Below are 144179 nucleotides of genomic sequence, written 5' to 3'. Positions count from 1 at the left end.
TGTATCCCTTCATATGCCGAACTAGTTGCATTGTGGATTTTGCCTAAAACATGATTTTAGAAAATATTCATTGAAAAAAGCTTTTTAAAAAATCACGTTTGAAAACCCTTCTAAATTGTATTCTACGTCTGTCCTTCTAGTGCTGAACGTAAAAAAATATTTTAGACCCTTTTCAAGAAAAATGTATAAAAAATATTTTTCACTTTTGTTATAAAAAAAATTGTATCCCTTCATATGCCGAACTAGTTGCAATGTGGATTTTGCCTAAAACATGATTTTAGAAAATATTCATATAATTTTTTTTTTTTTATCACATTTGAAAACCCTTGTATGTTATATTCTACATGTGTCCTTCTAGTGCTGAACGTAAAAAAATATTTTAGACCCTTTTCATGAAAAATTTATAAAAAATATTTTTCACTTTTGTTATAAAAAAAATTGTATCCCTTCATATGCCGAACTAGTTGCATTGTGGATTTTGCCTAAAACATGATTTTAGAAAATATTCATTGAAAAAAGCTTTTAAAAAAATCACGTTTGAAAACCCTTCTAAATTTTATTCTACGTCTGTCCTTCTAGTGCTGAACGTAAAAAAATATTTCAGACCCTTTTCATGAAAAATTTATAAAAAATATTTTTCACGTTTGTTATAAAAAAAATTGTATCCCTTCATATGCCGAACTAGTTGCATTGTGGATTTTGCCTAAAACATGATTTTAGAAAATATTCATAGAATTTTATTTTTTTTAAATCACATTTGAAAACCCTTGTATGTTATATTCTACATGTGTCCTTCTAGTGCTGAACGTAAAAAAATATTTTAGACCCTTTTCATGAAAAATTTATAAAAAATATTTTTTACGTTTTTTATTAAAAAAACTTTGTATCTACATATGTCCTTCTAGTGCTGAACGTTAAAAAAATATTTTAGACCCTTTTCATGAAAAATTTATAAAAAATATTTTTCACGTTTTTTATAAAAATAATTGTATCCCTTCATATGCCGAACTAGTTGCATTGTGGATTTTGCCTAAAACATGATTTTAGAAAATATTCATATAATTATTTTTTTTTTAATCACATTTGAAAACCCTTGTATGTTATATTCTACATGTGTCCTTCTAGTGCTGAACGTAAAAAAATATTTTAGACCCTTTTCATGAAAAATGTTTAAAAAATATTTTTCACGTTTATTATATAAAAAAATGTATCCCTTCATATGCCGAACTAGTTGCATTGTGGATTTTGCCTAAAACATGATTTTAGAAAATATTCATTGAAAAAAGCTTTTTAAAAAATCACGTTTGAAAACCCTTCTAAATTGTATTCTACGTCTGTCCTTCTAGTGCTGAACGTAAAAAAATATTTTAGACCCTTTTCAAGAAAAATGTATAAAAAATATTTTTCACTTTTGTTATAAAAAAAATTGTATCCCTTCATATGCCGAACTAGTTGCAATGTGGATTTTGCCTAAAACATGATTTTAGAAAATATTCATAGAATTTTATTTTTTTTAAATCACATTTGAAAACCCTTGTATGTTATATTCTACATGTGTCCTTCTAGTGCTGAACATAAAAAAATATTTTAGACCCTTTTCATGAAAAATTTATACAAAATATTTTTTACGTTTTTTATAAAAAAACTTTGTATCTACATATGTCCTTCTAGTGCTGAACGTTAAAAAAAAGATTTTAGACCCTTTTCATGAAAAATTTATAAAAAATATTTTTCACTTTTGTTATAAAAAAAATTGTATCCCTTCATATGCCGAACTAGTTGCATTGTGGATTTTGCCTAAAACATGATTTTAGAAAATATTCATTGAAAAAAGCTTTTAAAAAAATCACGTTTGAAAACCCTTCTAAATTGTATTCTACGTCTGTCCTTCTAGTGCTGAACGTAAAAAAATATTTCAGACCCTTTTCATGAAAAATTTATAAAAAATATTTTTCACGTTTGTTATAAAAAAAATTGTATCCCTTCATATGCCGAACTAGTTGCATTGTGGATTTTGCCTAAAACATGATTTTAGAAAATATTCATAGAATTTTATTTTTTTTAAATCACATTTGAAAACCCTTGTATGTTATATTCTACATGTGTCCTTCTAGTGCTGAACGTAAAAAAATATTTTAGACCCTTTTCATGAAAAATTTAAAAAATATATTTTGTACGTTTTTTATAAAAAAAACTTTGTATCTACATATGTCCTAGTGCTGAACGTTGAAAAAATATTTTAGACCCTTTTCATGAAAAATTTATAACAAATATTTTTCACGTTTTTTATAAAAATAATTGTGTCCCTTCATATGCCGAACTAGTTGCATTGTGGATTTTGCCTAAAACATGATTTTAGAAAATATTCAAAGATTTTTTTTTTTTAATCACATTTGAAAACCCTTGTATGTTATATTCTACATATTTCCTTCTAGTGCTGAACGTTAAAAAAATATTTTAGACCCTTTTCATGCAAAATGTACAAAAAAATTTTTTCACGTTTGTTATAAAAAAAAATTGTATCCCTTCATATGCCAAACTAGTTGCATTTTGGATTTTGCCTAAAACATGATTTTAGAAAATATTCATTGAAAAAAGCTTTTTAAAAAATCACGTTTGAAAACCCTTCTAAATTTTATTCTACGTCTGTCCTTCTAGTGCTGAGCGTAAAAAAAATATTTTAGACCCTTTTCATGCAAAATGTATAAAAATTATTTTTCACATTTGTTTAAAAAAAATTGTATCCCTTCATATGCCGAACTAGTTGCATTGTGGATTTTGCCTAAAACATGATTTTAGAAAATATTCATAGAATTTTATTTTTTTTAAATCACATTTGAAAACCCTTGTATGTTATATTCTACATGTGTCCTTCTAGTGCTGAACGTAAAAAAATATTTTAGACCCTTTTCATGAAAAATTTATAAAAAATATTTTTTACGTTTTTTATAAAAAAAACTTTGTATCTACATATGTCCTAGTGCTGAACGTTGAAAAAATATTTTAGACCCTTTTCATGAAAAATTTATAAAAAATATTTTTCACGTTTTTTATAAAAATAATTGTGTCCCTTCATATGCCGAACTAGTTGCATTGTGGATTTTGCCTAAAACATGATTTTAGAAAATATTCAAAGATTTTTTTTTTTTAATCACATTTGAAAACCCTTGTATGTTATATTCTACATATTTCCTTCTAGTGCTGAACGTTAAAAAAATATTTTAGACCCTTTTCATGCAAAATGTACAAAAAAATTTTTTCACGTTTTTTATAAAAATAATTGTATCCCTTCATATGCCGAACTAGTTGCATTGTGGATTTTGCCTAAAACATGATTTTAGAAAATATTCATATAATTATTTTTTTTTTAATCACATTTGAAAACCCTTGTATGTTATATTCTACATGTGTCCTTCTAGTGCTGAACGTAAAAAAATATTTTAGACCCTTTTCATGAAAAATGTTTAAAAAATATTTTTCACGTTTGTTATATAAAAAAATTTATCCCTTCATATGCCGAACTAGTTGCATTGTGGATTTTGCCTAAAACATGATTTTAGAAAATATTCATTGAAAAAAGCTTTTTAAAAAATCACGTTTGAAAACCCTTCTAAATTGTATTCTACGTCTGTCCTTCTAGTGCTGAACGTAAAAAAATATTTTAGACCCTTTTCAAGAAAAATGTATAAAAAATATTTTTCACTTTTGTTATAAAAAAAATTGTATCCCTTCATATGCCGAACTAGTTGCAATGTGGATTTTGCCTAAAACATGATTTTAGAAAATATTCATATAATTTTTTTTTTTTTATCACATTTGAAAACCCTTGTATGTTATATTCTACATGTGTCCTTCTAGTGCTGAACGTAAAAAAATATTTTAGACCCTTTTCATGAAAAATTTATAAAAAATATTTTTCACTTTTGTTATAAAAAAAATTGTATCCCTTCATATGCCGAACTAGTTGCATTGTGGATTTTGCCTAAAACATGATTTTAGAAAATATTCATTGAAAAAAGCTTTAAAAAAAATCACGTTTGAAAACCCTTCTAAATTTTATTCTACGTCTGTCCTTCTAGTGCTGAACGTAAAAAAATATTTCAGACCCTTTTCATGAAAAATTTATAAAAAATATTTTTCACGTTTTTTATAAAAATAATTGTATCCCTTCATATGCCGAACTAGTTGCATTGTGGATTTTGCCTAAAACATGATTTTAGAAAATATTCATAGAATTTTATTTTTTTTAAATCACATTTGAAAACCCTTGTATGTTATATTCTATATGTGTCCTTCTAGTGCTGAACGTAAAAAAATATTTTAGACCCTTTTCATGAAAAATTTATAAAAAATATTTTTCACGTTTTTTATAAAAAAACGTTGTATCTACATATGTCCTTCTAGTGCTGAACGTGAAAAAAATATTTTAGACCCTTTTCATGAAAAATTTATAAAAAATATTTTTCACGTTTTTTATAAAAATAATTGTGTCCCTTCATATGCCGAACTAGTTGCATTGTGGATTTTGCCTAAAACATGATTTTAGAAAATATTCATATAATTTTTTTTTTTTTTATCACATTTGAAAACCCTTGTATGTTATATTCTACATGTGTCCTTCTAGTGCTGAACGTAAAAAAATATTTTAGACCCTTTTCATGAAAAATTTATAAAAAATATTTTTTACGTTTTTTATAAAAAAACTTTGTATCTACATATGTCCTTCTAGTGCTGAACGTTAAAAAAAGATTTTAGACCCTTTTCATGAAAAATTTATAAAAAATATTTTTCACTTTTGTTATAAAAAAAATTGTATCCCTTCATATGCCGAACTAGTTGCATTGTGGATTTTGCCTAAAACATGATTTTAGAAAATATTCATTGAAAAAAGCTTTAAAAAAAATCACGTTTGAAAACCCTTCTAAATTTTATTCTACGTCTGTCCTTCTAGTGCTGAACGTAAAAAAATATTTCAGACCCTTTTCATGAAAAATTTATAAAAAATATTTTTCACGTTTGTTATAAAAAAAATTGTATCCCTTCATATGCCGAACTAGTTGCATTGTGGATTTTGCCTAAAACATGATTTTAGAAAATATTCATAGAATTTTATTTTTTTTAAATCACATTTGAAAACCCTTGTATGTTATATTCTACATGTGTCCTTCTAGTGCTGAACGTAAAAAAATATTTTAGACCCTTTTCATGAAAAATTTATAAAAAATATTTTTTACGTTTTTTATAAAAAAAACTTTGTATCTACATATGTCCTTCTAGTGCTGAACGTTAAAAAAATATTTTAGACCCTTTTCATGAAAAATTTATAAAAAATATTTTTCACGTTTTTTATAAAAATAATTGTATCCCTTCATATGCCGAACTAGTTGCATTGTGGATTTTGCCTAAAACATGATTTTAGAAAATATTCATATAATTATTTTTTTTTTAATCACATTTGAAAACCCTTGTATGTTATATTCTACATGTGTCCTTCTAGTGCTGAACGTAAAAAAATATTTTAGACCCTTTTCATGAAAAATGTTTAAAAAATATTTTTCACGTTTGTTATATAAAAAAATTTATCCCTTCATATGCCGAACTAGTTGCATTGTGGATTTTGCCTAAAACATGATTTTAGAAAATATTCATTGAAAAAAGCTTTTTAAAAAATCACGTTTGAAAACCCTTCTAAATTGTATTCTACGTCTGTCCTTCTAGTGCTGAACGTAAAAAAATATTTTAGACCCTTTTCAAGAAAAATGTATAAAAAATATTTTTCACTTTTGTTATAAAAAAAATTGTATCCCTTCATATGCCGAACTAGTTGCAATGTGGATTTTGCCTAAAACATGATTTTAGAAAATATTCATATAATTTTTTTTTTTTTATCACATTTGAAAACCCTTGTATGTTATATTCTACATGTGTCCTTCTAGTGCTGAACGTAAAAAAATATTTTAGACCCTTTTCATGAAAAATTTATAAAAAATATTTTTCACTTTTGTTATAAAAAAAATTGTATCCCTTCATATGCCGAACTAGTTGCATTGTGGATTTTGCCTAAAACATGATTTTAGAAAATATTCATTGAAAAAAGCTTTTAAAAAAATCACGTTTGAAAACCCTTCTAAATTTTATTCTACGTCTGTCCTTCTAGTGCTGAACGTAAAAAAATATTTCAGACCCTTTTCATGAAAAATTTATAAAAAATATTTTTCACGTTTGTTATAAAAAAAATTGTATCCCTTCATATGCCGAACTAGTTGCATTGTGGATTTTGCCTAAAACATGATTTTAGAAAATATTCATAGAATTTTATTTTTTTTAAATCACATTTGAAAACCCTTGTATGTTATATTCTACATGTGTCCTTCTAGTGCTGAACGTAAAAAAATATTTTAGACCCTTTTCATGAAAAATTTATAAAAAATATTTTTTACGTTTTTTATTAAAAAAACTTTGTATCTACATATGTCCTTCTAGTGCTGAACGTTAAAAAAATATTTTAGACCCTTTTCATGAAAAATTTATAAAAAATATTTTTCACGTTTTTTATAAAAATAATTGTATCCCTTCATATGCCGAACTAGTTGCATTGTGGATTTTGCCTAAAACATGATTTTAGAAAATATTCATATAATTATTTTTTTTTTAATCACATTTGAAAACCCTTGTATGTTATATTCTACATGTGTCCTTCTAGTGCTGAACGTAAAAAAATATTTTAGACCCTTTTCATGAAAAATGTTTAAAAAATATTTTTCACGTTTATTATATAAAAAAATGTATCCCTTCATATGCCGAACTAGTTGCATTGTGGATTTTGCCTAAAACATGATTTTAGAAAATATTCATTGAAAAAAGCTTTTTAAAAAATCACGTTTGAAAACCCTTCTAAATTGTATTCTACGTCTGTCCTTCTAGTGCTGAACGTAAAAAAATATTTTAGACCCTTTTCAAGAAAAATGTATAAAAAATATTTTTCACTTTTGTTATAAAAAAAATTGTATCCCTTCATATGCCGAACTAGTTGCAATGTGGATTTTGCCTAAAACATGATTTTAGAAAATATTCATAGAATTTTATTTTTTTTAAATCACATTTGAAAACCCTTGTATGTTATATTCTACATGTGTCCTTCTAGTGCTGAACATAAAAAAATATTTTAGACCCTTTTCATGAAAAATTTATACAAAATATTTTTTACGTTTTTTATAAAAAAACTTTGTATCTACATATGTCCTTCTAGTGCTGAACGTTAAAAAAAAGATTTTAGACCCTTTTCATGAAAAATTTATAAAAAATATTTTTCACTTTTGTTATAAAAAAAATTGTATCCCTTCATATGCCGAACTAGTTGCATTGTGGATTTTGCCTAAAACATGATTTTAGAAAATATTCATTGAAAAAAGCTTTTAAAAAAATCACGTTTGAAAACCCTTCTAAATTGTATTCTACGTCTGTCCTTCTAGTGCTGAACGTAAAAAAATATTTCAGACCCTTTTCATGAAAAATTTATAAAAAATATTTTTCACGTTTGTTATAAAAAAAATTGTATCCCTTCATATGCCGAACTAGTTGCATTGTGGATTTTGCCTAAAACATGATTTTAGAAAATATTCATAGAATTTTATTTTTTTTAAATCACATTTGAAAACCCTTGTATGTTATATTCTACATGTGTCCTTCTAGTGCTGAACGTAAAAAAATATTTTAGACCCTTTTCATGAAAAATTTAAAAAATATATTTTTTACGTTTTTTATAAAAAAAACTTTGTATCTACATATGTCCTAGTGCTGAACGTTGAAAAAATATTTTAGACCCTTTTCATGAAAAATTTATAACAAATATTTTTCACGTTTTTTATAAAAATAATTGTGTCCCTTCATATGCCGAACTAGTTGCATTGTGGATTTTGCCTAAAACATGATTTTAGAAAATATTCAAAGATTTTTTTTTTTTAATCACATTTGAAAACCCTTGTATGTTATATTCTACATATTTCCTTCTAGTGCTGAACGTTAAAAAAATATTTTAGACCCTTTTCATGCAAAATGTACAAAAAAATTTTTTCACGTTTGTTATAAAAAAAAATTGTATCCCTTCATATGCCAAACTAGTTGCATTTTGGATTTTGCCTAAAACATGATTTTAGAAAATATTCATTGAAAAAAGCTTTTTAAAAAATCACGTTTGAAAACCCTTCTAAATTTTATTCTACGTCTGTCCTTCTAGTGCTGAGCGTAAAAAAAATATTTTAGACCCTTTTCATGCAAAATGTATAAAAATTATTTTTCACATTTGTTTAAAAAAAATTGTATCCCTTCATATGCCGAACTAGTTGCATTGTGGATTTTGCCTAAAACATGATTTTAGAAAATATTCATAGAATTTTATTTTTTTTAAATCACATTTGAAAACCCTTGTATGTTATATTCTACATGTGTCCTTCTAGTGCTGAACGTAAAAAAATATTTTAGACCCTTTTCATGAAAAATTTATAAAAAATATTTTTTACGTTTTTTATAAAAAAAACTTTGTATCTACATATGTCCTAGTGCTGAACGTTGAAAAAATATTTTAGACCCTTTTCATGAAAAATTTATAAAAAATATTTTTCACGTTTTTTATAAAAATAATTGTGTCCCTTCATATGCCGAACTAGTTGCATTGTGGATTTTGCCTAAAACATGATTTTAGAAAATATTCAAAGATTTTTTTTTTTTAATCACATTTGAAAACCCTTGTATGTTATATTCTACATATTTCCTTCTAGTGCTGAACGTTAAAAAAATATTTTAGACCCTTTTCATGCAAAATGTACAAAAAAATTTTTTCACGTTTGTTATAAAAAAAAATTGTATCCCTTCATATGCCAAACTAGTTGCATTTTGGATTTTGCCTAAAACATGATTTTAGAAAATATTCATTGAAAAAAGCTTTTTAAAAAATCACGTTTGAAAACCCTTCTAAATTTTATTCTACGTCTGTCCTTCTAGTGCTGAGCGTAAAAAAAATATTTTAGACCCTTTTCATGCAAAATGTATAAAAATTATTTTTCACATTTGTTTAAAAAAAATTGTATCCCTTCATATGCCGAACTAGTTGCATTGTGGATTTTGCCTAAAACATGATTTTAGAAAATATTCATAGAATTTTATTTTTTTAAAATCACATTTGAAAACCCTTGTATGTTATATTCTACATGTGTCCTTCTAGTGCTGAACGTAAAAAAATATTTTAGACCCTTTTCATGAAAAATTTATAAAAAATATTTTTCACGTTTTTCAAAAAAAAAAATTGTATCTACATATGTCATTCTAGTGCTGAACGTTAAAAAAATATTTTAGACCCTTTTCATGCAAAATGTAAAAAAAATATTTTTCACGTTTGTTATAAAAAAAATTGTATCCCTTCATATGCCGAACTAGTTGCATTGTGGATTTTGCCTAAAACATGATTTTAGAAAATATTCATAGAATTTTATTTTTTTTAAATCACATTTGAAAACCCTTGTATGTTATATTCTATATGTGTCCTTCTAGTGCTGAACGTAAAAAAATATTTTAGACCCTTTTCATGAAAAATTTATAAAAAATATTTTTCACGTTTTTTATAAAAAAACGTTGTATCTACATATGTCCTTCTAGTGCTGAACGATAAATAAATATTTTAGACCCTTTTCATGAAAAATTTATAAAAAATATTTTTCACGTTTTTTATAAAAATAATTGTATCCCTTCATATGCCGAACTAGTTGCATTGTGGATTTTGCCTAAAACATGATTTTAGAAAATATTCATAGAATTTTATTTTTTTTAAATCACATTTGAAAACCCTTGTATGTTATATTCTATATGTGTCCTTCTAGTGCTGAACGTAAAAAAATATTTTAGACCCTTTTCATGAAAAATTTATAAAAAATATTTTTCAAGTTTTTTATAAAAAAACGTTGTATCTACATATGTCCTTCTAGTGCTGAACGATAAATAAATATTTTAGACCCTTTTCATGAAAAATTTAAAAAATATATTTTTCAAGTTTTTTATAAAAATAATTGTATCCTTTCATATGCCGAACTAGTTGCATTGTGGATTTTGCCTAAAACATGATTTTAGAAAATATTCATAGAATTTTATTTTTTTTAAATCACATTTGAAAACCCTTGTATGTTATATTCTATATGTGTCCTTCTTGTGCTGAACGTAAAAAAATATTTTAGACCCTTTTCATGAAAAATATATAAAAAATATTTTTCACGTTTTTTATAAAAATAATTGTATCCCTTCATATGCCGAACTAGTTGCATTGTGGATTTTGCCTAAAACATGATTTTAGAAAATATTCATAGAATTTTATTTTTTTTAAATCACATTTGAAAACCCTTGTATGTTATATTCTACATGTGTCCTTCTAGTGCTGAACGTAAAAAAATATTTTAGACCCTTTTCATGAAAAATTTAAAAAATATATTTTTTACGTTTTTTATAAAAAAAACTTTGTATCTACATATGTCCTAGTGCTGAACGTTGAAAAAATATTTTAGACCCTTTTCATGAAAAATTTAGAAAAAATATTTTTCACGTTTTTTATAAAAATAATTGTGTCCCTTCATATGCCGAACTAGTTGCATTGTGGATTTTGCCTAAAACATGATTTTAGAAAATATTCAAAGATTTTTTTTTTTTAATCACATTTGAAAACCCTTGTATGTTATATTCTACATATTTCCTTCTAGTGCTGAACGTTAAAAAAATATTTTAGACCCTTTTCATGCAAAATGTACAAAAAAATTTTTTCACGTTTGTTATAAAAAAAAATTGTATCCCTTCATATGCCAAACTAGTTGCATTTTGGATTTTGCCTAAAACATGATTTTAGAAAATATTCATTGAAAAAAGCTTTTTAAAAAATCACGTTTGAAAACCCTTCTAAATTTTATTCTACGTCTGTCCTTCTAGTGCTGAGCGTAAAAAAAATATTTTAGACCCTTTTCATGCAAAATGTATAAAAATTATTTTTCACATTTGTTTAAAAAAAATTGTATCCCTTCATATGCCGAACTAGTTGCATTGTGGATTTTGCCTAAAACATGATTTTAGAAAATATTCATAGAATTTTATTTTTTTAAAATCACATTTGAAAACCCTTGTATGTTATATTCTACATGTGTCCTTCTAGTGCTGAACGTAAAAAAATATTTTAGACCCTTTTCATGAAAAATTTATAAAAAATATTTTTCACGTTTTTCAAAAAAAAAAATTGTATCTACATATGTCATTCTAGTGCTGAACGTTAAAAAAATATTTTAGACCCTTTTCATGCAAAATGTAAAAAAAATATTTTTCACGTTTGTTATAAAAAAAATTGTATCCCTTCATATGCCGAACTAGTTGCATTGTGGATTTTGCCTAAAACATGATTTTAGAAAATATTCATAGAATTTTATTTTTTTTAAATCACATTTGAAAACCCTTGTATGTTATATTCTATATGTGTCCTTCTAGTGCTGAACGTAAAAAAATATTTTAGACCCTTTTCATGAAAAATTTATAAAAAATATTTTTCACGTTTTTTATAAAAAAACGTTGTATCTACATATGTCCTTCTAGTGCTGAACGATAAATAAATATTTTAGACCCTTTTCATGAAAAATTTATAAAAAATATTTTTCACGTTTTTTATAAAAATAATTGTATCCCTTCATATGCCGAACTAGTTGCATTGTGGATTTTGCCTAAAACATGATTTTAGAAAATATTCATAGAATTTTATTTTTTTTAAATCACATTTGAAAACCCTTGTATGTTATATTCTATATGTGTCCTTCTAGTGCTGAACGTAAAAAAATATTTTAGACCCTTTTCATGAAAAATTTATAAAAAATATTTTTCAAGTTTTTTATAAAAAAACGTTGTATCTACATATGTCCTTCTAGTGCTGAACGATAAATAAATATTTTAGACCCTTTTCATGAAAAATTTAAAAAATATATTTTTCAAGTTTTTTATAAAAATAATTGTATCCTTTCATTTGCCGAACTAGTTGCATTGTGGATTTTGCCTAAAACATGATTTTAGAAAATATTCATAGAATTTTATTTTTTTTAAATCACATTTGAAAACCCTTGTATGTTATATTCTATATGTGTCCTTCTTGTGCTGAACGTAAAAAAATATTTTAGACCCTTTTCATGAAAAATATATAAAAAATATTTTTCACGTTTTTTATAAAAATAATTGTATCCCTTCATATGCCGAACTAGTTGCATTGTGGATTTTGCCTAAAACATGATTTTAGAAAATATTCATAGAATTTTATTTTTTTTAAATCACATTTGAAAACCCTTGTATGTTATATTCTACATGTGTCCTTCTAGTGCTGAACGTAAAAAAATATTTTAGACCCTTTTCATGAAAAATTTAAAAAATATATTTTTTACGTTTTTTATAAAAAAAACTTTGTATCTACATATGTCCTAGTGCTGAACGTTGAAAAAATATTTTAGACCCTTTTCATGAAAAATTTAGAAAAAATATTTTTCACGTTTTTTATAAAAATAATTGTGTCCCTTCATATGCCGAACTAGTTGCATTGTGGATTTTGCCTAAAACATGATTTTAGAAAATATTCAAAGATTTTTTTTTTTTAATCACATTTGAAAACCCTTGTATGTTATATTCTACATATTTCCTTCTAGTGCTGAACGTTAAAAAAATATTTTAGACCCTTTTCATGCAAAATGTACAAAAAAATTTTTTCACGTTTGTTATAAAAAAAAATTGTATCCCTTCATATGCCAAACTAGTTGCATTTTGGATTTTGCCTAAAACATGATTTTAGAAAATATTCATTGAAAAAAGCTTTTTAAAAAATCACGTTTGAAAACCCTTCTAAATTTTATTCTACGTCTGTCCTTCAAATTCTGAGCGTAAAAAAAATATTTTAGACCCTTTTCATGCAAAATGTATAAAAATTATTTGTCACATTTGTTTAAAAAAAATTGTATCCCTTCATATGCCGAACTAGTTGCATTGTGGATTTTGCCTAAAACATGATTTTAGAAAATATTCATAGAATTTTATTTTTTTAAAATCACATTTGAAAACCCTTGTATGTTATATTCTACATGTGTCCTTCTAGTGCTGAACGTAAAAAAATATTTTAGACCCTTTTCATGAAAAATTTATAAAAAATATTTTTCACGTTTTTCAAAAAAAAAATTGTATCTACATATGTCATTCTAGTGCTGAACGTTAAAAAAATATTTTAGACCCTTTTCATGCAAAATGTAAAAAAAATATTTTTCACGTTTGTTATAAAAAAAATTGTATCCCTTCATATGCCGCACTAGTTGCATTGTGGATTTTGCCTAAAACATGATTTTAGAAAATATTCATAGAATTTTATTTTTTTTAAATCACATTTGAAAACCCTTGTATGTTATATTCTACATGTGTCCTTCTAGTGCTGAACGTAAAAAAATATTTTAGACCCTTTTCATGAAAAATTTATAAAAAATATTTTTTAAGTTTTTTATTAAAAAAACTTTGTATCTACATATGTCCTTCTAGTGCTGAACGTTAAAAAAATATTTTAGACCCTTTTCATGAAAAATTTAGAAAAAATATTTTTCACGTTTTTTATAAAAATAATTGTATCCCTTCATATGCCGAACTAGTTGCATTGTGGATTTTGCCTAAAACATGATTTTAGAAAATATTCATATAATTATTTTTTTTTTAATCACATTTGAAAACCCTTGTATGTTATATTCTACATGTGTCCTTCTAGTGCTGAACGTAAAAAAATATTTTAGACCCTTTTCATGAAAAATGTTTAAAAAATATTTTTCACGTTTGTTATATAAAAAAATGTATCCCTTCATATGCCGAACTAGTTGCATTGTGGATTTTGCCTAAAACATGATTTTAGAAAATATTCATTGAAAAAAGCTTTTTAAAAAATCACGTTTGAAAACCCTTCTAAATTGTATTCTACGTCTGTCCTTCTAGTGCTGAACGTAAAAAAATATTTTAGACCCTTTTCAAGAAAAATGTATAAAAAATATTTTTCACTTTTGTTATAAAAAAAATTGTATCCCTTCATATGCCGAACTAGTTGCAATGTGGATTTTGCCTAAAACATGATTTTAGAAAATATTCATAGAATTTTATTTTTTTTAAATCACATTTGAAAACCCTTGTATGTTATATTCTACATGTGTCCTTCTAGTGCTGAACATAAAAAAATATTTTAGACCCTTTTCATGAAAAATTTATACAAAATATTTTTTACGTTTTTTATAAAAAAACTTTGTATCTACATATGTCCTTCTAGTGCTGAACGTTAAAAAAAAGATTTTAGACCCTTTTCATGAAAAATTTATAAAAAATATTTTTCACTTTTGTTATAAAAAAAATTGTATCCCTTCATATGCCGAACTAGTTGCATTGTGGATTTTGCCTAAAACATGATTTTAGAAAATATTCATTGTAAAAAGCTTTAAAAAAAATCACGTTTGAAAACCCTTCTAAATTGTATTCTACGTCTGTCCTTCTAGTGCTGAACGTAAAAAAATATTTCAAACCCTTTTCATGAAAAATTTATAAAAAATATTTTTCACGTTTGTTATAAAAAAAATTGTATCCCTTCATATGCCGAACTAGTTGCATTGTGGATTTTGCCTAAAACATGATTTTAGAAAATATTCATAGAATTTTATTTTTTTTAAATCACATTTGAAAACCCTTGTATGTTATATTCTACATGTGTCCTTCTAGTGCTGAACGTAAAAAAATATTTTAGACCCTTTTCATGAAAAATTTAAAAAATATATTTTTTACGTTTTTTATAAAAAAAACTTTGTATCTACATATGTCCTAGTGCTGAACGTTGAAAAAATATTTTAGACCCTTTTCATGAAAAATTTAGAAAAAATATTTTTCACGTTTTTTATAAAAATAATTGTGTCCCTTCATATGCCGAACTAGTTGCATTGTGGATTTTGCCTAAAACATGATTTTAGAAAATATTCAAAGATTTTTTTTTTTTAATCACATTTGAAAACCCTTGTATGTTATATTCTACATGTGTCCTTCTAGTGCTGAACGTTAAAAAAATATTTTAGACCCTTTTCATGCAAAATGTACAAAAAATTTTTTTCACGTTTGTTATAAAAAAAAATTGTATCCCTTCATATGCCAAACTAGTTGCATTTTGGATTTTGCCTAAAACATGATTTTAGAAAATATTCATTGAAAAAAGCTTTTTAAAAAATCACGTTTGAAAACCCTTCTAAATTTTATTCTACGTCTGTCCTTCTAGTGCTGAGCGTAAAAAAAATATTTTAGACCCTTTTCATGCAAAATGTATAAAAATTATTTTTCACATTTGTTTAAAAAAAATTGTATCCCTTCATATGCCGAACTAGTTGCATTGTGGATTTTGCCTAAAACATGATTTTAGAAAATATTCATAGAATTTTATTATTTTTAAATCACATTTGAAAACCCTTGTATGTTATATTCTACATGTGTCCTTCTAGTGCTGAACGTAAAAAAATATTTTAGACCCTTTTCATGAAAAATTTATAAAAAATATTTTTTACGTTTTTTATAAAAAAAACTTTGTATCTACATATGTCCTTCTAGTGCTGAACGTTAAAAAAATATTTTAGACCCTTTTCATGAAAAATTTATAAAAAATATTTTTCACGTTTTTTATAAAAATAATTGTATCCCTTCATATGCCGAACTAGTTGCATTGTGGATTTTGCCTAAAACATGATTTTAGAAAATATTCATATAATTTTATTTTTTTTAATCACATTTGAAAACCCTTGTATGTTATATTCTACATGTGTCCTTCTAGTGCTGAACGTAAAAAAATATTTTAGACCCTTTTCATGAAAAATGTAACAAAAATATTTTTCACGTTTGTTATATAAAAAAATGTATCCCTTCATATGCCGAACTAGTTGCATTGTGGATTTTGCCTAAAACATGATTTTAGAAAATATTCATTGAAAAAAGCTTTTTAAAAAATCACGTTTGAAAACCCTTCTAAATTGTATTCTACGTCTGTCCTTCTAGTGCTGAACGTAAAAAAATATTTTAGACCCTTTTCAAGAAAAATGTATAAAAAATATTTTTCACTTTTGTTATAAAAAAAATTGTATCCCTTCATATGCCGAACTAGTTGCAATGTGGATTTTGCCTAAAACATGATTTTAGAAAATATTCATATAATTTTTTTTTTTTTTATCACATTTGAAAACCCTTGTATGTTATATTCTACATGTGTCCTTCTAGTGCTGAAAGTAAAAAAATATTTTAGACCCTTTTCATGAAAAATTTATAAAAAATATTTTTTACGTTTTTTATAAAAAAACTTTGTATCTACATATGTCCTTCTAGTGCTGAACGTTAAAAAAAGATTTTAGACCCTTTTCATGAAAAATTTATAAAAAATATTTTTCACTTTTGTTATAAAAAAAATTGTATCCCTTCATATGCCGAACTAGTTGCATTGTGGATTTTGCCTAAAACATGATTTTAGAAAATATTCATTGAAAAAAGCTTTAAAAAAAATCACGTTTGAAAACCCTTCTAAATTTTATTCTACGTCTGTCCTTCTAGTGCTGAACGTAAAAAAATATTTCAGACCCTTTTCATGAAAAATTTATAAAAAATATTTTTCACGTTTGTTATAAAAAAACTTTGTATCTACATATGTCCTTCTAGTGCTGAACGTTAAAAAAAGATTTTAGACCCTTTTCATGAAAAATTTATAAAAAATATTTTTCACTTTTGTTATAAAAAAAATTGTATCCCTTCATATGCCGAACTAGTTGCATTGTGGATTTTGCCTAAAACATGATTTTAGAAAATATTCATAGAATTTTATTTTTTTTAAATCACATTTGAAAACCCTTGTATGTTATATTCTACATGTGTCCTTCTAGTGCTGAACGTAAAAAAATATTTTAGACCCTTTTCATGAAAAATGTTTAAAAAATATTTTTCACGTTTGTTATATAAAAAAATGTATCCCTTCATATGCCGAACTAGTTGCATTGTGGATTTTGCCTAAAACATGATTTTAGAAAATATTCATTGAAAAAAGCTTTAAAAAAAATCACGTTTGAAAACCCTTCTAAATTGTATTCTACGTCTGTCCTTCTAGTGCTGAACGTAAAAAAATATTTCAGACCCTTTTCATGAAAAATTTATAAAAAATATTTTTCATGTTTGTTATAAAAAAAATTGTATCCCTTCATATGCCGAACTAGTTGCATTGTGGATTTTGCCTAAAACATGATTTTAGAAAATATTCATTGAAAAAAGCTTTAAAAAAAATCACGTTTGAAAACCCTTCTAAATTTTATTCTACGTCTGTCCTTCTAGTGCTGAACGTAAAAAAATATTTCAGACCCTTTTCATGAAAAATTTATAAAAAATATTTTTTACGTTTTTTATAAAAAAACTTTGTATCTACATATGTCCTTCTAGTGCTGAACGTTAAAAAAAGATTTTAGACCCTTTTCATGAAAAATTTATAAAAAATATTTTTCACTTTTGTTATAAAAAAAATTGTATCCCTTCATATGCCGAACTAGTTGCATTGTGGATTTTGCCTAAAACATGATTTTAGAAAATATTCATAGAATTTTATTTTTTTTAAATCACATTTGAAAACCCTTGTATGTTATATTCTACATGTGTCCTTCTAGTGCTGAACGTAAAAAAATATTTTAGACCCTTTTCATGAAAAATGTTTAAAAAATATTTTTCACGTTTGTTATATAAAAAAATGTATCCCTTCATATGCCGAACTAGTTGCATTGTGGATTTTGCCTAAAACATGATTTTAGAAAATATTCATTGAAAAAAGCTTTAAAAAAAATCACGTTTGAAAACCCTTCTAAATTGTATTCTACGTCTGTCCTTCTAGTGCTGAACGTAAAAAAATATTTCAGACCCTTTTCATGAAAAAGTTATAAAAAATATTTTTCATGTTTGTTATAAAAAAAATTGTATCCCTTCATATGCCGAACTAGTTGCATTGTGGATTTTGCCTAAAACATGATTTTAGAAAATATTCATAGAATTTTATTTTTTTTAAATCACATTTGAAAACCCTTGTATGTTATATTCTACATGTGTCCTTCTAGTGCTGAACGTAAAAAAATATTTTAGACCCTTTTCATGAAAAATTTAAAAAATATATTTTTTACGTTTTTTATAAAAAAAACTTTGTATCTACATATGTCCTAGTGCTGAACGTTGAAAAAATATTTTAGACCCTTTTCATGAAAAATTTAGAAAAAATATTTTTCACGTTTGTTATAAAAAAAAATTGTATCCCTTCATATGCCAAACTAGTTGCATTTTGGATTTTGCCTAAAACATGATTTTAGAAAATATTCATTGAAAAAAGCTTTTTAAAAAATCACGTTTGAAAACCCTTCTAAATTTTATTCTACGTCTGTCCTTCTAGTGCTGAGCGTAAAAAAAATATTTTAGACCCTTTTCATGCAAAATGTATAAAAATTATTTTTCACATTTGTTTAAAAAAAATTGTATCCCTTCATATGCCGAACTAGTTGCATTGTGGATTTTGCCTAAAACATGATTTTAGAAAATATTCATAGAATTTTATTTTTTTTAAATCACATTTGAAAACCCTTGTATGTTATATTCTACATGTGTCCTTCTAGTGCTGAACGTAAAAAAATATTTTAGACCCTTTTCATGAAAAATTTATAAAAAATATTTTTTACGTTTTTTATTAAAAAAACTTTGTATCTACATATGTCCTTCTAGTGCTGAACGTTAAAAAAATATTTTAGACCCTTTTCATGAAAAATTTATAAAAAATATTTTTCACGTTTTTTATAAAAATAATTGTATCCCTTCATATGCCGAACTAGTTGCATTGTGGATTTTGCCTAAAACATGATTTTAGAAAATATTCATATAATTATTTTTTTTTTAATCACATTTGAAAACCCTTGTATGTTATATTCTACATGTGTCCTTCTAGTGCTGAACGTAAAAAAATATTTTAGACCCTTTTCATGAAAAATGTTTAAAAAATATTTTTCACGTTTGTTATATAAAAAAATGTATCCCTTCATATGCCGAACTAGTTGCATTGTGGATTTTGCCTAAAACATGATTTTAGAAAATATTCATTGAAAAAAGCTTTTTAAAAAATCACGTTTGAAAACCCTTCTAAATTGTATTCTACGTCTGTCCTTCTAGTGCTGAACGTAAAAAAATATTTTAGACCCTTTTCAAGAAAAATGTATAAAAAATATTTTTCACTTTTGTTATAAAAAAAATTGTATCCCTTCATATGCCGAACTAGTTGCAATGTGGATTTTGCCTAAAACATGATTTTAGAAAATATTCATAGAATTTTATTTTTTTTAAATCACATTTGAAAACCCTTGTATGTTATATTCTACATGTGTCCTTCTAGTGCTGAACATAAAAAAATATTTTAGACCCTTTTCATGAAAAATTTATACAAAATATTTTTTACGTTTTTTATAAAAAAACTTTGTATCTACATATGTCCTTCTAGTGCTGAACGTTAAAAAAAAGATTTTAGACCCTTTTCATGAAAAATTTATAAAAAATATTTTTCACTTTTGTTATAAAAAAAATTGTATCCCTTCATATGCCGAACTAGTTGCATTGTGGATTTTGCCTAAAACATGATTTTAGAAAATATTCATTGAAAAAAGCTTTAAAAAAAATCACGTTTGAAAACCCTTCTAAATTGTATTCTACGTCTGTCCTTCTAGTGCTGAACGTAAAAAAATATTTCAGACCCTTTTCATGAAAAATTTATAAAAAATATTTTTCACGTTTGTTATAAAAAAAATTGTATCCCTTCATATGCCGAACTAGTTGCATTGTGGATTTTGCCTAAAACATGATTTTAGAAAATATTCATAGAATTTTATTTTTTTTAAATCACATTTGAAAACCCTTGTATGTTATATTCTACATGTGTCCTTCTAGTGCTGAACGTAAAAAAATATTTTAGACCCTTTTCATGAAAAATTTAAAAAATATATTTTTTACGTTTTTTATAAAAAAAACTTTGTATCTACATATGTCCTAGTGCTGAACGTTGAAAAAATATTTTAGACCCTTTTCATGAAAAATTTAGAAAAAATATTTTTCACGTTTTTTATAAAAATAATTGTGTCCCTTCATATGCCGAACTAGTTGCATTGTGGATTTTGCCTAAAACATGATTTTAGAAAATATTCAAAGATTTTTTTTTTTTAATCACATTTGAAAACCCTTGTATGTTATATTCTACATGTGTCCTTCTAGTGCTGAACGTTAAAAAAATATTTTAGACCCTTTTCATGCAAAATGTACAAAAAAAATTTTTCACGTTTGTTATAAAAAAAAATTGTATCCCTTCATATGCCGAACTAGTTGCATTGTGGATTTTGCCTAAAACATGATTTTAGAAAATATTCATATAATTTTATTTTTTTTAATCACATTTGAAAACCCTTGTATGTTATATTCTACATGTGTCCTTCTAGTGCTGAACGTAAAAAAATATTTTAGACCCTTTTCATGAAAAATGTTTAAAAAATATTTTTCACGTTTGTTATATAAAAAAATGTATCCCTTCATATGCCGAACTAGTTGCATTGTGGATTTTGCCTAAAACATGATTTTAGAAAATATTCATTGAAAAAAGCTTTTTAAAAAATCACGTTTGAAAACCCTTCTAAATTGTATTCTACGTCTGTCCTTCTAGTGCTGAACGTAAAAAAATATTTTAGACCCTTTTCAAGAAAAATGTATAAAAAATATTTTTCACTTTTGTTATAAAAAAAATTGTATCCCTTCATATGCCGAACTAGTTGCAATGTGGATTTTGCCTAAAACATGATTTTAGAAAATATTCATATAATTTTTTTTTTTTTTATCACATTTGAAAACCCTTGTATGTTATATTCTACATGTGTCCTTCTAGTGCTGAAAGTAAAAAAATATTTTAGACCCTTTTCATGAAAAATTTATAAAAAATATTTTTTACGTTTTTTATAAAAAAACTTTGTATCTACATATGTCCTTCTAGTGCTGAACGTTAAAAAAAGATTTTAGACCCTTTTCATGAAAAATTTATAAAAAATATTTTTCACTTTTGTTATAAAAAAAATTGTATCCCTTCATATGCCGAACTAGTTGCATTGTGGATTTTGCCTAAAACATGATTTTAGAAAATATTCATTGAAAAAAGCTTTAAAAAAAATCACGTTTGAAAACCCTTCTAAATTTTATTCTACGTCTGTCCTTCTAGTGCTGAACGTAAAAAAATATTTCAGACCCTTTTCATGAAAAATTTATAAAAAATATTTTTCACGTTTGTTATAAAAAAAATTGTATCCCTTCATATGCCGAACTAGTTGCATTGTGGATTTTGCCTAAAACATGATTTTAGAAAATATTCATAGAATTTTATTTTTTTTAAATCACATTTGAAAACCCTTGTATGTTATATTCTACATGTGTCCTTCTAGTGCTGAACGTAAAAAAATATTTTAGACCCTTTTCATGAAAAATTTATAAAAAATATTTTTTACGTTTTTTATTAAAAAAACTTTGTATCTACATATGTCCTTCTAGTGCTGAACGTTAAAAAAATATTTTAGACCCTTTTCATGAAAAATTTATAAAAAATATTTTTCACGTTTTTTATAAAAATAATTGTATCCCTTCATATGCCGAACTAGTTGCATTGTGGATTTTGCCTAAAACATGATTTTAGAAAATATTCATATAATTATTTTTTTTAATCACATTTGAAAACCCTTGTATGTTATATTCTACATGTGTCCTTCTAGTGCTGAACGTAAAAAAATATTTTAGACCCTTTTCATGAAAAATGTTTAAAAAATATTTTTCACGTTTGTTATATAAAAAAATGTATCCCTTCATATGCCGAACTAGTTGCATTGTGGATTTTGCCTAAAACATGATTTTAGAAAATATTCATTGAAAAAAGCTTTTTAAAAAATCACGTTTGAAAACCCTTCTAAATTGTATTCTACGTCTGTCCTTCTAGTGCTGAACGTAAAAAAATATTTTAGACCCTTTTCAAGAAAAATGTATAAAAAATATTTTTCACTTTTGTTATAAAAAAAATTGTATCCCTTCATATGCCGAACTAGTTGCAATGTGGATTTTGCCTAAAACATGATTTTAGAAAATATTCATATAATTTTTTTTTTTTTTATCACATTTGAAAACCCTTGTATGTTATATTCTACATGTGTCCTTCTAGTGCTGAAAGTAAAAAAATATTTTAGACCCTTTTCATGAAAAATTTATAAAAAATATTTTTTACGTTTTTTATAAAAAAACTTTGTATCTACATATGTCCTTCTAGTGCTGAACGTTAAAAAAAGATTTTAGACCCTTTTCATGAAAAATTTATAAAAAATATTTTTCACTTTTGTTATAAAAAAAATTGTATCCCTTCATATGCCGAACTAGTTGCATTGTGGATTTTGCCTAAAACATGATTTTAGAAAATATTCATTGAAAAAAGCTTTAAAAAAAATCACGTTTGAAAACCCTTCTAAATTTTATTCTACGTCTGTCCTTCTAGTGCTGAACGTAAAAAAATATTTCAGACCCTTTTCATGAAAAATTTATAAAAAATATTTTTCACGTTTGTTATAAAAAAAATTGTATCCCTTCATATGCCGAACTAGTTGCATTGTGGATTTTGCCTAAAACATGATTTTAGAAAATATTCATAGAATTTTATTTTTTTTAAATCACATTTGAAAACCCTTGTATGTTATATTCTACATGTGTCCTTCTAGTGCTGAACGTAAAAAAATATTTTAGACCCTTTTCATGAAAAATTTATAAAAAATATTTTTTACGTTTTTTATTAAAAAAACTTTGTATCTACATATGTCCTTCTAGTGCTGAACGTTAAAAAAATATTTTAGACCCTTTTCATGAAAAATTTATAAAAAATATTTTTCACGTTTTTTATAAAAATAATTGTATCCCTTCATATGCCGAACTAGTTGCATTGTGGATTTTGCCTAAAACATGATTTTAGAAAATATTCATATAATTATTTTTTTTAATCACATTTGAAAACCCTTGTATGTTATATTCTACATGTGTCCTTCTAGTGCTGAACGTAAAACAATATTTTAGACCCTTTTCATGAAAAATGTTTAAAAAATATTTTTCACGTTTGTTATATAAAAAAATGTATCCCTTCATATGCCGAACTAGTTGCATTGTGGATTTTGCCTAAAACATGATTTTAGAAAATATTCATTGAAAAAAGCTTTAAAAAAAATCACGTTTGAAAACCCTTCTAAATTGTATTCTACGTCTGTCCTTCTAGTGCTGAACGTAAAAAAATATTTCAGACCCTTTTCATGAAAAATTTATAAAAAATATTTTTCACGTTTGTTATAAAAAAAATTGTATCCCTTCATATGCCGAACTAGTTGCATTGTGGATTTTGCCTAAAACATGATTTTAGAAAATATTCATAGAATTTTATTTTTTTTAAATCACATTTGAAAACCCTTGTATGTTATATTCTACATGTGTCCTTCTAGTGCTGAACGTAAAAAAATATTTTAGACCCTTTTCATGAAAAATTTAAAAAATATATTTTTTACGTTTTTTATAAAAAAAACTTTGTATCTACATATGTCCTAGTGCTGAACGTTGAAAAAATATTTTAGACCCTTTTCATGAAAAATTTAGAAAAAATATTTTTCACGTTTGTTATAAAAAAAAATTGTATCCCTTCATATGCCAAACTAGTTGCATTTTGGATTTTGCCTAAAACATGATTTTAGAAAATATTCATTGAAAAAAGCTTTTTAAAAAATCACGTTTGAAAACCCTTCTAAATTTTATTCTACGTCTGTCCTTCTAGTGCTGAGCGTAAAAAAAATATTTTAGACCCTTTTCATGCAAAATGTATAAAAATTATTTTTCACATTTGTTTAAAAAAAATTGTATCCCTTCATATGCCGAACTAGTTGCATTGTGGATTTTGCCTAAAACATGATTTTAGAAAATATTCATAGAATTTTATTTTTTTTAAATCACATTTGAAAACCCTTGTATGTTATATTCTACATGTGTCCTTCTAGTGCTGAACGTAAAAAAATATTTTAGACCCTTTTCATGAAAAATGTTTAAAAAATATTTTTCACGTTTGTTATATAAAAAAATGTATCCCTTCATATGCCGAACTAGTTGCATTGTGGATTTTGCCTAAAACATGATTTTAGAAAATATTCATTGAAAAAAGCTTTTTAAAAAATCACGTTTGAAAACCCTTCTAAATTGTATTCTACGTCTGTCCTTCTAGTGCTGAACGTAAAAAAATATTTTAGACCCTTTTCAAGAAAAATGTATAAAAAATATTTTTCACTTTTGTTATAAAAAAAATTGTATCCCTTCATATGCCGAACTAGTTGCAATGTGGATTTTGCCTAAAACATGATTTTAGAAAATATTCATAGAATTTTATTTTTTTTAAATCACATTTGAAAACCCTTGTATGTTATATTCTACATGTGTCCTTCTAGTGCTGAACATAAAAAAATATTTTAGACCCTTTTCATGAAAAATTTATACAAAATATTTTTTACGTTTTTTATAAAAAAACTTTGTATCTACATATGTCCTTCTAGTGCTGAACGTTAAAAAAAAGATTTTAGACCCTTTTCATGAAAAATTTATAAAAAATATTTTTCACTTTTGTTATAAAAAAAATTGTATCCCTTCATATGCCGAACTAGTTGCATTGTGGATTTTGCCTAAAACATGATTTTAGAAAATATTCATTGAAAAAAGCTTTAAAAAAAATCACGTTTGAAAACCCTTCTAAATTGTATTCTACGTCTGTCCTTCTAGTGCTGAACGTAAAAAAATATTTCAGACCCTTTTCATGAAAAATTTATAAAAAATATTTTTCACGTTTGTTATAAAAAAAATTGTATCCCTTCATATGCCGAACTAGTTGCATTGTGGATTTTGCCTAAAACATGATTTTAGAAAATATTCATAGAATTTTATTTTTTTTAAATCACATTTGAAAACCCTTGTATGTTATATTCTACATGTGTCCTTCTAGTGCTGAACGTAAAAAAATATTTTAGACCCTTTTCATGAAAAATTTAAAAAATATATTTTTTACGTTTTTTATAAAAAAAACTTTGTATCTACATATGTCCTAGTGCTGAACGTTGAAAAAATATTTTAGACCCTTTTCATGAAAAATTTAGAAAAAATATTTTTCACGTTTTTTATAAAAATAATTGTGTCCCTTCATATGCCGAACTAGTTGCATTGTGGATTTTGCCTAAAACATGATTTTAGAAAATATTCAAAGATTTTTTTTTTTTAATCACATTTGAAAACCCTTGTATGTTATATTCTACATGTGTCCTTCTAGTGCTGAACGTTAAAAAAATATTTTAGACCCTTTTCATGCAAAATGTACAAAAAAATTTTTTCACGTTTGTTATAAAAAAAAATTGTATCCCTTCATATGCCGAACTAGTTGCATTGTGGATTTTGCCTAAAACATGATTTTAGAAAATATTCATATAATTTTATTTTTTTTAATCACATTTGAAAACCCTTGTATGTTATATTCTACATGTGTCCTTCTAGTGCTGAACGTAAAAAAATATTTTAGACCCTTTTCATGAAAAATGTTTAAAAAATATTTTTCACGTTTGTTATATAAAAAAATGTATCCCTTCATATGCCGAACTAGTTGCATTGTGGATTTTGCCTAAAACATGATTTTAGAAAATATTCATTGAAAAAAGCTTTTTAAAAAATCACGTTTGAAAACCCTTCTAAATTGTATTCTACGTCTGTCCTTCTAGTGCTGAACGTAAAAAAATATTTTAGACCCTTTTCAAGAAAAATGTATAAAAAATATTTTTCACTTTTGTTATAAAAAAAATTGTATCCCTTCATATGCCGAACTAGTTGCAATGTGGATTTTGCCTAAAACATGATTTTAGAAAATATTCATATAATTTTTTTTTTTTTTATCACATTTGAAAACCCTTGTATGTTATATTCTACATGTGTCCTTCTAGTGCTGAAAGTAAAAAAATATTTTAGACCCTTTTCATGAAAAATTTATAAAAAATATTTTTTACGTTTTTTATAAAAAAACTTTGTATCTACATATGTCCTTCTAGTGCTGAACGTTAAAAAAAGATTTTAGACCCTTTTCATGAAAAATTTATAAAAAATATTTTTCACTTTTGTTATAAAAAAAATTGTATCCCTTCATATGCCGAACTAGTTGCATTGTGGATTTTGCCTAAAACATGATTTTAGAAAATATTCATTGAAAAAAGCTTTAAAAAAAATCACGTTTGAAAACCCTTCTAAATTTTATTCTACGTCTGTCCTTCTAGTGCTGAACGTAAAAAAATATTTCAGACCCTTTTCATGAAAAATTTATAAAAAATATTTTTCACGTTTGTTATAAAAAAAATTGTATCCCTTCATATGCCGAACTAGTTGCATTGTGGATTTTGCCTAAAACATGATTTTAGAAAATATTCATAGAATTTTATTTTTTTTAAATCACATTTGAAAACCCTTGTATGTTATATTCTACATGTGTCCTTCTAGTGCTGAACGTAAAAAAATATTTTAGACCCTTTTCATGAAAAATTTATAAAAAATATTTTTTACGTTTTTTATTAAAAAAACTTTGTATCTACATATGTCCTTCTAGTGCTGAACGTTAAAAAAATATTTTAGACCCTTTTCATGAAAAATTTATAAAAAATATTTTTCACGTTTTTTATAAAAATAATTGTATCCCTTCATATGCCGAACTAGTTGCATTGTGGATTTTGCCTAAAACATGATTTTAGAAAATATTCATATAATTATTTTTTTTAATCACATTTGAAAACCCTTGTATGTTATATTCTACATGTGTCCTTCTAGTGCTGAACGTAAAAAAATATTTTAGACCCTTTTCATGAAAAATGTTTAAAAAATATTTTTCACGTTTGTTATATAAAAAAATGTATCCCTTCATATGCCGAACTAGTTGCATTGTGGATTTTGCCTAAAACATGATTTTAGAAAATATTCATTGAAAAAAGCTTTTTAAAAAATCACGTTTGAAAACCCTTCTAAATTGTATTCTACGTCTGTCCTTCTAGTGCTGAACGTAAAAAAATATTTTAGACCCTTTTCAAGAAAAATGTATAAAAAATATTTTTCACTTTTGTTATAAAAAAAATTGTATCCCTTCATATGCCGAACTAGTTGCAATGTGGATTTTGCCTAAAACATGATTTTAGAAAATATTCATATAATTTTTTTTTTTTTTATCACATTTGAAAACCCTTGTATGTTATATTCTACATGTGTCCTTCTAGTGCTGAAAGTAAAAAAATATTTTAGACCCTTTTCATGAAAAATTTATAAAAAATATTTTTTACGTTTTTTATAAAAAAACTTTGTATCTACATATGTCCTTCTAGTGCTGAACGTTAAAAAAAGATTTTAGACCCTTTTCATGAAAAATTTATAAAAAATATTTTTCACTTTTGTTATAAAAAAAATTGTATCCCTTCATATGCCGAACTAGTTGCATTGTGGATTTTGCCTAAAACATGATTTTAGAAAATATTCATTGAAAAAAGCTTTAAAAAAAATCACGTTTGAAAACCCTTCTAAATTTTATTCTACGTCTGTCCTTCTAGTGCTGAACGTAAAAAAATATTTCAGACCCTTTTCATGAAAAATTTATAAAAAATATTTTTCACGTTTGTTATAAAAAAAATTGTATCCCTTCATATGCCGAACTAGTTGCATTGTGGATTTTGCCTAAAACATGATTTTAGAAAATATTCATAGAATTTTATTTTTTTTAAATCACATTTGAAAACCCTTGTATGTTATATTCTACATGTGTCCTTCTAGTGCTGAACGTAAAAAAATATTTTAGACCCTTTTCATGAAAAATTTATAAAAAATATTTTTTACGTTTTTTATTAAAAAAACTTTGTATCTACATATGTCCTTCTAGTGCTGAACGTTAAAAAAATATTTTAGACCCTTTTCATGAAAAATTTATAAAAAATATTTTTCACGTTTTTTATAAAAATAATTGTATCCCTTCATATGCCGAACTAGTTGCATTGTGGATTTTGCCTAAAACATGATTTTAGAAAATATTCATATAATTATTTTTTTTAATCACATTTGAAAACCCTTGTATGTTATATTCTACATGTGTCCTTCTAGTGCTGAACGTAAAACAATATTTTAGACCCTTTTCATGAAAAATGTTTAAAAAATATTTTTCACGTTTGTTATATAAAAAAATGTATCCCTTCATATGCCGAACTAGTTGCATTGTGGATTTTGCCTAAAACATGATTTTAGAAAATATTCATTGAAAAAAGCTTTAAAAAAAATCACGTTTGAAAACCCTTCTAAATTGTATTCTACGTCTGTCCTTCTAGTGCTGAACGTAAAAAAATATTTCAGACCCTTTTCATGAAAAATTTATAAAAAATATTTTTCACGTTTGTTATAAAAAAAATTGTATCCCTTCATATGCCGAACTAGTTGCATTGTGGATTTTGCCTAAAACATGATTTTAGAAAATATTCATAGAATTTTATTTTTTTTAAATCACATTTGAAAACCCTTGTATGTTATATTCTACATGTGTCCTTCTAGTGCTGAACGTAAAAAAATATTTTAGACCCTTTTCATGAAAAATTTAAAAAATATATTTTTTACGTTTTTTATAAAAAAAACTTTGTATCTACATATGTCCTAGTGCTGAACGTTGAAAAAATATTTTAGACCCTTTTCATGAAAAATTTAGAAAAAATATTTTTCACGTTTGTTATAAAAAAAAATTGTATCCCTTCATATGCCAAACTAGTTGCATTTTGGATTTTGCCTAAAACATGATTTTAGAAAATATTCATTGAAAAAAGCTTTTTAAAAAATCACGTTTGAAAACCCTTCTAAATTTTATTCTACGTCTGTCCTTCTAGTGCTGAGCGTAAAAAAAATATTTTAGACCCTTTTCATGCAAAATGTATAAAAATTATTTTTCACATTTGTTTAAAAAAAATTGTATCCCTTCATATGCCGAACTAGTTGCATTGTGGATTTTGCCTAAAACATGATTTTAGAAAATATTCATAGAATTTTATTTTTTTTAAATCACATTTGAAAACCCTTGTATGTTATATTCTACATGTGTCCTTCTAGTGCTGAACGTAAAAAAATATTTTAGACCCTTTTCATGAAAAATGTTTAAAAAATATTTTTCACGTTTGTTATATAAAAAAATGTATCCCTTCATATGCCGAACTAGTTGCATTGTGGATTTTGCCTAAAACATGATTTTAGAAAATATTCATTGAAAAAAGCTTTTTAAAAAATCACGTTTGAAAACCCTTCTAAATTGTATTCTACGTCTGTCCTTCTAGTGCTGAACGTAAAAAAATATTTTAGACCCTTTTCAAGAAAAATGTATAAAAAATATTTTTCACTTTTGTTATAAAAAAAATTGTATCCCTTCATATGCCGAACTAGTTGCAATGTGGATTTTGCCTAAAACATGATTTTAGAAAATATTCATATAATTTTTTTTTTTTTTATCACATTTGAAAACCCTTGTATGTTATATTCTACATGTGTCCTTCTAGTGCTGAAAGTAAAAAAATATTTTAGACCCTTTTCATGAAAAATTTATAAAAAATATTTTTTACGTTTTTTATAAAAAAACTTTGTATCTACATATGTCCTTCTAGTGCTGAACGTTAAAAAAAGATTTTAGACCCTTTTCATGAAAAATTTATAAAAAATATTTTTCACTTTTGTTATAAAAAAAATTGTATCCCTTCATATGCCGAACTAGTTGCATTGTGGATTTTGCCTAAAACATGATTTTAGAAAATATTCATTGAAAAAAGCTTTAAAAAAAATCACGTTTGAAAACCCTTCTAAATTTTATTCTACGTCTGTCCTTCTAGTGCTGAACGTAAAAAAATATTTCAGACCCTTTTCATGAAAAATTTATAAAAAATATTTTTCACGTTTGTTATAAAAAAAATTGTATCCCTTCATATGCCGAACTAGTTGCATTGTGGATTTTGCCTAAAACATGATTTTAGAAAATATTCATAGAATTTTTTTTTTTTTAAATCACATTTGAAAACCCTTGTATGTTATATTCTACATGTGTCCTTCTAGTGCTGAACGTAAAAAAATATTTTAGACCCTTTTCATGAAAAATTTATAAAAAATATTTTTTACGTTTTTTATTAAAAAAACTTTGTATCTACATATGTCCTTCTAGTGCTGAACGTTAAAAAAATATTTTAGACCCTTTTCATGAAAAATTTATAAAAAATATTTTTCACGTTTTTTATAAAAATAATTGTATCCCTTCATATGCCGAACTAGTTGCATTGTGGATTTTGCCTAAAACATGATTTTAGAAAATATTCATATAATAATTTTTTTTTTATCACATTTGAAAACCCTTGTATGTTATATTCTACATGTGTCCTTCTAGTGCTGAACGTAAAAAAATATTTTAGACCCTTTTCATGAAAAATGTTTAAAAAATATTTTTCACGTTTGTTATATAAAAAAATGTATCCCTTCATATGCCGAACTAGTTGCATTGTGGATTTTGCCTAAAACATGATTTTAGAAAATATTCATTGAAAAAAGCTTTTTAAAAAATCACGTTTGAAAACCCTTCTAAATTGTATTCTACGTCTGTCCTTCTAGTGCTGAACGTAAAAAAATATTTTAGACCCTTTTCAAGAAAAATGTATAAAAAATATTTTTCACTTTTGTTATAAAAAAAATTGTATCCCTTCATATGCCGAACTAGTTGCAATGTGGATTTTGCCTAAAACATGATTTTAGAAAATATTCATAGAATTTTATTTTTTTTAAATCACATTTGAAAACCCTTGTATGTTATATTCTACATGTGTCCTTCTAGTGCTGAACATAAAAAAATATTTTAGACCCTTTTCATGAAAAATTTATACAAAATATTTTTTACGTTTTTTATAAAAAAACTTTGTATCTACATATGTCCTTCTAGTGCTGAACGTTAAAAAAAAGATTTTAGACCCTTTTCATGAAAAATTTATAAAAAATATTTTTCACTTTTGTTATAAAAAAAATTGTATCCCTTCATATGCCGAACTAGTTGCATTGTGGATTTTGCCTAAAACATGATTTTAGAAAATATTCATTGAAAAAAGCTTTAAAAAAAATCACGTTTGAAAACCCTTCTAAACTGTATTCTACGTCTGTCCTTCTAGTGCTGAACGTAAAAAAATATTTCAGACCCTTTTCATGAAAAATTTATAAAAAATATTTTTCACGTTTGTTATAAAAAAAATTGTATCCCTTCATATGCCGAACTAGTTGCATTGTGGATTTTGCCTAAAACATGATTTTAGAAAATATTCATAGAATTTTATTTTTTTAAAATCACATTTGAAAACCCTTGTATGTTATATTCTACATGTGTCCTTCTAGTGCTGAACGTAAAAAAATATTTTAGACCCTTTTCATGAAAAATTTAAAAAATATATTTTTTACGTTTTTTATAAAAAAAACTTTGTATCTACATATGTCCTAGTGCTGAACGTTGAAAAAATATTTTAGACCCTTTTCATGAAAAATTTAGAAAAAATATTTTTCACGTTTTTTATAAAAATAATTGTGTCCCTTCATATGCCGAACTAGTTGCATTGTGGATTTTGCCTAAAACATGATTTTAGAAAATATTCAAAGATTTTTTTTTTTTAATCACATTTGAAAACCCTTGTATGTTATATTCTACATATTTCCTTCTAGTGCTGAACGTTAAAAAAATATTTTAGACCCTTTTCATGCAAAATGTACAAAAAAAATTTTTCACGTTTGTTATAAAAAAAAATTGTATCCCTTCATATGCCAAACTAGTTGCATTTTGGATTTTGCCTAAAACATGATTTTAGAAAATATTCATTGAAAAAAGCTTTTTAAAAAATCACGTTTGAAAACCCTTCTAAATTTTATTCTACGTCTGTCCTTCTAGTGCTGAGCGTAAAAAAAATATTTTAGACCCTTTTCATGCAAAATGTATAAAAATTATTTTTCACATTTGTTTAAAAAAAATTGTATCCCTTCATATGCCGAACTAGTTGCATTGTGGATTTTGCCTAAAACATGATTTTAGAAAATATTCATAGAATTTTATTTTTTTTAAATCACATTTGAAAACCCTTGTATGTTATATTCTACATGTGTCCTTCTAGTGCTGAACGTAAAAAAATATTTTAGACCCTTTTCATGAAAAATTTATAAAAAATATTTTTTACGTTTTTTATAAAAAAAACTTTGTATCTACATATGTCCTTCTAGTGCTGAACGTTAAAAAAATATTTTAGACCCTTTTCATGAAAAATTTATAAAAATTATTTTTCACGTTTTTTATAAAAATAATTGTATCCCTTCATATGCCGAACTAGTTGCATTGTGGATTTTGCCTAAAACATGATTTTAGAAAATATTCATATAATTTTATTTTTTTTAATCACATTTGAAAACCCTTGTATGTTATATTCTACATGTGTCCTTCTAGTGCTGAACGTAAAAAAATATTTTAGACCCTTTTCATGAAAAATGTTTAAAAAATATTTTTCACGTTTGTTATATAAAAAAATGTATCCCTTCATATGCCGAACTAGTTGCATTGTGGATTTTGCCTAAAACATGATTTTAGAAAATATTCATTGAAAAAAGCTTTTTAAAAAATCACGTTTGAAAACCCTTCTAAATTGTATTCTACGTCTGTCCTTCTAGTGCTGAACGTAAAAAAATATTTTAGACCCTTTTCAAGAAAAATGTATAAAAAATATTTTTCACTTTTGTTATAAAAAAAATTGTATCCCTTCATATGCCGAACTAGTTGCAATGTGGATTTTGCCTAAAACATGATTTTAGAAAATATTCATATAATTTTTTTTTTTTTTATCACATTTGAAAACCCTTGTATGTTATATTCTACATGTGTCCTTCTAGTGCTGAAAGTAAAAAAATATTTTAGACCCTTTTCATGAAAAATTTATAAAAAATATTTTTTACGTTTTTTATAAAAAAACTTTGTATCTACATATGTCCTTCTAGTGCTGAACGTTAAAAAAAGATTTTAGACCCTTTTCATGAAAAATTTATAAAAAATATTTTTCACTTTTGTTATAAAAAAAATTGTATCCCTTCATATGCCGAACTAGTTGCATTGTGGATTTTGCCTAAAACATGATTTTAGAAAATATTCATTGAAAAAAGCTTTTAAAAAAATCACGTTTGAAAACCCTTCTAAATTTTATTCTACGTCTGTCCTTCTAGTGCTGAACGTAAAAAAATATTTCAGACCCTTTTCATGAAAAATTTATAAAAAATATTTTTCACGTTTGTTATAAAAAAAATTGTATCCCTTCATATGCCGAACTAGTTGCATTGTGGATTTTGCCTAAAACATGATTTTAGAAAATATTCATAGAATTTTATTTTTTTTAAATCACATTTGAAAACCCTTGTATGTTATATTCTACATGTGTCCTTCTAGTGCTGAACGTAAAAAAATATTTTAGACCCTTTTCATGAAAAATTTATAAAAAATATTTTTTACGTTTTTTATTAAAAAAACTTTGTATCTACATATGTCCTTCTAGTGCTGAACGTTAAAAAAATATTTTAGACCCTTTTCATGAAAAATTTATAAAAAATATTTTTCACGTTTTTTATAAAAATAATTGTATCCCTTCATATGCCGAACTAGTTGCATTGTGGATTTTGCCTAAAACATGATTTTAGAAAATATTCATAGAATTTTATTTTTTTTAAATCACATTTGAAAACCCTTGTATGTTATATTCTACATGTGTCCTTCTAGTGCTGAACGTAAAAAAATATTTTAGACCCTTTTCATGAAAAATGTTTAAAAAATATTTTTCACGTTTGTTATATAAAAAAATGTATCCCTTCATATGCCGAACTAGTTGCATTGTGGATTTTGCCTAAAACATGATTTTAGAAAATATTCATTGAAAAAAGCTTTTTAAAAAATCACGTTTGAAAACCCTTCTAAATTGTATTCTACGTCTGTCCTTCTAGTGCTGAACGTAAAAAAATATTTTAGACCCTTTTCAAGAAAAATGTATAAAAAATATTTTTCACTTTTGTTATAAAAAAAATTGTATCCCTTCATATGCCGAACTAGTTGCAATGTGGATTTTGCCTAAAACATGATTTTAGAAAATATTCATAGAATTTTATTTTTTTTAAATCACATTTGAAAACCCTTGTATGTTATATTCTACATGTGTCCTTCTAGTGCTGAACATAAAAAAATATTTTAGACCCTTTTCATGAAAAATTTATACAAAATATTTTTTACGTTTTTTATAAAAAAACTTTGTATCTACATATGTCCTTCTAGTGCTGAACGTTAAAAAAAAGATTTTAGACCCTTTTCATGAAAAATTTATAAAAAATATTTTTCACTTTTGTTATAAAAAAAATTGTATCCCTTCATATGCCGAACTAGTTGCATTGTGGATTTTGCCTAAAACATGATTTTAGAAAATATTCAAAGTTTTTTTTTTTTAATCACATTTGAAAACCCTTGTATGTTATATTCTACATATTTCCTTCTAGTGCTGAACGTTAAAAAAATATTTTAGACCCTTTTCATGCAAAATGTACAAAAAATTTTTTTTCACGTTTGTTATAAAAAAAATTGTATCCCTTCATATGCCGAACTAGTTGCATTGTGGATTTTGCCTAAAACATGATTTTAGAAAATATTCATAGAATTTTATTTTTTTTAAATCACATTTGAAAACCCTTGTATGTTATATTCTATATGTGTCCTTCTAGTGCTGAACGTAAAAAAATATTTTAGACCCTTTTCATGAAAAATTTATAAAAAATATTTTTCACGTTTTTTATAAAAAAACGTTGTATCTACATATGTCCTTCTAGTGCTGAACGATAAATAAATATTTTAGACCCTTTTCATGAAAAATTTATAAAAAATATTTTTCACGTTTTTTATAAAAATAATTGTATCCCTTCATATGCCGAACTAGTTGCATTGTGGATTTTGCCTAAAACATGATTTTAGAAAATATTCATAGAATTTTTTTTTTTTTAAATCACATTTGAAAACCCTTGTATGTTATATTCTATATGTGTCCTTCTAGTGCTGAACGTAAAAAAATATTTTAGACCCTTTTCATGAAAAATTTATAAAAAATATTTTTCACGTTTTTTATAAAAAAACGTTGTATCTACATATGTCCTTCTAGTGCTGAACGATAAATACATATTTTAGACCCTTTTCATGAAAAATTTAAAAATAATATTTTTCACGTTTTTTATAAAAATAATTGTATCCCTTCATATGCCGAACTAGTTGCATTGTGGATTTTGCCTAAAACATTATTTTAGAAAATATTCATAGAATTTTATTTTTTTTAAATCACATTTGAAAACCCTTGCATGTTATATTCTATATGTGTCCTTCTAGTGCTGAACGTAAAAAAATATTTTAGACCCTTTTCATGAAAAATTTATAAAAAATATTTTTTACGTTTTTTATAAAAAAACTTTGTATCTACATATGTCCTTCTAGTGCTGAACGTGAAAAAAATATTTTAGACCCTTTTCATGCAAAATGTAAAAAAAATATTTTTCACGTTTGTTATAAAAAAAATTGTATCCCTTCATATGCCGAACTAGTTGCATTGTGGATTTTGCCTAAAACATGATTTTAGAAAATATTCATAGAATTTTATTTTTTTTAAATCACATTTGAAAACCCTTGTATGTTATATTCTATATGTGTCCTTCTAGTGCTGAACGTAAAAAAATATTTTAGACCCTTTTCATGAAAAATTTATAAAAAATATTTTTCACGTTTTTTATAAAAAAACGTTGTATCTACATATGTCCTTCTAGTGCTGAACGATAAATAAATATTTTAGACCCTTTTCATGAAAAATTTAAAAAATATATTTTTCACGTTTTTTATAAAAATAATTGTATCCCTTCATATGCCGAACTAGTTGCATTGTGGATTTTGCCTAAAACATGATTTTAGAAAATATTCATAGAATTTTATTTTTTTTAAATCACATTTGAAAACCCTTGTATGTTATATTCTATATGTGTCCTTCTAGTGCTGAACGTAAAAAAATATTTTAGACCCTTTTCATGAAAAATTTATAAAAAATATTTTTCACGTTTTTTATAAAAAAACGTTGTATCTACATATGTCCTTCTAGTGCTGAACGATAAATAAATATTTTAGACCCTTTTCATGAAAAATTTATAAAAAATATTTTTCACGTTTTTTATAAAAATAATTGTATCCCTTCATATGCCGAACTAGTTGCATTGTTGATTTTGCCTAAAACATGATTTTAGAAAATATTCATAGAATTTTATTTTTTTTAAATCACATTTGAAAACCCTTGTATGTTATATTCTACATGTGTCCTTCTAGTGCTGAACGTAAAAAAATATTTTAGACCCTTTTCATGAAAAATTTAAAAAATATATTTTTTACGTTTTTTATAAAAAAAACTTTGTATCTACATATGTCCTAGTGCTGAACGTTGAAAAAATATTTTAGACCCTTTTCATGAAAAATTTAGAAAAAATATTTTTCACGTTTTTTATAAAAATAATTGTGTCCCTTCATATGCCGAACTAGTTGCATTGTGGATTTTGCCTAAAACATGATTTTAGAAAATATTCAAAGATTTTTTTTTTTTAATCACATTTGAAAACCCTTGTATGTTATATTCTACATATTTCCTTCTAGTGCTGAACGTTAAAAAAATATTTTAGACCCTTTTCATGCAAAATGTACAAAAAAATTTTTTCACGTTTGTTATAAAAAAAAATTGTATCCCTTCATATGCCAAACTAGTTGCATTTTGGATTTTGCCTAAAACATGATTTTAGAAAATATTCATTGAAAAAAGCTTTTTAAAAAATCACGTTTGAAAACCCTTCTAAATTTTATTCTACGTCTGTCCTTCTAGTTCTGAGCGTAAAAAAAATATTTTAGACCCTTTTCATGCAAAATGTATAAAAATTATTTGTCACATTTGTTTAAAAAAAATTGTATCCCTTCATATGCCGAACTAGTTGCATTGTGGATTTTGCCTAAAACATGATTTTAGAAAATATTCATAGAATTTTATTTTTTTAAAATCACATTTGAAAACCCTTGTATGTTATATTCTACATGTGTCCTTCTAGTGCTGAACGTAAAAAAATATTTTAGACCCTTTTCATGAAAAATTTATAAAAAATATTTTTCACGTTTTTCAAAAAAAAAATTGTATCTACATATGTCATTCTAGTGCTGAACGTTAAAAAAATATTTTAGACCCTTTTCATGCAAAATGTAAAAAAAATATTTTTCACGTTTGTTATAAAAAAAATTGTATCCCTTCATATGCCGAACTAGTTGCATTGTGGATTTTGCCTAAAACATGATTTTAGAAAATATTCATAGAATTTTATTTTTTTTAAATCACATTTGAAAACCCTTGTATGTTATATTCTATATGTGTCCTTCTAGTGCTGAACGTAAAAAAATATTTTAGACCCTTTTCATGAAAAATTTATAAAAAATATTTTTCACGTTTTTTATAAAAAAACGTTGTATCTACATATGTCCTTCTAGTGCTGAACGATAAATAAATATTTTAGACCCTTTTCATGAAAAATTTTAAAAAATTATTTTTCACGTTTTTTATAAAAATAATTGTATCCCTTCATATGCCGAACTAGTTGCATTGTGGATTTTGCCTAAAACATGATTTTAGAAAATATTCATAGAATTTTATTTTTTTTAAATCACATTTGAAAACCCTTGCATGTTATATTCTATATGTGTCCTTCTAGTGCTGAACGTAAAAAAATATTTTAGACCCTTTTCATGAAAATTTTATATAAAATATTTTTTACGTTTTTTATAAAAAAACTTTGTATCTACATATGTCCTTCTAGTGCTGAACGTGAAAAAAATATTTTAGACCCTTTTCATGCAAAATGTAAAAAAAATATTTTTCACGTTTGTTATAAAAAAAATTGTATCCCTTCATATGCCGAACTAGTTGCATTGTGGATTTTGCCTAAAACATGATTTTAGAAAATATTCATAGAATTTTATTTTTTTTAAATCACATTTGAAAACCCTTGTATGTTATATTCTATATGTGTCCTTCTAGTGCTGAACGTAAAAAAATATTTTAGACCCTTTTCATGAAAAATTTATAAAAAATATTTTTCACGTTTTTTATAAAAAAACGTTGTATCTACATATGTCCTTCTAGTGCTGAACGATAAATAAATATTTTAGACCCTTTTCATGAAAAATTTAAAAAATATATTTTTCAAGTTTTTTATAAAAATAATTGTATCCCTTCATATGCCGAACTAGTTGCATTGTGGATTTTGCCTAAAACATGATTTTAGAAAATATTCATAGAATTTTATTTTTTTTAAATCACATTTAAAAACCCTTGCATGTTATATTCTATATGTGTCCTTCTAGTGCTGAACGTAAAAAAATATTTTAGACCCTTTTCATGAAAAATTTATAAAAAATATTTTTTACGTTTTTTATAAAAAAACTTTGTATCTACATATGTCCTTCTAGTGCTGAACGTGAAAAAAATATTTTAGACCCTTTTCATGCAAAATGTAAAAAAAATATTTTTCACGTTTGTTATAAAAAAAATTGTATCCCTTCATATGCCGAACTAGTTGCATTGTGGATTTTGCCTAAAACATGATTTTAGAAAATATTCATAGAATTTTATTTTTTTTAAATCACATTTGAAAACCCTTGTATGTTATATTCTATATGTGTCCTTCTAGTGCTGAACGTAAAAAAATATTTTAGACCCTTTTCATGAAAAATTTATAAAAAATATTTTTCACGTTTTTTATAAAAAAACGTTGTATCTACATATGTCCTTCTAGTGCTGAACGATAAATAAATATTTTAGACCCTTTTCATGAAAAATTTAAAAAATATATTTTTCACGTTTTTTATAAAAATAATTGTATCCCTTCATATGCCGAACTAGTTGCATTGTGGATTTTGCCTAAAACATGATTTTAGAAAATATTCATAGAATTTTATTTTTTTTAAATCACATTTGAAAACCCTTGTATGTTATATTCTATATGTGTCCTTCTAGTGCTGAACGTAAAAAAATATTTTAGACCCTTTTCATGAAAAATTTATAAAAAATATTTTTCACGTTTTTTATAAAAAAACGTTGTATCTACATATGTCCTTCTAGTGCTGAACGATAAATAAATATTTTAGACCCTTTTCATGAAAAATTTATAAAAAATATTTTTCACGTTTTTTATAAAAATAATTGTATCCCTTCATATGCCGAACTAGTTGCATTGTTGATTTTGCCTAAAACATGATTTTAGAAAATATTCATAGAATTTTATTTTTTTTAAATCACATTTGAAAACCCTTGTATGTTATATTCTACATGTGTCCTTCTAGTGCTGAACGTAAAAAAATATTTTAGACCCTTTTCATGAAAAATTTAAAAAATATATTTTTTACGTTTTTTATAAAAAAAACTTTGTATCTACATATGTCCTAGTGCTGAACGTTGAAAAAATATTTTAGACCCTTTTCATGAAAAATTTAGAAAAAATATTTTTCACGTTTTTTATAAAAATAATTGTGTCCCTTCATATGCCGAACTAGTTGCATTGTGGATTTTGCCTAAAACATGATTTTAGAAAATATTCAAAGATTTTTTTTTTTTAATCACATTTGAAAACCCTTGTATGTTATATTCTACATATTTCCTTCTAGTGCTGAACGTTAAAAAAATATTTTAGACCCTTTTCATGCAAAATGTAAAAAAAATTTTTTTCACGTTTGTTATAAAAAAAAATTGTATCCCTTCATATGCCAAACTAGTTGCATTTTGGATTTTGCCTAAAACATGATTTTAGAAAATATTCATTGAAAAAAGCTTTTTAAAAAATCACGTTTGAAAACCCTTCTAAATTTTATTCTACGTCTGTCCTTCTAGTTCTGAGCGTAAAAAAAATATTTTAGACCCTTTTCATGCAAAATGTATAAAAATTATTTGTCACATTTGTTTAAAAAAAATTGTATCCCTTCATATGCCGAACTAGTTGCATTGTGGATTTTGCCTAAAACATGATTTTAGAAAATATTCATAGAATTTTATTTTTTTAAAATCACATTTGAAAACCCTTGTATGTTATATTCTACATGTGTCCTTCTAGTGCTGAACGTAAAAAAATATTTTAGACCCTTTTCATGAAAAATTTATAAAAAATATTTTTCACGTTTTTCAAAAAAAAAATTGTATCTACATATGTCATTCTAGTGCTGAACGTTAAAAGAATATTTTAGACCCTTTTCATGCAAAATGTAAAAAAAATATTTTTCACGTTTGTTATAAAAAAAATTGTATCCCTTCATATGCCGAACTAGTTGCATTGTGGATTTTGCCTAAAACATGATTTTAGAAAATATTCATAGAATTTTATTTTTTTTAAATCACATTTGAAAACCCTTGTATGTTATATTCTATATGTGTCCTTCTAGTGCTGAACGTAAAAAAATATTTTAGACCCTTTTCATGAAAAATTTATAAAAAATATTTTTCACGTTTTTTATAAAAAAACGTTGTATCTACATATGTCCTTCTAGTGCTGAACGATAAATAAATATTTTAGACCCTTTTCATGAAAAATTTTAAAAAATTATTTTTCACGTTTTTTATAAAAATAATTGTATCCCTTCATATGCCGAACTAGTTGCATTGTGGATTTTGCCTAAAACATGATTTTAGAAAATATTCATAGAATTTTATTTTTTTAAAATCACATTTGAAAACCCTTGCATGTTATATTCTATATGTGTCCTTCTAGTGCTGAACGTAAAAAAATATTTTAGACCCTTTTCATGAAAATTTTATATAAAATATTTTTTACGTTTTTTATAAAAAAACTTTGTATCTACATATGTCCTTCTAGTGCTGAACGTGAAAAAAATATTTTAGACCCTTTTCATGCAAAATGTAAAAAAAATATTTTTCACGTTTGTTATAAAAAAAATTGTATCCCTTCATATGCCGAACTAGTTGCATTGTGGATTTTGCCTAAAACATGATTTTAGAAAATATTCATAGAATTTTATTTTTTTTAAATCACATTTGAAAACCCTTGTATGTTATATTCTATATGTGTCCTTCTAGTGCTGAACGTAAAAAAATATTTTAGACCCTTTTCATGAAAAATTTATAAAAAATATTTTTCACGTTTTTTATAAAAAAACGTTGTATCTACATATGTCCTTCTAGTGCTGAACGATAAATAAATATTTTAGACCCTTTTCATGAAAAATTTAAAAAATATATTTTTCAAGTTTTTTATAAAAATAATTGTATCCCTTCATATGCCGAACTAGTTGCATTGTGGATTTTGCCTAAAACATGATTTTAGAAAATATTCATAGAATTTTATTTTTTTTAAATCACATTTAAAAACCCTTGCATGTTATATTCTATATGTGTCCTTCTAGTGCTGAACGTAAAAAAATATTTTAGACCCTTTTCATGAAAAATTTATAAAAAATATTTTTTACGTTTTTTATAAAAAAACTTTGTATCTACATATGTCCTTCTAGTGCTGAACGTGAAAAAAATATTTTAGACCCTTTTCATGCAAAATGTAAAAAAAATATTTTTCACGTTTGTTATAAAAAAAATTGTATCCCTTCATATGCCGAACTAGTTGCATTGTGGATTTTGCCTAAAACATGATTTTAGAAAATATTCATAGAATTTTATTTTTTTTAAATCACATTTGAAAACCCTTGTATGTTATATTCTATATGTGTCCTTCTAGTGCTGAACGTAAAAAAATATTTTAGACCCTTTTCATGAAAAATTTATAAAAAATATTTTTCACGTTTTTTATAAAAAAACGTTGTATCTACATATGTCCTTCTAGTGCTGAACGATAAATAAATATTTTAGACCCTTTTCATGAAAAATTTAAAAAATATATTTTTCAAGTTTTTTATAAAAATAATTGTATCCCTTCATATGCCGAACTAGTTGCATTGTGGATTTTGCCTAAAACATGATTTTAGAAAATATTCATAGAATTTTATTTTTTTTAAATCACATTTGAAAACCCTTGCATGTTATATTCTATATGTGTCCTTCTAGTGCTGAACGTAAAAAAATATTTTAGACCCTTTTCATGAAAAATTTATAAAAAATATTTTTCACGTTTTTTATAAAAAAACGTTGTATCTACATATGTCCTTCTAGTGCTGAACGATAAATAAATATTTTAGACCCTTTTCATGAAAAATTTAAAAAATATATTTTTCAAGTTTTTTATAAAAATAATTGTATCCCTTCATATGCCGAACTAGTTGCATTGTGGATTTTGCCTAAAACATGATTTTAGAAAATATTCATAGAATTTTATTTTTTTTAAATCACATTTGAAAACCCTTGCATGTTATATTCTATATGTGTCCTTCTAGTGCTGAACGTAAAAAAATATTTTAGACCCTTTTCATGAAAAATTTATAAAAAATATTTTTTACGTTTTTTATAAAAAAACTTTGTATCTACATATGTCCTTCTAGTGCTGAACGTGAAAAAAATATTTTAGACCCTTTTCATGCAAAATGTAAAAAAAATATTTTTCACGTTTCTTATAAAAAAAATTGTATCCCTTCATATGCCGAACTAGTTGCATTGTGGATTTTGCCTAAAACATGATTTTAGAAAATATTCATAGAATTTTATTTTTTTTAAATCACATTTGAAAACCCTTGTATGTTATATTCTATATGTGTCCTTCTAGTGCTGAACGTAAAAAAATATTTTAGACCCTTTTCATGAAAAATTTATAAAACATATTTTTCACGTTTTTTATAAAAAAACGTTGTATCTACATATGTCCTTCTAGTGCTGAACGATAAATAAATATTTTAGACCCTTTTCATGAAAAATTTATAAAAAATATTTTTCACGTTTTTTATAAAAATAATTGTATCCCTTCATATGCCGAACTAGTTGCATTGTGGATTTTGCCTAAAACATGATTTTAGAAAATATTCATAGAATTTTATTTTTTTTAAATCACATTTGAAAACCCTTGTATGTTATATTCTATATGTGTCCTTCTAGTGCTGAACGTAAAAAAATATTTTAGACCCTTTTCATGAAAAATTTATAAAAAATATTTTTCACGTTTTTTATAAAAAAACGTTGTATCTACATATGTCCTTCTAGTGCTGAACGATAAATAAATATTTTAGACCCTTTTCATGAAAAATTTATAAAAAATATTTTTCACGTTTTTTATAAAAATAATTGTATCCCTTCATATGCCGAACTAGTTGCATTGTGGATTTTGCCTAAAACATGATTTTAGAAAATATTCATAGAATTTTATTTTTTTAAAATCACATTTGAAAACCCTTGCATGTTATATTCTATATGTGTCCTTCTAGTGCTGAACGTAAAAAAATATTTTAGACCCTTTTCATGAAAAATTTAGAAAAAATATTTTTCACGTTTTTTATAAAAATAATTGTGTCCCTACATATGCCGAACTAGTTGCATTGTGGATTTTGCCTAAAACATGATTTTAGAAAATATTCATAGAATTTTATTTTTTTTAAATCACATTTGAAAACCCTTGTATGTTATATTCTATATGTGTCCTTCTAGTGCTGAACGTAAAAAAATATTTTAGACCCTTTTCATGAAAAATTTATAAAACATATTTTTCACGTTTTTTATAAAAAAACGTTGTATCTACATATGTCCTTCTAGTGCTGAACGATAAATAAATATTTTAGACCCTTTTCATGCAAAATGTAAAAAAAATATTTTTCACGTTTCTTATAAAAAAAATTGTATCCCTTCATATGCCGAACTAGTTGCATTGTGGATTTTGCCTAAAACATGATTTTAGAAAATATTCATAGAATTTTATTTTTTTTAAATCACATTTGAAAACCCTTGTATGTTATATTCTATATGTGTCCTTCTAGTGCTGAACGTAAAAAAATATTTTAGACCCTTTTCATGAAAAATTTATAAAACATATTTTTCACGTTTTTTATAAAAAAACGTTGTATCTACATATGTCCTTCTAGTGCTGAACGATAAATAAATATTTTAGACCCTTTTCATGAAAAATTTATAAAAAATATTTTTCACGTTTTTTATAAAAATAATTGTATCCCTTCATATGCCGAACTAGTTGCATTGTGGATTTTGCCTAAAACATGATTTTAGAAAATATTCATAGAATTTTATTTTTTTTAAATCACATTTGAAAACCCTTGTATGTTATATTCTATATGTGTCCTTCTAGTGCTGAACGTAAAAAAATATTTTAGACCCTTTTCATGAAAAATTTATAAAAAATATTTTTCACGTTTTTTATAAAAAAACGTTGTATCTACATATGTCCTTCTAGTGCTGAACGATAAATAAATATTTTAGACCCTTTTCATGAAAAATTTATAAAAAATATTTTTCACGTTTTTTATAAAAATAATTGTATCCCTTCATATGCCGAACTAGTTGCATTGTGGATTTTGCCTAAAACATGATTTTAGAAAATATTCATAGAATTTTATTTTTTTTAAATCACATTTGAAAACCCTTGCATGTTATATTCTATATGTGTCCTTCTAGTGCTGAACGTAAAAAAATATTTTAGACCCTTTTCATGAAAAATTTAGAAAAAATATTTTTCACGTTTTTTATAAAAATAATTGTGTCCCTACATATGCCGAACTAGTTGCATTGTGGATTTTGCCTAAAACATGATTTTAGAAAATATTCAAAGATTTTTTTTTTTTATCACATTTGAAAACCCTTGTATGTTATATTCTACATATTTCCTTCTAGTGCTGAACGTTAAAAAAATATTTTAGACCCTTTTCATGCAAAATGTAAAAAAATTTTTTTTCACGTTTGTTATAAAAAAAAATTGTATCCCTTCATATGCCAAACTAGTTGCATTTTGGATTTTGCCTAAAACATGATTTTAGAAAATATTCATTGAAAAAAGCTTTTTAAAAAATCACGTTTGAAAACCCTTCTAAATTTTATTCTACGTCTGTCCTTCTAGTGCTGAGCGTAAAAAAAATATTTTAGACCCTTTTCATGCAAAATGTATAAAAATTATTTTTCACATTTGTTTAAAAAAAATTGTATCCCTTCATATGCCGAACTAGTTGCATTGTGGATTTTGCCTAAAACATGATTTTAGAAAATATTCATAGAATTTTATTTTTTTAAAATCACATTTGAAAACCCTTGTATGTTATATTCTACATGTGTCCTTCTAGTGCTGAACGTAAAAAAATATTTTAGACCCTTTTCATGAAAAATTTATAAAAAATATTTTTCACGTTTTTCAAAAAAAAAATTGTATCTACATATGTCCTTCTAGTGCTGAACGTTAAAAAAATATTTTAGACCCTTTTCATGCAAAATGTAAAAAAAATATTTTTCACGTTTGTTATAAAAAAAATTGTATCCCTTCATATGCCGAACTAGTTGCATTGTGGATTTTGCCTAAAACATGATTTTAGAAAATATTCATAGAATTTTATTTTTTTTAAATCACATTTGAAAACCCTTGTATGTTATATTCTATATGTGTCCTTCTAGTGCTGAACGTAAAAAAATATTTTAGACCCTTTTCATGAAAAATTTATAAAAAATATTTTTCACGTTTTTTATAAAAAAACGTTGTATCTACATATGTCCTTCTAGTGCTGAACGATAAATAAATATTTTAGACCCTTTTCATGAAAAATTTATAAAAAATATTTTTCACGTTTTTTATAAAAATAATTGTATCCCTTCATATGCCGAACTAGTTGCATTGTGGATTTTGCCTAAAACATGATTTTAGAAAATATTCATAGAATTTTATTTTTTTTTAATCACATTTGAAAACCCTTGCATGTTATATTCTATATGTGTCCTTCTAGTGCTGAACGTAAAAAAATATTTTAGACCCTTTTCATGAAAAATTTAGAAAAAATATTTTTCACGTTTTTTATAAAAATAATTGTGTCCCTACATATGCCGAACTAGTTGCATTGTGGATTTTGCCTAAAACATGATTTTAGAAAATATTCAAAGATTTTTTTTTTTTTATCACATTTGAAAACCCTTGTATGTTATATTCTACATATTTCCTTCTAGTGCTGAACGTTAAAAAAATATTTTAGACCCTTTTCATGCAAAATGTAAAAAAAAATTTTTTCACGTTTGTTATAAAAAAAAATTGTATCCCTTCATATGCCAAACTAGTTGCATTTTGGATTTTGCCTAAAACATGATTTTAGAAAATATTCATTGAAAAAAGCTTTTTAAAAAATCACGTTTGAAAACCCTTCTAAATTTTATTCTACGTCTGTCCTTCTAGTGCTGAGCGTAAAAAAAATATTTTAGACCCTTTTCATGCAAAATGTATAAAAATTATTTTTCACATTTGTTTAAAAAAAATTGTATCCCTTCATATGCCGAACTAGTTGCATTGTGGATTTTGCCTAAAACATGATTTTAGAAAATATTCATAGAATTTTATTTTTTTAAAATCACATTTGAAAACCCTTGTATGTTATATTCTACATGTGTCCTTCTAGTGCTGAACGTAAAAAAATATTTTAGACCCTTTTCATGAAAAATTTATAAAAAATATTTTTCACGTTTTTCAAAAAAAAAATTGTATCTACATATGTCATTCTAGTGCTGAACGTAAAAAAAATATTTTAGACCCTTTTCATGCAAAATGTAAAAAAAATATTTTTCACGTTTGTTATAAAAAAAATTGTATCCCTTCATATGCCGAACTAGTTGCATTGTGGATTTTGCCTAAAACATGATTTTAGAAAATATTCATAGAATTTTATTTTTTTTAAATCACATTTGAAAACCCTTGTATGTTATATTCTATATGTGTCCTTCTAGTGCTGAACGTAAAAAAATATTTTAGACCCTTTTCATGAAAAATTTATAAAAAATATTTTTCACGTTTTTTATAAAAAAACGTTGTATCTACATATGTCCTTCTAGTGCTGAACGATAAATAAATATTTTAGACCCTTTTCATGAAAAATTTATAAAAAATATTTTTCACGTTTTTTATAAAAATAATTGTATCCCTTCATATGCCGAACTAGTTGCATTGTGGATTTTGCCTAAAACATGATTTTAGAAAATATTCATAGAATTTTATTTTTTTTAAATCACATTTGAAAACCCTTGTATGTTATATTCTATATGTGTCCTTCTAGTGCTGAACGTAAAAAAATATTTTAGACCCTTTTCATGAAAAATTTATAAAAAATATTTTTCACGTTTTTTATAAAAAAACGTTGTATCTACATATGTCCTTCTAGTGCTGAACGATAAATAAATATTTTAGACCCTTTTCATGAAAAATTTATAAAAAATATTTTTCACGTTTTTTATAAAAATAATTGTATCCCTTCATATGCCGAACTAGTTGCATTGTGGATTTTGCCTAAAACATGATTTTAGAAAATATTCATAGAATTTTATTTTTTTTAAATCACATTTGAAAACCCTTGCATGTTATATTCTATATGTGTCCTTCTAGTGCTGAACGTAAAAAAATATTTTAGACCCTTTTCATGAAAAATTTAGAAAAAATATTTTTCACGTTTTTTATAAAAATAATTGTGTCCCTACATATGCCGAACTAGTTGCATTGTGGATTTTGCCTAAAACATGATTTTAGAAAATATTCAAAGATTTTTTTTTTTTTATCACATTTGAAAACCCTTGTATGTTATATTCTACATATTTCCTTCTAGTGCTGAACGTTAAAAAAATATTTTAGACCCTTTTCATGCAAAATGTAAAAAAAATTTTTTTCACGTTTGTTATAAAAAAAAATTGTATCCCTTCATATGCCAAACTAGTTGCATTTTGGATTTTGCCTAAAACATGATTTTAGAAAATATTCATTGAAAAAAGCTTTTTAAAAAATCACGTTTGAAAACCCTTCTAAATTTTATTCTACGTCTGTCCTTCTAGTGCTGAGCGTAAAAAAAATATTTTAGACCCTTTTCATGCAAAATGTATAAAAATTATTTTTCACATTTGTTTAAAAAAAATTGTATCCCTTCATATGCCGAACTAGTTGCATTGTGGATTTTGCCTAAAACATGATTTTAGAAAATATTCATAGAATTTTATTTTTTTAAAATCACATTTGAAAACCCTTGTATGTTATATTCTACATGTGTCCTTCTAGTGCTGAACGTAAAAAAATATTTTAGACCCTTTTCATGAAAAATTTATAAAAAATATTTTTCACGTTTTTCAAAAAAAAAATTGTATCTACATATGTCATTCTAGTGCTGAACGTTAAAAAAATATTTTAGACCCTTTTCATGCAAAATGTAAAAAAAATATTTTTCACGTTTGTTATAAAAAAAATTGTATCCCTTCATATGCCGAACTAGTTGCATTGTGGATTTTGCCTAAAACATGATTTTAGAAAATATTCATAGAATTTTATTTTTTTTAAATCACATTTGAAAACCCTTGTATGTTATATTCTATATGTGTCCTTCTAGTGCTGAACGTAAAAAAATATTTTAGACCCTTTTCATGAAAAATTTATAAAAAATATTTTTCACGTTTTTTATAAAAAAACGTTGTATCTACATATGTCCTTCTAGTGCTGAACGATAAATAAATATTTTAGACCCTTTTCATGAAAAATTTAAAAAAAATATTTTTCACGTTTTTTATAAAAATAATTGTATCCCTTCATATGCCGAACTAGTTGCATTGTGGATTTTGCCTAAAACATGATTTTAGAAAATATTCATAGAATTTTATTTTTTTTAAATCACATTTGAAAACCCTTGCATGTTATATTCTATATGTGTCCTTCTAGTGCTGAACGTAAAAAAATATTTTAGACCCTTTTCATGAAAAATTTATAAAAAATATTTTTTACGTTTTTTATAAAAAAACTTTGTATCTACATATGTCCTTCTAGTGCTGAACGTGAAAAAAATATTTTAGACCCTTTTCATGAAAAATTTATAAAAAATATTTTTCACGTTTTTTATAAAAATAATTGTATCCCTTCATATGCCGAACTAGTTGCATTGTGGATTTTGCCTAAAACATGATTTTAGAAAATATTCATATAATTTTTTTTTTTTTAATCACATTTGAAAACCCTTGTATGTTATATTCTACATGTGTCCTAGTGCTGAACATAAAACAATATTTTAGACCCTTTTCATGAAAAATTAATAAAAAATATTTTCACGTTTTTTATAAAAAATATTTGTATCTACATATGTCCTTCTAGTGCTGAACGTTAAAAAAATATTTTAGACCATTTTCATGCAAAATGTTAAAAAAATATTTTTCACGTTTGTTATATAAAAAATTGTATCCCTTCATATGCCGAACTAGTTGCATTGTGGATTTTGCCTAAAACATGATTTTAGAAAATATTCATTGAAAAAAGCTTTTTAAAAAATCACTTTTGAAAACCCTTCTAAATTGTATTCTACGTCTGTCCTTCTAGTGCTGAACGTAAAAAAAATATTTTAGACCCTTTTCATGAAAAATTTATAAAAAATATTTTTCACGTTTATAATAAAAAAACTTTGTATCTACATATGTCCTCCTAGTGCTGAACGTAAAACAATATTTTAGACCCTTTTCATGAAAAATTTATAAAAAATATTTTCACGTTTTTTATAAAAAATATTTGTATCTACATATGTCCTTCTAGTGCTGAACGTTAAAAAAATATTTTAGACCCTTTTCATGCAAAATGTTTAAAAAATATTTTTCACGTTTGTTATATAAAAAATTGTATCCCTTCATATGCCGAACTAGTTGCATTGTGGATTTTGCCTAAAACATGATTTTAGAAAATATTCATTGAAAAAAGCTTTTTAAAAAATCACGTTTGAAAACCCTTCTAAATTGTATTATACGTCTGTCCTTCTAGTGCTGAACGTAAAAAAAATATTTTAGACCCTTTTCATGAAAAATTTATAAAAAATATTTTTCACGTTTGTTATAAAAAAAATGGTATCCCTTCATATGCCGAACTAGTTGCATTGTGGATTTTCCCTAAAACATGATTAGAGAAAATATTCATATAAATTTTTTTTTAAATCACATTTGAAAACCCTTGTATGTTATATTCTACATGTGTCCTAGTGCTGAACGTAAAACAATATTTTAGACCCTTTTCATGAAAAATTTATAAAAAATATTTTCACGTTTTTTATAAAAAATATTTGTATCTACATATGTCCTTCTAGTGCTGAACGTGAAAAAAATATTTTAGACCCTTTTCATGAAAAATTTATAAAAAATATTTTTCACGTTTATAATAAAAAAACTTTGTATCTACATATGTCCTCCTAGTGCTGAACGTAAAACAATATTTTAGACCCTTTTCATGAAAAATTTATAAAAAATATTTTCACGTTTTTTATAAAAAATATTTGTATCTACATATGTCCTTCTAGTGCTGAACGTTAAAAAAATATTTTAGACCCTTTTCATGCAAAATGTTAAAAAAATATTTTTCACGTTTGTTATATAAAAAATTGTATCCCTTCATATGCCGAACTAGTTGCATTGTGGATTTTGCCTAAAACATGATTTTAGAAAATATTCATTGAAAAAAGCTTTTTAAAAAATCACGTTTGAAAACCCTTCTAAATTGTATTCTACGTCTGTCCTTCTAGTGCTGAACGTAAAAAAAATATTTTAGACCCTTTTCATGAAAAATTTATAAAAAATATTTTTCACGTTTATTATAAAAAAACTTTGTATCTACATATGTCCTTCTAGTGCTGAACGTAAAAAAAATATTTTAGACCCTTTTCATGAAAAATGTATAAAAAATATTTTTCACGTTTGTTATAAAAAAAATTGTATCCCTTCATATGCCGAACTAGTTGCATTGTGGATTTTGCCTAAAACATGATTTTAGAAAATATTCATATAATTTTTTTTTTTTATCACATTTGAAAACCCTTGTATGTTATATTCTACATGTGTCCTAGTGCTGAACGTAAAACAATATTTTAGACCCTTTTCATGAAAAATTTATAAAAAATATTTTCACGTTTTTTATAAAAAATATTTGTATCTACATATGTCCTTCTAGTGCTGAACGTGAAAAAAATATTTTAGACCCTTTTCATGAAAAATTTATAAAAAATATTTTTCACGTTTTTTATAAAAATAATTGTATCCCTTCATATGCCGAACTAGTTGCATTGTGGATTTTGCCTAAAACATGATTTTAGAAAATATTCATATAATTTATTTTTTTTTAATCACATTTGAAAACCCTTGTATGTTATATTCTACATGTGTCCTAGTGCTGAACGTAAAACAATATTTTAGACCCTTTTCATGAAAAATTAATAAAAAATATTTTCACGTTTTTTATAAAAAATATTTGTATCTACATATGTCCTTCTAGTGCTGAACGTTAAAAAAATATTTTAGACCATTTTCATGCAAAATGTTAAAAAAATATTTTTCACGTTTGTTATATAAAAAATTGTATCCCTTCATATGCCGAACTAGTTGCATTGTGGATTTTGCCTAAAACATGATTTTAGAAAATATTCATTGAAAAAAGCTTTTTAAAAAATCACGTTTGAAAACCCTTCTAAATTGTATTCTACGTCTGTCCTTCTAGTGCTGAACGTAAAAAAAATATTTTAGACCCTTTTCATGAAAAATTTATAAAAAATATTTTTCACGTTTATAATAAAAAAACGTTGTATCTACATATGTCCTCCTAGTGCTGAACGTAAAACAATATTTTAGACCCTTTTCATGAAAAATTTATAAAAAATATTTTCACGTTTTTTATAAAAAATATTTGTATCTACATATGTCCTTCTAGTGCTGAACGTTAAAAAAATATTTTAGACCCTTTTCATGCAAAATGTTAAAAAAATATTTTTCACGTTTGTTATATAAAAAATTGTATCCCTTCATATGCCGAACTAGTTGCATTGTGGATTTTGCCTAAAACATGATTTTAGAAAATATTCATTGAAAAAAGCTTTTTAAAAAATCACGTTTGAAAACCCTTCTAAATTGTATTCTACGTCTGTCCTTCTAGTGCTGAACGTAAAAAAAATATTTTAGACCCTTTTCATGAAAAATTTATAAAAAATATTTTTCACGTTTATTATAAAAAAACTTTGTATCTACATATGTCCTTCTAGTGCTGAACGTAAAAAAAATATTTTAGACCCTTTTCATGAAAAATTTATAAAAAATATTTTTCACGTTTGTTATAAAAAAAATGGTATCCCTTCATATGCCGAACTAGTTGCATTGTGGATTTTGCCTAAAACATGATTTTAGAAAATATTCATATAAATTTTTTTTTTAATCACATTTGAAAACCCTTGTATGTTATATTCTACATGTGTCCTAGTGCTGAACGTAAAACAATATTTTAGACCCTTTTCATGAAAAATTTATAAAAAATATTTTCACGTTTTTTATAAAAAATATTTGTATCTACATATGTCCTTCTAGTGCTGAACGTGAAAAAAATATTTTAGACCCTTTTCATGAAAAATTTATAAAATATATTTTTCACGTTTTTTATAAAAATAATTGTATCCCTTCATATGCCGAACTAGTTGCATTGTGGATTTTGCCTAAAACATGATTTTAGAAAATATTCATAGATTTTTTTTTTTTTAAATCACATTTGAAAACCCTTGTATGTTATATTCTACATATGTCCTTCTAGTGCTGAACGTAAAAAAATATTTTAGACCCTTTTCATGAAAAATTTATAAAAAATATTTTTCACGTTTTTTATAAAAAATATTTGTATCTACATATGTCCTTCTAGTGCTGAACGTTAAAAAAATATTTTAGACCCTTTTCATGCAAAATGTAAAAAAAATATTTTTCACGTTTGTTATAAAAATGGTAGGATTCTCAACTGCCTCTTGTAAAGTCCAAGTTTGCTTTCATTTACAGTTTGGACATTTACACATTCTCAGTAGGTAGACTTTTGTGAATCCATTGTAGATTTCCAGTGTGTGAGGTGATTTACTTTGTGCAAAACATTAGTTGTTCAATGGGAAACGAATATATCCAACTAGTCAGTGACAACTGTGTTGAGTTTGGAGTTTGTGACAACAATGCCCTGGGATTTCCCACAATGTTCTATGTAGAACAACGCATTACCTTCTAACTGCTTTTGTGTGGCTTGTGAGCGTTATAGAGCAAAACCGATTACATGTACGTGTTTGTGAGAGTCTCCGCTTTCCATAGGTGGGTCATAATAGTTCCTAGCTCAAACCATTCAGTCTCTCTAGACATTTTTGTGAGAAGGGTTAGGGTTAGCGCCCAACACTCCTAATGTTTTCACACTGACTTAGTGACATCGCACCCAACACTTCTAATTTGTTCACACGGCCGACCCACCGTTCTGTGCATAATAACTTGTCAGCACGATATCCACCAATTAAGTACCTATATGGTATGCCAGCTGAGGGAAGAGGCCTTACGGACCTCCATACTTTTCTACTATAGTGGGGTAAAATGTAACCACCTGCTCCTCGTTAGTATAGTGGTGAGTATCCCCACCTGTCACGCGGTAGACCGGGGTTCAATTCCCCGACGGGGAGTAAAGACTATTTTTATAAGGCGTATATAGTTTTTGTGAGAAGGGTTAGGGTTAGCGCCCAACACTCCTAATGTTTTCACACTGACTTAGTGACATCGCACCCAACACTTCTAATTTGTTCACACGGCCGACCCACCGTTCTGTGCATAATAACTTGTTAGCACGATATCCACCAATTAAGTACCTATATGGTATGCCAGCTGAGGGAAGAGGCCTTACGGACCTCCATACTTTTCTACTATAGTGGGGTAAAATGTAACCACCTGCTCCTTGTTAGTATAGTGGTCAGTATTCCCGCCTGTCACGCGGGAGACCGGGGTTCAATTCCCCGACGGGGAGTAAACACTATTTTTATAAGGCGTATATAGGGTGTAAGACGTCACTAAGTCCACATAGCAGAATAAACGCAATGAATTCAATCTACTGCTTTCTGATATACAATTTCTAGCCTGTGGGGTAATTTCAGCCTTGCAAGTCATTTGTGTTTCAGTGGTAGAATTCTCGCCTGCCACGCGGGAGGCCTGGGTTCGATTCCCGGCCAATGCAACAGCTTTCGAACATGAACTTCTGACAATTATGCCGTCTCCAGAGGTAGAAATATGTGTTCGATTTCCACGCTATCCAGAAATCTCTTGTCATGGTAGGATTCTCAACTGCCTCTTGTAAAGTCCAAGTTTGCTTTCATTTACAGTTTGGACATTTACATATTCTCAGTAGCTAGACTTTTGTGAATCCATTGTAGATTTCCAGTGTGTGAGGTGATTTACTTTGTGCAAAACATTAGTTGTTCAATGGGAAACAAATATATCCAACTAGTCAGTGACAACTGTGTTGAGTTTGGAGTTTGTGACAACAATGCCCTGGGATTTCCCACAATGTTCTATGTAGAACAATGCATTACCTTCTAACTGCTTTTGTGTGGCTTGTGAGCGTTATAGAGCAAAACCGATTACATGTACGTGTTTGTGAGAGTCTCCGCTTTCCATAGGTGGGTCATAATAGTTCCTAGCTCAAACCATTCAGTCTCTCTAGACGGTTTTGTGAGAAGGGTTAGGGTTAGCGCCCAACACTCCTGTTTTCACACTGACTTAGTGACATCGCACCCAACACTTCTAATTTGTTCACACGGCCGACCCACCGTTCTGTGCATAATAACTTGTCAGCACTATATCAACCAATTAAGTACCTATATGGTATGCCAGCTGAGGGAAGAGGCCTTACGGACCTCCATACTTTTCTACTATAGTAGGGTAAAGTGTAACCACCTGCTCCTTGTTAGTATAGTGGTGAGTATCCCCGCCTGTCACGCGGGAGACCGGGGTTCAATTCCCCGATGTGGAGTAAAGACTATTTTTATAAGGCGTATATAGGGTGTAAGACGTCACTAAGTCCACATAGCAGAATAAACGCAATGAATTCAATCTACTGCTTTCTGATATACGATTTCTAGCCTGTGGGGTAATTTCATCCTTGCAAGGCATTGGTGTTTCATTGGTGAATTCTCGCCTGCCACGCGGGAGGCCTGGGTTCGATTCCCGGCCAATGCAACAGCTTTCGAACATGAACTTCTGACAATTATGCAGTCTCCAGAGGTAGAAATATGTGTTCGCTATCCAGAAATCTCTTGTCATGGTAGGATTCTCAAAATTACAGGCCTCTCATCTTTTTAAGTGGGAGAACTTGCACAATTGGTGGCTGACTAAATACTTTCCCCCCCCACTGTATATACTCCCCTTTATTACTTTTCAACCCCGCCATCCTTTCCCTACTTGGAGTAAATTAGTGAACAACAATGCCCAGGCCTCTACTTCCGGTCTATACTTACTATCTACACCTTATGGACACAGTTAATTTTACAATAATTATATTATATATATATATATATATATATATATATATATATATATATATATATATATATATATATATATATATATATATAATATATATATATATATATATATATACATACAGTGAGGGAAAAAAGTATTTGATCCCCTGCTGATTCTGTGTGTTTGCCCACTGACAAAGACATCATCAGTCTATAATTTTAATGGTAGGTTTATGTGAACAGTGAGAGACAGTATAACAAACTGATGATGAGAGACAGTATGGTGAGAGACAGTATAACAAAAAACGTATGTCAAAAATGTTATAAATTGATTTGCATTTTAATGAGGGAAATAAGTATTTGACCCCTCTGCAAAACATGACTTAGTACTTGGTGGCAAAACCCTTGTTGGCAATCACAGAGGTCAGACGTTTCTTGTAGTTGGCCACCAGGTTTGCACACATCTCAGGAGGGATTTTGTCCCATTCCTCTTTGCAGATCTTCTCCAAGTCATTAAGGTTTCGAGGCTGACGTTTGGCAACTCGAACCTTCAGCTCCCTCCACAGATTTTCTATGGGATTAAGGTCTGGAGACTGGCTAGGCCACTCCAGGACCTTAATGTGCCTCTTCTTGAGCCACTCCTTTGTTGCCTTGGCCGTGTGTTTTGGGTCATTGTCATGCTGGAATACCCATCCACGACCCATTTTCAATGCCCTGGCTGAGGGAAGGAGGTTCTCACCTAAGATAAGACGGTACATGGCCCCGTCCATCGTCCCGTTGAAGTTGTCCTGTCCCCTTAGCAGAAAAACACCCCCAAAGCATAATGTTTCCACCTCCATATTTGATGGTGGGGATGGTGTTCTTGGGGTCATAGGCAGCATTCCTCCTCCTCCAAACACGCCTAGTTGAGTTGATGCCAAAGAGCTCGATTTTGGTCTCATCTGACCACAACACTTTCACCCAGTTCTCCTCTGAATCATTCAGATGTTCATTGGCAAACTTCAGACGGGCCTATATATGTGCTTTCTTGAGCAGGGGGACCTTGCGGGTGCTGCAGGATTTCAGTCCTTCACGGCGTAGTGTGTTACCAATTGTTTTCTTGGTGACTATGGTCCCAGCTGCCTTGAGATCATTGACAAGATCCTCCCGTGTAGTTCTGGGCTGATTCCTCACCGTTCTCATGATCATTGCAACTCCACAAGGTGAGATCTTGCATGGAGCCCCAGGCCGAGGGAGATTGACAGTTATTTTGTGTTTCTTCCATTTGCGAATAATCGCACCAACTGTTGTCACCTTCTCACAAAGCTGCTTGGCGATGGTCTTGTAGCCCATTCCAGCCTTGTGTAGGTCTACAATCTTGTCCCTGACATCCTTGGAGAGCTCTTTGGTCTTGGCCATGGTGGAGAGTTTGGAATCTGATTGATTGATTGCTTCTGTGGACAGGTGTCTTTTATACAGGTAACGAGGTGAGATTAGGAGCACTCCCTTTAAGAGTGTGCTCCTAATCTCAGCTCATTACTTGTATAAAGGACACCTGGGAGCCAGAAATCTTTCTGATTGAGAGGGGGTCAAATACTTATTTCCCTCATTAAAATGCAAATCAATTTATAACATTTTTGACATGCGTTTTTCTGGATTTTTTTGTTGTTATTCTGTCTCTCACTATTCAAATAAACCTACCATTAAAATTATAGACTGATCATTTCTTTGTCAGTGGGCAAACGTACAAAATCAGCAGGGGATCAAATACTTTTTTCCCTCACTGTATATATAAAATATATTATTTATTTTTTTGGCTCCTGAACTACTTCTACTCTCAACCTCTCCGATCATTTTCATGATGTCCATCCGGTTTGCTTCTATATGCCATATCTTTCTAACTGTGCTCTTTCCCAAAAGCTCCCAACATACAACCTATATACTTATTATGGACACAGTATGCTTACATTATTAGCTATCTTTGTTATTATTTGTTGTCATTTGTTATTAGTCCCATCCTTCAACTCTATTCAACACCTCCCATCTATCTCTTAACACCATCCATATAGGATTTCTATTTGCCATATATATTTCAACCGTACTGTGATGTTTTACAAAAGTTCTGAACCTTTCTATTCTCATTGCTTCTACAGATTGTGAATTAAAAATAAACATTTTTGCTAAAAGTATTATTATATTATTGATCGATTGACTATTACTTTTCAGATCACCTAGTAATGCTATCTGCAAGGTTAGCTCCAGGTAAATATTGCAATCCTTTAACCATTCCTGGACCTGTGTCCAAAAACAAGCTACAAATGGACAGAACCAAAACAAATGATCTAATGATTCTGTCTCTTCACAGCAAAATCTGCAGAGCTGGGAAGATTGTATCCCCCATATAAATAACATTCTATTGGTAGCAAGAATTTTATATAATAATTTAAATTGAAAGATTCTAATTTTTGAATCCGGTGTCGTTTTGCGTGTCAGTTCATAAACACTATGCCATGGGATCGGTACGTCAAAAATCTCTTCCCAACTATTTTGCAATCTATATGGGACGGCTGTCAATCCTTTGGTCCTTAAGTGAAACTGATATACTTTTTTATTTATCACAGTTTTCCTTAACCAATTATGTTATTTAATGCAAGGCCGACAGACAAGTTCCTTACTTTCTCCCCCTTCCACTTTCCTCTTCCACTTTTGCGGTAAGGCTGCAATTATTTAATTAATTCCATTTTTGTTATTGTAAACAAATGCAACATTTAAACATAAAAAAGATAGCAGAGATATATAGATATGAAACATTAATGGCATAGGATATCAGCCCTGGCATTCAGAGCTTTGGCTATCAACCTGACAGTCTGCATCCTTCATTCTTCCCCAGCCCCATCCTCTACAATAAAAATATATGAAACTTGTTATATTTCAGAACAGGTTGCTAGGTAATAATATGTAACAGTAATAGTATAGCAATAGCAACAGTAGTAAAATAGAATGCGCAATTGGGCATAACTTACCAACTGCAAGATGCAGTCTGTGGCCAAAGCACTGCAATCTGGTCCACTTCGTCAGGGCGGCAGCCTTCACCATGTTCGCGGCATTGTCTGTTGTTATACAGACTAGACGACTCTCATCTAGGCCCCAATCAGCTAAAGCTTCTCTCATCCCTGTTGCGATGTTCTCACTTGTATGATCCTCTGGGAAAAATGCAGTTTGCAAACAGTGACTTTTCAGGTGGAAGTCCTCATTAATAAAAGTGTACAGTCAGACTTATGTAGGGCTCCGTTGTCCGACTGGACCACAAGTCCGTTGTTGCTGTATAATATTCCACTTGTGACAGCTCTGTTTCAACTTGTGCCTTGCATTTCTTGTACAACTCTGGGATGGCAACTTGAGAAAAATAGTTGCGCGATGGCATTACATACCGCTTGTCAAGCGACCGGATCATGTTTTTAAAACCCTCTTTGGTAACCGTGTTAATTGGTACCATGTCTTTGGCGACGTGAAATGTTATTGAATCTGTGATTTCTCTCTGCCGTTTGGAACCTTTCTCGTATGGTGTAATACTGGCAAAGACATCCGAAATAGATTTTTGCTTTGGAATCAAATAAAATTGTATTGGTCACATGCGCCGAATACAACAGGTGCAGACATTACAGTGAAATGCTTACTTACAGCCCTTAACCAACAGTGCATTTATTTTTAACAAAAAAAGTAAAAATAAAACAACAAAAAAAGTGTTGAGAAAAAAAAGAGCAGAAGTAAAATAAAATAACAGTAGGGAGGCTATATATACAGGGGGGTACCGTTGCAGAGTCAATGTGCGGGGGCACCGGCTAGTTGAGGTAGTTGAGGTAATATGTACATGTGGGTAGAGTTAAAGTGACTATGCATAAATAATTAACAGAGTAGCAGCAGCGTAAAAAGGATGGGGTGGGGGGGCAGTGCAAATAGTCCGGGTAGCCATGATTAGCTGTTCAGGAGTCTTATGGCTTGGGGGTAGAAGCTGTTGAGAAGTCTTTTGGACCTAGACTTGGCACTCCGGTACCGCTTGCCGTGCGGTAGCAGAGAGAACAGTCTATGACTAGGGTGGCTGGAGTCTTTGACAATTTTGAGGGCCTTCCTCTGACACCGCCTGGTATAGAGGTCCTGGATGGCAGGAAGCTTGGCCCCAGTGATGTACTGGGCCGTACGCACTACCCTCTGTAGTGCCTTGCGGTCGGAGGCCAAGTAGTTGCCATACCAGGCGGTGATGCAACCAGTCAGGATGCTCTCGATGGTGCAGCTGTAGAATTTTTTGAGGATCTGAGGACCCATGCCAAATCTTTTCAGTCTCCTGAGGGGGAATAGGCTTTGTCGTGCCCTCTTCACGACTGTCTTGGTGTGTTTGGACCATGATAGTTCGTTGGTGATGTGGACACCAAGGAACTTGAAGCTCTCAACCTGTTCCACTACAGCCCCGTCGATGAGAATGGGGGCGTGCTCAGTCCTCTTTTTTTTCCTGTAGTCCACAATCATCTCCTTTGTCTTGGTCACGTTGAGGGAGAGGTTGTTGTCCTGGCACCACATTGAGATGTGAGGGTATTGAGATGCTTTGCACTCATCAATCAAAGATTTGTGGTGCCGCCTTAAATGATCGAACAAATTGGTCGTGTTGCCTCGTGTTGTGGCAACAATTGCAAGGCACTCTCGACAAAGTACCTGTTTTTGGTCAACATCATCCTGTCTGTAGCCGAAATATTTCCATATAATTGACGATGCATTTCTTTTTGCAACCAAATTCTCAATTTCGGTCTTTTTTGCCTGTTCCTCGCTCATCATTTCGTCACGTGCAAGCAGAGCCTGCATGTCAACCACGTGCAGCAACGAACTCTGTGTTAAAAATAATAATAAACTGTGTATCCAATAACCCATAAATCAGAGTAAATTACGTTACAGTGGGGGAAAAAAGTATTTAGTCAGCCACCAATTGTGCAAGTTCTCCCACTTAAAAAGATGAGAGAGGCCTGTAATTTTCATCATAGGTACACGTCAACTATGACAGACAAATTGAGATTTTCTTTCTCCAGAAAATCACATTGTAGGATTTTTTATGAATTTATTTGCAAATTATGGTGGAAAATAAGTATTTGGTCACCTACAAACAAGCAAGATTTCTGGCTCTCACAGACCTGTAACTTCTTCTTTAAGAGGCTCCTCTGTCCTCCACTCGTTACCTGTATTAATGGCACCTGTTTGAACTTGTTATCAGTATAAAAGACACCTGTCCACAACCTCAAACAGTCACACTCCAAACTCCACTATGGCCAAGACCAAAGAGCTGTCAAAGGACACCAGAAACAAAATTGTAGACCTGCACCAGGCTGGGAAGACTGAATCTGCAATAGGTAAGCAGCTTGGTTTGAAGAAATCAACTGTGGGAGCAATTATTAGGAAATGGAAGACATACAATACCACTGATAATCTCCCTCGATCTGGGGCTCCACGCAAGATCTCACCCCGTGGGGTCAAAATGATCACAAGAATGGTGAACAAAAATCCCAGAACCACACGGGGGGACCTAGTGAATGACCTGCAGAGAGCTGGGACCAAAGTAACAAAGCCTACCATCAGTAACACACTACGCCGCCAGGGACTCAAATCCTGCAGTGCCAGACGTGTCCCCCTGCTTAAGCCAGTACATGTCCAGGCCCGTCTGAAGTTTGCTAGAGTGCATTTGGATGATCCAGAAGAGGATTGGGAGATGAAACCAAAATATAACTTTTTGGTAAAAACTCAACTCGTCGTGTTTGGAGGACAAAGAATGCTGAGTTGCATCCAAAGAACACCATACCTACTGTGAAGCATGGGGGTGGAAACATCATGCTTTGAGGCTGTTTTTCTGCAAAGGGACCAGGACGACTGATCCGTGTAAAGGAAAGAATGAATGGGGCCATGTATCGTGAGATTTTGAGTGAAAACCTCCTTCCATCAGCAAGGGCATTGAAGATGAAACGTGGCTGGGTCTTTCAGCATGACAATGATCCCAAACACACCGCCCGGGCAACGAAGGAGTGGCTTCGTAAGAAGCATTTCAAGGTCCTGGAGTGGCCTAGCCAGTCTCCAGATCTCAACCCCATAGAAAATCTTTGGCGGGAGTTGAAAGTCTGTGTTGCCCAGAGACAGCCCCAAAACATCATTGCTCTAGAGGAGATCTACATGGAGGAATGGGCCAAAATACCAGCAACAGTGTGTGAAAACCTTGTGAAGACTTACAGAAAACGTTTGACCTGTGTCATTGCCAACAAAGGGTATATAACAAAGTATTGAGAAACTTTTGTTATTGACCAAATACTTATTTTCCACCATAATTTGCAAATAAATTCATTAAAAATCCTACTATGAGATTTTCTGGATTTTTTTTCCTCATTTTGTCTGTCATAGTTGACGTGTACCTATGATGAAAATTGCAGGCCTCTCTCATCTTTTTAAGTGGGAGAACTTGCACAATTGGTGGCTGACTAAATACTTTTTTTCCCCACTGTAAATTCATTAAAAATCCTACAATGTGAGTTTCTGGAGAAATAAAATCTCATTTTGTCTGTCATAGTAGACGTGTACCTATGATGAAAATTACAGGCCTCTCATCTTTTTAAGTGGGAGAACTTGCACAATTGGTGGCTGACTAAATACTTTTTTTCCCCACTGTATATCAGACAGATATAATGCTAGTTTAACATTTTAAAAAATATTGTGCAGCCCTAATTCAAACCACGGTTAAACAACTGACTGTACAGACAAATGTTAACAAATCACCCAAGGAAGTATATCCAGCTGCAGGAGCTCCAGGACAGTATGTTGATAAGAGAGGAAAAGTGTGCAACATCAAAGGGGGCCCGCTGGACTGTCCGTTTGGCGACCCTGAATGCGAGTGGGATGTTATCCCCGGGGGAGGATGGGCTTTCCATGACTACGAAACTAAAAAGCACAGATTGGGAGCAAACCTTAAGAATGATTTTCCGGACTTATATCCGGTTCCGGACTGGGCTCCACAACCTCAACACGATGGTTCATCCGGAGAAGAAAAGGATGAAATAGTTTAAAGAGTGACAAACTTTTCTGTAAAGTATGCAATGAAACTACATGGGCAAGGCTAAAAAACAAGTTATATGCACACGCTTACATCCATTCTTACACTAATGGTTAAACTATTATTATGTCTATTATCTGTTTTATTTTGAATATATTCTTTATTAGGTAATGAAGATTGGGACTTAGAAAGTCCCAAAGGAGGGAATATATAGGTATTTACATGTATTATAAAATAATTTAACAATAAGCAGAATCTTTATGGGTTTAAAAGAGGATTAGTGACTACACCCATCTATGATGAACAAAACATATTTTGAAACATATGATGTATGAAATATATTATGAAACATTTTGTAATCCAGATGCATGATAGGACAACCACATTGTGACTGTAATAATCAATGTACTATATAATTATCATCAGGGATGTATGTATATTATATTTTAAAGGAACTGTCTTTATCACATCACTAATAGAGTTAGGAAGAGGAGGGGAAACCAAGCGCACTTGGGCATAGACAGGAAAGAGGCTAGACAAAGGAACCATAGTGGCTAAAGGTCAAGGGAGGGTGGATATTTGGATAAAGAGGGGGTTCCTATATGATATGAGAAGATGAAGCTGTATAAAAAGAGAGCTCCGAGTCTGGGACTGGCAGTTGCTCCGCGGACCAGCTAGGCTTGTTACTTTGTAATAAAGTCTATTCTGAACTCACAAGCTCCAGTGTCTGAGAGACAGTTTGTGTGTTGCAAATGTGAAACATGTTTTTAAACAGTTTTCCATGAACAGGGTCTAAAAATAATGTTTTAGGCAATATTCGCAATGCAACTAGTTCAGCATATGACAGGCAAGGCAAGATTTGTGTGTTACAAATGTGAAAAATGTTTTTAGCCGTTTTCCATGAACTGGGTCTAAAAATTATGTTTTATCCACAATGCCACTCGTTCACGACTGAAAGGACTGATGGTAAACTACAATAGGGTTTTTCATTCGTGAAGTAACTTTGTAAGCTGTGTTCCATGAACATGGTCTACAATCGTGTTTTAGTCAATATCCACAAAGCAACTAATTCAGCACTGAAAGGACTGAAGGTAAGATATAATAGTTAAGGTTTTCAATTGTGTAATAACTTTTGAAGCTGTTTTCCATGAAGAGGGTCTAAAATCGTGTTTTATATTCCGCTATGTAAAGACTGATAATGGATACAAAATTTAAAAATTTTAAAACTTGAAATTACTTTGAAAATCTGTTCTAACTGAACATGGTCTAAAATCATGTTTAGAAATGTGAAACATCTTTTTAAACAGTTTTCCATGAACATGGGCTAATTATGTTTTAGGCAATATCCACAGTGCAAATAGTTAAGCATATCACAGGAGACACTGTTTGTGTGTTACAAATGTAAAACATGTTTTTAAAAACAGTTGTTCATGAACAGGGTCTAAAAATCATGTTTTGGGCAATATCCACAATGCAACTAGTTTAGCACTGAAAGGACTGACGGTAACATACACTGCTCAAAAAAATAAAGGGAACACTAAAATAACACATCCTAGATCTGAATGAATGAAATAATCTTATTAAATACTTTTTTCTTTACATAGTTGAATGTGCTGACAACAAAATCAAAAAAATTAATCAATGGAAATCAAATTTGGAGGTCTGGATTTGGAGTCACCCTCAAAATTAAAGTGGAAAACCACACTACAGGCTGATCCAACTTTGATGTAATGTCCTTAAAACAAGTCAAAATGAGGCTCAGTAGTGTGTGTGGCCTCCACGTGCCTGTATGACCTCCCTACAACGCCTGGGAATGCTCCTGATGAGGTGGCGGATGGTCTCCTGAGGGATCTCCTCCCAGACCTGGACTAAAGCATCCGCCAACTCCTGGACAGTCTGTGGTGCAATGTGGCGTTGGTGGATGGAGCGAGACATGATGTCCCAGATGTGCTCAATTGGATTCAGGTCTGGGGAACGGGCGGGCCAGTCCATAGCATCAATGCCTTCCTCTTGCAGGAACTGCTGACACACTCCAGCCACATGAGGTCTAGCATTGTCTTGCATTAGGAGGAACCCAGGGCCAACCGCACCAGCATATGGTCTCACAAGGGGTCTGAGGATCTCATCTCGGTACCTAATGGCAGTCAGGCTACCTCTGGCGAGCACATGGAGGGCTGTGCTGACCCCAAAGAAATGCCACCCCACACCATGACTGACCCACCGCCAATCCGGTCATGCTGGAGAACGTTGCAGGCAGCAGAACGTTCTCCACGGCGTCTCCAGACTCTGTCACGTGCTCAGTGTGAACCTGCTTTCATCTGTGAAGAGCACAGGGCGCCAGTGGCGAATTTGCCAATCTTGGTGTTCTCTGGCAAATGCCAAAAGTCCTGCACGGTGTTGAGCTGTAAGCACAACCCCCACCTGTGGACGTCGGGCCCTCATACCACCCTCATGGAGTCTGTTTCTGACCGTTTGAGCAGACACATGCACATTTGTGGCCTGCTGGAGGTCATTTTGCAGGGCTCTGGCACCATAGCAACACCCACCCGTAGTCTGCGTTCCAGCAGGTATATCTCACTGGTCATCCCCAAAGCCAACGCCTCCTTTGGCCACCATTCCTTCCAGTTCTCTGCTGCCAATGACTGGACCGAACTGCAAAAATCTCTGAAGCTGGAGACACTTATCTCCCTCACTAACTTTAAGCATCAGTTGTCAGAGCAGTTTACCGATCACTACACCTGTACACAGCCATTCTGAAATTAGCCCACCCAACTACCTCATCCCCATATTGTTATATATTTTGCACCCCAGTATCTCTATTTGCACATAATCTTTTGCACATCTATCATTCCAGTGTTAATACGAAATTGTAACTATTTTTGCACTATGGCCTATTTATTGCCTAACCTCCATAACTTACTACATTCGCAGACACTGTATATATATTTTCTGTTGTATTTTTTTACTTTGTTTTCTTACCCCATATGTAACTCTGTGTTGTTGTTTTAATCGCACTGCTTTGCTTTATCTTGGCCAGGTCGCAGTTGTAAATGAGAACTTGTTCTCAACTGGCTTACCTGGTTAAATAAAGGTGGAGAAAAAAAATAAGAATTTTTTTTTTCAATGATCAGGGTCTAAAATCATGTTTTAGGTTCAGCACTGGAAGGACTAAGGGTAGGATGCTGTCACGGATTCTGCCAAGACTGCCCTTCCTTCTGGCTCGGGCAGGCTTTGGCATTCGTCGTCACCGGAGTACTAGCTGCTGCCGCTCTGTTATATGTTTCTATGTTCACTTGATTGTTGTCTGTTGTTGCACACCTGTTCCCCATTATGTTAGTTTGTCTGCCTATTTAACCTGTTCACGTCCACTGTTTGGTGTGCGTGTTTATTGGATTGTCCGAGTGTCATTTTGTGTGCGGGTTTTGCTCCTCCTTTGTTGTTTGGAGGGTTTTCTTGTATTTCTTTACTACTCAGTAAAGTGGTTCTTCATCTCATTCTGTGTCCTGTGCTTGACTTTGGCCTACCGCATTCCACCGACATTCGTGACAGATGCAATATCTTAGGTTTTTCAAGCTTGAAATAACTTTTTAAGCTGTTTTCCATGGACATTGCCATGTTTTAGGCAATATCCACAATGCAACAAATTCAGCACTGAAAGGATTGACGGTAAGTTATAATAGTTCGGATTTTCAATTGGGAAATAACGTTTTAAGCTGTTTTCCATGAACAGTGTCTAAAATCGGGTTTCATAGTACGCTACGGAAGGACTATGTTTAGGACAGGCAGAAAGGTCAGAACCGGGAAGACTAGGAAACAAAAACGTGAGAACAGGAAACACGCTGGTAAGACCTGACAAAATAAGATGAACTGGCAACAGACAAACAGAAAACACAGATTTAAATACACAGGGGATAATTGGGAAAAATAGGAGACACCTGGTGGATGGTCACTCTGACAGAGCTCCAGAGTTCCTCTGTGGAGATGGGAGAACCTTACAGAAGGACAACCATCTCTGCAGCACTCCACCAATCATTCCTTTATGGTAGAGTGGCCAGACGGAAGCCACTCCTCAGTAAAAGGCACGACAGCCCGCTTGGAGTTTGCCAAAAGGCACCTAAAGGACTCCCAGACCATGAGAAACAAGATTCTCTGGTCTGATGAAACCAAGATTGAACTCTTTGGCCTGAATGCCAAGCGTTACGTCTGGAGGAAACCTGGCACCATCCCTAAGGTGAAGCATGGTGATGGAAGCATCATGCTGTGGGGATGTTTTTCAGCGGTAGGGACTGGGAGACTAGTCAGGATAGAGGGAAAGATTAACAGAGCAAAGTACAGAGAGATGCTTGATGAAAACCTGCTCCAGAGTGCTCAGGACCTCAGACTGGGGCAAAGGTTCACCTTCCAACAGGACAACGACCCTAAGCACACAGCCAAGACAACGCAGGAGTGGCTTCGGGACAAATCTCTGACTGTCCTTGAGTGGCCCAGCCAGAGCCCGGATTTCTCAATCGAACATCTCTGGAGAAACCTGAAAATAGCTGTGCAGCAACGCTCCCCATTCAACCTGACAGAGCTTGAGAGGATCTGCAGAGAAAAATGGGAGAAACTCCCCAAATACAGGTGTGCCAAGCTTGTAGCGTCATACCTAAGACTTGAGGCTGTAATCGCTGCCAAAGATGCTTCAACAAAGTACTGCGTAAAGGGTCTGAATACTTATGTAAATCTGTTTTAGATTTCTTTTATAAATGTGCAAAAATGTATAACAATTAGTTTTTTCTTTGTCATTATGGGGTATTGTGTGTAGATTGATTAGGGAAAAAAACAAATGTAATCCAATTTAGAATTAGGCTGTAACGCAACAAAATGTGAAAACTCAAGGGGTCTGAATTCTTTCCGAATGCAACTTACTTCTTTGTCAAGACTGTCCATCAAGTGTTTTAGCTCCTCAGTCCCTCCACTTCTCTTGGTCCTGCAAAATTCAAGGAGCTTGTGCAGATGACCATCCAGGCCTTCATAGAAGGACTTCTTGAGGTCCACAGACAAGTCTTGTGTACTTCAGAGAAACCTGTTTGAGAGAGCATAAAACAGACAACTTTCTTAATTAGTCCTTATGTAATTCCATCTCCTCTCTCCTCAAAATGCATTTAAGAAGGTCTGAAGGGAGGCGTAATGAGGTATTCATTAATTATTCTGAATGCATCATAAAAAGATTTAAATGTCAGTAAATATCAGGGCGGCAGGTAGCTTAGTGGGTAAGAGCGTTGTGCCAGTAACCGAAAGGTCGCTGGTTCTAATCCCCGAGCCGACTAGGTGAAAAATCTGTCGATGTGCCCTTGAGCAAGGCACTTAACCCTAATTGCTCCTGTAAGTCGCTCTGGATAAGAGCGTCTGCTAAATGACTAAAATGTAAATGATATCAGATTACACTTTGAACAGTACTGGCAAACAGAATTTAATCTCAGTGACAAGAGACTCATCTTCCACAATCTCCTTTCTTCTTAATGAGAATGTACTCACAAAGCTGCATTGACAATTACACAGCCTTGCAGCTGCATAGGTGTAATGTGTGAGATTAAAAATGAGCCACATAGCAAACATCTGCATGCTGATAGATAATAATAAAATAATAATATGCCATTTAGCAGATGCTTTTATCCAAAGCGACTTACAGTCATGCGTGCATACATTTTTGTGTATGGGTGGTCCCGGGGATCGAACCCACTACCTTGGCGTTACAAGCGCCGTGCTCTACCAGCTGAGCTACAGAGGACGACTAGATAGGCCTAGTTTGCAAATTTGACACATGCTATAAAACACCTTGCTAGCTAGCTATTAACAGGCTTGCAAACTGATGTTAGCTAGCTAACCCTAACTAGCAAGAGATACATGGTAGCCACAAAGTATTTATTTTTAAACGATTTGATCAAAATAACTAGAAAAATCCCATTATAGAAACCAATGTTAGCCAACTTTCTTAACCGAATGTGAAACTAGCCAAAGTTAGATTGAACTAGCTAACGTTAGCTAGATAACTACTGTAGCTATTATTGGGGATTTATTATTCTCCTAAATTGATGGGATGACTAACTTAGAAAGAATGCATTCTTGACTGGGCTAATGTAGGCTGTGACACCTGGCAAGGCTGTGATTGATGTGAAGAGCTGTTTTAGGGGTTAAAATAAGATAAGGATTGTGTCTTCAAATGCTAGACTATAATAGTTATTTGTGATCTGTGAGCCTTCCTTTGACTAGGAATGATGTCTAAGGGAGCTGGCTCTTCTCACTATGATAGGTTGTTATGATAATCTTGTGCCTGGCTGAAGTGTGCAACAAATGGCGCCGAGGAGATGAGAGCAACCCCTGAATCAACGGATTGGCTGAGAAAGTTTAAACCACGCTCAAGTCTTTACTCTAATTGGCCAGCAGAGAAGTGGGAAACTTCCTCTGTCAGAGTATTTGGGTATTGTTTCTGGAACAATGTGTTAGTTGTCTGGGGTGTTCTGCGAGACATCTCAGAGAGCCCGTATATACGAAACATCATATTTACCATTGAAGGTTTTTGCATTAATTAAAATAACTAGTATACCTTAGAAGTCGTGTTGACCTCTTTTGTTCCTGATACCAGATTTGAATTAACGCGACTTTGACACTATCTAGCTGTTAGACTTATCTAGCTAGCCTAACTTTGAAATGGAGGTACACTTCAGTAGAACAGCAACTCAGTTACCAAATAAAAGCTAGTCAATGACATTTCTAAGTCAGCTAGCTAAGTAACATCAATGTTGGTTAAGAATAAGATGCTCACTTTTTTCCAAGCTGTGCAGGTGTAGCCGAAGCGCGGTGCTGATCCATCTTCTTCCTGGTATAAAAATGCGCCCTTTTTTTTTGTATGAGCAAATCAGATTTAAGTGCGGTGAGGTGGTACCTTACATCAATAGGAATGATTGCTAACCGTAGTCCCATTTGATCTGATAGGTTTCTCTGTAAAACAGAGTTCAAAGGCAAACTCCTGTGCTCTCTTAATATGAACATCACACAAGGGAATGAATGGACAAAAACGTATACCTCTGACTCCCCACACCCCAGTCAAATTATATAACTATTACCCACTTTGACCATAGAAAATATTTTCTAGTAGGCCCGACCTACAAAGGGAAGAAGCGGGAACTACGTAATTTTCTTTACTACAAAATCAGACTTCAAAGTATTTTTCTGTCTAGACAGACAGCAATTACTTATACTCCATGATATATTCTGATCAACTGGCTTGTTCTTGTGTCAGGAAACTAAATACTACATGAATCTGATAATATACCTGGCTATTACAACAGATCAAAGATTTTTGATCAAATTCGTAGTTACTGCGTTTTGCCTTTGTAGGGATTCCTTCACATATTCCTTTCTGATCATCAGTCATTAGGCTGTTGATTTTCAACACCTGGCTCAAGGTGGAAGGTGTGCTTACCTGAATGTTGCACATCTTAGAATATAGAGGGGAAAGAAATGCACACCTATTTAGGCGAGGTGCTGGCTAACGGAGTGAAACACTTGAAAAAGAAAAGGAAAGCCTCTGTTGTCACCCGCTTCCCTTGAAAAACAGTTTGCCCTACATCCAATTCTGTCGAATCAAAATAATTTGTAAAAAACAATCAGATTTCGATCGAAATATGGCTGAGACGCAAAGAAAATTCAAGGAGAGGGGGTACAAAACTGGTCAGATTAATACTGCCATTGAGAAAATTCAAAACAAATCGAGACTTGACCTCTTTCATGGACAGTCTGCAAAAAGAAGCATTCTTGCGTTCTAACTACACGCTATTCAAAGTGCTCTGAACAAATTAAGTGAATCGTTCACAAACATTGGCACATTCTAAGATCCGATGGCAGTATTGGTAATGTGTTTTCGGACCCTCCCTTGGTTGTATTCTCGCGGGGCAGAAACCTCAGAAACCTTTACCGCCCCTAAATATCCCTGCACAACGTCTATTTGCGCCTCTACCAGATGGAAACTACAAGTGTAATGGCTGCGCTCAATGCAATGGCACTTACAAATATAGATCCTTTAAACACCCCCAAGCAGGGAAACAGATCCCAATCAAAGGTGTTATTACGTGCTCCACTAAGGCAGTTATTTATCTTATGACTTGTCCTTGTGGTAAACATTATGTGGGTAAAACAAAGCGCGAATTAAAAGTACAAATCTCGAAACATCGTAGCACCATTAGGTGCAAAAACTCGACATACCCAGTCGCTGCTCACTTTTTGGAAGTGAACCACTCGATTTCGTCCCTACGTTATATCGGCATCGAACATGTCACCCTCCCATATTGTTAAAACTAGAGGCTGCCTGGATCTTTAATTTAAAGACCCTTGCTCCCTTCAGTCTCAACTTAGACTTTGATTTGAAGCCATTCTTGTGGTTATTGTGATTTTGCTATTCATTGTAAATGTTTGTGGGCCTATGTAGCCAAGTTGTATCTATGATCGTATGCTATCCATGTTTTTTGTATGTGATGTTTATATGTGAATTAACCAATGCTATTAGGCCACACCCGGCAATGATTACAGACACCTGCGTGTGTCCTTTGACACTATATAAACTAGTGACCCGCATTGGTTGTCATTATACCCTGATGAAGACAGCTTGTCTGTCGAAACGTTGGTTATTAGGTTATTAAATTACTATATCTTAGAATGCCTTCTTTATAACTTGCAAAATACACACAGTGGAAAGCACACTGAGTGTACAAAACATTAGGCTCTTTCCATGAATCCAGGTGAAAGCTATGATCCCTTATTATTCAATCAGTGTAGATGAAGGGGAGGAGACAGGTTATAGATGGCGTAGCAGTGCGGTTGTGGTTTTATTCTGTGTCCTAGTGTAAATATCCAGTTTCTTGTTTTTTTTGTCTATTTTGTATATATTTCTCAATTTTACTTTTCATTCTTTAACTAAATATACTTTCCTGCAACCCGCCTCACCCAACGTGGAAAGGATTCTATTATTTCTTTATAACTTTCATCAAGAACCTTAAGCTGAAACTAGTGTAGCTGCAACTGAATGGCTACTTGCTATTAGTCACCGTTAGCGTCTTCACCATTGTCCGTGGCCTACACTATCCACCAGCCAGCTCTAGCTCTAGCCTGGACAATTCGTCGGCCAGTCTGCACAGCGTGCTATCGACCCAGAGCATATCGGACTTTCTGCCGGAATCACTGGACCCTAGCGCCGGATCATTGCAACCAGCTAGCTGCAACCTGTTGTTGGCTAATTACCATTGCCCCATAGCAAGCACCAGCTAGCCTCAGGCCCATCTCCCGGCTATCTACCTCTCTGTCAACCGGACGGGACCTAGCCCCGGCCCGCTAGCACACGCAAACTACAACTGTGCTCCCTGCTAGCTGTGCTGAAGCACCAATTTGAACTGCTCTCGGACTCACATATTGCTGTTCACTGGACCGTATGATCACTCAGCTGCACAGCTGATGCCTGCTGGACTGTTCCTTTACACGGTACCCTGTCCTGTTTATTCTGTTTAGCCTCAGCCCAAACTTTATCGCTATTACCAGTTGTTGTCTTAGCTCTCTCTAATAACACCTGTGATTGCTTTATACCCAACGCTTAGGTTTACCTCAACTGTACTCATATCCTTCCATATCCTTTTCTGTACATAATGCCCTGAATCTTTTCTACAACGCCCGGAGAACTGCCCCCTTTATTCTATGTACCCAACGCACTAGAAGACCAGTTCTTAAAGCATTTAGTCATATCCTTATTCTAGTACTCCTCTGTTCCTCTGGTGATGTAGAGGCTAACCCAGGCCCTGCAGCCCCCAGTATCACTCCTACTCCCCAGGAGCTATCATTTGTTGACTTCTGTAACCGTAAAAGCCTTGGTTTTCTGCACGTAAATATCAGAAGCCTCCTTCCTAAATTTGAGTTATTCACTGCGTTAGCACACTCCGCCAACCCTGATGTTCTAGCAGTGTCTGAATCCTGGCTTAGGAAGGCCACCAAAAATTCTGAAATGTCCATTCCCAACTATAACATTTTCCGTCTAGATAGAACTGCCAAAGGGGGTGGAGTTGCAATCTACTGTAGAGATAGCCTGCAGAGCTCTATCATACTATCCAGGTCTGTGCCCAAACAGTTTGAGCTTCTACTTCTAAAAATCCACCTTTCCAGAAATAAATCTCTCACTGTTGCCGCTTGCTACAGACCCCCCTCAGCCCCCAGCTGTGCCTGGACACCATATGTGAATTGATTGCCCCCCATCTATCCTCAGAGTTCGTACTGCTTGGTGACCTAAATTGGGATATGCTTAACACCCCGGCCATCCTACAATCTAAACTAGATGCCCTCAATCTCACACAAATTATCAACGAACCTACCAGGTACAACCCTAAATCCGTAAACATGGGTACCCTCATATATATCATCCTGACTAACTTACCCTCTAAATACACCTCCGCTGTCTTCAACCAGGATCTCAGCGATCACTGCCTTATTGCCTGCGTCCGTAACGGGTCCGCGGTCAAACGACCACCCCTCATCACTGTCAAACGCTCCCAAAAACACTTCAGTGAGCAGGCCTTCCTAATTGACCTGGCCCAGGTATCCTGGATGGATATAGATCTCATTCCGTCAGTAGAGGATGCCTGGTTGTTCTTTAAAAGTAATTTCCTCTCAATCTTAAATAAACATGCCCCATTCAAAAAATACAGAACTAAGAACAGATATAGCCCCTGGTTCTCCTCAGACTTGACTGCCCTTGACCAGCACAAAAACATCCTGTGGCGTACTGCATTAGCATCAAATAGCCCCCGCGATATGCAACTTTTCAGGGAAGTTAGGAACCAATATACACAAGCAGTTAGGAAAGCAAAGGCTAACTCTTTCAACAGAAATTTGCATCCTGTAGCACTAACTCCAAAAAGTTTTGGGACACTGTAAAGTCCATGGAGAATAAGAGCACTTCCTCCCAGCTGCCCACTGCACTGAGGCTAGGAAACACTATCACCACCGATAAATCTACAATAATCGAGAATTTCAACAACCATTTTGCTACAGCTGGCCATGCTTTCCACCTGGCTACCACTACCCTGGCCACCAGCTCTGCAACCTCCGCTGCAACTTGCCCATGCCCCCCCCCGCTTCTCCTTCACACAAATCCAGAAAGCTGATGTTCTGAAAGAGCTGCCAAATCTGGACCCCTACAAATCATCTGGGCTATACAATCTGGACCCTTTCTTTCTAAAACTAGCCGCCGAAATTGTCGCAACCCCTATTACTAGCCTGTTCAATCTCTCTTTCGTAACGTCTGAGATCCCCAGAGATTGGAAAGCTGCCGCGGTCATCCCCCTCTTCAAAGGGGGTGACACTCTAGATCCAAACTGTTACAGACCCATATCCATCCTGTCCTGCCTTTCGAAAGTTTTTGAAAGCCAAGTTAACAAACAGATCACCGACCATTTCGAATCCCACCGTACCTTCTCCGCTATGCAATCCGGTTTCCGAGCTGGTCATGGGTGCACTTCAGCCACGCTCAAGGTCCTAAACGATATTATAACCGCGATCGATAATAGACAGTACTGTGCAGCCGTCTTCATCGACCTGTCCAAGGCTTTCGACTCTGTCAACCACCGCATTCTTATTGGCAGACTAAATAGCCTTGGTTTCTCAAATGACTGCCTCGCCTGGTTCACCAACTACTTCTCAGATAGAGTTCAATGTGTCAAATCGGAGGGCCTGTTGTCTGGACCTATGGCAGTCTCTATGGGGGTGCCACAGGGTTCAATTCTTGGGCCGACTCTTTTCTCCGTGTACAGTGGGGAAAAAAAGTATTTAGTCAGCCACCAATTGTGCAAGTTCTCCCGCTTAAAAAGATGAGAGAGGCCTGTAATTTTCATCATAGGTACACGTCAACTATGACAGACAAATTGAGAAAATAAATTCCAGAAAATCACATTGTAGGATTTGTTATTAATTTATTTGCAAATTATGGTGGAAAATAAGTATTTGGTCACCTACAAACAAGCAAGATTTCTGGCTCTCACAGACCTGTAACTTCTTCTTTAAGAGGCTCCTCTGTCCTCCACTCGTTACCTGTATTAATGGCACCTGTTTGAACTTGTTATCAGTATAGAATATACCTGTCCACAACTTCAAACAGTCACACTCCAAACTCCACTATGGCCAAGACCAAAGAGCTGTCAAAAGACACCAGAAACAAAATTGTAGACCTGCACCAGGCTGGGAAGACTGAATATGCAATAGGTAAGCAGCTTGGTTTGAAGAAATCAACTGTGGGAGCAATTATTAGGAAATGGAAGACATACAAGACCACTGATAATCTCCCTCGATCTGGGGCTCCACGCAAGATCTCACCCCGTGGGGTCAAAATGATCACAAGAACAGTGAGCAAAAATCCCAGAACCACACGGGGGGACCTAGTAAATGACCTGCAGAGAGCTGGGACCAAAGTAACAAAGCCTACCATCAGTAACACACTACGCCGCCAGGGACTCAAATCCTGCAGTGACAGACGTGTCCCCCTGCTTAAGCCAGTACATGTCCAGGCCCGTTTGAAGTTTGCGAGAGTGCATTTGGATGATCCAGAAGAGGATTGGGAGAATGTCATATGGTCAGATGAAACCAAAATATAACTTTTTGGTAAAAACTCAACTCGTCGTGTTTGGAGGACAAAGAATGCTGAGTTGCATCCAAAGAACACCATACCTACTGTGAAGCATGGGGGTGGAAACATCATGCTTTGGGGCTGTTTTTCTGCAAAGGGACCAGGACGACTGATCCGTGTAAAGGAAAGAATGAATGGGGCCATGTATCATGAGATTTTGAGTGAAAACCTCCATCCATCAGCAAGGGCATTGAAGATGAAACGTGGCTGGGTCTTTCAGCATGACAATGATCCCAAACACACCGCCCGGGCAACGAAGGAGTGGCTTCGTAAGAAGCATTTCAAGGTCCTGGAGTGGCCTAGCCAGTCTCCAGATCTCAACCCCATAGAAAATCTTTGGAGGGAGTTGAAAATCCGTGTTGCCCAGCGACAGCCCCAATACATCACTGCTCTAGTGGAGATCTGCATGGAGGAATGGGCCAAAATACCAGCAACAGTGTGTGAAAACCTTGTGAAGACTTACAGAAAATGTTTGACCTGTGTCATTGCCAACAAAGGGTATATAACAAAGTATTGAGAAACTTTTGTTATTGAACAAATACTTATTTTCCACCATAATTTGCAAATAAATTCATTAAAAATCCTACAATGTGATTTTCTGGATTGTTTTTTCTCATTTTGTCGGTCATAGTTGACGTGTACCTATGGTGAAAATTACAGGCCTCTCTCATCTTTTTAAGTGGGAGAACTTGCACAATTGGTGGCTGACTAAATACATTTTTTCCCCACTGTATATCAATGATGTCGCTCTTGCTGCTGGTGACTCTCAGATCCACCTCTACGCAGACGACACCATTTTGTATACATCTGGCCCTTCATTGGACACTGTGTTAACAAACCTCCAAACGAGCTTCAATGCCATACAACACTCCTTCAGTAGCCTCCAACTGCTCTTAAACACTAGTAAAACTAAATGCATGCTCTTCAACCGAACGCTGCTTGCACCTGCCCACCCGACTAGAATCACTACTCTCGACGGGTCTGACCTAGAGTATGTGGACAACTACAAATACCTAGGTGTCTGGTTAGACTGTAAACTCTCCTTCCAGACTCACATTAAGAATCTCCAATCCAAAGTTAAATCTAGAATCGGTTTCCTATTTCGCAACAAAGCCTCCTTCACTCATGCTGCCAAACATGCCCTCGTAAAACTGACTATCCTACCGATCCTTGACTTCGGCGATGTCATTTACAAAATAGCCTCCAACACTCTACTCAGCAAATTGGATGTAGTCTATCACAGTGCCATCCGTTTTGTCTCCAAAGCCCCATATACTACCCACCACTGTGACCTGTACGCTCTTGTTGGCTGGTCCTCACTACATATTCGTCGCCAAACCCACTGGCTCCAGGCCATCTATAAATCACTGCTAGGCAAATCGCCGCCTTATCTTAGCTCATTGGTCACCATAGCATCACCCACCCGTAGTATGCGCTCCAGCAGGTATATCTCACTGGTCATCCCCAAAGCCAACACCTCCTTTGGCCGCCATTCCTTCCAGTTCTCTGCTGCCAATGACTGGAACAAATTGCAAAAATCTCTGAAGCTGGAGACACTTATCTCCCTCACTAACTTTAAGCATCAGTTGTCAGAGCACCTTACCGATCACTGCACCTGTACACAGCCCATCTGAAATTAGCCCGCCCAACTACCTCATCCCTATATTGTTATTTATTTTGCTCATTTGTACCCCAGTATCTCTATTTGCACATCATCTCTTGCACATCTATCATTCCAGTGTTAATACTAATTGTAATTATTTTGCACTATAGCCTATTTATTACCTTACCTCCATAACTTGCTACATTTGCACACACTGTATATATACACTGCTCAAAAAAATTAAGGGAACACTTAAACAACACAATGTAACTCCAAGTCAATCACACTTCTGTGAAATAAAACTGTCCACTTAGGAAGCAACACTGATTGACAATACATTTCACATGCTGTTGTGCAAATGGAATAGACAACAGGTGGAAATTATAGGCAATTAGCAAGACACCCCCAATAAAGAAGTGGTTCTGCAGGTGGTGACCACAGACCACTTCTCAGTTACTATGCTTCCTGGCTGATGTTTTGGTCACTTTTGAATGCTGGCGGTGCTTTCACTCTAGTGGTAGCATGAGACGGAGTCTACAACCCACACAAGTGGCCCAGGTAGTGCAGCTCATCCAGGATGGCACATCAATGCGAGCTGTGGAAAGAAGGTTTGCTGTGTCCGTCAGCGTAGTGTCCAGAGCATGGAGGCGCTACCAGGAGACAGGCCAGTACATCAGGAGACGTGGAGGAGGCCGTAGGAGGGCAACAACCTAGCAGCAGGACCGCTACCTCCGCCTTTGTGCAAGGAGGAGCAGGAGGAGCACTGCCAGAGCCCTGCAAAATGACTTCCAGCAGGCCACAAATGTGCATGTGTCTGCTCAAACGGTCAGAAACAGACTCCATGAGGGTGGTATGAGGGCCCGACGTCCACAGGTGGGGGTTGTGCTTACAGCCCAACACCGTGCAGGACGTTTGCCATTTGCCAGAGAACACCAAGATTGGCAAATTCGCCACTGGCGCCCTGTGCTCTTCACAGATGAAAGCAGGTTCACACTGAGCACGTGACAGACGTGACAGAGTCTGGAGACGGCGTGGAGAACGTTCTGCTGCCTGCAACATCCTCCAGCATGACCGGTTTGGCGGTGGGTCAGTCATGGTGTGGGGTGGGGTGGCATTTCTTTGGGGGGCCGCACAGCCCTCCATGTGCTCGCCAGAGGTAGCCTGACTGCCATTAGGTACCGAGATGAGATCCTCAGACCCCTTGTGAGACCATATGCTGGTGCGGTTGGCCCTGGGTTCCTCCTAATGCAAGACAATGCTAGACCTCATGTGGCTGGAGTGTGTCAGCAGTTCCTGCAAGAGGAAGGCATTGATGCTATGGACCGCCCATTCCCCAGACCTGAATCCAATTGAGCACATCTGGGACATCATGTCTCGCTCCATCCACCAATGCCACGTTGCACCACAGACTGTCTAGGAGTTGGCGGATGCTTTAGTCCAGGTCTGGGAGGAGATCCCTCAGGAGACCATCCGCCACCTCATCAGGAGCATGCCCAGGCGTTGTAGGGAGGTCATACAGGCACGTGGAGGCCACACACACTACTGAGCCTCATTTTGACTTGTTTTAAGGACATTACATCAAAGTTGGATCAGCCTGTAGTGTGGTTTTCCACTTTAATTTTGAGGGTGACTCCAAATCCAGACCTCCATGGGTTGATACATTTGATTTCCATTGATAATTTTTGTGTGATTTTGTTGTCAGCACATTCAACTATGTAAAGACAAAAGTATTTAATAAGATGATTTCATTCATTCAGATCTAGGATGTGTTGTTTAAGTGTTCCCTTTATTTTTTTGAGCAGTGTATATTTCTGTTGTATTTTTGACTTTATGTTTTGTTTTACCCCATATGTAACTCTGTGTTGTTGTTTTTATCGCACTGCTTTGCTTTATCTTGGCCAGGTCGCAGTTGTAAATGAGAACTTGTTCTCAACTGGCTTACCTGGTTAAATAAAGGTGAAATAAAAAAAATAAAAAATAAAGAACGATTTTTAAGCCTTGAGACAATTGAGACATGGATTGTGTATGTGTGCCATTCAGAGGGTGAATGGTAGTAGGTGCCGAGCGCACCTGTTTGAGTGTGTCAAGAACTGCAATGCTGCTGGGTTTTTCACGCTCAACAGTTTCCTGTGTGTATCAAGAATGGTTCACCACCAAAAGGACATCCAGCCAACAGCAGGCTGGCCAGTGGTCAAAAACGGGTCACTGATGAAAGAGGACAAAGGAGGCTGACACGAATTGTGCAGAGAAACATACGGGCTGCAGTTAGTCAACTGACAGGCATGTACAACATTGTTTCCCAAAGAATGCACAACTTGTCGTACCTTGACACGAATGGGGTATGACAGCTGACGACCTTACAGAGTTAAACTTCTTTCAGTAAAAAACAAGAAACTGCAGTTGCAGTGGGCTAAGGAAAGAAAACACTGGAGAATTGAAAAAACATTGCCTGGTCCTGCTGTTTCACGCTGATGGGAGGACTAGGGAGTACATGCATTCATCATGCCGTGTGTGAACATTGCAGGCTGGTGGTGGTGTGCGGTGTGTTTTCATGGCACACATTGGGCCCCTTGATAAAAGTGGAGCAACGTTTGAATGCTACATAATATCTGAACATTATTGCCAATCAGGTGCATCCCTTCATGGCAGCAGTATATCCATCTGCTAATTGATTTTTTTCATCAGGATAATGCCCAATGCCACAAGGCTAGGATTGTCCAGGAATGGTTCCACAAACATGACAGAGAATTCAGCTTACTGCAGTGGCCTGCCCCGTCAACAGATCTCAATCTGAAACGAGCTATTCAGTGTAGACATCCACTACCAGCCAACTTGACACAATTGTGGGAAGCATTGGAGTCAACATGGGCCAGATTCCTGTGGAACGCTTGACACCTTGTAGAGTCCATGCCCCGACAAATTGAGGCTGTTCTGAGAGTAAAAGGGGGTGCAACTCAATATTAGGAAGGTGTTCCTAATGATTTGTGCACTCAGTGTATAGTAGTTACATTTTTGCAAACTGAGTTCCTAGTGATACTTTTTATGCATTCCCAGAGATGAGAGTGAGAAGGAATGGATTACAGTGGCAAACAAAAAAGGAAATACAGTAAGAGAAGTAAAGTGGTCGTGGAATCTAGTAAATACATACCTAGTTCTGACTAGTTTTAAGTTGGAGTGAAGGGTTTGGACTGATGGTGTTACCTGGGAGATCCATTTGACATTGCGATGAAAATTGCAGATGAGTTGGATGAGGTTGCGTCAGTGAGGATAACAAGCAGTGGGCTTATTTTTTATTTTGTTTGTGTGTCCGAGGAGCAGAAGGAGTATGCATTGCACCTGAAAAAGATTTTGGATTGGAATGTGTTGTGTGTGGATCTGCGATGCAGGGCGCCTATCAAGGGGGTTATCTCTGGAGTGGCGCTAGAAATGAGTGCAAAGGATGTAACTGAAGAAGTAGATGCAGGGGTTGGTGCATGCCGACTGACCCATATGGTGGATGGCGTGAGGAAGCCCACTCCATCCATTCTATTGTTTTTTGAAGAAGTCTCTCCCTTTGCACATTTATTTGGGATATGCCCAAACCCATGCAGTGTGATAAATGTTAAATATTTGTACATGTGTCAAGTGTATGTCGACGGGAGGAGTATCGTATGCCAGTTGAAGCGAAATACTGCAATTGTGGTGGCGAACATGGCCCGAATTCCTGAAGTGCCCTGTTAGGGTGAGAGAGATAAAGGTGGCAAGAGTAACATGTTGACCACTTGCGTTGCAAAATAAATGTACACATTCATTTTATTCAATCGTTTCATCTAAACTGCTCGCGTGCGTCAACGAGTGTCTGCGTAGCCAGGCACTAAAATAGAACTTGGTTCTATTTTTGAAGCGTGACGCACTGCAAGTCCCGCCTCTCCCATCTCCTTGGTTTTTAGGAGCATATACCCACGTTGGTGATTGAACGATTAACTGAGGTCCACACTCCAGTCCAGTTGGTGGTGGTAATTCACCTTGAAGTTGGTTGCCAACCGACATATAAAGTCCACAGAAGAAGAAGACTTCCACTGAAGGAGGAGATATTACTAGAAACGATTCGTTTCCCCTTTTATCTGGGGATTAAATGTCGGGGTATAGAACACACAATTTTGTGAGACTCAAATTAGGTCAAAATTCTACAAAGATCCAGAAAAAAAGGACCTTGTGCATTTCAGGTAAAATAAAAACCCAATGTTAATATCCCAGGACAAATTAGCTAGCAACTGCAAGCTAGCTAGCTAAATGTCCACGAATGTTTCATGCGTTTCGACCTGTCCCCAAATTAATATAGTTGTTTCAGAGTTCGTTTCGATATTTCAACCTGCGTGTCTTGGATCGCGTCTGGTGTGGATGTACAAAATCAACATGCGTAAGCATGCCCAGTCTAGACAGCGTGTAAGAGCTGTCCAGCGTCTTCTTTCCAGAGGCGGTGAGAAGAGTGGAAGAACAGAGTAACGTGGAAGAAACCATGGTAGTTGGATTAGAGACACCAGTAAATGTTCCTCGCCTACAGGATCCTGACATGTTGCATGTTAAAAAGGTGGAATTTGTATTGTTTATTGCATTGGTTATAATCTGCATAGCGCAAACAAAGAGGAAATCTGAGAAAATAGGCATCGTTGTGAGTGTGGCTGAATGTTTTTTGGGATTCTGGGATTTTACAGCAGAGGCATTATAAGGAATTATGTAGGTTAACGTTCAGTCCTCACAGGCCCCTGAGCCTGTGTAGGGATGTGATTTGGACTATGACTGAAGGAGTGGGATGTTTTTTTTTAAATGTATTTTATTTTAGTATTGTAAGCCTGACATTTTAAAAAAAATCTTGTTCACTACCGTACCGTAGGTGGCAGCAGTACACCTCAAAGAAGAAGAAGAATAAATTAACCCAGAACTTCTTCATATGAAGAAAGTGGACGTTGTGTCATTTATAATGATAGTGATAAACAAAACTGCACAAGTTGAAAGGAAGTAAAGAATTATCAATATCATTGTTTCTGCAGCTGAACTCTTTTTGGGATTAAAACATTTCACATCTGAAGAGCTACATGGATAATACATATTTTGAGTGTAGTTCTCCATACCCCCCCCCCCACCCACCCACAAAAAAAAAGGCTTTTCTCTATGTGTGTGTGGATTAAATAAACAATGGATTAAGGGAAGATGGTGGGGAAAAGAGACGGCATGCGACGGCAGAGCATGGAGGTCAATGAAAGTATGTTGAGCATGACAAGAAAACAGAAAATTAAAAGATGGAAGAAGGCAACATCTACCACTACACCTGACGAGAGCGAGGATGGGAGGGAAGAAGATGAAGGAAAGGAATCCAGCATTGCAGGAAAACAGAAAAGCAAAAGGTGGAAGAAGGCAACATATACCACTACACCTGACGAGTGAGGATTAATTACTTGTGTTGGCAGGTGCGGTGAAGACCACTGAGATTGAGCCTCGTCCTGATGATGACAGATGATTCTGGCACAGTGGGAGTGAGATTTATTGAGAGAATGGATCCTTGCCTTCTGGCGGATCCATATGTGGTGTCAGGTTGGGTGGAGAAGAGGTTGAGCGATAGTGTACCGTCCTTCCAGGCTGCTGGCCTGGTGTAGGATCAGATAGGGCCAAGTAGTCAGATAGTGGTACGTTTTTTTTTTTGGGGGGGTGTAGGGTTTGTTGGTAGGGCAATTTTTCTACGAAGTGTGATGAACTCACACTCCAGAGCAGTAGGTGGAAACACAGAGCTAGATAAGAGGAATAGATTAATAGGGAGTCCGTGAATGGCCTCACACTCCAGTACAGTAGGTGGCGGTGTATGCACCTCACGGTTGCTATCCGCCAATACAAATTTAAAGAAGAAGAAAAAATGGACAGCCACTAGCTCAATACACAAACATTACAAAGCAAGGTAAACAGACTCGAAGATATTGTTTACACGCTATCCTCTTTTTAACAAACACAAATTCAAGCCCTACGTTTTTGCCCGTAATTTAGCTAGCATTTGTTGATGTATTTATATTCAGTCCAACGATAGATAGATAGCTAGCTAACATAAAGTCTGCCCGTTAGCTGAGTTTAGCATGCTGTGTTGACGGAGCTAGCTAACATTAGCTGTTGTTCGAGCATGCCAATGTTATTAGCTTGGAGGTAGGTACCTCTTCATATCCCCACTCTTAAATACACATATTTGCTGGCTGAATTTCTAGCTACTGTGATTAATTGCTTGGCTTTTGCCCTGAGGGGAGTCCCATGTGTTGGCTTTGTGTTTTGAATGGAAACCTTGATATCTTATGCTAGCTAGGCTAACTTAAAAATCGGCATTTTAGTCATATTAAACGGGCTAATGATGGTAGCTATTCTTCCTTATAGCTAGTACAGCATGGACGCGGGCCATTATCAATAATAGTGGTAATAGCAGCGAGCTGGTCTGTCCGAGCTAGTAGTTAATGCCGCTGTCATTTTTTTTCTGGGAAGGAAAAGGAGGGAGCTGGTCGTTAAAATTTGGACGACATCCCCTTGACGCAAGGAAAAAGGCGCACTTCTATTGCGATAACCAACTGAAGACAGGTTTGAAGACTGTTTTGATCTTTTAAGGTTTTTTATTGCATATTATGATTATTTTTTGGTGTCTCATTCTCCATTGCTATAACCTAGTATTGCATATTTGAAACCGTTATTTATGGCCACTTGTCAGCCCAATGTAAACTTAGCTAATGGTAGCTAGCATGCAAATTTACAGCAACTGCTTATGGCTAGCTTAATTTAGAAGTCTATTTGATTGCCTGCTGAAATGATGTAGCTAGCTAGTTTGCCAGCTTGATACTGTTACTGATGAACTGCTCCTGGTGTGTATAAATAATCAGCAATCTGTTATTCTAAACCAGTTAGGAGAAAAAACAGTAAAGCTGCAAGGTTACTTTGTTGTTGATAAACAGTACCAGTCAAGTTTGGACACACCTACTCATTCAAGGGTTTTACTTTATTTTTACTATTTTCTACATTGTAGAATAATAGTGAAGGCATCAAAACTATGAAATAACACATATGGAATAATGTAATTATCCTTAAGGTCTATATGTTCAGGCTTTTTGAAACTTTTAAGTAGGAAATTGTATGAATCTTGACCATTACAGGAGGCCAAGTCTCAAAGATATTTCAGTCAATTGTATTTCATGGCTTTTTAGAAAGGGTTCACAGGGGGGGGTGGGGTAGTGGGCATGGACATGGCTTAAGGTTGGGCGGTATCCAGATTTTCATACTGTGTTTCCCCTATATGCATTCAGCAGCGACACAACACTGCTGCTAAATCATGGCCACCACTGCAAAAATGTATTTATTTATTTATACTGAACAAAAATATGTAAAGTGTTGATCCAATGTTTTATGAGCTGAAATAAAATATTTTCCATATGCACAAAAAATGTATTTCTCTAAAATGTTATGCACAAATTTGTTTATATCCCTGTTAGTTAGCATTTCTCCTTTGTCAAGATAATCCATCCACCTGACAGGTGTGGCATATCAAGAAGCTCGCAGTACGTCCAACCGGCCTCAACCGCAGGCCACGTATATTGCGTCGTGTGGGCGAGCGGTTTGCTGATGTCAATGTTGTGAACAGAGTGCCCCATGGTAGCAGTGGGGTTATGGTATGGGCAGGCATACAGTGAGGGGAAAAAAGTATTTGATCCCCTGCTGATTTTGTACGTTTTCCCACTGACAAAGAAATGATCAGTCTATTATTTTAATGGTAGGTTTATTTGGACAGTGAGAGACCGAATAACAACAAAAAAATCCAGAAAACGCAATGTTATAAATTGATGTACATTTTAATGAGGGAAATAAGTATTTGACCCCCTCTCAATCTGAAAGATTTCTGGCTCCCAGGTGTCTTTTATACAGGTAACGAGCTGAGATTAGGAGCACACTCTTAAAGGGAGTGTTCCTAATCTCAGTTTGTTACCTGTATAAAAGACACCTGTCCACAGAAGCAATCAATCAATCAGATTCCAAACTCTCCACCATGGCCAAGACCAAAGAGCTCTCCAAGGATGTCAGGGACAAGATTGTAGACCTACACAAGGCTGGAATGGGCTACAAGACCATCGCCAAGCAGCTTGGTGAGAAGGTGACAACAGTTGGTGCGATTATTCGCATATGGAAGAAACACAAAATAACTGTCAATCTCCCTCGGCCTGGGGCTCCATGCAAGATCTCACCTCGTGGAGTTGCAATGATCATGAGAACGGTGAGGAATCAGCCCAGAACTACATGGGAGGATCTTGTCAATGATCTCAAGGCAGCTGGGACCATAGTCACCAAGAAAACAATTGGTAACACACTACGCCGTGAAGGACTGAAATCCTGCAGTGCCCGCAAGGTCCCCCTGCTCAAGAAAGCACATATACAGGGCCGTCTGAAGTTTGCCAATGAACATCTGAATGATTCAGAGGAGAACTGGGTAAGATGAGACCAAAGTCAAGCTCTTTGGCATCAACTCAACTCGCCGTGTTTGGAGGAGGTGGAATGCTGCCTATTACCCCAAGAACACCATCCCCACCGTCAAACATGGAGGTGGAAACATTATGCTTTGGGGGTGTTTTTCTGCTAAGGGGACAGGATAACTTCACCGCACCAAAGGGACGATGGACGGGCCATGTACCGTCAAATCTTGGGTGAGAACCTCCTTCCCTCAGCCAGGGCATTGAAAATGGGTTGTGGATGGGTATTCCAGCATGACAATGACCCAAAACACATGGCCAAGGCAACAAAGGAGTGGCTCAAGAAGAAGCACATTAAGGTCCTGTAGTGGCCTAGCCAGTCTCCAGACCTTAATCCCATAGAAAATCTGTGGAGGGAGCTGAAGGTTCGAGTTGCCAAACGTCAGCCTCAAAACCGTAATGACTTGGAGAAGATCTGCAAAGAGGAGTGGAACAAAATCCCTCCTGAGATGTGTGCAAACCTGGTGGCCAACTACAAGAAACGTCTGACCTCTGTGATTGCCAACAAGGGTTTTGCCACCAAGTACTAAGTCATGTTTTGCAGAGGGGTCAAATACTTATTTCCCTCATTAAAATGCAAATCAATTTATAACATTTTTGACATGCGTTTTTTTTCTGGATTTTTGTTGTTGTTATTCTGTCTCTCACTGTTCAAATAAACCTACCATTAAAATTATAGACTGATCATGTCTTTGTCAGTGGGCAAACGTACAAAATCAGCAGGGGATCAAATACTTTTTTCACTCACTGTAAGCTACGGACAACAAACACAATTGCATTTTATCGATGGCAATTTGAATGCACAGAGACACTGTGTTGAGATCGTGAGGGCCATTGTCGTGCCATTCATCCGCTACCATCATCTCATGTTTCAGCATAATGCACGGCCCCGTGTCGCGAGGATCTGTACACAATCCCTGGAAGCTGAAAATGTCCCAGTTCTTCCATGGCCTGCATGCTCACCAGACATGTCACCCATTGAGCATGTTTGGGGTGCTTTGGAACGTGTACGACAGTGTGTTCCAGTTCCCGCCAATATCCAGCAACTTCGCACAGCCATTGAAGAGGAGTGGGACAACATTCCACAGGCCACAATCAACAGCTTGATCAACTCTATGCAAAGGCGATGTGTCGCACTGCACACCAGATACTGACAGGTTCTGACCCACACCCCTACCTTTTTTAAAGTTATCTGTGACCAACAGATGCATATCTGTATTCACAGTCATGTGAAATTCATAATTATGGCCTAATGAATTTATTTGAGTGAGCATTTGTCCACTGAAGTCGGTTACGACGCCGAACTGCAGTCAGGTCAAGACCCTGGTGAGGACGATGAGCTTCCTTGAGACGGTTTCTGACAGTTTGTGCAGGAATTCTTTGGTTGTGTAAACCCACCAGCTGTCCGGGTGGCTGGTTTCAGACAATCCCGCAGGTGAAGAAGCCATATGTGGAGGTCCTGGACTGGCGTGGTTACACGTGGTCTGCAATTGTGAGGCCGGTTGGATGTACTGCCAAATTCTCTAAAACGAGTTTGGAGGCAGCTTATGGTAGAGAAATGAACATTCAATTCTCTGGCAACAGCTCTCCATCAACTTGAGACATCTGTGGCATTGTGCTGTGTGACAAAACTTCACATTTTAGAATGGCCATTTATTGTCCCCAGCACAAGGTGTAATGATCATGCTGTTTAATCAGCTTCTTGATATGCCACACCTGTCAGGTGGATGGATTATTTTAGCAAAGGAGAAATGCTCACTAACAGCGATGTAAAACTTGTACGCAACATTTGAGAGAAATAAGCTTTTTTTGCGTATGGATAATTTCTGGGATCCTTTATTCAGCTCATGAAACATGGGACCAACACTTTACATGTTGCATTTATATTTTTGTTCAGTATACATGTCATGTCTCAAAATGTATATCTATCTTACCTCTATATCCGGATTTGAGAAGAAAGGTAAGTTCAACAGTGAGCCTGTCAGTTTGCCTTAGTTCTCGCACAGCATCCTGCTCTTTTCCAGATTTTTGACCACATTTCTTCTCTGGCCTCCGTTGATTTAGTCACCCTAATCTTGGCAATCCTACAAGAGTAAAATCTCCAATAACATTTTAATGGATTATGATAGAGACATGCGGTTTGGAACATTGGCTTTCTTAGAGGAGTATCTACACAGTTAACATACCCATTGCTCAAAAGAGACTGTAACATCAATAACGGTAATTTTTGCTTTATTTCTCCAACATGCCAATATTTAGAAGTCAGTTATTTTGGGGGTATACACTTCCCCTAAGGGGTACTATAGACATCCACATCAAAACTTTAATTTCTATTTTGTTTGTCAAATCTGTTTAGAAATTCAAGTTTTGATTTTGCGTGCAAATGTAATGTCCATAATACTGGAATCACCCTTAATAATAATAATAATAATAATAATAATAATAATAATAATAACCCTTAAGGCTAACCAGGCTAGCACTAGTATAGGCTTCAGCAGACTGGCTTCTTGAACACAATGTACAAGAAAGATCGAAATTGGACCTAAATTCTGACCTAACATGAAGAGTGAAGTATCAAATGGTTTGTGTTTACTTCAATGTTGTTTTCCCCTCTCGTTTCCCTTCTTTAGAGAGTGGACTATTGTGTCTTGAACTTAGTCAGTATTACTGGAGCATGAGGAAGCCAGTGCCACAAAAAGGTAATGTAATGTTGCAATGAAGAAATGGAATGCAATTGTCCATTTGAAAAGCGCAATGTACATCTTCTAATGATGCTGCTCGAGAAGGGTCCTCTATTTAGGCTACTTTAATGTGTGTATAGAAGTCTCAGATGCTGATGTGATAGTTTGGCCTCACACATCTCATTGACTGTTGCTAATGATCAAGTGTATTTCTTCTAGTTATTAATAGATAGTTGATTAATAGAATGATTGAATGGTGTCGGCTAGCCTTTGAGGTTAAGTGTGTCTCTGAAACATTGTGCCCTGCTCTGTCCTCTAGCTATTGAGTGGAAAGATGGCAGGCGGATCAAGCATGCCCGAAGTGGCCGTCCCTCCCGGGTCCCATCGCAGTACCACGGAGGTACAGTACCAGTCAAAAGTTTGGACACACCTACTCATTTAAGGGTTTTTCTTTATTTTTACTATTTTCTACGTTGTAGAATAATAGTGAAGACATCAAAACTATGAAATAACACAAATGGAATCATGTAGTAACCATTTTTTAAAATCAGATCAAAATATATTTTAGATTCTTCAAATAGCCACCCTTTGCATTGATGACAGATTTGCACACTCTTGGCATTCTCTCAACCAGCTTCACCTGGAATGCTTTTCCAACAGTCTTGAAGGAGTTCCCACATATGCTGAGCACTTGTTGGCTGCTTTTCCTTTACTCTGCTCTCCGACTCATCCCAAACCATCTCAATTGGGTTGAGGTCAGGGGATTGTGGAGGCCAAGTCATCTGATGCAGCATTCCATCACTATCCTTCTTGGTAAAATAGCCCTTACACAGCCTGGAGGTGTGTTGGGTCATTGTCCTGTTGAAAAACAAATGATAGTCCCACTAAGCACAAACCAGATGGGATGGCGTATCGCTGCAGAATGCTGTGGTAGCCATGCTGGTTACGTGTGCCTTGAATTCTAAATAAATCACAGAAAGTGTCACCAGCAAAGCACCCCCACACCATAACACCTCCTCCTCCATGCTTTACCTGTGGGAGATACACATGCAGAGATCATCCGTTCACCCACACCGCATCTCACAAAGACACGGCGGTTGGAACCAAAAAATCTCCAATTTGGACTCCAGATCAAAGGACACATTTCCACTGGTCTAATGTCCATTGCTCGTGTTTCTTGGCCCAAGCAGGTCTATTCTTCTTATTGGTGTCCTTTAGTAGTGGTTTCTTTGCAGCAATTCGACCATGAAGGCCTGATTCCCACAGTCCCCTCTGACCAGTTGATGTTGAGATGTGTCTGTGACTTGAACTCTGAAGCATTTATTTGGGCTGCAATTTCTGAGGCTGGTAACTTTAATTAACTTATCCTCTGCAGCAGAGGTAACTCTGGGTCTTCCATTCCTGTGGCGGTCCTCATGAGAGCCAGTTTCATCATAGCGCTTGATGGTTTTTGCGACTGCACTTGAAGAAATGTTCTTGAAGTTGTCCGTGTTGACTGACCTTCATGTCTTAAAGTGATGATGGACTGTCGTTTCTCTTTGCTTATTTGAGCTGTTCTTGCCATAATATGGACTTTTGCCAATCTTCTGTAAACCCCCTACCTTGTCACAACACAACTGATTGGCTCAAACGCATTAAGAAGGAAAGAAATTCCACAAATGAACTTTTTAAGAAGGCACACCTGTTAATTGAAATGCATTCCAGGTGACTACCTCATGAAGCTGGTTGAGAGAATTCCAAGAGTGTGCAAATCTGTCATCAAGGCAAAGGGTGGCTATTTGAAGAATCTAAAATATACAATATCTTTTGATTTGTTTAACACTTTTTTGGTTACTACATGATTCCACTCACACACACACCAACTTTCTCAGATGAATCACTGCTGAATGGAAAACAACATCCTGAATCAAACACATTCATATTCAGTTATAACAAGGGGTTGGAACTAAAATTATTTTCCAATTGTTTCGTTCTGAACAGAACACTTTTTTTTTTTTTTCGTTCCACTGTTCCGACCAGCAACAAAGTTCTGAACTGGTTCGAACCCCCAAAAAAGTACCGGTTTATATCGTTCTTTTCTGTTCCTTTTTTAACCTGTTAAATCAACTATTTTTTACATTTAGCTCATTAAATTACTGCGACTGAAATTTTGCAGGGTGGGGAGAGCGTGAGAGAGGGTTGAGGAGGAGGCTTGAAGCACTGGGCATCTTATTAGGTCCACAGAATTATACCTAGGAGGAGCGGCTTCTATAGAGGAACTTTGAATGTCCTTTGACCTATCTTGCTAACAAGCTTGAGCTAGATAGCAGCCCAAATGCTTGTGTGTGTAGAGCTGCACCAGAGTTAAAAACATGTCTTACCTTTTTGTAGTTAATAAATCTGACGCCAAACGTGATAACTAGTTCTAAAGTATCCTTAACTAGCATTGTAGAAGGTTAATCCATTCTTCTCTAGCTAATTAAAAATCTCTCTCCGTATCTTCTGAATCACGCTTGTAACATCAGTACAGTAGCCTATGCTTCGGAGGGGCAGGTAGGCTAAACACACAGGCAAAGATTTTCAGCTTGCAAGCAGACACTGGAATATGTTTCTGATTGAGGGCTTTGCTTAGATTTTCCTTGTGGAACTACCAAAAAATGCCTGGTTCCCATGTTTTTAAAATAACGGTTCTGTTCCGGAACAGTATGGATCACTTTCGAACCCGGTTCCGTTTCTGTTCCTTTAAAAATGTTATTTTCCGGTTTTTGGTTCTGTTCCCTGCACCGGTTCCAACCCCTGGCTATAACACTGTTCCAAAGGCGTCAGCATGCTTCAGTTCGGCTGGCGGCTAGCCGAAGTCGGCGAACCGAACGAGTGTGCTAAGCATTCTACCTTAAAAGACCTTAGCTTGAAAAATTAGAAAAAAACAGCAATAGTACTGTTTATCCATTTTGAGACACTGTAGCCATTATACATTTCCTGAAAATAGTCAGAATTAATCTAACTCAAGAAATCTGTCATTCATTTTGAAGTTTTTGACGAGGAGATCTAAGTCGCGCAATTTTACATCTAACTAAGATGTTTGGTGCATTATTCCTCAATGAAAAAATGTGAATGAAAATGAGTTGTCTCTTGTTGAATGACAGCAAAGACTTTACTGAAGAATCCCTACTGTTCACCGACGAAGGGGCGTAGACTTCGGCTACCGACTTCGGCTTCCCTCAAGGAAAAAAATGTGCCTGAAAAACCAAATAAATAACGTACCCAAGTACAAAACGAACAAACACGTCCCAAAATGTTGTCATAATACAGGTGCAGCTCAATAAATTAGAATATTGTGGAAAAGTTAAGTAATTTCACAAAAAAATTAAAAAATTCAGTATCTCAGAAAATTAGAATATGACATAAGACCAGTGAAAAAAGGAAATGTAATACAGACATGTCGGCCTTCTGAAAAGTACAGTGGGGAAAAAAAGTATTTAGTCAGCCACCAATTGTGCAAGTTCTCCCACTTAAAAAGATGAGAGAGGCCTGTAATTTTCATCATAGGTACAGGTCTACTATGACAGACAAAATGAGGAAAAAGAATCCAGAAAATCACATTGTAGGATTTTTTATGAATTTATTTGCAAATTATGGTGGAAAATAAGTATTTGGTCAATAACAAAAGTTTCTCAATACTTTGTTATATACCCTTTGTTTGCAATGACACAGGTCAAACGTTTTCTGTAAGTCTTCACAAGGTTTTCACACGCTGTTGATGGTATTTTGGCCCATTCCTCCATGCAGATCTCCTCTAGAGCAGTGATGTTTTGGGGCTGTCGCTGGGCAACACGGACTTTCAACTCCCTCCAAAGATTTTCTATGGGGTTGAGATCTGGAGACTGGCTAGGCCACTCCAGGACCTTGAAATGCTTCTTACGAAGGCACTCCTTCGTTGCCCGGGCGGTGTGTTTGAGATCATTGTCATGCTGAAAGACCCAGCCACGTTTAATCTTCAATGCCCTTGCTGATGGAAGGAGGTTTTCACTCAAAATCTCATGATACATGGCCCCATTCATTCTTTCCTTTACACGGATCAGTCGTCCTGGTCCCTTTGCAGAAAAACAGCCCCAAAGCATGATGTTTCCACCCCCATGCTTCACAGTAGGTATGGTGTTCTTTGGATGCAACTCAGCATTCTTTGTCCTCCAAACACGACGAGTTGAGTTTTTACCAAAAAGTTCTATTTTGGTTTCATCTGACCATATGACATTCTCCCAATCCTCTTCTGGATCATCCAAATGCACTCTAGTAAACTTCAGACGGGCCTGGACATGTACTGGCTTAAGCAGGGGGACACGTCTGGCACTGCAGGATTTTAGTCCCTGGCGGCGTAGTGTGTTACTGATGGTAGGCTTTGTTTCTTTGGTCCCAGCTCTCTGCAGGTCATTCACTAGGTCCCCCCGTGTGGTTCTGGGATTTTTGCTCACCGTTCTTGTGATAATTTTGACCCCACGGGTGAGATCTTGCGTGGAGCCCCAGATCGAGGGAGATTATCAGTGGTCTTGTATGTCTTCCATTTCCTAATAATTGCTCCCACAGTTGATTTCTTCAAACCAAGCTGCTTACCTATTGCACATTCAGTCTTCCCAGCCTGGTGCAGGTCTACAATTTTGTTTCTGGTGTCCTTTGACAGCTCTTTGGTCTTGGCCATAGTGGAGTTTGGAGTGTGACTGTTTGAGGTTGTGGACAGGTGTCTTTTATACTGATAACAAGTTCAAACAGGTGCCATTAATACAGGTAACGAGTGGAGGACAGAGGAGGCTCTTAAAGAAGAAGTTACAGGTCTGTGAGAGCCAGAAATCTTGCTTGTTTGTAGGTGACCAAATACTTATTTTCCACCATAATTTGCAAATAAATTCATAAAAAATCCTACAATGTGATTTTCTGGATTTTTTTTCTCAATTTGTCTGTCATAGTTGACGTGTACCTATGATGAAAATTACAGGCCTCTCTCATCTTTTTAAGTGGGAGAACTTGCACAATTGGTGGCTGACTAAATACATTTTTTCCCCACTGTATGTTCTTGTACATGCAGGCAGTACTTGGTTGGGGCTCCTTTTGCATGAATCACTGCATCTATGCGGCGTGGCATTGAGTCGATCAGCCTGTGGCACTGCTGAGGTGTTATGGAATCCCAGGTTGCTTCGATAGCAGCCTTCAGCTCGTCTCCATTGTTGGGTCTCGTGTCTCATCTTCCTCTTGACAAACCCCATACATTCTCTATGGGGTTCAGATCAGGCGAGTTTGCTGGCCAATCAAGCACAGTAATCCCATGGTCATTGAACCAGGTATTGGTACCTTTGGCAGTGTGGGCAGGTGCCAAGTCCTGCTGCAAAATGAAATCAGCATCTCCATAAAGCTTGTCAGCAGAAGGAAACATTAAGTGCTCTAACATTTCCTGGTAGACGGCTGAGTTGACTTTGGACTTTATGAAACACAGTGGACCAACACCAGAAGATGACATGGCTCCCCAAATCATCACTGACTGTGGAAACTTCACACTGGACTTCAAGAAACTTGGATTCTGTGCCTCTCCACTCTTCCTCCAGACTCTGGGACCTTGATTGCCAAATGAAATGCAAAATGTACTTTCATCTGAAAAGAGGACTTTGAACCACTGAGCGACAGACCAGTTATTTTTCTCCTTAGCCCAGGTAAGACGCTTCTGACGTTGCCTCTGTTTCAGGAGTGGCTTGACATGAGGAATGCGACAGTTGTAGCCCATTTCCTGGATACGTCTGTGCGTGATGGCTTTTGATGCACTGACTCCTGCCTCAGTCCACTCCTTGTGAAGCTCCCCCACATTTTTGAATGGCCTTTGCTTGACAATCCTCTCAAGGCTCTGGTTATCCCTGTTGCTTGTGCACACTTTCCTACCACACTTCTTCCTTCCACTCGACTTTCCATGAATATGCTTGGACACAGCACTCTGTGAACAGTCAGCTTCTTTAGCAATTATCTTTTGAGGCTTCCCCTCCTTATGGAGGGTGTTGATGACTGTCTTCTGCACAACTGTCAAGTCAGCAATCTTCCCCATGATTGTGAAGCCTACTGAACTGGACTGAGACCATTTAAAGGCTCAGGAAACCTTTGCAGGTGTTTTGAGTTAGTTAGCTGATTAGAGTGTGACACCTTGAGTCTACAATATTGAACTTTTCCACAATATTCTAATTTATTGAGCTGCACCTGTGTATGCACGAACTCTTCTGAACTGTTTTGGCTGGGAAGCATGCAGACACCTTCACTCTAGCACATACCATAACACTGAACCCCAAAACCACACACATTCACACAAAAACATATAACGGTAGACAACAAAAAGCAGCCATTTACTTTTTCTGTCCCACAGGGCACTTTAGTTGGGACAAATACCTGATGGAAACAGGTGCTAGTGCGGCACCTGCCCACTGCTTCAGACAGGTAAGCCCCCCTAATCAGACTACAGTATATCCTCCTCACCTAAATCTCGTGTCAGGGCATGCTACTACCCTATGTAAAACTTTGGCTCCTGAAATTATTCTAAGCCGTTCCAAACCATGGCATTTACAGAGTTTGTAAGAATTATGACCGACCAAGCAATATGAGATAGAAATTAACCCTGGCAGCCAAAGTCTGACCACTGAAAATGAGCGGCATCTATATGTAGCTCAGGAAACCAACGTCTTAACCAATGTTCCCTCTAAGCTGCTTGGCCGCGCAACAACAGGACTGCCGCACTGATGAATTGCCAGGCGTTGCAGAGACCCACAAATAGCTAATTTATCAGCAATGGGGGAGTGATTGCTTCCTACAAGTGCAGAAAACCTGTATATTTCTAGTCCTCTTTGAAAAGTGGGTCAGTGTTGTATTTTGAGACAAGCTTGAATATGCAAAGAAGCCAATAGGTAGCCTGCATTTTTGTCTGTTTCTCTGTATGCTAATAATAATGAATGTTATTTTGTAAAGTGGTTTCTTCCATCATGCAACACAATATTCAGTCACCTATTTGGCCCATGGTGTTTAGGCTACAGACCATTTATTATTTGGTGATTTCAGCTTTTGGACAGGTACAAAATCTGTCCTACTGGTCTGAAGGACGAGTTGCTAAAAGGTGAATGTCAAGCCCTGCATAATGTTTAATGACTGTAGGATATACAGTGCCTTTGGAAAGTATTCAGACCCATTGACCTTTTCCACATTTTGTTACGTTACAGCCTTATTCTAAAATTGATTAAAATAAAACAAAATCCTCAGCAATCTACACACAATACGCCATAATGACAAAGCGAAAACAGGTTTAGAAATGTTTGCAAATGTATTAAAAAGAAAAAAACATACCTTATTTACATAACAATTCAGACCCTTTGCTATGAGACTCGAAATTGAGCGCATTCTGTTTCCATTGATCATCCTTGAGATGTTTCTACAACTTCATTGGAGTCCACATGTGGAAAATTCAATTGATTGGACATGATTTGGAAAGGCACACACCTGTCTATATAAGGTCCCATAGTTGACAGTGCATGTCAGAGCAAAAACCAAGCCATCAGGTCAAAGGAATTGTCCGTAGAGCTCTGAGACAGGATTGTGTTGAGGCACAGATCTGGGGAAGGGTACTAAAACATTTCTGCAGCATTGAAGGTCCCCAAGAACACAGTGGCCTCCATCATTCTTAAATGGAAGAAGTTTGGAACCACCAAGACTCTTCCTAGGGCTGGCCGCCTGGCCAAACTGAGCGATCGGGGGAGAAGGGCCTTGGTCAAGGAGGTGACCAAGAACCCAATGGTCACTCTGACAGCGCTCCAAAGTTCCTCTGTGGAGATGGGAGAACCTTCCAGAAGAACAACCATCTCTGCAGCACTCCACCAATCAGGCCTTTATGGTAGTGGCCAGACGGAAGCCACTCCTCAGTAAAAGGCACCTAAAGACTCTCAGACCATGAGAAACTAGATTCTCTGGTCTGATGACACCAAGATTGAACTCTTTGGCCTGAATGCAAAGCGTCACGTCTGGAGGAAACCTGGCACCATCCGTACGGTGAAGCATGGTGGAGGCAGCATCATGCTGTGGGGATATTTTTCAGCGGCAGGTACTGGGAGACTAGTCAGGATCGAGGCAAAGATGAACGGCACAAAGTACAGTGAGATCCTTGATGAAAACCTGCTCCAGAGCGCTCAGGACCTCAGACTGGGGCGAAGGTTCACCTTCCAACAGGACAACGTCCCTCAGCACACAGCCAAGACAATGCAGGAGTGGCTTCAGGACAAGTCTCTGAATGTCCTTGAGTGGCCCAGCCAGAGCCCAGACGTGAACCCGATTGAACATCTCTGGAGAGACCTGAAAATAGCTGTGTGGCAACGTTCCCCATCCAACCTGACAGAGCTTGAGAGGATCTGCAGAGAAGAATGGGAGAAACTCCCCAAATACAGGTGTGCCAAGCTTGTAGCGTCATACCCAATAAGACGCAAGGCTGTAATCGATGCCAAAGGTGCTTAAAAAAAGTACTGAATAAAGGGTCTGCATACTTATGTAAATGTAATATTTTAGTTATTAAGATTTTTATAAATTAGCAAGAAAATCTAAAAACCTATTTTGGCTTTGTAATTATGGGGCATTGTGTGTAGATTGATGAGTGGGGAAAAAAACAATTTAATCAATTTTAGAATAAAGCTGTAACCTAACAAAATGTGGAAAAAGTCAACGGGTCTGAATACTTTCCGAAAATATTATAGGATGCATTTGCTCCATTGGTTTTGTTGGTAGGCCACTGATAGGCCTATATTATGCCCTAATAGCCTGCTTGGCCACTGACTAAAACTATAATTAATGCGGGTACAGCCAGTGTTCACAGTAAACATGTGCAAGTTGCACAGAATGCTCACAACTTTCAAAGTGGCAGGTTTTTTTTAGGGAACCATTAGGCTAAGATTAAGTTCTCTCTTGGGTCGAGGGGTGACACTGATTTCAAGTTGTATGCAGGGCTACCTCATCACCACAGCGTGAGTTCAACTCACCTTCGATACCTAGTCTTTCTTGCTTGACGCTGTTTTCCTATCTCAGCCCGTTGAATCTGTCCAGCATCATTGCATGCCTCTGACCTTACCCTACCTCTCCAGGGCGCAACGCCTCCAGTGAATGAGTTCAAGGCGGGCATGAAGCTGGAGGCACAAGACCCTCGGAACACCACGTCCACCTGCATTGCTACAGTGGTGGGCCTGACGGGATCGCGGCTGCGCCTGCGCCTCGACGGCTCCGACAACAAGAACGACTTCTGGCGCCTGGTGGACTCGTCGGAGATCCAGCCTATCGGCAACTGCGAGAAGAACGGGGGCATGCTGCAGCCGCCATTGGGTGAGGAGGAGAGAGAAACACATTTTCGCACAGTCACACACACACAGTTGCACACTCAGATACTACATACACATTATGGATATGATGTGGCTATTTTTTTTTCTTCTTGGATCTTTAAATTGTTTGCTATCAGACAGCGCTACTTACATTCCTCAGTTAGATTTACACCAGACTGATGTATACTGGGGTATATTTATTAGTGCACACTGTAGCGAAACGTTTTGCAACGGAAAATATTTTGTAATGAAACGAGAGTTGCTTATTGGACAAATTAATGTAAGTGTAAATTTGGTGCAATTCTCTAAATGTCCACTAGGTGTCAGTGAATATCAGATGTCTATGGCCCACCTCCATGCACATTACTATGGCCTACCCCATGCACATTACTGAAGGGTCTCGTCTACTGTGTATGGATGAGAGTTTTTTTGACAGCGTCTGTACTTATCCCACAGGCTTCCGTCTGAACGCGTCCTCCTGGCCCATGTTCCTTCTAAAAACACTCAACGGTGCCGAAATGGCCCCAGCACGCATCTTTCACAAGGTACCTCTCACAAAGCAGCACACACTCTCGATATAGACCTGTTTATAACACATACAGTGGGGGAAAAAAGTATTTAGTCAGCCACCAATTGTAAGCAGCTTGGTTTGAAGAAATCAACTGTGGGAGCAATTATTAGGAAATGGAAGATATACAAGACCACTGATAATCTCCCTCGATCTGGGGCTCCACGCAAGATCTCACCCCGTGGGGTCAAAATGATCACAAGAACGGTGAGCAAAAATCCCAGAACCACACGGGGGGACCTAGTGAATGACCTGCAGAGAGCTGGGACCAAAGTAACAAAGCCTACCATCAGTAACACACTATGCCGCCAGGGACTCAAATCCTGCAGTGCAAGACGTGTCCCCCTGCTTAAGCCAGTACATGTCCAGGCCCGTCTGAAGTTTGCTAGAGTGCATTTGGATGATCCAGAAGAGGATTGGGAGAATGTCATATGGTCAGATGAAACCAAAATATAACTTTTTGGTAAAAACTCAACTCGTTGTGTTTGGAGGACAAAGAATGCTGAGTTGCATCCAAAGAACACCATACCTACTGTGAAGCATGGGGGTGGAAACATCATGCTTTGGGGCTGTTTTTCTGCAAAGGGACCAGGACGACTGATCCGTGTAAAGGAAATAATGAATGGGGCCATGTATCGTGAGATTTTGAGTGAAAACCTCCTTCCATCAGCAAGGGCATTGAAGATGAAACGTGGCTGGGTCTTTCAACATGACAATGATCCCAAACACACCGCCCCGGCAACGAAGGAGTGGCTTCGTAAGAAGCATTTCAAGGTCCTGGAGTGGCCTAGCCAGTCTCCAGATCTCAACCCCATAGAAAATCTTTGGAGGGAGTTGAAAGTCCGTGTTGCCCAGCGACAGCCCCAAAACATCACTGCTCTAGAGGAGATCTGCATGGAGGAATGGGCCAAAATACCAGCAACAGTGTGTGAAAACCTTATGAAGACTTACAGAAAACGTTTGACCTGTGTCATTGCCAACAAAGGGTATATAACAAAGTATTGAGAAACTTTTGTTATTGACCAAATACTTATTTTCCACCATAATATGCAAATAAATTCATTAAAAATCCTACAATGTGATTTTCTGGATTTTTTTTCTTCTCATTTTGTCTGTCATAGTTGACGTGTACCTATGATGAAAATTACAGGCCTCTCTCATCTTTTTAAGTGGGAGAACTTGCACAATTGGTGGCTGACTAAATACTTTTTTCCCCCACTGTACCTGTACACATATACACACTCCCTTTCCCAGCATATACACCTATGTAGCTAAACTGTCCATTGATGGCCATTTGTATTTATTAAGGATCCCCATTAGCTGCTGCCAAGGCACTCTTCCTGTGGTCCGGCAAAATTAAGGCAGTTATACAATTGAAAAACATCACAATACATTCATTACAGAATTTACAACACACTAAGTGTGTGCCCTTAGGCCCATATTCCACTACCACATATCTACAACACAAAATCCATGTGAAGTGTGTGTACGTGTGTGTGCATGCATGTGTCTGTGCCTATGTTTGTGTTGCTTCACAGTCCCTGCTGTTCCATAAGGTGTATTTGTATCTGTTTTTTATATCTGATTCTACTGCTTGTGTCGGTTACCTGATGTGGAATAGCGTTCCATGTAGTCATGGCTCTATGTAGTACTGTGCGCCTCCCGTAGTCTGTTCTGGACTTGGGGACTGTGAAGAGACCTCTGGTGGCATGTCTTGTGGGGTATGCATGGGTGTCTGAGCTGTGTGCTAGTCGTTTAAACGGACTGCTCGGTGCTTTCAACATGTCAATACCTCTCACAAAAAGAAGTAGTGATGAAGTCAATCTGTCCTCTACTTTGAGCCAGGAGAGATTGTCAATATATGAACCAAGATGGCGTAGCAGTGCGGTTGTGATCTTTGTTGTGTGTCCATGTTAATAGCCAGTTTATTTTTATTATTATTTTTATTTTTTGTTGTATTTTTCGTACATATTTCCCTATCACACTTTTCATCCTTCTACTAAATATACTTTCCTGCAACCCGCCTCACTCAATGTGGAATGGATTCTATTATTTACTCACCTTTATCTAGAATCTCCGGTTGAAACTAGCTAGCCAGCTAACTAGCTACTTGCTATTAGCCACCGTTAGCGGTTTTCACCCAGAACATCGGATTTTCTGCCGGAATAACTGAATCACTGGACCCTAACACCGGATCGCAACTAGCTAGCTGCAACCGAATGGATGTTGCTGTAGGCTAATCACCACTGCCCCCGAAGCAAGCACCAGTTAGCCTTGAGCCAGGCCCATATCCCGGCTATCTACCTCTTTGTCTACCGGACGGGAGTAGCCAGCTAACTAGCTACTTGCTATTAGCCACCGTTAGCGGTTTATCACCATTGTCCTTGGCCTGCACTACCTACCAGCCAGCTCTAGCCTGGACTATTATCGGCCAGTCTGCACTGTCTGCACAGCGCGTTATTGACCCAGAACATATCGGATTTTCTGCCAGAATCACTAAATCACTGGACCTTTAACACCTGATCAATCGCAACTAGCTAGCTGCAACCAAATGGATGTTGTTGTTGGCTAATCAGCCTTGAGCTAGCCTCGAGTCAGGCACATCTCCCGGCTATCTACCTCTCTGTCAACCGGACGGGACCTCCTAGAGTCGACACTGAGCCCCGCCGATCCATCACGACTGGTCTGCCGACGTCATCGTCTGTGGTTTCAACAGGCTTCCCGTTGCAACGACCACGAAGATCCATCTGCTAGCCCCGGCCCGCTAGCACACGCAAATAACAGCCGTGCTTCCTGCTCGCTGTGCTTTAGCACCAATTCGAACTGCTCTCGGCCTCACATATTGCTGTTCACTGGACCTTATGATCACTCATCTGCACAGCTGATGCCTGCTGGACTGTTCCTTTACACGGTACCCTGTCCTGTTTGTTCTGTTTAGCCTCAGCCCAAACTTTATCGCTATTACCAGTTGTTGTCTTAGCTCTCTCTAATAACACCTGTGATTGCTTTATGCCTCTCTCCCATGTCAATATGCCTTGCCTATTGCTGTTCCAGTTAGTTCTTATTATACAATTTCAATATAGAAGTATAGAAGTCATTCTCAAACTGCCTCAAATAGCTCCTTTGTTCCACCCCCCATACACGCCGAGACCGGCTCAATCGGTGCCTCCAGTGATGCTATCTCTTTCATTGTTACCCAACGCTTAGGTTTACCTCCACTGTACTCATATCCTTCCATATCCTTGTCTGTACATAATGCCCTGAATCTATTCTACAACGCCCGGAAATCTGCCCCCTTTATTCTCTGTACCCAACGCACTAGAAGACCAGTTCTTAAAGCCTTTAGCCGTATCCTTATTCTAGTCCTCCTCTGTTCCTCTGGTGATGTAGAGGCTAACCCAGGCCCTGCAGCCCCCAGTATCACTCCTACTCCTACTCCCCAGGAGTTATCATTTGTTGACTTCTGTAACCGTAAAAGCCTTGGTTTTCTGCACGTTAACATCAGAAGCCTCCTTCCTAAGTTTGAGTTATTCACTGCGTTAGCACACTCCGCCAACCCTGATGTTCTAGCAGTGTCTGAATCCTGGCTTAGGAAGGCCACCAAAAATTCTGAAATTTCCATCCCCAACTACAACATTTTCCGTCTAGATAGAACTGCCAAAGGTGGTGGAGTTGCAATCTACTGTAGAGATAGCCTGCAGAGCTTTAGCATACTATCCAGGTCTGTTCCCAAACAGTTTGAGCTCCTACTTCTAAAAATCCACCTTTCCAGAAATGTCTCTCACTGTTGACGCTTGCTACAGACCCCCCTCAGCCCCTAGCTGTGCCCTGGACACCATATGTGAATTGATTGCCCCCCATATATCCTCAGAGTTCGTACTGCTTGGTGACCTAAACTGGGATAACACCCCGGCCGTCCTACAATCTAAACTAGATGCCCTCAATCTCACACAAATGATCAAGGAACCTACCAGGTACAACCCAATGTGGTCCTCTGTAGCTCAGCTGGTAGAGCATGGCGCTTGTAACACCAGGGTAGTGGGTTCGATCCCCGGGACCACCCATACACAAAAATGTATGCACGCATGACTGTAAGTCGCTTTGGATAAAAGCGTCTGCTAAATGGCTTATTATTATTATTATTATTATTATTGTTATTATTATTATTAGAATAACCCTAAATCCGTTAACATGGGCACCCTCATAGATATCATCCTGACTAACTTACCCTCTAAATACACCTCCGCTGTCTTCAACCAGGATCTCAGCGATCACTGCCTTTTGCCTGCGTCCGTAACGGGTCCGCGGTCAAACGACCACCCCTCATCACTGTCAAACGCTCCCTAAAACACTTTAGCGAGCAGGCCTTCCTAATTGACCTGGCCCAGGTATCCTGGATGGATATCGATCTCATTCCGTCAGTAGAGGATGCCTGATTTGTTCTTATAAAAGTGCTTTCCTCTCCATCTTAAATAAGCATGCCCCATTCAAAAAATTCAGAACTAAGAACAGATATAGCCCCTGGTTCTCCTCAGACTTGACTGCCCTTGACCAGCACAAAAACATCCTGTGACGTACTGCATTAGCATTGAATAGCAACTTTTCAGGGAAGTTAGGAACCAACAAGCAGTTAGGAAAGCAAAGGCTAGCTTTTTCAAACAGAAATTTGCATCCTGTAGCACTAACTCCAAAAAGTTTTGGGACACTGTAAAGTCCATGGAGAATATGAGCACCTCCTCCCAGCTGCCCACTGCACTGAGGCTAGGAAACACTATCACCATCGATAAATCTACAATAATCGATAATTTCAACAAGCATTTTGCTACGGCTGGCCATGCTTTCCACCTGGCTACCACTACCCCGGCCTTCTCTGCACCCTCCGCTGCAACTTGCCCATGCCCCCGCTTCTCCTTCACACAAATTCAGACAGCTGATGTTCTGAAAGAGCTGCAAAATCTGGACCCCTACAAATCATCTGGGCTAGGCAATCTGGACCCTTTCTAAAAAAAAAATATCCGCCGAACTTGTCGCAACCCCTATTGCTAGCCTGTTCAACCTCTTTCGTAACGTCTGAGATCCCCAGAGATTGGAACACTGCCGCGGTCATCCCCCTCTTCAAAGGGGGTGACATTCTAGATCCAATCTGTTACAGACCTATATCCAACCTGCCCTGCCTTTCGAAAGTTTTTGAAAGCCAAGTTAACAAACAGATCACCGACCATTTCGAATCCCACCGTACCTTCTCCGCTATGCAATCCGGTTTCCGAGCTGGTCATGGGTGCACCTCAGCCACGCTCAAGGTCCTAAACGATATTATAACAGCGATCGATAATAGACAGTACTGTGCAGCCGTCTTCATCGACCTGGCCAAGGCTTTCGACTCTGTCAACCACCGCATTCTTATTGGCAGACTAAATAGCCTTGGTTTCTCAAATGACTGCCTCGTCTGGTTCACCAACTACTTCTCAGATAGAGTTCAATGTGTCAAATTGGAGGGCCTGTTGTCTGGACCTATAGCAGTCTCTATGGGGGTGCCACAGGGTTAAATTCTTGGGCCGACTCTTTTCTCCGTGTATATCAATGATGTCGCTCTTGCTGCAGGTGACTCTCAGATCCACCTCTACGCAGACGACACCATTTTGTATACATCTGGCCCTTCATTGGACACTGTGTTAACAAACCTCCAAACGAGCTTCAATGCCATACAACACTCCTTCCGTAGCCTCCAACTGCTCTTAAACACTAGTAAAACTAAATGCATGCTCTTCAATCGAACGCTGCTGGCACCCGCCCACCCGACTAGAATCACTACTCTTGGCAGGTCTGACTTAGAATATGTGGACAACTACAAATACCTAGGTGTCTAGTTAGACCGTAAACTCTCCTTTCAGACTCACATTAAGCATCTCCAATCCAAAGTTAAATCTAGAATTAGCTTCCTATTTCGCAACAAAGCCTCCTTCACTCATGCTGCTAAACATGCCCTCGTAAAACTGACTATCCTACCGATCCTTGACTTCGGCGATGTCATTTACAAAATAGCTTCCAACACTCTACTCAGCAAATTGGATGTAGTCTATCACAGTGCCATCCGTTTTGTCACCAAAGCCCCATATACTACCCACCATTGTGACCTGTACACTCTCGTTGGCTGGCCCTCACTACATATTAGTCGCCAAACCCACTGGCTCCAGGTCATCTATAAATCACTTCTAGGCAATTCCCCGCCATATCTTAGATCATTGGTCACCATAGCAACACCCACCTGTAGTATGCGTTCCAGCAGGTATATCTCACTGGTCATCCCCAAAGCCAACACCTCCTTTGTCCGCCGTTCCTTCCAGTTCTCAGCTGCAAATGACTGGAACGAACTGCAAAAATCTCTGAAGCTGGAGACACTTATCTTCCTCACTAACTTTAAGCATCAGTTGTCAGAGCAGCTTACCGATCACTGCACCTGTACACAGCCCATCTGTAATTAGCCCACCCAACTACCTCATCCCCATATTGTTATTTACATTGTTATTTATTTTGCTCATTTGCACCCCAGTATCTCTATTTGTTAATACTAAATTGTAATTATTTTGCACTATGGCCTATTTATTGCCTTACCTCCATAACTTATTACGTTTGCACACACTGTATATAGATTTTCTATTGTGTTATTGACTGTACGTTTTGTTTTTGTTTATTCCATATATAACTCTGTTGTTTTTATCGCACTGCTTTGCTTTATCTTGGCCAGGTCGCAGTTGTAAATTAGAACTTGTTCTCAACTGGCTTACCTGGTTAAATAAAGGTGAAATAAAATAAAATACTGTTGTATCAATATGTATTGACCATGACAGTTTACAATCCAGGGTTACTCCAAGCAGTTTAGTCACCTCAACTTGCTCAATTTCCACATTATTTATGACAAGATTTAGTTGAGGTTTAGGGTTTAGTGAATGATTTGTCCCAAATACAATGCTTTTAGTTTTTGAAATATTTAGGACTAACTTATTCCTTGCCACCCATTCTGAAACTAACTGCAGCTCTTTGTTAAGTGTTGCAGTAATTTCAGTTGCTGTAGTAGCTGACATGTATAGTGTTGAGTCATCCACATACATAGACACACTGGCTTTACTCAAGGCCAGTGACATGTCTTTAGTAAAGATTGAAAAAAAGTAAGGGGCCTACACAGCTGCTCTGGGGAATTCCTGATTCTACCTGGATTATGTTGGAGAGGCTTCCATTAAAGAACACCCTCTGCTCTGTTAGACAGGTAACTCTGTATCTACAATATAGCAGGGGGTGTAAAGCCATAACACAAGTTTTTCCAGCAGCAGACTATGATCGATAATGTGAGAAGCCGCGTTGAAGTCTAACAAAACAGCCCCCACAATCTTATCATCAATTTCTCTCAGCCAATCATCAGTCATTTGTGTAAGTGCTGTGCTTGTTGAATGTCCTTCCCTATAAGCATGCTGAAAGTCTGTTGTCAATTTGTTTACTATAAAATAACATTGTATCTGGTCAAACACCATTTTTTCCAAAACTTTACTAAGGGTTGGTAACAGGCTCATTGGTCGGCTTTTTCAAATCGAATCAAATTTTATTTGTCACATACACGTGTTTAGCCGATGTTATAGCGGGTGTAGCGAAATGCTTGTGCTTCTAGCTCCGACAGTGCAGTAATATCTAACAATTTCACAACATATACTTAATACACACAAAACTAAGGAATGGAATTTAAGAAAATATACATATATGGCCAAGCAATGACAGAGCGGCATGGACTAAGATACAGTAGAATATTATAGAATAGAATGCAGTATATACATATGAGATGAGTAGTGCAAGATATGTAAACATTATTAAAGTGACTAAACATTATTGAAGTGACTAGTGTTCCATTTCTTAAAGTGGCCAGTGATTTCAATAGGCAGCAGCAGACTCTAATGTGCTAGTGATGGCTGTTTTTCATTCTCTCGGTCCCAGCTTTGATGCACCTGTACTGACTTTGCCTTCTGGATGATAGCGGGGTGAACAGGCAGTGGCTCGGGTGGTTGTTGTCCTTGATGATCTTTTTGGCCTTCCTGTGACATCGGGTGCTGTATGTGTCTTGGAGGGTGGGTAGTTTTCCCCCGATAATGCGTTCGGCAGACCGACAGTTTCCGTACCAGGTGGTGATACAGCCCGACAGGATGCTCTCAATTGTGCATCTGTAAAAGTTTGAGGGTTTTAGGTGCCAAGCCGAATTTCTTCAGCCTCCTGAGGTTGAAGAGGCTCTGTTGCGCCTTCTTCACCACACTGTCTGCGTGGGTGGACCATTTCAGTTTGTCGGTGATGTGTACGGCAAGGAACTTGAAGCTTTCCACCTTCTCCACTGCGGTCCCGTCGATGTGGATAGGGGGGTGCACCCTCTGCTGTTTCCTGAAGTCCACGATCATCTCCTTTGTTGTGTTGACGTTGAGTGAGAGGTTATTTTCCTGGCACCACACTCCCAGAGCCCTCACCACCTCCCTGTAGGCGGTCTCGTCATTGTTGGTAATCAAGCCTACTACTGTTGTGTCGTCTGCAAACTTGATGATTGAGTTGGAGGCGTACTTGGCCACACAGTCATGGGTGAACAGGGAGTACAGGAGGGGGCTGAGCACGCACCCTTGTGGGGCCCCAGTGTTGAGGATCAGCGAAGTGGAGATTTTGTTTCCTACCTTCACCACCTGGGGGCAGCCCGTCAGGAAGTCCAGTACCCAGTTGCACAGGGCGGGGTTCATACCCAGGGCCCCGAGCTTAATGATGGTACTATGGTGTTGAATGCTGAGCTATAGTCAATGAACAGCATTCTTACATAGGTATTCCTCTTGTCCAGATGGGATAGGGCAGTGTGATGGCAATTGCATCGTCTGTGGATCTATTGGGGCGGTAAGCAAATTGAAGTGGGTCTAGGGTGACAGGTCAGGTAGAGGTGATATGATCCTTGACTAGTCTCTCAAAGCACTTCATGATGACAGAGGTGAGTGCTACAGGGCGATAGTCATTTAGTTCAGTTACCTTTGCTTTGGGGCCGGGGGCTCCTGCCAGTAAAGGGAGCTTTACTATTCTTAGGTAGTGAAATGACTTTTGCTTCCCTCCAGGCCTGAGGGAACACACTTTCTAGTAGGCTTAAATTAAAGATATGGGAAATAGGAGTGTCAATATCGTCTGCTATTATTCGCAGTAATTTTCCATCCAAGTTGTCAGTCCCCGGTGGCTTGTCATTGTTGATAGACAACAATACTATTTCACCTCTTCCACACTCACCATTGGGATCACAACATCATATGTGATCATATACATTTGCCAATGAAGTGAAGCTTCTGAACAATTTCACATTTCATCTGGATAATCCCACATTTACCCACTCCCTTGTCACTGACCTCTCCCATCCCTGCCACCTCCCTTCCCCTACTACCCCAGCAGGAGCCCCCGGCCCCAGAGCAGAACTCCTTCCAGGTGGGCATGAAGCTGGAGGCGGTGGACCGCAAGAACCCCCACTTCATCTGCCCGGCCACGGTGGGGGCGCTGCGCGGCGTGGAGGTGCTGGTCACCTTCGACGGCTGGCGGGGTGCCTTCGACTACTACTGCCGCTACGACTCCCGGGACATCTTCCCCGTGGGCTGGTGCTCTCTCACCGGGGACAACCTGCAGCCGCCCGGCACCAAAGGTCTGTGTGTCTGTTTGTGTCCCCCTGTAGACTTGTCAGCTATTGATATAGTGGTCATTGATGTAGCCTAATACCTGTGGTATTCACTTTAACGTTATTGATTCATGTAAAATCACATTTGACAGAAACTGAAGGAATTCAAATCTGAAGTTAAAGGCTCTGAAATGTCATCTGAATGAGATGAGTGGATTATTAGGTCAATAGAATGCACCTTTGAAATTCCTTCTCTTGTGTTGGAGGAAGACCGAATGTGAGTGAATGAGTGAGGAAGGACAGAAGGGAGAGAAAGAGGAAGGGTCACTTTTGTAAGAGTGATGACCTTGGCACAGGCCTGTGAAGGGGGGGATTGGGCAGAGCTGTGTGATTGTATGCCCCACTCTGTGGGCCTAATGCTGGCACTAAAAGGGGCCAAGGCAAAGGGGGCATCCAGGATAACCAGAGACTGAGAGAAAGTAGGAGAAAAACCGATAGGGAAAAGGAGCTGTCTGTGAAAGGCGGGCTGTTTACGTTGTCTTGTCAGCAGAGGGGAGGAGAGTGAAGGAGGGCAGGAAAGGAGAGAAGAGGAGTAAGAGCTGGAAAAGAGTAGAGGGTGAAGGAGAGGACAGCAGCGCAGCAGAGTGAGGCTGGGTTTTCCACTGCTGAAGAGTAAGTTGAAATAAATACAGGGCGATCAAAAATATTTGAGGCCCTCATGTTAGCCGCAGCGAAAAAAAATGTCTGTTTTAAAGCTAATTTCCTGCAATTCTACACATTTTGCCATGGCTTATGCTATCTCAGTCACTCCAACATTATAAGGAAATCAATGCCATGACAAAAATACTCCTGAATGCATAATTTTTTGAATTTTAGATTCTCCATGACTGTCAAGCTTGTATTTAGGTGATTGTTAGTTCTCAAAGGAGATCTTATTAAAAAATATATAGGTCCATTATCTTTTCTAAATACAGTGCTTTCAGAAAGTATTCAGACCCCTTGACTTTTTCCACATTTTGTTACGTTACAGCCTTATTCTAAAATTGATTAAATTGTTTTTTCCCCTCATCAATCTACACACAATACCCCATAATGACAAAGCAAAAACAGGTTTTTATAAATTTTTGCAAATGTATAAAAAATCGAACTTAAATATACATTTACATAAGCATTCAGACCCTTTACTCAGTACTTTGTTGAAGCACTTTTTGACAGCGATTACAGCCTCGAGTCTTCTTGGGTATGACGCTACAAGCTTGGCACACCTGTATTTGGGGAGTTTTTCCCATTCTTCTCTGCAGATCCTCTCAAGCTCTGTCGGATTGGATGGGGAGCGTCACTGCACAGCTATTTTCAGATCTCTCCAGAGATGTTCGATCGGGTTCAAGTCCGGGCTCTGGCTGGGCCACTCTAGCATTCAGAGACTTGTCCCAAAGCCACTCCTGCGTTGTCTTGGCTGTGTGCTTAGGGTTGTTGTCCTGTTGGAAAGTGAACCTTCGCCCCAGTCTGAGGTCCTGAGAATCTTGTTTCTCATGGTCTGAGAGTCATTTAGGTGCCTTTTGGCAAACTCCAAACGGGCTGTTGTGCCTTTTACTGAGGAGTGGCTTCCGTCTGGCCACTCTACCATAAAGGCGGAGTGCTGCAGACATGGTTGTCCTTCTGGAAGGTTCTCCCATCTCCACAGAGGAACTTTGGAGCGCTGTCAGAGTGACCATCGGGTTCTTGGTCACCTCCCTGACCAAGGCCCTTCTCCCCCGATTGCTCAGTTTGACCGGGCGGCTAGCTCTAGGAAGAGTCTTGGTGGTTCCAAACTTCTTCCATTTAAGAATGAAGGAGGCCACTGTGTTCTTGGGGACCTTCAATTCTGCAGAAATTGTTTGGTACCCTTCCCCAGATCTGAGCCTTGACACAATCCTGTCTCGGAGCTCTACGGACAATTCCTTCGACCTCATGGCTTGGTTTTTGCTCTGACATGCACTGTCAGCAGTGGGGCCTTATATACAGTGAGGGGAAAAAAGTATTTGATCCCCTGCTGGTTTTGTACGTTTGCCCACTGGGGGGGGGGGGGGGGGGCAGGGTCAAAATCTAAAGTAACAGTCTGTATCTGGTGTGGCCACCAGCTGCATTAAGTACTGCAGTGCATCTCCCCCTCATGGACTGCACCAGATTTGCCAGTTCTTGCTGTGAGATGTTACCCCACTCTTCCACCAAGGCACCTGCAAGTTCCAGGACATTTCTGGGGGGAATGGCCCTATCCCTCACCCTCCGATCCAACAAGTCCCAGACGTGCTCAATGGGATTGAGATCCGAGCTCTTCGCTGGCCGTGGCAGAACACTGACATTCCTGTCTTGCAGGAAATCACACACAGAAAGAGCAGTATGGCTGGTGGCATTGTCATGCTGGAGGGTCATGTCAGGATGAGCCTGCAGGAAGGGTACCACATGAGGGAGGAGGATGTCTTCCTTGTAACGCACAGCGTTACGATTGCCAGCAATGACAACAAGCTCAGTCCGATGATACTGTGACACACCGCCCCAGACCATGACGGACCCTACACCTCCAAATCGATCCCACTCCAGAGTACAGGCCTCGGTGTAACGCTCATTCCTTCGACGATAAACGCGAATCCGACCATCACCCCTGGTGAGACAAAACCGCGACTCGTCAGTGAAGAGCACTTTTTGCCAGTCCTGTCTGGTCCAGCGACGGTGGGTTTGTGCCCATAGGCGACGTTGTTGCCGGTGATGTCTGGTGAGGACCTTTCTTACAACAGGCCTACAAGCCCTCAGTCCAGCCTCTCTAAGCCTATTGCGGACAGTCTGAGCACTGATGGAGGGATTGTGCGTTCCTGGTGTAACTTGGGCAGTTGTTGTTGCCATCCTGTACATGTCCCGCGGGTGTGATGTTCGGCTGTACCGATCCTGTGCAGGTGTTGTTACACGTGGTCTGCCACTGCGAGGACGATCAGCTGTCCGTCCTGTCTCCCTGTAGCTCTGTATTAGGCGTTTCACAGTACAGACATTGCAATTTATTGCCCTGGCCACATAAAATAAATAAATTGGTCATTTAGCAGACTCTCTTATCCAGAGCGACTTACAGGAGCAATTAGGGTTAAGTGCCTTGCTCAAGGGCACATCGACATATTTTGCACCTAGTTGGCTCGGGGATTAGAACCAGCGACCTTTCGGTTACTGGCACAACGCTCTTAACCACTAAGCTACCTGCAGTCCTCATGCCTCCTTGCAGCATGCCTAAGGCACGTTCACGCAGATGAGCAGAGATCCTGGGCATCTTTCTTTTGGTGTTTTTCAGAGTCAGTAGAAAGGCCTCATAGCTGTGACCTTAATTTTCATAGCTGTGACCTTAATTGCCTACCGTCTGTAAGCTGTTAGTGTCTTAACGACCGTTCCACAGGTGCCTGTTCATTAATTGTTTATGGTTCATTGAACAAGCATGAGAAACAGTGTTTAAAACAATGAAGATCTGTGAAATTATTTGGATTTTTATGAATGATCTTTGAAATTATATATTAATTGTTTTACTGTTTGGACATAGGCAGCCCGAAAAAAACACTTAGGCGTCCCGCCCAAACCTTTCTTTGCAGAACAAACCCTGCCATCTGAGGAGAAGAAAAATAAATAAAGTATGTTGAGGGGTGTCTGACCCTACTGAGCTCCTTCACAATGTTTAGTCCATGGCAGTTGTGGTGATAGTGAGCTCTTTAGTTTTTAGGAGGTGAAATAGCAATGGTTGACATTGTGTATCTTTTATGTATAATAAATGTATGTGTGTGTGTGTTTATTAGTATGTGTGTGTGTTTGTAAGTACGTATTTTGTTTTTCAATACTGTCTCACTTGCTGCTTTGTGTAAAGTGCCTATCATAAGTATTCACCACCCTTGGATTTCTTCACATTGTTACAAAGTGGGATTAAAATGGTTTTAATTGTCATTATTTGTCAACAAAATACTCTGTCAAAGTTGAAGAATTTTGTAAAAATACAATAATGAAACATAAAACACTAAAGTATCTTGATTAGGGGGTATTCACTGTGTTGCAGTTGCCATACTAGGCGGTGATCCATCCCGACAGAATGCTCTCAATGAGCTAAAAGATGTGATGGATAAAGTGATGCGCATAATCAACTTTGTCAGGGGGACATCGAGCACCCAACACCATCTTTTCCGCAAGCTTGTGACAGAATTGCTGGCTGAGTAAAGGAAAAGCGCTGGAGCGGTTCTGTGAGCTGCATGACCAGGTTGTGGATTTTCTCAGAAAAAGCTAAATATGGGCAGCAGCTGATCACCTTTGCATTCTGGAAAATGAGGATTTCCTCTCCGTTCTTTTTTTGGCTGTCACTTAAACAGGTTAAATCTGCAGTTACAAGGAAGAGGTAAAACAGTCGTGGACATGGTGGAAAAACTTGAGGCCTTTACTAGGAAGCTTGAGTAGTTCGATTTGGACTTTTCATCTGGAAGGCTGCACTTCCACACGTTGAAGAATCAGGAGTGCCGAGTCCCTGAGTGCGTTTTGGGTGGCAAGCTCAGAGGAATACAGCACAATAAAGAAACTTGCATTTTATGTGCTACCAATGTTTGGATAAACTTACACCTGCAAGTCCTCCTTTTCCTCTATGAACGCAATCAAGACTCACGACAGAAACCGGCTTTCACATAAGTCAATCGAGGACTGCCTGCGCATCAAAATCACATCCATCTCATCTCAGAAATGCAACTTTTCCAATTGAGTAAGTAACTTAGTAGCCTATATGACTGTATTTAACAAATACTAAATACTTATCCAAGGCTATTTAGGGCTCATGCTGACAGTATTTTCTGTCTGTACATTTGCAGACATCACCTTTTTTTCTTTACATGATTGTTTTATGTAGGATGCTACATTGTTGTCCAGTTGCCATTGTAAGCAGGCCTAATAGAAGTGGGAGTTTTTCAATTAGGCCACATTTTTTTATTGTGAAAGATGCTGTTAAGCCATAGCCTACCTCAGCCAGTTAAGTTATTTAATGTAAGGCTCGGAAGAAATAGGCTGCAATTAAGCCCTCTTGTTTTATGAAGTCAAATTTAAAATAAAGATTATTGTTGAAATGAATTACTCAACTGGTGTAGTTTTTCTTTATCTTTTCCTGTGCGCCACTTGCATAACAAGTTAGCTAGGCTATAATTTCAACACCAGGCGCTGTTCATGTCCTATTGATTGCGCTGCGGTCGCAACTTTACATTTCAGCACCACAAAATGGTCCTCTGCCTGCTTTATTAGTTGACTGTCTACTCTCTCCTCATGAATGTAAAAATGTAACTTTTGCATTATTTAGGTGGGGTAACTTCCTTCTTGGGATATTGCATTTGGGACTTTTTGCATCGCGGGTCTGAGGGGGGTGTGTTCGGGTAAGGTGGAGGTAATATTATCCTTAACTAGCCTCCCAAAGCACTTCATTACATTTACATTTTAGTCATTTAGCAGACGCTTTTATCCAGAGCGACTTACAGTTAGTGAGTGCATACATTTATTATTTTTATTTTTCATACCCCCCCGTGGGAATCGAACCCACAACCCTGGCGTTGCAAACACCATGCTCTACCAACTGCGCTACATCCCTGCCGGCCATTCCCTCCCCTACCCTGGACGAATTGTGTGCCGCCCCATGGGTCTCCCGGTCGCGGCCGGCTACGACAGAGCCTGGATTCGAACCAGGATGTCTAGTGGCACAGCTACCTTAGACCACTGCGCCACTCGGGAGGCCAAAAGTAATGATGACTGAAGTAAGTCCTGCTGGGCAATAGTCATTTAGTTCAGTTACCTTCACTTTCTTCGGTACAGGAACAACGGAGGACATCTTGATGCAAGTGTGGACAACAGACTGGGATAGGGAGAGATTGAATATGTCCGTAAACACTCCAGACAGCTGGTCTGCACGTGCTCTGGGTGTATTGATACACCATCCAAAGCCTAATTAATAACTACACCATGCTCAAAGGGATATTCAGTGTTTGTCTTGTAAAACATTGACCCATCTACCTATCGGTGCCTTTCTTTGCGAGGCATTGGAAAGGTCCCTAGTCTTTTTGGTTGAATTTGTGCTTAGAATTCACTACTCAACTGAGGGACCTTAAAGATAATTGAGTGTGTGGAGTACATTCACTATATATACAAAAGTATGTGGACACCCCTTCAAGGTAGTGGATTTGTCTATTTCAGCCACACCCGTTGCTGACAGATTTATAAAATCGAGCACACCGCCATGCAATCTCCATAGACAAACATTGGCAGTAGAATGGCCTTACTGAAGAGCTCAGTGACTTTCAACGTGGCATAGGATGCCACCTTTCCAACAAGTCAGTTCATCAAATTTCTACCCTGCTAGAGCTCCCCGGTCAACTATAAGTGCTGTTATTGTGAAGTGGAAACGTCAAGGAGCAACAACGGCTCAGCCACGAAGTGGTAGGCCACACAAGATCATAGAACAGGACCGCCAAGTGCTGAAGCGCGTAGCACGTAAAAATCGTCTGTCCTCGGTTGCAACACTCACTACCGAGTTCCAAACTGCCTCTGGAAGCAATGTCAGCACAATAACTGTTCGTCGGGAGCTTCATGAAAAGGGTTTCCATGGCCGAGCAGCCGCACACAAGCCTAAGATCACCATGCGCAATGCCAAGCGTCGGCTGGAGTGGTGTTACGCTTGCCGCCATTGGACTCTGGAGCAGTGGAAACGGGTTCTCTGGAGTGATGAATCACGCTTCACCATCTGGCAGTCCGACGGACGAATCTGGGTTTGGCGGATGCCAGGAGAACGCTACCTGCCCCAATGCATAGTGCCAACTGTAAAGTTTGGAGGAGGAGGAATAATGGTCTGGGGCTATTTTTCATGGTTCGGGCTAGGCCCCTTAGTTCCAGTGAAGGGAAATTTTAACGCAATAGCATACAATTACATTCTAGACGATTCTGTGCTTCCAACTTTGTGGCAACAGTTTGGGGAATACCCTTTCCTGTTTCAGCATGACAATGCCCCCATGCACGAAGCGAGGTCCATACAGAAATGGTTTGTCGAGATCGGTGTGGAAGAACTTGACTGGCCTGCACAGAGCCCTGAAATCAACCCCATCAAACACCTTTGGGATGAATTGGAACACCGACTGCGAGCCAGGCCTAATCGCCCAACATCAGTGCCCGACCTCACTAATGCTCTTGTGGCTGAATGGAAGCAAGTCCCCGCAGCAATGTTCCAACATCTAGTGGAAAGCCTTTGCCAGAAAAGTGGATGGCTGTTATGGCAGCAAAGGGGGGACCAACTCCATATTAATGCTCATGATTTTCGAATGAGATGTTCGACGAGTAGGTGTCCACATACTTTGGGTCATGTAGTGTAGATGGTGTAGTCATTCAAAAATCATGTTACTCCCTTTATTGCACACAGACTGAATCCATGCAACCTATTATGTGATTTGTTAAGCACATTTTTACTCCTGAACTTATTTAGGCTTGCCATAACAAATTAATACTTATATAACCAAGATATTTTTGTTATTTATTTTGTATTAATTTGTAAACATTTATAGAATTTTCTTTTCACTTTGACATTAAGGAGTATTTTGTGTAGATCGGTGACAAAAAAAATCACAATTAAATCCATTTTAATCCCACTTTGTAACACAACAAATGTGAAGAAAATCCTAGGGGGGGGGGGGGGGGGGATACTTTTGATAGGCACTGTATCTGATACTGAGGTGTACATGTGCCTAATTATAACTTTCAGATTTTACTTCGGTGCGTGCCATTATGGGTGTGTGTATTTTACAAACCTGGGTTCAAATACTATTTCAAATATCACAATTACTTTCACAAACATTCAATGTACCTCTGGTCTCATGGCCCTCCCAACCCTACGGGAGGGCAGCTTCTCTGTCCTTGCACCACAATGGTGGAACCAGCTTCCCCCTGAAGCTAGGACAGCATTGTATTTTCCTAAAACATGTGAAACCCTACCTCTTCAAAGAGTATCTGCTAAATGATTAAAATGTAAATGAATTAAGTATTCAGATATATTGAATTTGAAAAGACAAGTAGTTGAATATTTTAATGTATTTGGAAATACTCTTGGAAAGTATTTGAAAATACACTGACTACCTCAAATACACTCCCATGCATTTAACCCAGGTATTTGAAAATAGTATTTGGATATATATATATATATATATATATATATATATATACACATACATACAGTGGGGGAAAAAAGTATTTAGTCAGCCACCAATTGTGCAAGTTCTCCCACTTAAAAAGATGAGAGAGGCCTGTAATTTTCATCATAGGTACACGTCAACTATGACAGACAAAATGAGGAAAAGAATTCCAGAAAATCACATTGTAGGATTTTTTATGAATTTATTTGCAAATTATGGTGGAAAATAAGTATTTGGTCAATAACAAAAGTTTCTCAATACTTTGTTATATACCCTTTGTTGGCAATGACACAGGTCAAACGTTTTCTGTAAGTCTTCACAAGGTTTTCACACACTGTTGCTGGTATTTTGGCCCATTCCTCCATGCAGATCTCCTCTAGAGCAGTGATGTTTTGGGGCTGTCGCTGGGCAACACGGACTTTCAACTCCCTCCAAAGATTTTCTATGGGGTTGAGATCTGGAGACTGGCTAGGCCACTCCAGGACCTTGAAATGCTTCTTACGAAGCCACTCCTTCGTTGCCCGGGCGGTGTGTTTGGGATCATTGTCATGCTGAAAGACCCAGCCACGTTTCATCTTCAATGCCCTTGCTGATGGAAGGAGGTTTTCACTCAAAATCTCACGATACATGGCCCCATTCATTCTTTCCTTTACACGGATCAGTCGTCCTGGTCCCTTTGCAGAAAAACAGCCCCAAAGCATGATGTTTCCACCCCCATGCTTCACAGTAGGTATGGTGTTCTTTGATACAACTCAGCATTCTTTGTCCTCCAAACACGACGAGTTGAGTTTTTACCAAAAAGTTCTATTTTGGTTTCATCTGACCATATGACATTCTCCCAATCCTCTTCTGGATCATCCAAATGCACTCTAGCAAACTTCAGACGGGCCTGGACATGTACTGGCTTAAGCAAGGGGACACGTCTGGCACTGCAGGATTTGAGTCCCTGGCGGCGTAGTGTGTTACTGATGGTAGGCTTTGTTACTTTGGTCCCAGCTCTCTGCAGGTCATTCACTAGGTCCCCCCGTGTGGTTCTGGGATTTTTGCTCACCGTTCTTGTGATCATTTTGACCCCACGGGGTGAGATCTTGCGTGGAGCCCCAGATCGAGGGAGATTATCAGTGGTCTTGTATGTCTTCCATTTCCTAATAATTGCTCCCACAGTTGATTTCTTCAAACCAAGCTGCTTACCTATTGCAGATTGTCTTCCCAGCCTGGTGCAGGTCTACAATTTTGTTTCTGGTGTCCTTTGACAGCTCTTTGGTCTTGGCCATAGTGGAGTTTGGAGTGTGACTGTTTGAGGTTGTGGACAGGTGTCTTTTATACTGATAACAAGTTCAAACAGGTGCCATTAATACAGGTAACGAGTGGAGGACAGAGGAGCCTCTTAAAGAAGAAGTTACAGGTCTGTGAGAGCCAGAAATCTTGCTTGTTTGTAGGTGACCAAATACTTATTTTCCACCATAATTTGCAAATAAATTCATTAAAAATCCTACAATGTGATTTTCTGGAGAAAAAAATTCTCAATTTGTCTGTCATAGTTGACGTGTACCAATGATGAAAATTACAGGCCTCTCATCTTTTTAACTGGGAGAACTTGCACAATTGGTGGCTGACTAAATACTTTTTTTTCCCCACTGTATATGTGTATATATATATATATATATATATATATATATATATATATATATATATATATATATATATATATATATATATATATATTTTTTTTTTTTACAAATAACCATTCAAATACTCAAAAGTACTTGTTTTAGGCTGTGTATTTGAAAATACTCAAATACACAGAAAAAAGTATTTTCAATACCAGATACTCAAATACACATGTATTTGAACCAGGTCTGGTATATTGCCCCACAGGCTAAGTCATGTGTTAATCGCTCAGTCCGGTCACCTTGTAAAAGTATTCAAGGTGGATCCAGGACAAATAGCTCTGTGCAACACCATGCCGACTGAACTGGTGTGCGTGTGTGCGACTTTGTACGTGTGTCCGCGTTCATGTGTGACTTTGTGTGCTGCACATATTGTCATCGTGGTTGCTTCGTACACTGTAGGCAGTGCGTGATTTAGACTTTGCCTGGCCCCTAAGAACGGAAGGGTGTGTACTACAGGGTGGGAGGTTTAAAGATACATTTAAACACCATATCTGACAGCAGTTTGTGTCTTTATTGCTACTACTCTTATTTCCCAGGCAGTGTCAGCATGTTCTGCTTGATGGGTATCTGTAGGCTACTGGTTTGCTTTTTCTTCTGGTGAGTCTTGCACAGAGATTACAACGAGCGAGAGTAATTGTCTGCGGTTTATGAGGAATTTGGTCTTGTCCGGTCCCCATTGGCGAGTCCTTGCAAGTGTATCAAAATTCAAGGGAGGAAGGAAGTGTGCAGAGAGGACGAGTCACACGGGTACCTTAGTGCAGAGGAACTCCTGTCTACTTTCACTGTCTTTGTATTTGTCTGTCTGTCTGTGCTTGATTGGCTGTATCAGAACCACTTCACAAAGCTTAAGAGCCTCTCTGTTGTGCAAGGTCTGTATTTGTTTGTCTCACCCTTTATCGTGTGTGCATGAAGTGAGCTGATTGCTTTGTATCACTCATTGCAAGTTCTGCCATTGATATCTGTCTCAGTGAAGAACTCTCTCTCGATTCCATTCAAAGGGCTTTATTGGCATGAGAAACATACTGTATGTTTACATTGCCAAAGCAAGGAAATAGATAATAAACAAAAGTAAAATAAACAATCAGAAAAGAACAGTAAACATTAAACTCATCAAAGTTTCAAAAGAGTAGAGACATTGCAAATGTTATATTATGGCAATGTACGGAGTTGTAACAATGTGCAAATAGTTGAAGTACAAAAGGGCAAATAAATAAACATAAATATGGGTTGTATTTACAATGGTGTTTGTGTTTCACTGGTTGCCCTTTTTCTTGTGGCAACAGGTCACACGTCTTGCTGCTGTGATGGCACACTGTGGTATTTCACCTAATAGATATGGAAGTTTATAAACGTTTTGATTTGTTTTCGAATTTATAAAAATTTGATTTGTTTTCTAAATCTTCGTGGGTCTGTGTAATCTGAGGGAAATACGTCTCTAATATGATCATACATTTGGCAGGAGGTTAGGAAGTGCAGCTCGGTTTCCACCTAATTTTGTAGCCTGTCTTCTCTCGAGAGCCAGGTCTGCCTACGGTGGCCTCTCAATAGCGAGACTATTCTCACTGAGTCTGTACATAGTCAAAGCTTTCCTTAATTTTGGGTCAGTCACAGTGGTCAGGTATTCTCCCGGGCTCCCGAGTGGTGCAGCGGTCTAAGGCACTGCATCTGTGCTTGAGGCGTCACTACAGACCCCCTGGTTCGATTCCAGGCTGTATCACAACCGGCCGTGATTGGGAGTCCCATAGGGCGGCGCACAATTGGCCCAGCGTCGTCCGGGTTTGGCCGGTGTAGGCCGTCATTGTAAATAAGAATTTGTTCTTAACTGACTTGCCTAGTTAAATAAAGGTTAAATAAATATAAAATTCTGGACCAAATATCATTCCAGTTTGCTCAGTTTTTGGTAAATTCTATCCAATGTGTCAAGTAATTATCTTTTAGTTTTCTCATGATTTCATTGGGTCTAATTGTGTTGCTGTCCTGGGGCTCTGTGGGGTCTGTTTGTGAACAGAGCCCCAGGACCAGCTTGCTGAGGGGACTCTTCTCTAGGTTAATCTCTCTATAGGTGATGGTTTTGTTATGGAAGGTTTGAAAATCGTGACTGGGGGTATTGATACACCATCCAAAGTGTAATTAATATCTTCACCATGCTCAAAGGGATATTCAATGTCTGCTTTTTCTTTTTGCCCATCTACTAATTGGTGCCCTTTGCGAGGCATTGGAAAATCTCCCTGGTCTTTGTGGTTGAATCTGTGTTTGAAATTCACTGCTCGACTGAGGGACCTTACAGATAATTGTATGTGTAGTCATATTATTATTTTTTAAACACTATTATTGCACACATGCAACTTATTATGTGACTTGTTAAGCAGATTTTTTCTCCTGAACTTATTTAGGCTTGCCATAACAAAGGGGTTGAATACTTATTGACTCAAAATATTTCAGCTTTTCAAAAGTGACCGCAAATGCGATTATGCATGTAATGCTTTTATTATAAAGGTGCATTTGAATGGGGAAAATTATCTTCCCCAAACTTGAAACTCACACGCTGCTTATATATACCAGTTAGGCTCTACACCCCTTGTAAAGCGGATTAATGTGCTTAATTTTAAGAAGTTATTTGGCCACTTTAGTTGTGATACAAACCTTATTGAAACATATAGGCCTATGGGCTAGGCTACATGAGGTGTGCGACTATAATTCGAAAAAGTAGCCAAAAAAAGGCATTGTTTCTTATGCTGGGCATCATTCACAAGTGATAGGCTAATATTGTCACCCATAAGACTATTTTTGATTTAATCTTGTCTTTACATATACTAAATAATATGTGTGACATTTGTTTTGATTTAGAATGGACCATTATCATGCACCTGTATCGAAAACGGGCAGTGGGGAAAAATACATGTCATCTATGCACTTAAATAGCGAATGGAGGACGCTTTTCGCCGTGGTTTATTTTCACGCCAGCGAGGTAGGCTATACTCCTGTTGTAAATATAAGCAATGTGCTTAATATTAGGAAAGTTAAGAAATAAATATAGTAGGCCTAGCCTATAGAAAGCTAATGGGATTCTCGTGTTTTTATTAACGGCCATCTCTCTGTTTTCTCCCGCAATTGCATAGCCTATAGAAATGTTGCGCAATATGAACTCATGGGCTCTCATGAAGTGTTTGATTAGATTTTCGAATACATTTGCATTGATGTCAGAGTGATTAGAGGGATAATAGAGTGCAAGTACCAGGCAGTTAGCAAGTTTGGTAGGCTACTAATGACCAGCAGTGGTCCTGGCAACTCTCTTTCTCTCTCTGTCTCTCATCCTTCCCTATGAAGGCAGGGCAGTAAGAGAGTGTAACACAACTTGCCTCTTTGTTCTGCAGCTGAAAGCATACTGGGTCACTGTGGCCCTCCTTAACACAAAAGCTGTCTGGGTCTATTTACACTTGTGTGTGGCTGGTTCTACCACTCCTGCTGTGTTATGTTGTTAGAGGCATTATTGCCTATCACTTGATCAGTGACTGTTTATGTCATTGAGTCTGTCATGATTTTGATTAAGTCGCTGCTCTTTCCTGGTTTGTTATTGTGTATTACCAAACAGTCATGGGCTCAATTTGATGTTACTTCCTGAGTCTGACATTCATTGTTTCCTGCCAGGCTGCATTTGAATGAATGAAGGAAATAATGAATTACATAACTTGAATGAATATATTGATCTCTAGACTAGAGGTTAAATTTGATTTTTTTGATTCCTTAACATCCATTTTGAACTTTTATTTATACTCCCCCTATCTCTCGTTCTCTCTCTGGGGACAGCAGTGCTACCCAAGACCCTCGGATGCCTTTCAGACGGTAGCGAGGGAACAGCCATGCACGCCATGCCAGGACAGCCGCCTGGCCAACGGGGACGCAAGCCAGGCCGCAGGAAAACCAAGCTGACAGGGCCCTGGGGCCAGAAGGGGGCCGGAGTAGGACCGCAGGCCCCCCCGCCCGGAAAGGGACTGGAGCCTATCAAGGTCCCCAAGAAGAGAGGCCCCAAACCGGGGAGTAAGGTACAGACCAAGGACCCAGGTTGGGGAGTCATGGTTGGGGAGGGTTTGTAGGGTAGGGTTGGATGTTTCATCCTGTGTCGCAGCACCCAAACACTCTTTTATAATAACAACCTTATTGGTCAAAAGTCAACAATTCACTTCTATTCTAATTCCACTGCTACTGAGAAAAGTCATGTTTGCCCTCCAATTGACAACTAATGTGGTTGACCTAACCCTAACATTGTCCTCTCCCTCCTTCTCTGTGTTTAGTTGGGCTGGGCGAAGAGAGCAGGCTGGCTGGAGGGTGCCATGGCAGGCCCAGGGCGACCTGTGTCCCGGCCCAGAGGGAGGCTGCCAGCCAACTGGGCCCAGAGGATGGCCCTGCAGGAGGGTCAAGTGGAGTCCATCAAGATCCCAAAAAAGAGAGGGCCCAAGCCCGGCAGCAAGGTAACCACACACATACACAATTTATATATTTTTAGGTACAATGTAACTAATCCAGCACCTGGGACAAGTGTTTCTTATGGATGAGCACATACCACCCCACTAAACGTTGTGTGTGTGTGTGTCTGTGTGAACAGAGAAAACCGCGGGTGGTGCCCAACCCCGTGCCCGTTTCCCCCACCAGCAGTATGCCAGAGCCAGACACCAGCACGGTGCCCCTGGACAACGCCACCATCCCCAGCGCTGCCTTGCAGGCCGCCACAGGTACACACACACACACACACACACAAAGTAGTGCTCCATCACTGCAATTAACCCTCATATGGATTTCTGTGGAGCGCAATGCAACTTTTATTATGAATACTTGTATGCACTCGGACATCCTTGTGAGTCAGTCATTGATGAAAATGTAATATTTGTTTAAAGAAATATGTTTGGAGCATTAAGTCGAATCTGCCCTTTTCAGCCGGAGTGGTATACATGCTGAATGTTAAATGCCTCTGTTGTTTGTGTGCGTGACTGCCGGCATCTACTTACGTGTCCCACAGTGTGTGTATACCTGAACAAGTATGGGAAGGTGGGCCCCCACTTGGACGGCTGGCGGGTGCAGCAGCTGCCCGACCACTTTGGTCCAGGCCGGGTTTCCTCGGTGCTACAGCAGTGTGTCCAGGCCTGTGTGGACTGTGCCCACAACCAGAGCTCTGTCTTCTCCTGCCTCAAGCCAGGTCACGGAGGAGAGGTCATATCAGGTAAGGTCTGGGACTGGTACCTGCTTTCTGTATGGGCTATGTTTTCTGTAAGCTTTATTAGAAGTTTGGTTATAGAGATAATCAAAGGGTCTTTGCATTTCCTTAAAAAATATGATTTTTCCTTCATTTATTTCAAGCATCCCTGTGCACTACATCAGGACCAGTTGTTAAAACAGACTGGTAGATCCTTTTTTCCTGAAATTGATCAAACCAAAAGCTCTATATCTCCTTTTCACTTGGCATTGCTGCTAAGTGTGAGGAACAGTATTGGCTGTCTGAGCCTAACCCTTGCCCTCTGTGACCCATGCAGCCCACTTTGACCAACAGCACCATACCCTCACCCTGCCCACGGTCAACAGCGTCACGTACGTCCTGCGCTTCCTGGAGAAACTCTGTCACAACCTCTACTGTGACCCTCTGTTTGGCAGCCAGCCCGTCCCCCGTGGGGGCCTGCATTACGACAGCCACACCTACCCAGGTCAGCACACACACACACACACACACACACACACACACTGTACTGGGGCATAACCTTGGCTTTTCTGTTGGTTCAGGACAGAAAAGGGTTGTCTGTTTTGTTTTTGGCCTTTTCACCATTGTAACAGTGTCGATTTGAGTCAAGTATGTAGGTATTTACTTTTCACCCCTCAGTTTTTCTTTTCTGTTACTACACCCTCCAGAAAGGAGAAGTTTTAGGGAGGGGCTCACGACAGGTCCAGGCAGAGGCTCCAAGCGGTTCCTTCAAGACTCCTACTACAGCCCCATCCCCCACAAGCTGGCCAAAAACCTCTGCTTCTCCTCGGAAGGTACAGCTCCTTAGGAACTCCTTAGGAAATCCTTAAAGCTCCATTTAGAATAACTTGATTGATAAAAATAGAAACATGCACCTGTAATGGGACAAACAAATGGAAAACATTTGTGTACAAGCAAAAACTCTTATTTTAGGGTGTAGCTAGGACTGTGGAGGTCATGACATTTTGTTAGCCGGTTTTTGTAATGCAAAAGTCTGCCGGTCTCACAGTAATTGACCGTTAATTAACATAAACATGTTTAGCATCTCCAGGCCTCCACGAATACAAGCTGCATACAAGCCGCGTACAAGCTGCTGATGCGCGCGCCTTTGGAACATCTACAAGTCTAAGATTATACTTTTTTAAATGTAGATGTTCCAAAGGCTCGTGCATCAGCAGCTTGTATCTTGTCAGCTAAGTGAACAATCCTACAGCCTATGGCATGGAGCATAGCCAGATAACATACAGTAGGCCAACTCATATTCTGTTCTTCTGAAATACATTTTCTTCATATCATAATGTTACTTTAGACCTGACTATAATGGATTTATTGTGATGGTGTATATTACATTTAATATACACCATCACAACAAATCCATTATTTATTTTAGTCAGGTCTAGAGAAACATGATATGAAGAAAATGTATTTCAGAAGAACAGAATGTGAGTTGGCAATACTGTATGTTATCTGGGTATGCTCCATGCCAAAGGCTGTAGGCTTGTTCATTTAGCTGACAAGATATGCTTATACAGTAAGGGAAAAAAGTATTTGATCCCCTGCTGATTTTGTACGTTTGCCCACTGACAAAGAAATGATCAGTCTATAATTTTAATGGTAGGTTTATTTGAACAGTGAGAGACAGAATAACAACAACAAAATCCAGAAAAACGCATGTCAAAAATGTTATAAATTGATTTGCATTTTAATGATGGAAATAAGTATTTGACCCCCTCTCAATCAGAAAGATTTCTGGCTCCCAGGTGTATTTTATTTATACAGGTAACAAGCTGAGATTAGGAGCACACTCTTAAAGGGAGTGCTCCTAATCTCAGTTTGTTACCTGTATAAAATACACCTGTCCACAGAAGCAATGAATCAATCAGATTCCAAACTCTCCACCATGGCCAAGACCAAAGAGCTCTCCAAGGATGTCAGGGACAAGATTGTAGACCTACACAAGGCTAGAATGGGCTACAAGACCATCGCCAAGCAGCTTGGTGAGAAGGTGACAACAGTTGGTGCGATTATTCGCAAATGGAAGAAACACAAAATAACTGTCAATCTCCCTCGGCCTGGGGCTCCATGCAAGATCTCACCTCGTGGAGTTAAAATGATCATGAGAACGGTGAGGAATCAGCCCAGAACTACACGGGAGGATCTTGTCAATGATCTCAAGGCAGCTGGGACCATAGTCACCAAGAAAACAATTGGTAACACACTACGCCGTGAAGGACTGAAATCCTGCAGTGCCCGCAAGGTCCCCCTGCTCAAGAAAGCACATATACATGCCCGTCTGAAGTTTGCCAATGAACATCTGAATGATTCAGAGGAGAACTGGGTAAAAGTGTTGTGGTCAGATGAGACCAAAGTCGAGCTCTTTGGCATCAACTCAACTCGCCGTGTTTGGAGGAGGTGGAATGCTGCCTATTACCCCAAGAACACCATCCCCACCGTTAAACATGGAGGTGAAAACATTATGCTTTGGGGGTGTTTTTCTGCTAAGGGGACAGGATAACTTCACCGCATCAAAGGGACGATGGACGGGGCCATGTACCGTCAAATCTTGGGTGAGAACCTCCTTCCCTCAGCCAGGGCATTGACAATGGGTCGTGGATGGATATTCCAGCATGACAATGACGCAAAACACACGTCCAAGGCAACAAAGGAGTGGCTCAAGAAGAGGCACATTAAGGTCCTGGAGTGGCCTAGCCAGTCTCCAGACCTTAATCCCATAGAAAATCTGTGGAGGGAGCTGAAGGTTCGAGTTGCCAAACATCAGCCTCGAAACCTTAATGACTTGGAGAAGATCTGCAAAGAGGGGTGGGACAAAATCCCTCCTGAGATGTGTGCAAACCTGGTGGCCAACTACAAGAAACGTCTGACCTCTGTGATTGCCAACAAGGGTTTTGCCACCAAGTACTACAGTGGGGGAAAAAAGTATTTAGTCAGCCACCAATTGTGCAAGTTCTCCCACTTAAAAAGATGAGAGAGGCCTGTAATTTTCATCATAGGTACACGTCAACTATGACAGACAAATTGAGAATATTTTTTCCAGAAAATCACATTGTAGGATTTTTAATGAATTTATTTGCAAATTATGGTGGAAAATAAGTATTTGGTCACCTACAAACAAGCAAGATTTCTGGCTCTCACAGACCTGTAACTTCTTCTTTAAGAGGCTCCTCTGTCCTCCACTCGTTACCTGTATTAATGGCACCTGTTTGAACTTGTTATCAGTATAAAAGACACCTGTCCACAACCTCAAACAGTCACACTCCAAACTCCACTATGGCCAAGACCAAAGAGCTGTCAAAGGACACCAGAAACAAAATTGTAGACCTGCACCAGGCTGGGAAGACTGAATCTGCAATAGGTAAGCAGCTTGGTTTGAAGAAATCAACTGTGGGAGCAATTATTAGGAAATGGAAGACACTGATAATCTCCCTCGATCTGGGGCTCCACGCAAGATCTCACCCTGTGGGGTCAAAATGATCACAAGAACGGTGAGCAAAAATCCCAGAACCACACGGGGGGACCTAGTGAATGACCTGCAGAGAGCTGGGACCAATGTAACAAAGCCTACCATCAGTAACACACTACGCCGCCAGGGACTCAAATCCTGCAGTGCCAGACGTGTCCCCCTGCTTAAGCCAGTACATGTCCAGGCCCGTCTGAAGTTTGCTAGAGTGCATTTGGATGATCCAGAAGAGGATTGGGAGAATGTCATTTGGTCAGATGAAACCAAAATAGAACTTTTTGGTAAAAACTCAACTCGTCGTGTTTGGAGGACAAAGAATGCTGAGTTGCATCCAAAGAACACCATACCTACTGTGAAGCATGGGGGTGGAAACATCATGCTTTGGGGCTGTTTTTCTGCAAAGGGACCAGGACGACTGATCTGTGTAAAGGAAATAATGAATGGGGCCATGTATCGTGAGATTTTGAGTGAAAACCTCCTTCCATCAGCAAGGGCATTGAAGATGAAACGTGGCTGGGTCTTTCAGCATGACAATGATCCCAAACACACCGCCCGGGCAACGAAGGAGTGGCTTCGTAAGAAGCATTTCAAGGTCCTGGAGTGGCCTAGCCAGTCTCCAGATCTCAACCCCATAGAAAATCTTTGGAGGGAGTTGAAAGTCTGTGTTGCCCAGCGACAGCCCCAAAACATCACTGCTCTAGAGGAGATCTGCATGGAGGAATGGGCCAAAATACCAGCAACAGTGTGTGAAAACATTGTGAAGACTTACAGAAAACGTTTGACCTGTGTCATTGCCAACAAAGGGTATATAACAAAGTATTGAGAAACTTTTGTTATTGACCAAATACTTATTTTCCACCATCATTTGCAAATAAATTCATTAAAAATCCTACAATGTGATTTTCTGGAAATTTTTTTCTCATTTTGTCTGTCATAGTTGACGTGTACCTATGATGAAAATGACAGGCCTCTCTCATCTTTTTAAGTGGGAGAACTTGCACAATTGGTGGCTGACTAAATACTTTTTTTCCCCACTGTAAGTCATGTTTAGCAGAGGGGTCAAATACTTATTTCCCTCATTAAAATGCGTTTTTCTGGATTTTTTTGTTGTTATTCTGTCTCTCACTGTTCAAATAAACCTACCATTAAAATTATAGACTGATCATTTCTTTGTCAGTGGGCAAACGTACAAAATCAGCAGGGGATCAAATACTTTTTTCCCTCACAGTAAGTCCTGTGCCATTATTTTGTATTAAATGATTTTATATAATTGAACTTAGCTGAATAAAATAGAAAGGATATTTTTCCCATTCCAGAGCGAGTGCGCATATGAAGTGGTTGTGTTGAGCGTAAAAGTGATCATTTGAAACAGATCCTATACGCTAGGTTTAGAGTTATTTGGCAACTTTAGTTGTGAATGATACAAACCTTAGAATGTCTTACAAATCAAAACATATGGGTTGCATGATGCAACTATTTATCATTTGAGAGTGTCACACAAAAAAGCTTGCACTGTTCCTTGCCTCAGGCTGCACAGCTGTTCTCTCATCAAGTGACCATATTTTCACCCACCAGACTATTCTCAATTTAATCTTGTCTTTACTAATATGTAAAAAATGGGCAGGAACAGGGGCAGGGGAAAAAGACATGTCACCTGCATGCACTCGAATAGCGAATGGAGGCCTTGCGCTTTCCCGCCAATCCGTTTTTCAATTATGCCTGGTAGGCTACTTCGGTTTTATAGCGGAGCTGTGCTTAATATGAGCAGCTGAGAAATAAATATAAGAACACTTATTTCACTCCATGAATCAACCACTGTTTGAGGAGCATGCTCTTCCTGCGCGACAGGTGATATTCCGCCAAAACTCTGTATGCCATGGGCTCTCCAACCCTGTTCCTGCAGCTGCCCGGTGCTTATTTTGGAAAACCAAGTGAAATCTGTTCGGGAACATCGATGGTAACATGTTTTCGCAACAAAACATATTCCACTAAACTGTTGACAGCCCCTCTGCACGCTCGAGAAAGGAATAAAGGAGAGAGAGGAGGAGATGGAAATGCATGGTGGTGAGGTAGTCTGTATAGCGAAAGGTAATGTGTCACCTAATTAATTATGCAAATATAGAAAAAATGCCATATTACTAGGCTATTCAAAATCAAATACAAATTCACTATAATTGTAGGCTTATCTGTAAGCCACCCTGCACAACCAACAGCATCGCCTAGGGCTATATTTTCTCTCCCAGACTCGTGGATTGACATTTTGGAGCGTAGCATAATAGGTAACCAGTCCATCCAGTATGCATAATAATACAGTCCATACTCAAAGGCGATTACTCAAATGTGTTTAATTTTGGAGTATAGGCTAGACCAATATCCAAAACATCTTAAAACAGTTTTGTTTTATGTTTTTTTGCCATGTGTAATATGTGGTAGGCTATGTATTGTGTAACGGCACAATCATCATTTTAATTCAGGTATTTTTCGGGCTTGCGATCATAAGCCTATGCGTATGCATAAGCTCAAATGCGTATTGTGGTTTTGAATAAATCACCTTAGAAGCGCTGTCCATTTTGTTGTGTTAGGCTTTGAAACAACATCCACAACGACCATGTTTTACACAGTTTCAACCTGCTGTTGAACTTCTTTCTTCAAATTGATCATCACAGTGAGGTGAGTTTTAAAAGCACGATACTGTTTTGAAGTGTTTGATGTGATTTTCGATTTCATTTGCATTGATGTTAGAGGGACAATAGAGCCCTGAGTACCAGGCCATTAGGTCCTGATGGTCGTTAGCAAGTTGGGTACTACCAAAGCATGTCCAGAGTGCATAAGAGGAGATTACCGTGACTCAGCGGTCACATGGAATTTTACTGCGGTCATAACTCATGACTGCCGGTGTGGCGGTAATACGGTCACCGCAACAGGCCTAGGTGTAGCCAGTAATGTCCCACTAAGCAAACTTTTTGACTACAGTTAAACTACAGGCTACAGGTGTGTCACTTGGGCCTTGTCATTGACTCTCCTCTCCATGTTGTTCCAGGTGAGCCCTTCCTCATGGAGAACGGTGTAGGGGAGTCGGAGCACTTAAAGAAGAGCCCCCTGTCCCCAGGCTCGACAGGGCAGCGGTCCCCCACCAAGTTGCTAAATCTCAAGTCTTCAGGTAGGGGATCATCTTTAATGCAGTGCATGTCATTAAAGGCAAAAATGATATTGTCCAGTGGATTTGTTAAAATTTTTAGCCAAGCTGAAAATTACGATTATTTATGGTTTGTGTATGGCTTTTCGGTAACACTTTAAATGGAGTTGCTCCTCATCCCATAATAACGAAACCCACGGGTGATTGGTGACTAATATTCCTCTGTATCTCTACTCTGACCCGCCATCCGACACAGGCTCTGAGCGTTTAAGAGAGAGCCCTCGGCCCAGTGACCAGGACCCCAACCTGTGGACGGTGGAGGACGTCATGCAGTTCATCAGAGACATAGACCCCCTACTGGCCCCCCACGCAGACCTCTTCAGAAAACATGTACGTATCCACAGAATTTAATAGAATAGTAGTATCCTATTGTATCTCTATGTACGTATCAGCCTGACAGAACACTCAGCATAGAAGGACACTTAAAGTACATTCGGAAAGTATTCACACCCCTTGACGTTAAAGCCTTATTCTAAAATTGATGAAATTGTTTTTTTTCCCCCTCATCAGTCTACACACCATACCCCATAATGACAAAGCAAAAACAGGTTTTTATAAATTTGCAATATTACATTTACATAAGTATTCAGACCCTTTACTCAGTACTTTGTTGAAGCACCTTTGGCAGCGATTACAGCCTTGAGTCTTCTTGGGAATGACGTTACAAGCTTGGCACACCTGTATTTAGGGAGTTTCTCCCATTCTTCTCTGCAGATCCTCTCAAGCTCTGTCAGGTTGGATGGGGAGCGTCGCTGCACAGCTATTTTCAGGTCTCTCTAGAGTCCGGGCTCTGGCTAGGCAACTTAAGGACATTCAGAGACTTGTCCCGAAGCCACTCCTGCGTTGTCTTGGCTGTGTGCTTAGGGTCGTTATCCTGTTGGAAGCTGACTCTTCGCCCCAGTCTGAGGTCCTGAACGCTCTGGAGCAGGTTTTCATCAAGAATCTCTCTCTACTTTACTCTCTTCATCTTTCCCTCGATCCTGACTAGTCTCCCAGTCCCTGCTGCTGAAAAACATCCCCACAGCATGATGCTGCCACCACCATGCTTCACCGTAGGGATGGTGCCAGGTTTCCTCCAGACATGACGTTTGGCATTCAGGCCAAAAAGTTCAATCTTGGTTTCATCAGACCAGAGAATCTTGTTTCTCATGGTCTGAGAGTCTTTAGGTGCCTTTTGGCAAACTCCAAGCGGGCTGTCATGGAAGCCATTCCTCAGTAAAATGCATGTCTGGCCACTCTACCATAAAGGCCTGATTGGTGGAGGGCTGCAGAGATGGTTGTCATTCTAGAAGGTTCTCCCATCTCCACAGAGGAACTCTTGAGCTCTCTCAGTGACCATCGGGTTCTTGGTCACCTCCCTGACCAAGGCCCTTCTCCCCCGATTGCTCAGTTTGGCCGGGCTGCCAGCTCTAGGAAGAGTCTTGGTGGTTCCAAACTTCTTTCATTTAAGAATGAAGGAGGCCACTGTGTTCTTGGGGACCTTCAAACTGCAGACATTTTTTGGTACCCTTCACCAGATCTGTGCCATGACACAATCCTGTCTCTGAGCTCTACGGACAATTCCTTCAACCTCATGGCTTGGTTTTTGCTCTGACATGCACTGTCAACAGTGGGACCTTATATAGACAAGTATGTGCCTTTCCAAATTATGTCCAATCAATTGAATTTACCACAGGTGGACTCCAATGAAGTTGTAGAAACATCTCAAGGATGATCAGTGGAAACTGGATGCACCTGAGCTCAATTTCGAGTCTCATAGCAAAGGGTCTGAATACTTATGTAAATAAGGTATTTCTGTTTTTGTTTTTTAATACATTTGCAAACATTTCTAAAAAGCTGTTTTCGCTTTGTCATTATGGGGTATTGTGTGTAGATTGAGGAGTAAAAAAAATAATTGAATCCATTTTAGAATAAGGCTGTAACGTAACAAATGTGGGAAAAGTCAAGGGGTGTGAATACTTTCCGAATGCACTGTATGTTATGCCATTGTTTTTAGTGGAAGGATTTTTTCAGTCGTTTGTTGAGTTTATAACCTCCATAGCAAATGAACATAGCATATCCCTCCATAGCAAATTAAAATGTTATCCCACTCCAATGTGTTGCAGGAGATTGATGGCAAAGCCCTCCTGTTACTACGCAGCGACATGATGATGAAATACATGGGCTTGAAGCTCGGGCCTGCCCTCAAACTCACATTCCACATCGACAGGCTCAAACATGGATGCCCTTATTGAGCTCATCAGCATCCCCCCACCCCACCCCACTACTACGACTCACGCCTTCTCCCCTCTACAGGATATAATGCACTGCATACTACTGGACTGACCATCACATGTAGCATCCGCCACTAGGCTACGATACCTGGTGTCATATATCCCCCCTCCCCTTTCTCTGCCGCATCTAAGAAGCCCTGTGGCAAACTTCTCTTTTTTACATTTTATTTCTGTTGTGGCACAATCCAGCCCTACGGAAGCATGGGATATGCAGACTGACTGACTCGCCCACATCTCCTCATCCATCATGTTACTCGCCTGTTTTTCTATTCCATATTCTCTTACAACAACCTCTACCAATGATGCCCTCCCTGTGTGTAGCCATTTCTTACTGTAATTGCCATTTTAGGCCAGAGTCTTTATTACATTGTTTTTGATCACATTCTTTTTGTTTGATCAAGTACCTTTCATTTTTTGTACCCTCCCTGAAAATAAGGACTTGCCGTTTTGTACGAAATATGTATACTGAACAAAAATATAAATGCAACATGTAAAGTGTTGGTCCCATGTTTCATGAGCTGAAATAAAAGATCCCAGAAATGATCCATACGCACAAAAAGCTTATTTCTCTCAAATGTTGTGCACAAATTTGTTTAAATCCTTGTTAGTGAGCATTTCTCATTTGCCAAGATAATCCATCCACCTGACAGGTGTGGCATATCAAGAAGCTGATTAAACAGCATGATCATAACACAGGTGCACCTTGTGCTAGGGACAATAAAAGGCTGCTGTTTTGAGGGAACGTGCAATTGGCATGCTGACTGCAGGAATGTCCACCAGAGCTGTTGCCAGATAATTGAATGTTAATTTCTCTACCATAAGCCGCCTCCAACGTCATTTTAGTGAATTTGGCAGTACGTCCAACCGGCCTCACAACCACAGACCACGTGTAACCACGCCAGTCCAGGACCTCCACATCAGACTTCTTCACCTGTGGGATCGTCTGAGCCCAGCCACCCGGACAGCTGATAAAACTGTGGGTTTGCACAACCGAATAATTTCTGCACAAACTGTCAGAAACCGTCTCAGGGAAGCTCATCTTTGTGCTCATTGTCCTCACCAGTGTCTTGACCTGACTGCAGTTCGGCGTCGTGTCCGACTTCAGAGGGCAAATGCTCACCTTCGATGGCCACTGGCACGCTGGAGAAGTGTGCTCTTCACAGAGGGTTTCAACTGTACCGGGTAGATGGCAGATAGTGTATGGTGTCGTGTGGGCGAGTGGTTTGCTGATGTCAATGTGAACAGAGTGCCCCATGGTAGCATTGGGGTTATGTATGGGCTGGCATAAGCTACGGACAATGAACACAATTGCATTTTATCATGACGAGATCCTGAGGCCCATTGTCGTGCCATTCATCCGCCGTCATCACCTCATGTTTCAGCATGATAATGCACGGCCCCATGTCGCAAGGATATGTACACAGTTCCTGGAAGATGAAAATGTCCCAGTTCTTCCATGGCCTGCATACTCACCAGACATGTCACCCATTGAGCATGTTTGGGATGCTCTGGATCGACGTGTACGACAGCGTGTTCCAGTTCCCACCAATATCCAGCAACTTCACACAGCCATTAAAGAGGAGTGGGACAACATCAACAGCCTGATCAACTCTATGCGAAGGAGATGTCTCGCGCTGCATGAGGCAAATGGTGGTCACACCAGATACTAACTGGTTTTCTGATCCACGCCCCTACTTTATTTGTATTTTTTTTAAGCTATCTGAGACCAACAGATGCATATATGTATTCCCAGTCATGTGAAATCCATAGATTAGGGCCTAATGAATTTATTTCAATTGACTGATTTCTTTATATGAACTGTAACTCAGTAAAGTCTTTGAAATTGTTGCACTTCTATTTTTGTTCAGTGTAATTAATTCCAGAAAAAAACACTAGGTGTTTCCCAGCTGTTTGGGATTTGTTCTGAATTAAGTTTCGTTTGGAGGCATGGTTTTCAAACAGCATGACATTATACATTATCAAAACACATTATACTGTGCTGAAGAAATACTGACATGATATACTATGTTGCTTTTATCTTGTTATGGATGTTTACAATGACTCGTTATTTGTACTTTTTTTATTTTTATACTATATTATTAGAGTTCATACATTGAGAGCTTTATCATACGCATTAATGTTCAATAAAGATATAACTGTTGGTCTCTGTCAGTCATACTTTCTTAATTTGTAAACAATATTGGCATAGCGGTTTTTTGGCGGTGTCGGAGGTGGAACTGTGTTAGAGCTGTCAAATCCACAAGCGGCTCCTGGCGTTATATCTATAGCGGACATTGCCATTACGATAAATCCTGTGAAGCCTTGTTTACAAGTTCGAACACTGGAATGTGAGATGTAATTTACATTTTCATTTGGAGTGTAATTTCCATATAGCCTACACTTTCTCGTTCTGAACTTCTAACAAATGGGATGGGTGTGGCTTCATGAACAGCTGCTCACCGATTTGACATCTCCTACACAGTTGCACCTCAGTTATCGACATTAATGCTTGATCTGATTAAATCTAGGCCAAAGTCTCAAGATGAGTAAATAGCATGAAGAGTTATGCAGTAATTGTTTTTGTACATTTTCAGTTTTGGTATAGTGGCTCAAGATTGAGTGAATATTGAAATCATACTCTTCATTGCTCCAGGAAATTTTAGATGGACGACAGTTGGCCAACAGGGGGCAGGTGAGCTCCATCCATCCAGATTTACTCAGTCCTGTCCCCTTGCTTCCTCTCCTTGAGGCTCATGCACATGTTCTGCCATGAGTAAGTTAGTCGGAATTAGAAGCCCAATTTAACTCACAATCATGTTATTTACAGAGGACATACTATTTGCATACAGTTTTTGCCTTTGAGGTGTCCCAAGTGATGCTACAACTTAATTAGCCCATATGTTGCATAACACCTGGGTGCTTATTGAATCTAGTACCTCTTTTCCAACTGGTGAGCTAGATTCTCCAAAGCAAATTTTAACATAATGCTTACATCAAAGGTAGCCTATTATTTTCACATTTCACTGACAAAATAGCTTACTAGGAAAGTGATATTCATTTGAAGTGATAGGTCTTCCAATGAATTAAAGTGTGAATGAGAGTTAGGCCTGTGTGCATGACATGTATTGTTTGTAGCAGAAGCATTAAAAGTGCGGCTGTAACCACATCCTCACAGCAAAAACAGGAAAGTGCATGTGAGGGTTAACTGACCGTGCCGATTAGGGAGGTGTGTGTGTATGTGCGTGCGTGTCTGTTAGACTGTTCCTGTGTGTGTATTTGTGTGCCTGTGTGCAAGGCTCATCCAAGGGTATAGGCTATGTTTGTTGATGTCTAATAGTAGCCACTGTGTCATTCATGAAAATAGGGCTATTTATAGACCTCCCAGCTCCTTGCTCTTTATGTTGTGCTCACATCATGTGAGTTTCATAAACACTGAACAAACATGAGTGAGTCAGGTTTAAACTGCTGACAGGGAGGTGAGCAGAGACTGTGACGTTAACAGAATGCCATCTGACTCACCCACAGGTTTAGCTAACTGATGGTGATATTCTAGTGGGGATGCCAGAGACTTGGCGGAAAGACCCGACTAGGAAATTCCCTGCCCATTGAGCAAAATTACGTTGAAAATATGTATTTTAGACGTATTTTCCAGACGTTTAAATCAGGTTCATTTTCAGTTCTGATCAAAGCTGAAAATATGTATTTTCCAAACGTTGAATATATGTATTTTCCAGACATTGAAAATAAGTATTTTATGGATGTTGAAAATACGTATTTTTTGGTCATTGTTTCTATGGCCAAATCTTAACCGTACATATATTCAGTTAAAGAAAGCATGAGTGAGTCATGTCAATAAAGAAAGTATTATATCACATTCAACAATTTGAAATACAATTAAAATAGGTAAAAAGAAAAACGAAGATTGCAGTATGGAATATTTATTGTTCCTTCCATCTGTCACATGCACTTACAGTATGTTAGCGTTTTCAAAAGCTTTAGAACTGGCAGTGATCATGTTCAAAGTTATCAGACCATCAGAAAAAACAGTCAAGTTTTTCTTGCTACGACTGTGATATGTGGTTGTTTATATACCTTAGATGAATGCATTGACTGTAAGTCGCTCTGATTAAGAGCGTCTGCTAAAAGGCCAAAATGTAAATGTAAAAAATGAACACTAGCGAAGCATGCTGGGTATTATTCTAATGAGCTCTGCCCCCAAACAAGACCAATTTTATTTTATTTTACCAGGCAAGTCGATTAAGAACAAATTCGTATTTACAATGGTGGCCAAGTAGGACAAAACGCACACCACAACACTACATAAAGAGAGACCTAAGACAACACAACATTGCAGCAACACATGACAACAACACAATATGGTAGCAACACAGCATGACAAGAACACATTGTAGCAAACACAACATGGTAGAAGCACAAACATGGCACAAACATTGTTAGGCATAGGCAACAGCACAAAGGACAAAATGGTAGAGACAAAAACACATCACGTGAAGTAGCCACAAGTGTCAAGTAAGAGTATCCATGATTGAGTCTTTGGATGTAGAGATGGAGATAAAACTGTCCAGTTTGAGTGTTTTCTTTGCAGCTCATTCCAGTTGCTAGCTGCAGGGAACTGAAAAGCAGCACAACATTGCTTAGAGTCAAGGGCAGTGGTGACATCATTTAGGACCTTTAAGGTTGCAGTGACACATCCATAACCAATGTTCCCTCTAAGGTGCGCGCCCACAGTAGCCTGAGACTGCCGCGCAGCTCCCAGCGACTGCCACACAGCAAAAAAATATCAGCCCACAGAGAGAAGCACGAGATTGAACTTCACTCAACTTTCTAGAGCAGTGGTCACCAACCGCTATCACGATCGACTGGTCGATCTCCAAGGCATTCCTAGTCAATCGCCAAACATTTCTGTAAAAAACCCAGCGATAAAACCTTGTGTTCTATTTTATTTTATTCGTCTGGGGCTGTGGCAGTAGGTGCACCCGATTCAGCTGCCCAGGCGGACTGTTGCCATTTTGAACCATTTCATGTGTCTGAAGGCCTTCCCGGGGGGGCCCAGAGAGCAAATCAAGTGCACTATAGGCCTACCGCTGGCCAATCAGATGTCTCAGATTACCGTGTCTGCAGTAACGTAGCAGGCATTAGAAATCTACAGCCAAATTGATACTGTGAGATTTTAAAACGTTTAAAACCACGACAAGAGAGAGACTGTCAACGAATACAGCAAAGAGATGCTGTTTTTATGAGTGAGTTCATGTTTAAATTCTTACTCAGCACTGTCAAAACTTTGAATTCAACACTTTTATAACCATAAAATGTGCATTCTTCCTATTTCCACTCAGCACTACAACAAGCACTGCAGCAGTAATGAATGAGTAGGAAACGGTAACTATAGGCTTGCGTTGTTATTATTAGCGGCTTGAGTCTTTTTTAATACCGAGGAATATTTTACTTTCTCTGTTCATAGGAGTAACAACATGAATTTGTGCATGAAGCAGAAATAATGCGGTGTGACTCGAGTTTCGCCATCAGCTGGAAGACGGTGTCCGTTTTTGGTCAGTGTCCCTTTTTGGTCAGTGGCAGTGGAGGAAAGGGAGAGCGGAGGGCTGTTGAGAGGCGGACCCTCAGTCTGCTGCTCTCTCCCTCCGCTGAAACTGACCATCAGATGCAGGCACCATCAGCCCAGTAAAATAAAAATAAAAAGCAAATTATTTAAATGTATGCTCACTTTGTGCAAAGCTGTCATCAAGGCAAAGGGTGGCTATTTGAAGAATCTCAAATATAAAATATATTTGTATTTGTTTAACTCTTTTTTGGTTACAACATGATTCCATATGTGTTATCTCGTAGTTTTGATGTCGTCACTATTATTCTACAATGTAGAAAATAGTAAGAATAAAGAAAAACCCTTGAATGAGTAGGTGTGTCCAAACTTTTGACTGGTACTGTATGTGCTAAAGAACAGCTGTTGAAGATCGCTGAACACTACCAGGTTGAAATTAGTGATAAACGTCTAAATAAAATTATGTTAAGTTGATATTGAAGGCCAATCTGATGGAGAGTGGTATACTGGAAGTTACCACTGGGACAGCCTCTGGCGAGGACTTGCTACCTCCCCAGCCGTCTCCCCATTTTGTTACAATGTCCGCTCCGTCTGTTAGCCCTAGTAGTGTTTCTTTTGAACAGCAGAAAGAACTGCTTCTGTTACAGCTAGAGCATGAACGTGAGCATGATCGTGTTAAGCTAGAGCATGAACGTGAGCATGATTGTGTTAAGCTAGAGTACGATCGTGTAAAGCTGGAGCATGATCGTGTTAAGCATGAAAAGGAATTGGAATTTAAACAGGATTTGGAGCGTGCTAAAATCAAGCTGCAACAAGAGCGGTTAGAATTGGTTAGGGAAGGAAAGCTCTCGGGGGAGAGTTTGCTCTGGGAAGGTGACCCTGATTTACCTAGGGGTCGCTCCTCTCCCGGTCGTGCCCCGGACACATTTGATATTGTTGGAAACTTACGGCTGTTGCCAAAATGTAATGGGAAGGACCCTGAAACGTTCTTTTCGTTGTTTGAGCATGTTACTGACTCTAGGAGTTGGCCTGACTCGGATCACACTTTAATGTTGCAGTGTGTGTTGACTGGTAAAGCGCAGGAAGCATATTAATCTCTTGGTGTAGCCGACAGTGTCAGCTATGATAAGGTTAAAATGGCTGTGTTACAGATTTACAAATTGGTTCCTGAGGCTTACCGCCAACGATTTAGAACTTTAAAAAGGGCTGACAGACTCATGTTGAGTTTGCGCGAGAGTTATCTTCACAGTTTAATCGCTGGTGTTCCGCCTCTGCGGTTACAACTTTCCAGGGGCTGTGTGATCTGATTGTGCTATAGCAATTTAAGGACACAATCCCTGATCGGATAGCCATGTACATTAACGATCGAAAAGTGAAGACTGTCTCTGAAGCTGCGGTTTTGGCGGACGAATATGTTTTCTCACAAAACTGGCTTTGCAGATCCCCGTATTCGGAGTGAGTGGGGACGTTAGGAAAGATTTGGGTCTCGCCTACCGAGATACTCTGGTTCACGGGCAGAGCTTTATTCGTCTAGGGTTGAGCCTGGCTCCTGTGGTAAAGCTGACTTCGGTCAAGAGTGTCACTACTGTCAGGGTTCAGGTCATTGGAAAAATAAATGTCCTGTTCTCAGGGCTAAAGATAAATTCTGTACTCGTGCTAACGTTAAACCTACGGCGTTAGCAGCGCCTTTCCCACATCAGTTCACTCCTGTCACTCCGTCTCATGCCCAGGTGTGAAAGTCCCAATTGACCCAGATTATTTACCTTTCATTACAGACGGTTTTGTGTCTACGTTAGGAAGTAATGACCTCGTGCCAGGGAAGATCCTAAGGGACACAGGTGCCTCTGAGTAATTTGACCATTTGACCATCATTAGACCACTGCGCCACCTCCCGAGTGGCGCAGTGGTCTAAGGCACTGCATCGCAGTGCTAGCTGTGCCACTAGAGATCCTGGTTCGAATCCAGGCTCTGTCGTAGCCGGCCGCGACCGGGAGACCCATGGGGCGGCGCGCAATTGGCCCTGCGTCGTCCAGGGTAGGGGAGGGAATGGCCGGCAGGGATGTAGCTCAGTTGGTAGAGCATGGCGTTTGCAACGCCAGGGTTGTGGGTTCGTTTCCCACGGTGGGCCAGTATGAAAAATAAAAAAAATTATGTGTGCACTCACTAACTGTATGTCGCTCTGGATAAGAGCGTCTGCTAAATGACTAAAATGTAAATGTAAATGTATTAGAGTATTCTCTGCTGAGACTGATTCAGAGAATAGTGTTTTAATTAGGGGAATCAGTTTGAACACTCTGTCAGCTCCATTGCATAAACTGATGTTGGATTCTGAACTGGTGAAAGGCGAGGTAGTTGTAGGGGTGCGTCCTTCGTTGCCTATTGAGGGTATTGACGCTATCCTTGGGAATAACTTGGCTGGTGAGCATGTATGGCCTGTCGTGTCTCCATCTCTAGTGGTTTCCTGTAAGCTGTAATTTGTAGGGGTCCCCGATGAGAGCGCGCAGAGTTTCCCAGAGGTGTTCTCTGCGTGCGCGGTGACGCATTCCATGAGCCGTGGCGACCTGGTCACAGCTCCGGCTAATGATGATGGTACAAAGAAATCTGTCACTACTTTCCCTGTTATCCTGTTATCTGTGCCCCGCTCTGATCTAATCAAAGAGCAACGGGCTGACCCCACATTAGAAGAGTTGCGTGACAAAATTGTGCCTGTGGAACAGTTGGGAGACGTCGCCCATGGCTATTTTCTCCAGGATGATGTCCTGATGAGAAAATGGGTGCCTCATGGTAGTAGTTTTGTGGGGGAGGCAATTAGTCAGGTTGTGGTACCAGTTAAGCTTAGTGAGTTGGTGCTGAAAACTTCCCACGACGATGTTGCTGGACATCTGGGCGTGAAAACCTATTTTGGCCTAGGTTAAAGAGGGATGTTTTTGCGTTCATCAAAACCTGTCACACCTGTCAATTAACGGGTAAACCTAATCAAGCTATTAAGCTGGTATCGCTGTTTCCTATTCCTGTACTCAGCCAACCTTTTGAGTATCTGTTTATTGACAGTGTTGGCCCTCTGCCTCGCTCTAAGAATGGTAGTAGTTACCTGTTCACAGTGATGTGTCAGACCACTAGGTTTCCTGCTGCCTATCCTCTCTGATCTATCACGACTAAGTCTGTGCTAAAAGGTTTGACTCAGTTTATCTCACTGTTTGGAATCCCTAAGGTCATTCAGAGTGATCAAGGTTCTAATTTCACCTCTAATCTGTTTGGTCAGGTTCTCCAACAGCTCCATATTAAACATAATTTGGCTAGCGCCTATCATGCGCAGAGTCAAGGAGCACTGGAACGTTTCCATCAAACACTTATGTCTTTGTTGAGAGCTTATTGTACGGAGATGGATAAGGATTGGGAGGAGGGGTTGCCTTGGTTACTGTTAGCCGCCAGGGAGGTTTCACAGGAGAGCACGGGTTTCAGTCCAAATGACCTAGTGTTCGTGGACTTCTAGCGGTGCTCCAGGATGACTGGAAGTCTCCTGAGCCACCTCAGTCTCTGTTATCTTATGTATGTGATTTCCGGCGACACCTGTACGCTGCTGGTGAGATGGCTAAAGAGAAGCTATCATCTTCACAAGGTAGGATGAAAGGCATATTTGATCGGCGAGCTGAGCCTCGTCACTTTAGTCCAGGTGACCAGGTTCTTGATCTGCTGACAATTGTTGGTTCTCCTTTTCACGCCAAGTTTCAAGGTCCATATATGGTTGTGCGCCAGCGCACTGAGCAAAACTATCTAGTTGCCACTCCGGACGGAGGAAAGTGCACCAACTGTGCCATGCAAATCTGCTAAAACACTATTACACACGTTCCTCTGGTACGGTAAACCTGTTCTTTTGGCCGGTACTGTTACATCGCTGGGTTCTTCATTTTGTCATGCTAGGTCCGTGCGTGGTGAGGAGGATGTCCTTGGTCCCAACGATTGTGTACTGCTGGGTAGATTGAAACATTCAGAGACACTGGATGTTTTGGATAGCCTTCTCACTCATCTACCTGCTGATAGGCGAGACGAGTTGGTTGGTCTGATTCTGAGTTTTCCAGTTTTGTTTTCTCATACACCTACTCGTACAAACTTAATAAAACACGATATTGACATTGGGTATGCTGACCCCATCCGTCAGCGGTTCTATAGAGTTTCTTCAGATGCTGAGAAGGTACATGCTGGAGAGTGATATTGCAGAACCTTCTTTCTCTAGCTGGGCTTCTCCCTGTATCTTGGTCAGTAAACCGGATGGGACAAACAGATTTTGTACGGACTACCGTAAGGTAAACAGTGTCACTAAGCCAGATTAATTTCCTCTTCCTCGGATGGAGGACTGCGTTGATCAGGTCGGAGCAGCTAAGTTTGTGAGCAAGTTTGACCTGTTAAAGGGCTATTGGCAGGTGCCACTGTAGGGCACGTGAAATCTCTGCCTTTATAATAATAAATAATAATAATAATATGCCATTTAGCAGACGCTTTTATCCAAAGCGACTTACAGTCATGCGTGCATACATTTTTGTGTATGGGTGGTCCCGGGGATCGAACCCACTACCTTGGCGTTACAAGCGCCGTGCTCTACCAGCTGAGCTACAGAGGACCACAGCTAGTTTGCAGTCTTTCCAGCTTCAGTTTGAAGTGATTTTTTTTTTTTTTTTTTTTTTTGTCATTTAGCAGACGCTCTTATCCAGAGCGACTTACAGGAGCAATTAGGGTTAAGTGCCTTGCTCAAGGGCACATCGACAGATTTTTCACCTAGTCGGCTCGGGGATTAGAACCAGCGACCTTTCGGTTACTGGCACAACGCTCTTAACCACTAAGCTACCTGCCGCCCTATTTATTTATTACACCCTCTGGTCTGTACTCGTATTCGGTTATGAGTTTCAGCCTGCGTTAATGCACCTGCCACTTTTCAGCGCCTTATGAATAGGGTTGTCTGGTCGGGTGCGCTGTTTATCTGGACGATGTAGTGGTTTATGCAGATACTTGGGAGGAGCATCTGTCTCGTATTCAAGCCTTGTTCGACCGCCTGGCGGCGGGTCGCCTCACTGTCAATCTGGCTAAGTGTGAGTTTGCTCACACTTGTACAGTGGCTTGTGAAAGTATTCACCCCCTTGGCATTTTTTCTATTTTGTTGCCTTACAACCTGGAATTAAAATGGATTTTTGGGGGGTTTGTATCATTTGATTTACACAACATGCCTACCACTTTGAAGATGCAAAATAAAAAACATTGTGAAACAAAAAAACAGAAAACTTGAGCGTGCATAACTATTCACCTTTTGCAGCAATTACAGCTGCAAGTCTCTTGGGGTATGTCGCTATAAGCTTGGCACATCTAGCCACTGGGATTTATGCCCATTCTTCAAGGCAAAACTGCTCCAGCTCCTTCAAGTTGGATGTGTTCCGCTGGTGTACAGCAATCTTTAAGTCATACCACAGATTCTCAATTGGATTGAGGTCTGGTCTTTGACTAGGCCATTCCAAGACATTTAAATGTTTCCCCTTAAACCACTCGAGTGTTGCTTTAGCAGTATGCTTAGGGTCATTGTCCTGCTGGAAGGTGAACCTCCGTCCCAGTCTAAAATCTCTGGAAGACTGAAACTGGTTTCCCTCAAGAATTTCCCTGTATTTAGCGCCATCCATCGTTCCTTCAATTCTGACCAGTTTCCCAGTCCCTGCCGATGAAAAACATCCCCACAGCATGATGCTGCCACCACCATGCTTCACTGTGGGGATGGTGTTCTCTAGGTGATGAGTGGTGTTGGGTTTGCGCCAGACATAGCGTTTTCCTTGATGGCCAAAAAGCTCAATTTTAGTCTCATCTGACCAGAGTACCTTCTTCCATATGTTTGGGGAGTCTCCCACATGCCTTTTGGCGAACACCAAACGTGTTTTCTTATTTTTTTCTTTAAGCAATGGCTTTTTTCTGGCCACTCTTCCGTAAAGCCAAGCTCTGTGGAGTGTACGGCTTAAAGTGGTCCTATGGACAGATACTCCAATCTCCGCTGTGGAGTTTTGCAGCTCCTTCAGGGTTTTCTTTTGTCTCTTTGTTGCCTCTCTGATTAATGCCCTCCTTGCCTGGTCCGTGAGTTTTGATGGGCAGCCCTCTCTTGGCTGGTTTGTTGTGGTGCCATATTCTTTCTATTTTTTAATAATGTATTTAATGGTGCTCCGTGGGATGTTCAAAGTTTCAGATTTGTTTTTATAACCCAGCCATGATCTGTACTTCTCCACAAATTTGTCCCTGACCTGTTTGGAGAGCTCCTTGGTCTTCATGGTGACACTTGCTTGGTGGTGCCCCTTGCTTAGTGGTGTTGCAGACTCTGGGGTCTTTCAGAACAGATGTGTATATATACTGAGATCATGTGACACTTAGATTGCACACAGGTGGACTTTGTTTAACTAAATATGTGACTTCTGAAGGTAATTGGTTGCATCAGATCTTTATTTAGGGGCTTCATAGCAAAGGGGGTGAATACATATGCACACACCACTTTTCCATTATTTATTTTTGAGAATGATTTGAAACAAGTTATTTTTTTCATTTCACTTCACCAATTTGGACTATTTTGTGTATGTCCATTACATGAAATCCAAATAAAAGTCAATTTAAATTACAGGTTGTAATGCAACAA

The 144179-nt window shown here is 36.5% G+C and overlaps 1 protein-coding gene across 5 annotated transcripts; it reads left to right on the top strand.

Moving 5' to 3' along the window:
• Window positions 1–81308: 81308 nt before the first annotated feature.
• On the top strand, window positions 81309–134107 carry LOC311139577 (polycomb protein SCMH1-like). 5 transcript variants are annotated; one of them, XM_084174482.1, is made up of 17 exons: window positions 81309–81327; window positions 83618–83710; window positions 88272–88340; window positions 88642–88722; window positions 94696–94766; window positions 97442–97676; window positions 98129–98217; window positions 107682–107928; window positions 121580–121815; window positions 122065–122241; window positions 122376–122502; window positions 122787–122987; window positions 123298–123465; window positions 123668–123793; window positions 129518–129637; window positions 129870–130003; window positions 131779–134107. In XM_084174482.1, exons 3-17 carry the CDS (start codon window positions 88316–88318, stop codon window positions 131905–131907), a joined length of 2166 nt encoding a protein of 721 aa, XP_084030608.1. In that variant the 5' UTR covers window positions 81309–81327; window positions 83618–83710; window positions 88272–88315; the 3' UTR covers window positions 131908–134107. The 5 variants fall into 5 exon arrangements, with proteins under 5 accessions (XP_084030608.1, XP_084030604.1, XP_084030605.1 ...); XM_084174478.1 differs by lacking the exon at window positions 81309–81327 and adding an exon at window positions 82995–83290; XM_084174479.1 differs by lacking the exon at window positions 81309–81327 and adding an exon at window positions 83006–83051 and having other exon boundaries at window positions 121583–121815.
• The last annotated feature ends 10072 nt before the right edge of the window (window positions 134108–144179 follow it).

The sequence above is a fragment of the Coregonus lavaretus genome (genome assembly GCF_964263955.1).
Source record: "Coregonus lavaretus genome assembly, chromosome: 13".
Lineage (NCBI taxonomy): Eukaryota > Metazoa > Chordata > Actinopteri > Salmoniformes > Salmonidae > Coregonus > Coregonus lavaretus.
The sequence above is the reverse complement of the archived record's forward strand: the minus strand, read 5'-3'. Positions and strand labels throughout refer to the sequence as shown.

Bases quoted from the DNA above. Each gene is read 5' to 3' on its own strand.
- LOC311139577 (XM_084174482.1), top strand. From the start codon at position 88,316: ATGAGGAAGCCAGTGCCACAAAAAG. The intron at 88,723-94,695 runs GTACAGTACCAG...TCTGTCCCACAG, and splicing joins CCCATCGCAGTACCACGGAG to GGCACTTTAGTTGGGACAAA. The intron at 97,677-98,128 runs GTGAGGAGGAGA...CTTATCCCACAG, and splicing joins CATGCTGCAGCCGCCATTGG to GCTTCCGTCTGAACGCGTCC.